Consider the following 143,566-nt stretch of genomic DNA (forward strand, 5'->3'; position numbering starts at 1 on the left):
TCTAAGGATAGTGTTTTGGAGGGATGGAAGTGTGGAATAGAGTGGGGAGTTATGGAAATGGATGCAATGGAGGAGAAAATGGTGCAGAAATGGATGAGGATGCACGGCACAAGGCTATTCTAAGGGGAAAATGGTGTAGATTATGGAAGAATTTCTGTGGTGAATGGAGGTGTGGAATGAATGCCAATTGAATGATGTTTTGTGGCTGCAATGGATGCTTATTTATAGGTGGATGAATGATTAAAAGAGGGAATATGACAGCTAGGAGAGAATGTGGCTGCCATCATGAAGAGTGAAGCTGGAATTGCAAAGGGGAAAGCTGGAAAGGCAAGGGGAGGCCACGACAAGGGTGTTTTGGTGCTGGAAATGCATGTGAAAGCATGTGAATTAAAGCTAGGGTGAATGATGATGAATGCATGTGGATTAAAGAGTGAATGGTGGCTGAAATAATGAAATGGAATGCTGGAAAGGCTATGAAATGCACGGCAATGGTGGAAATGGAGGTGCTGGAATTGATGGAATGCACGGCTAAGGATTGAACATGGCTTGGGTGATTAATCAAAGGGAGAGACAGCTAGGGGGGTGGGAATATATGCATGATGGTGGCTGAATTATATAATGAAAAGTGAATGATTAATGCTCTAGTGTTTAGGACAAAGGTGCGGCTAGGATATAGGAAAGGTTTAAATGTCCTAAAACTAAAGGGAACAAGGTTCCAACACTTTGGTCTTCAATTAGGTCTTCAATTTCGTCCAACACTTTGGCTCCAAGCATAAGCTATCCATCCTTAGCCCAAAAGTGCTCCAAAAGGCTCCAAAATGCACTTCTTTGCTCCTTTAGCCCCATGAACCTAGAAACACACGAAAATGGCATAAAGGACTAAAATAACTAAAGAAACACAACGTAAATGCACGAGAACAAGCCAATTAAGTCGCATAAATATGTTCCTATCAGCTGTTTTTCCTTCTCTGCCTAGTTTGTGTCAGTCAACACCGAAGCAACAGAGAGATGGCTGAAGAAAAGGGGGCTGGTTCACAGATTGTTTCAGTGGCTGCTCCAATTATGGTGCAGTCAGAGAATTCAAGCTTTAATATTGGTATGGTTTTGGATGAAAAGAACTATGATTTATGGGCTCCTCTCATTCAAATTCATATTGCTGGAAGGAAGAAGATGGGATATCTTCGTGGGTCTATCAAGGCACCTAGCGAAGACGATCCTAAATATGATGATTGGTTTTCTGAAGATCAAAAACTTAAGAGCTGGCTTTTGTCTTCAATGAAGCCCGAGATTATGAAACGGTACATTCAGTTGTCTACATCGAATGCGATTTGGGACTCCTTGAAGGCAGCCTACTTTGATGAGAATGACGAGGCTAGAATTTATTCGTTGAATCAGAAGGCATCCCGTCTGCGTCAGAATGGCCGACCCTTAGCTACCTATTTTGGGGAGCTCACTGAGATCTTCCAAGAATTGGATCACTTTAATAAAGTATCCATGGAGTGTGAGAATGACATCAAAGTGTTTCAGAAATCCACTGAGAGACAACGGGTCTATGTGTTTCTTGGTGGTCTTGATGATGGGTTTGATCAGGTGTGTGGAGAAGTGCTGCGGAAGGATCCCCCACTTGGCCTGCAGGCTTCTTATGCCTATGTTCGTCGAGAAGCCGATCGAAAGGAAGCAATGAAGATAGAGGTTGACAAAGAGGAGTCTGCTGCCATGGCAGCAAGGGCCCGTGGATCATCTAGTGGGTCGAACCGAGAAGGGGTACAAAACCGGCCTGGATCAACTCGGCCGAGCCAGACAAGCCGGGATCGTCCACAAGGTAAGTGCCCACACTGTGGCCTGACGGGACACTCCAAGAGTCGTTGTTTTGAGCTGATTGGATATCCCGAGAATTGGGATAAGACCCGTGATCCTCGGTGCAACAAATCTCGAGCCTCCATTGCCGAAACAAAGAATGATTCGGATCAGATAGCGGACAAAGCATCTGCCATGATAGCTGCGGCAGGAAGTGATGGTAAGGCACTCAGTACTTCTACTTCTGTTATGAATAATACATGGATAATTGATTCCGGAGCTACTGAACATATTACTTGTGATTCTAGACATGTTCCATCACTAAAAACATCCACACAAACCGAGGTCAATGTTGCTAATGGTAATGCCGTCCCTGTTATTGGGGAAGGCGCTGTTTCCCTTTCCGATACCATGAAACTTGACACTGTTCTTGTGGTTCCCTCTCTAAATTATAATTTGTTGTCCGTTGCTCAAATAACCCTTGCCTTACATTGTTTGGTTATTTTTTGGCCCTATTTTTGTGTTTTTAAGGACATCCGGACACGAAAGACGATTGGTTATGGTATTAGAAGAGGGAAACTTTATTACTTGGAATTGATCACCAGTAGTTCTAGCTTGCTGACTCAAGCTCTCTCCATCGATGATTCTCAAGGGATTACTAATAAAGTGTCAGACATCTGGATGTGGCACCGGCGCCTTGGGCATGCTTCCTTTGGTTATCTGCATAAGTTATTTCCTAGTTTATTTGTCAAGAATGATGTTTCTCAGTTTAAGTGTGATGTTTGTGAAATGGCTAAGAGCCATCGAACCTCTTTTCCTCCCAGTTTAAATAAAAGTATCGTTCCTTTTATGATTGTGCATTCTGATGTATGGGGACCGTCAAAAGTAGCCACTCTTGGTGGTGCTCATTGGTTTGTTACTTTTATTGATGATTGTACCCGCATGACTTGGGTTATTTTGTTACAGTCAAAGAGTGAAGTTAGTTCGGCCTTCCAACGGTTTCATAAAATGATTGATGTACAATACAACAGGAATATCCAGGTTCTTCGCAGTGACAATGGGGGAGAATATGTTAATATGGAACTTCGTTCATTCTTAGAGTTGCATGGTATTGTTCATCAGACCACGTGTCCGTATACTCCTCAACAGAATGGGGTTGCAGAAAGGAAAAATCGACACTTGTTGGAAATGGTTCGTGCTTCCCTACTTGCGGCACATCTGCCGCTCAGTTATTGGGGAGAGGCACTTACGTGTGCAACTTATCTTATTAATCGCCTTCCATCTCGGACTCTCAACTTCCATACGCCATTTTAGGCGCTCACATCTCAGACTAGCAGCCCCTCGACTCCCAATCTTCCCCCACGGGTCATCGGATGTGTTGCGTTTGTTCACCTCCATCCACCTCAACGGAAGACTAAACTTGAACCTAGAGCTCTTCGTTGTGTTTTTTTGGGGTATGCTACTACCCAGAAAGGGTATCGTTGTTATCATCCTTCGAGTAAAAAGATGTTTATTACTCAGGATGTGAGTTTTTGATGCGTTACGAATGTGACACATAAATTAAACCCTCTTTTTGTCAATTGTAGTGAAGAATGTAAGTAGGGATCGTTCTGGACCGGGGATTAGGAGGGATTGTTAATCACTTGGATTTGACTCAAAAACGTAAAAATAAGTTTAAAACACTATACTAGACTCAAAGAATGCAAAACTCAAAATAAGATAGATTGTAATGACTAAACAAAATATGGGGGGGGGGGATTGAGGTTTTGACGAAATTAAACTAAAATGCACAGATTGTAATTAAGGGCAAAATGTAAATATGAATGTGATGAAAATATGGATGAATGCTAGCTAGAAGGTTCTTCTCCACACATGTTACACTTGCATACAAGATGATTTCGGTTGGTCTTTCGATGAATTATGAAACTCAACACCCCGGGTTAATTAGGTCCGCTTAAATTAACCGTCAAGTTTTCCTTAAGTTAATGAATTGGATGATTGCATGCGACAACCCAAAGCATTCCCCACAAGTTCCCTACATGAATTGCATAATAGAGATACAAGCAAGAATCATTAAGCATCATGAAAACTATAAGTGTTGACGAGGCATTCGTTACTATGAATTGCATGAAACTTATGCCAAGAATTTACTTAACGCGATTGTTTATAAGCAACCTCCACTACTTGTGAATATAAGTTCATAACTATTAGGTGAAACTCACTTATATTCTAGCGTCATATTCATGCATGAAAATTAAGCGTGCACTCTCAATAAACATATATAAATAGGTTATCAATCAAATAGTTAAACAAATTGAATCCACAACTCATGAAATTCCAACCAAAGGTAATCAATTCATATTGCAAGCGTAAACATGGTTTCGAATCACCCCCTATCTAATGGGGGATTTAGTTCCTCATACGTACAAGACAAAGAGAATTAAATTTAACCATTGAAATCGAGGAAAAGAAACACCTAAAAATTCCAACAACTCAAACTTGAATTGTATGAACGTTTAGGCACTCTTCTCCTCCTCTTTGTTGTTGTACAAGGTCTAAGCACGGGTTTGATTGCTGGAATGGATGTGTGATGATAGGGTAGTGAATTAAAGGGATGGGGAGTGGTGAAATGGAAGGGGAGAATGCTGGAATTGGAAGTGAAGGCCACGGCAAAGCTTGCTGTTTTTATGTTTGTGTTGTGGTGTGTAGAATTTCTGTGGTAATGGAGGTATGGAATGATGGAAATATGTGATGGGATTGCATGGTTTTATAGGGAGAGAATGTGAGAGAATGTGGCTGCATGATTAAGGAGGGAATGCATGTGGAATGACAGCTAGGTGGGAATGATTAAAGAGGGAATGCATGTGGAATGGCAGCTAGGTTAGTTGGTGGAAAGCTGGAATTGCAAAGGGGGGTGCACGGCTTTGAAAGGGAAAATGTGGCTGATTGTGAATGTGTTTGCATGTGAATTAAAGCTAGGGTGAATGATGATGAATGCATGTGGATTAAGGAGTGAATGGTGGCTGCAATAATGAAGTGGGAAAGCTGGAAATGCAAGGGGATGCACTGCTAGGATGTTGTTTGTGTGAAGTGTGTGTGAATGGTGGTTTTGCATGGCTTTGATGGATTGTTTGATTGGGCTAGAGGTTTTGCATGGCTCAAAGGATTGCTTGATTGGGCTAGGCCCTTTGTTTTATGTCCTAAAGTGCATACAATGCCTTCAATTTCGTCCAACACTTTGGCTCCAAGCATAAGCTATCCATTCCAAGCCCAATTTTGCTCCAAAATGCTCCAAAATGCACCTTTTTGCTTCCTTAGCCATATGAACCTAGAAACACACGAAAATGGCATAAAGGACTAAAATAACTAAAGAAACACAACGTAAATGCATGAGAACAAGCCAATTAAGTCGCATAAATATGCTCCTATCAGTTTTCACGAGAATGACATGTTCTTTGGTTCCTCCCCGTCCTCACTTCAGGGGGAGTACCACAATGATGAAGTTCTGACTCACGATAATAGGGACATGTTGAGCTTGGAGTACACGGTTTCTGGAAGAGGGCAACAGCCCACGGCACCTGGGGAAGGGCAGCAGCCCGTGCCCGTGACACCTGGAGAAGGGCAGCAGCCCGTGTTTTCTGGGTTTAGTCCTACCGAGTAGCCTACTGAGGAGCAGCCAACAAGTCAGGAAGAGGAGCAGCCCACGGGTCTCACGGGTATTGAGTTGGAAGATGAGATACAGCCGCCCAATTGCAGTGAAACAGAGCAGCAATTACAACATGTGTCACGATATACTACTTCTCATAACCAATCGTCTTCTACACCGGATGCACCTCCACTTCGTCGCCTTCCAGAGCGTATTAATAGAGGTATTCCCAAACCCACTTATGAGGCAGATCCTGAGTGTAAACACAAGTATTCCATGAGTGAGCCAAACTCTAATTCTAGAGTGAGATACCCATTAAATCATTATGTGTCTACTTGTCACCTGTCAGAATCAAATAAGTCATTTGTATATCAATTATCTACTGTATCTATTCCTAACAGTGTGCAGGAGGCGTTAGTAGATTCCCGCTGGAAAGATGCAATGAACGAGGAATTGAGATCGTTGAAAAAGAATGCTACCTGGGAAATAACTGACTTGCCAGCCGGAAAGAAAACAGTGGGATGCAAATGGGTTTATACAGTAAAATATAAAGCCGACGGAACGGTAGATCGCTTTAAAGCAAGATTGGTGGCAAAGGGGTATACACAGAAATATGGCATTGATTACACTGATACGTTCGCACCAGTGGCAAAGATCAATACAGTTCATGTTCTACTGTCCTTAGCAGCAAATCTGGATTGGCCTTTGCAACAGTTCGACGTAAAAAATGCTTTCCTCCATGGAGATCTGACTGAGGAGATTTACATGGACCTTCCACCAGGGTGCAGTGATTCAGACAGACGGAAACAAAAGGTATGTAGGCTCAAGAAATCACTGTATGGATTAAAGCAGTCTCCTAGAGCCTGGTTTGGTAGATTTACCAAGTCCATGAGGGCATTTGGGTATATACAGAGTAATTGGGATCACATGTTGTTTCTGAAACACCAGAACGGAAAGGTTACGGCTCTAATTGTGTATGTGGATGATATGGTGGTTACTGGTGATGATCCTGTTGAGCAAGCAGCCTTGAAAAGTTATTTGTCCATAGAATTTGAAATGAAAGATCTTGGTCCTTTGAAATATTTTCTTGGGATTGAAGTATCAAGATGCAAGTCCGGGATATTTCTATCACAAAGGAAGTATGTTCTTGACCTGTTGGAAGAAACCGGTATGACAGCATGTAAGCCGGTGTCTACTCCGTTGGCCGAAGGAATGAAGTTGGGTATAGATCAGAACCAAGTACCGGTTGATAAAGGGAGGTATCAAAGGTTAGTAGGAAGATTAATGTACTTGGCTCACACTAGGCCCGATTTTGCTCATGCCTTAAGTGTGATTAGTCAATATATGCACAATCCAGGAGAACAACATATGAGTGCAGTTATGAGATTTGAGTTACTTAAAGGGAAGCCCTGGTAAAGGAATTTTATTTCGGAAAAATGAGCATTTCAGAATTGAGTGCTATACGGATGCTGATTGGGCATGATCGACGGATGATAGACGCTCGACATCTGGGTATTTCACCTTTGTTGGGGGAAATCTAGTAACGTGGAGAAGCAAGAAGCAGAATGTCGTATCAAGGTCAAGTGCAGAAGCCGAATTTAGAGGCATGGCACTCGGTATTTGTGAACTCTTGTGGCTTAAGTTTCTGTTGCAAGATGTGGGTGTCAAACAAGGTCTGCCTATGAAGTTATTCTGTGACAATAAAGCTGCACGGGATATTGCTCATAATCCTGTGCAACATGATCGGACCAAGCATGTAGAGGTTGATCGGTTCTTTATTAAAGAGAAGCTAGATAATAAAGTAATTGAGGTTCCTCCCATAGGAACGGACGACCAAGTAGCAGATATTCTCACGAAGGCGGTTTCTAGTAACAAGTTCTCCAGATTTCTAGACAAGTGGGGCATGTGCAACATCTATGGACCAACTTGAGGGCGAGTGTTGACTTGTATTAGGATTCCTATAATTGTGGGATTCCTACTACAATTGGTTTCCTAGTTTAGGATGTAATTATTCTTTCCCTTATTCTTTCCCATATTTATTCTTTCCCATATCTGTATAGTGTTGTATATATACCTTGTTTTGATATGAAATAAAATGATTCATTGAAAAGCATTCTTTCTTCTGGGGGTATGGGTTCGAAGGTTTATGTGTGTGTCGATCAGAAATGGGAGATGGAAAGTGAGTTGAAGGAGATCCGAGAATGAAAGATAGTGTATGAGCTGAGAGAGGAAGAGAGAGATAGGGTGAAAGTCTGCCACATGGCAGATAGAGAGAGGAGAGAAATTTAGAGGAATTATGAAAATGGGATCTGGATTGGGTAGAAATTCTGGTTTTGCTGCTGATGTCCATGATTTGGTTTTGCCGCTGCGCAGCAAAGCTGTTTTGTTTTGTTTTGTTTTTTATTTTTTTTAAACATCCAGACCGCCGGAATCTGGGATGCGTTTAGTTCTGATTGTGTGATGCGGCGCTGCGCTGCTCGTTTGGTTCTGTCTTTACAGAATCTGCGTTTTAATTTTTTCTTAAAATACCCAAACCAAATGATGTCGGTATGACTTGGGGTTTGAAAAAAATAAATAAAACAGTGCGGTTTGTGGGAAAGTGTGGTGCTAATTAGAGACTGAGGTGGGCTGCAGGACTGGTGTCTCTAAATTTTGTGTCTCCTCAATATCTCTTTTCTAATTGCTTGACGCGTGTCTTTCAACTTAATCCTGTTAACTTTATTATTTCTTTCATTAAAAGGAGAATTTCCAAAAATCCTCTAGGCACACGCACCGCAACCCCACCGGAAAACATCTCTTTCCTCCAGTCTCACGACCGGAAAAACATCCTACTCCTCCAGTTTCACGGTTGGGAAAACATCCTCCCCCTCCAGTCTCTCTGGGCACACGAATCGACTCAATTTTAACCATCGTTCGTAGATCTGTCGGGGAAACATCCAGTCGAATCCTCCGACTGTGAGCATCTGGCCTGATTAGAAACCAGACTATCCACCCCACAACAGCGGCTAGCTAGGCCACCACCAATACCCTCATTAGAATCCAACATCCTCCTCCTCCAGTCTCTCTCACTATCATTATAATGCAAAATCCCAGCCAAAACATCCTCCTCCTTTGATGGTTAAATCCATATGAAATTATGGGAGAGAAAGAGAGAGATAGGAGATTTGGTCGACGTCTATGAATATACGGAGTTGTTGTTGACGAGGTGGGCTGGTTATGGGTTTGGGTGATTCAATGGCTATCGGTAGAACTGAAGAATTTGGCGTTTACTCTACCTTGGTATTTCTGGGTTTTTGGTTTTAATTTCCGATACAAAATAATCAAAATAATGAAATTAACAGTGTTAACCTTTTGGTAAGTTGGAAGACACGTGTCAAGTAATTAGAAAAGAGACACTAAAGAGACACAAAATTTAAAAACACCAGACCTACGGCCATTGAGGTGTGGGATTGTGGGGACCACCTGATGAAATTCAAGCACCCCACAATTTTTATTTTGAATGAAGATAATCAATTTTTATTCTGGTCTCATCTAAAAAGAAAACTATAAGAAAATAAATACAAAAAAGTTAACGTAAAATCAAATAGAAATTTACAAGACATCATTTTTATTTAAATCAGGAGAAAATATGAAATTTTATATTTCATTTGTAAATTTTCTATGCTAAGTGGCAAAGGTTTTCAATGAAAATTGACTATCCTATAAAATATGGGTGGAAGACTTGAGTGTTAAGAGAAGGAGTCTTGTCAAAATCACTATAACTTCTAAGGATATAAATTAATATTGTAACTTGATTTTGATTGTATCTATATAGGATGGGATTCTTACTTGTACACCAAGCATAAACGTTGTATAAATATAAGCTTTTGTGTTATGAATCATTCAGAGTATATTTTCTACAATTGAAAGTGAAATTTTTTTTAGTAAAGAAATTCAGTGGAAGATAACAATGCATTACAAGATGGTTGCACTGTCATGCCTAAAGATATATAATTAACGACTAATCATTGTGATTTTTTTACATGGGTACTATACCATGTTTGATCTTCAAGACCTCGGACTTATGGTGACCTCGAATTTTTTTGCATAGGTACTGCCACGTTTTCATGATATGAAACTTCATTGATAATAATTCAAATTTATTTGTTGATAGATTATGAACGAAATTAATAGTCTACTATTTAAAAGGATTTAGTTGTCTACATTTTTTTTTTAACCTTTTACACTTCCAAATTTCGCCCCTCCTTCCGACAATTCATAGCTTCATCATTGGGTGAGTATGTATAGCCACACTCTTTCTAAAAGGTTGCTACTATTAACACTCTAGCCCATCATATTCTGCACTACTTCCTATACAAATTTTCTCTTGTGTTTTTATAAATTTAAAGTACAAATACTTTTTGGAGTGTCTAAAAATAGCTCTAAGTTTGCTGCTTTATCCCATAAAAAAACCTACAAAAAAGTGGAGGCGGAACAGTATAATTATCCACTATTTCTAGCTCCTGATTTTAGCGGCTTAGTTAACATTCATAAGTATATTCACCAAAGGTGTCTATCTTGCAGAGTTTAGGTTGGCACACTCTAGCTTGCAAGACCAAAATGTGTTAATATGGAGAGCAACTTGCACAGGATGAGTTCAACGTCACATGAAGTCTCAATCTAATAATATCATGTCAAGTAGAAAAAAAACTTATATTTGGTATGACATTATTGAACTAGGACACTCGGTAGCGGTAATTCTGTTCCCAATTAATATTTCTCGTTAATAATGGGGGATTTGGATATGGTAAGACGTTATTGTACTAGGACGCCTCGGTAATCCTGTTCCCAAGACGCCTCGGTAATCCTGTTCCCAATTAATATTTCTCATTAATATGAAGGATTTGGATTTGGATTTGGTAGTTAGAGTCAGAGTATACATGTACAGACACATCGATGCATTCATGTACCACTGCACTACAATGACTTCAAGAACAAGCATTAAGTTGTGAACTGAATTAATAACGATTGAGTTGGCGGACTGAGCATTTAATTCTTCAAGCTCTTAATTAGTTTGCCAGTCTACCTTCTTCTTGCTAGTCCATAAACTGGAGCTGGGGTGAGTGATCTGCTGACAACTCTAAGGCTTTGAAGCAGATCTTCAAGCTTTTTATAAGCTTCAAAAAATGGCTTCTTTTCACCGGAAAATTCATGACTTCTCTTCAAAAACACATCTTAAAGCTCCCCATTTTCTAATAGTTATTCCGAAGTCTATTTGTACACAGACCAAACTTGTGAGTATCTCTCTCTCTCTCTCTCTCTCTAACCGTAGTCTTTACCTGCTTACATTTATGCTTGTACTCGTATTTAATGTCCGTGCTTGATTTTGGAGATTAGTTTGAAACAAAAAACGAAATGGTTACCAATCGTTCCTTGCTTTTTTTAGTTCTCACAATTTAGCTTTTAAGTTGTTAGTTTTTGGTTTTATGAAAGCTGAAAATGAAATGGTTATCAAACGGCACCAAAGTATTTAACCCCTCTCACAATGAAGAGTCTGACTTAATGGGATTTGATGCAGTTAATGTACCCATATATTTCATAGCCACAAAGATCAGATAATTTTTTTCACTATACGAACAGTTTGGTGACAAGTTCTGTGTTGTGCAGAGGATTCCAAACAAATTTTTTAGGAAATATGGAGATGATCTTTCGAATCCAGTATTTCTTAAGCTTCCCACTGGTTCAGAATGGAAAATAGAACTCAGAATATGGGAGGGTGAGGTCTGGTTCGGCGAGGGTTGACCAAAGTTCTCGAAGTTTTACTCTCTAGACTGCTGTCATTCGTTAGTTTTCGGATATGAAGGGAATTCAACATTCCGCGTTCGTGTATTTGACAAGGATTTCACAGAGATCAACTATCCATTGACAATGCCCGAGATGGAAGAAACCGATCAAGATGATGATTCCAACAGTAGTTCTTGGGATGGTGATGACGACTCTGATTGTGTTGAAGTCTTGGACAACATCATGTCCCGCTCAAGAAAAATAAGGGAAAAATTTTCATTGTCATGTCCTCGGCCTCATAAGAAGCACAGAACAAGTTCAACTGGTAAAACCAGACACCAAAAAAATACTCTAATTACATTAGGAAATGATGTTTGAGAAAATAAAATCTAAATCAGAAATAAAAATTGAACATTAATACGCAACATATGTTTCGCTTCCAATTTTTTACCTTACTGTGCTTTCTGCCATTCTGTTCTAACTTGTAATATCCTACCGTGTCTTTTACATGCAAAGCTGAGTTTGCATCCAAAAGACACGGCGAAGGCACGTCCAGCACTCCAAAACGTGCTCAAACAGTTCTTGGGAGGATGCATGCGTCGAATGCAAGAGGAAAAGCTGCTGTAGCTCTTCGGAGAGCTACAGCTTTCAAATCTGACAACCCTTCTTTCATAGTTCCCATGAAGCGTACTTATATCAATGGACATTCTGTGGTAAGTTCTCTATAGACAACCATCCTGGACCGTCAAACTTGTTTGCTTATCGTCTTTTCCTTCATTTGATTATATTCAGTGGCTGCCTTCAAAATTGTGTATCCACATGAGACGTCTTGGTAAGCATTCTGGTGCCGTTACCCTTCGGGTTTTTGATGGGAGAACTTGGTCTGTTGAAATGAAATGTGAAAAGGCAACCAGACCAAAACTCAGATTGCAGTATGGTTGGACTGAATTTGTAAGAGGCAATAATTTGGAAGTTGGTGATGTGTGCGTACTTGTGTTGATCGATGACACTAAACTTGTGTTTGAAGTTGTCATTTTTCGCGCCACAGAAACTGCACACACATTCTCACCACCAGGTACGTTGTCTTTTAATTTCTGAACTGATTAATTGATGGAAGTGCCATAGAGATTAACTACCCATCACGTTCATCTTTTGTGATGTGCCTGCAGATGTTGACGGGGAACAAACAATTTCCCAAATGGAAGAAACTGATGAAGATGAGGATTCCATTGAAATCTTGGACGAATTTCCAACATGCCCGAAAACAAAGAAGAAATCACCAATAGCACCACAGTCTCACAAGAAAAACAGAACATGTTCAGTTAGCACAGCAGAAAACCACATAAAGAAATTTGGTGGCTCGTCTTTGACTAAAAAAATAATGAACCGAAGAACTCTTCAAGTTCTTAGGAAGATGAACCCAGTTATGGCACATGGTACAAATAGAGCCCTCCAGAGAGCAAGGGCTTTCAAATCTGAATACCCTTCTTGCACAGTTGTTATGAGTCCCTCGTATATCCATGCACATTATGTGGTAAGCTTTTTATAGAGAGACATAATGTACAAGTTCTGCTAATTTTATGTCTACATATATGTGCGTGTTAGTTTTGAAACTGAAAATTAAGCTCAAGCAAATTACAACGCAAATCCTCTCCAAATTACCTGATTCTCTTTCTTTTCAGTATTTGGGAGCCAAGTTTACCAAGGAACACTTTCTTAAGTGGAATTATCATCAAGTAATCCTTCGTGTTTCGGATGGAAGAACTTGGCCTGTCAAATTAAGCAAACGTCAGAAAAACATGGTCCGGCTCCAGAATGGTTGGATTACATTTGTGCAAGACAATCATTTGGAAATTGGTGATGTGTGTGTATTTGCGTTGATTAACAACATCAAAGGTTTAATGGATGTTGTTATTTTCCGCACTATAGAAGCTGCACGTTGCAACTTGTCACAAGGTAAGTTGTCTATTAATTTCTGAACTGATTAGTTGATGGAATTGCCGTAGAGATACCTGTCACCTTAATCTTTTGCGATGTGCATGCAGACGTTGATGGTGAAAAAACAATGTCCCAAACTGAGGAAACTGATGAAGATGATGATCGTGTTGAAATCTTGGACGATTCTCCACCATGCCTGAAAACAAAGAAAAATCCACCAATTGCAACACAGCCTCACAAGAAAAACAGAGCAGGTTCCATTAGCACTTCAGAAAACCACATGAAGACATTTGGTGGCTCGTCTTGGACTAAAGAATTAGTAAAACGAAGACCTGATCAGGTTCCTAGGATGATGAATCCACTTATGGAAAGCGGAACAAATAGAGCTCTTCAGAGAGCAAGGGCTTTCAAATCTGAATACCCTTGTTAAACGGTTGTTATGCATCCCTCGTATATCCAGGCAAATACTTTGGATTGAAAACTATTAAGCTAGAGAGACAGATCATGTACAACTTCTGCTAGTATGAATTGAAAACTATTAAGCTAAAAAAAATTACGTTCTAAATACACCAAAAATTTAGTCTTACCTGCTTCTCTTTCTATTTCAGAATTTGGAAGCTAAGTTTGCCCGGGAACATCTTCTAAACAGGACTCATGATAATGTGATTCTTCGTGTTTCTGGTGGAAGAACTTGGCCTGTCAAATTACACCAATATAGCAAAACTGTAATGAAATTCCAGACTGGCTGGATGACATTTGTGCAAGACAATGGTCTGGAAATCGGTGATGTGTGTGTTTTCATGTTGATCAATAATACCGAACATTTAATTGATGTAGTCATTTTCCGCAGTAGAGAAACTGCTGATTGCACCTTTCCACCAGGTGAGCAAGTTTTCTGATGGTTGTAAGTTTCTTTATGCTCCATTAGGTCTGTCATCTGCATAACTTATACGCGTGTTATTCTTCTCCGTTTTTCTGTCTTTGTTTTAGGGAAAGCTCAATCAATTTCCAAGGACCAGTTCAAGTCAAAAAATAAGAAAGTAGCCGGATGGATGTAGTTGTTGAAGCTGAGTATTTCACCACGAATACTACCAAACATGAATCTGAATATTGAAGTAAGAGGAAAAAAGGCCTGCAACTTTAAGGATGTCCATGTCCTCCACTTGTTATTTTGATCACCCTCATAAAGGGCATCATCCTAAGAACCTCTTTGGTTGTTATGAATTTCAACTTCATCTTGAACACTACATTTTGGATGTCATAGTTATGAGATATGTTGTCTTTGTGCTTAACCTTAACTTAGGTGAAACGAGTTCCCTGCCACCCTGGACACGCGAGCCACTTATACAAGGCAATGTAACGAGTCTTGCACATTACCTTGAGTGACCATAGGCATCATGGTGGCAGTAAACTTGTTTCATGATAGTCTCTATCCAACAATCAATATTCCGTACACTATAATTTTCATCTTGTCTTACTTGAGTGTGTACCATTCTGGTTAGTTATTACTTGTTCGTGGTAAGGAATTAACACATTCTTCTGCATAATGGATTACTCTTAGTTACCGTCCATGAAAAAGAAAGAACCTCTAACAGAATGACATAACAGGAGAGACATGAAATGCTTTTTTTTCCCCTCAAAGTGATCGAACTCAGTAGCATACATGGAAAAACATCTCAAGTTCAAATGATGGGTCGGTAGATGGGAAAATATGTATCAACCCAGCGCATCTCCACATCACCTGAAAATATCAAAATAATCAACTTAGAGGCTGCGAAACAACTGTGTCTATGATAAATAACCAAAAAACAACAACTAAGGGAACAATTGAAGGATTTTCAAAGCAAATAATACTCAACATACTTAATAGCTACCTTTTGGATAAAGCACTCAAATGGCAATTCCCAAATGGCAGGTATGTCTGATACTGAGCACGACGGTTCAAGATATTAGTCACAGTTAATTTATCAAACAAGTGGCGTGCACCATTCCCACGATGTAGGGGTGATTGTGCAGGTGATAAAGCTTAGTTGATACTAGGAGTTCTTGGGTTAGCAGTTAGAGTTCAAAGTTTGGAGTGCTCCCTATTTCTTACCTTATATTTCCTTTGGACTTTCTTGTTGGAACCTGAGTTATTGTAAATGTTGTTAATTTTAGTCTCAGTATTTCACTTATTTTCCTTGCACCTCCTACAGTAGACCATATGTCTGGATCGGAGCGTGACAACAAATGACTTGTAAGTCCTTAGGCCAATTTCACCATGCATTAATGTATGAAAGTCGATCGCACGAGAGCAACCATTCATAGCAGCACTCTTCTAGGTAACCCATACTAACTCAGTACATGGAGCAAGATCTACTCCTTCGACCTTAAGATTAAATGAACTATTAATAGAACAGTGGTTAGTCGAACAAATTCAATACAATTGGATATTTTGACTTTAAGCTAAGCACTATATTGCTAAAAAAAAAGTGCCCATATTGTTGTGAATGTAAGAAAAAGGAGTTTGCACTATCCACTGCTCATTTTGCTAAATGAGAGGACTAGAATCTATTCATTTCAAGTAAGTAAAAATCAGAACTGGAAGATCGAGATATCGGATATTGAAAAGTGATTAAATTGCCATCTTAACAATCAATTTAAACTATGTACACCTACATGTATCACATTCGTTCTTAGATAAAAATGAAGCTGCTGATGAGATAATCGATTCCTTGTTTATGGCAATTATTACTTAAACTTCTCGTGCATACCAGCTTTCAATACTCAACAACATATGGAAATAAGGCCCGATCCAGTAATCTGGAGAGAAGAGGATCCCTGAACCCTTAAAACTCACAAACATCTTTTGGCAAGATAAAATGAGTCAAATTGCCAAAGCACAAAAGAAAAAAAATAATGTATTGGGACAATTATTTAAAAACAAATTCCAAACCTTTTGTACAATGCAAGATGGTCTGGGGTTATTGAATTGGCTTTGTTGTGGCCCAATGTCACCTGGAAAAAAAACCGTCAATGAGAAGTATCCAATTTTTTTTTTCTTTACTATGCTCAATCATGTGGATGAGCACCGTACTGCTATAATGATGAAAATTATTTGTCAAATTGTTTACCATTTTATCAGAAAATCTTGATATACAAAAAAAAAAAAAAAAAACTTGTATGGAATGACGATCCTTTAAAATCAATGACCATATTCAGTAAATAATTGAATGTAAAACAATAGACAAAACAATAGACAAAACCATTTTAACATAATAGATGTAACTTGTAGACATGTTGCCGCCTAATAACATACTATTAGATTCGATTGAATACCATTTTCTCGGGATCTAGAGCTCGGTGACGATTCCCTCCTTATTTTGCATCTTGTTGATTGAGATTGTAACCCTAGAAACCAAAATCAAACAAACATATATAGAAACATATATTAGAACTTACACGAATCGGAAAGGATTTTGAAGATTCGGAATGTTATGAAGAGAGGAAAACATGATGAAACAGATATGAGAATTTACTGCGCTGCTCCAATAGCTGTAGCTGCTCCATTTGTATCTGTTGTTGCTTCCTTGCCTTCATTCCACGACAACATGGCGAAAACGTGTTCAGAAAAATAAAAATGCCCAAACAACAAGTTTCTTTTTTCCTGAAAAGATATTTCTAAAATAACAAAATCCAAATACAACATAATGAAGGAACCTCAATGTAAGCTGCAGCAGCCTCCGAATGCTTCTCAGTTGCCCTTGCAATGAAAGTGTCTCAACGACAGACCATTTAAAGAGGAATCCTGCAACGACAGACCATTCAAATCTAAGGTTTACTCTCCAGAAAATTATTCAAAACATATACTGTAAAATATTCGCAACAAAATCTTAAAAAAAAAAAAATACATAACATACTATCAAATCATGTCATCTCGGTGAACGAAATATATGAAATGAAAAAAAAGTACATTCTCATATCACAAAAACAGTCTTTCGTCATCAAACAATTTTTTTTTTTTTTAGTACATCAAATTTTTTTCATCCCAGTCATACCTAAAGTGTTAATTTTGGAATAATTTCATACATACGTTAGTCAAACTGTTAATTTTCCCGTTAAGTGATGATGTGGCTCCCATGTGGACAATGACTGGGCGCCATATGTCATTAAAAATATTAAAATAATTAATTAAATAAAAGTTAAAAATAAAAAAACCCATCCCTTCTCCCCCCCCCAGGCGCCAAAAACCCAGAAGAAGAAGAAGAAGAAGGAGGAGGAATAACAAAAAAAAGAGAAAAAGAAAAACCGAAGAAGGAAGAAGAAGAAGAGGAAAAAAAAAAAAAAAAAAAAAACCGAATCTACAACCTAGAAGAAGAAGAAGAAGGAGCAGGAAGAAGTCTTCTCCCCCCCGTCCCCAACCCAAAAGAAGAAGAAGAAGAAGAAGAAGAAAAAAAAAAAAATCGAATCTGCAACCCAGAAGAAGAAGATGAATTAAAAAAAAAATAAATAGTAGCCCTAACCCAATTCGTCCTCCCCCCTATGACCGTAAATAGAAGCCCAGACCATGAACTCCATATTTTTGGGATTTTCAGTGTGGGTGAATTTCGAAAATACTTTGAGATGGGAAGTTTGAGTTTGAGATGATTTTTGGACTGGTTTTGTGGTAAATCTCCATTAATCTGGAAATGATGAACTGGTTTTTTTCTTTTCCTTCTTCTTCTTCTGGGTTCTTGTTCTTCTTGTTCTTCTGGGTTGGGGGCACGGGGGGAGAAGGGTTGGGTGTGCGGGGAGGGTGGGTATAGGTTGCAGAGTAGAGAAGGGAGGGTGGTGGTGCAGGTGCAGAAGAGAGAAGGGAGGGAATGAGTGGGGTTGCAGAAAAGGGAAGGGAGGGAGCGGGTGCGGGGAAGGCAAAGAGGTGGGTGATGGGAGGTTGGGCACAGGTGGGAATTGGGGAAGATGAAGGTTTTTTATTTTATTTTATTTTATTTATACATATATATTTTTTTATTATATTTATTTATTTATTTTATAAATAATTTATTTTTAATTTCCACGACAATGACACATGACGCCCAGTCATTGTCCACATGGGCGCCACATCACAGTTAACGGGAGACTTAACAGTTTGACTAACGGATGTATGAGACTGTCCCAAAATTTACACTTTAGGTATGATTCTGGGATGAAAAAAATTTCATGTACTAAATGTTGAAAACCACGAAACATGAGGGTAGTCAACAATCTTTTACCCTTTTTTTTTTGAAAAAAAAAAACATGAAATGATTGCAAAACCTTATACAAATTAGATCTTTCTACAATCACATCAATGCCTAAGGGTTTTTTTTTTTTTTTTTTTTTTTTTTTTTTTTTTTTGAAGAACTGGAAATATTATAGAACAAGGGCCAAAGCCAAACGAACAAAGAAGCCCACAGAAAGCAAGCTACAAAGAAAGCATCAAACAACAAGCAGAAGAGAAGGGTACAAAAGCATACGACGCTGCACCTAGTGCAAAGGTGTCGCCCCTCCATTACCAAAACAAAAATTAAGGGGGACAGGGTAACCCATCTTTGTTCAGAATATGGACTAGCGAAGATGGAGGGTGATTAACCCAAGTTATACCGTACATCTCCGGACTACTCAACGCCAACCGATGCACCGCTATATTGGCCGATCTTGGAACCCAAGACCAGCGACAGTCCTGAAAGGAATCCCTCAGCCGCCAAGCTTTTGTAAGGATGGGGAAAGCCTCCCAGCTGCCCGAAGAAGAAACATTTACTAAGTTATAGATATTCTCCTTCGAGTCGGACTCAACAATTATCCTGTCCAACCCCAACGAAATAGCCAGATCACAACCAAGCAAAATCGCAGTAGCTTCCACTGCCGCAACATTTGGCGCATTAATCTGCAATCTTTTAGCAGCCACAAAACTTCCCTCATGATTCCTAACCACAACTCCAGCATAGCCAGCCACATTTAGAACCCGCAACCCAACTCGCATCGACATTCAATTTCATGAAAGAGGGGCCAGGAGGGGACCAACAAGCTGAAGGGACAATGCCTAAGGTTTTGCAACCAAAGCTACAGAGCATCCGTTTAGGACTTCATAAAACCACACCCAGTCAATGTCATTCCATTATATCGCGCAGCCTTTTAAAACTTTGCCTTTGTCCATGTTCGTATTCTCATTCACCGCATAATTGTTATACATACAGACATACTTATAATATATACATTACACACACACACACAAAGATATTATTTATTACATCCTAATTTTTCTTTACTTTCATTTTTGTTCCGTTCCTTTCATTGTATAAACTTAATTATACTAATTCTTTATAATTTTAGCAAGATTCTAAAAAACGCAAGGTGTTAATCACTTTCACTGCATGCATACACAAAATTCAATTTTTCATTCTAAAAATGAAACGAAAGCACATTTGTCAATCAATGTAATTCACAAGTAAATAAAAAAAATAGAATAGATTTGCGATTTCTACGATGATAAAGATTCCAGCTGTCCCTCGTAACACGTGTGAGTACTCAGCTAAGAGGTAAATAAGGTTAATTTGGGAACATACTGTTCAACATTAGAAAAAGTAGGGAATAACAGAAAAAGCGAAGGGCATTTTCTTGAAAACACTGTTAATGAACAGTGTTTTCACTTCAGTTTTACTATAGAGTAATTTGCATTTCATTTAGTCACATAAACATATTTGATTTTATTATTTTAATGCTATTCTTAAAACAGCAATAGACGACCCGCCAATAATAAAAAAATAAAAAACTTTTGGTCAACCGAATTATTTTTTTGGGCCAATAACCCATATTTAAATATTATAATTATAGTCACAAAAAGTTTGTACAACTGTTTAATTTAGAAAAACTAATTATATTTGAACAAAGAAAGAATATATAGTAAAATTATTTTAATTATCTTTAGAAAAAAAGAAAAATCTGAATGGAAAATTTTCTTTCAACATGATTTTTTTTCTCTGGTAGGGTATGCGAAGAAAAACCCTAGAGAAAACCCACAGCCACAGCCACAAAACCCCTATCATCGGTTTGATTTTTCATACATTTTTTTTTTTAGTACAGCGGTATATTTTACATTAAGAGGAGGGGAAAATCGGCCAAGCCACACAAAGGGCAAGCTAATGTGCTATCAAATTCGTCATCCATGAAATTCGAACCTAAGTCTTCTCACTTGTAAGTAAAGGTCAATGGCGAGTTCCTTGTGGTCACTAAGTCCAGTCATTTCTTGGTTTTCAATACTCAAGACTCCATTTCCTTGTTCATAACTCATTCCCACTTTCCCTAAATTTTTCTGTTCTCTTAACTTTATTTCTACATTGATTTGAAGGACTTCATTGTGATCCTTGCGTGTGCTTTTGGCCAACTTCGTCTGACGACAGACTTTTAAGCGTCTCTTATTCGCTATTAAGCGCAGTTGGATCATTGAAAATTGATTCTTCTCCAGATGCCGACGGGACTTCAAATTCATTCTCATCACCCTTTGAATTGTAGAAAACCAGAAAACAGTAAATCCTTGTTCAGCAGCACTTGTGCCTGTGAAAATTGATTTTACATCATGGAGTTGGCATAACTCAGTGAATTGAGGTTCTGATCTTCATTCATTATATAGGCTAATAAAGCCTCAATTTACAAGTTGACTTTGTATACAGAATATACATATACGGAAGGAATTCTAACAGATATGATTTGTGCAGGATATCAGTCAAAGGGGTTACAAACAAACAGGGATTACAGCAGGCAGTGATCACAGACAATCAGGAAGCAATCGATCAGAGTAATTATCGTCTATCAGACCCATCGTAAGAAAGATGATTCTCAATTGTTCACAACAACCGCATTCCATCTGCATTTGCCAAAACTTTAATCCCATTCTCATTGGCAGAAGCAGCCAAGAGAGTGCCATCCTTGTTGAGGCGGATACGAGGGCTTGCCTAGGAATTAGGAGGGGTAAAGAAGATGAGCAGCTTGGTATTTAAGATTCTATTATTTAATTTACTTGAAGGAAACGAACCTACTGGGAGGCCTCCATCAGCATCAGCAGTTATCAGAAGTTGAATATTGTCCATGTCCCAAAATTTAATAGAAAAATCATCACCAGCAGCCAAAAACCGGTCTTTAGTAGTATTGAATTGCACAACACCAAAAGAACGCTTGCGAAAGCCTTGATAGGTCCTCTTCACAGCCCCTTCACTTTCATTCCATTCAACAATATATGACTCACCGTCTTTACTTGTCCCACATGAAAATAGCCTGCAAACCACCACCAAAGAAAAACAACGAAAAGAAATAAATAACTATATAGTTTGCCCATCCAGCAAAAGGAAAAAGGAAACTCTGAGCTAACAGCAAAAGGAAAAAGGAAACTCTGAGCTAAGTATACTAACCTTGTACCATCAGCACCGTAAGCCATGGTTGTGCACCAGCGACCAGGCGCATCATAATCAACTCGAGATCCCAAATTGTCATACTCCCAAGCCTTTATCTTTCCATCCAGTGCTATTGAAAAAATAAACTGAAGCATAGCAGCAAACAATGAGCACGAAAAGACAAGGACAGATGGGCACCAGAGACAGAAACACAAGGTGTAATTAGTAAGAAAGAAAAAATAAAAATAAAATGCCACAACACCTGAATGTTTTCCTTATAATGTGGGCAGACAGAATAAACTGGAGCCTCATGACCTTCAAAAGTATATTGTTTTGCACCGGTTGTAGCATCCCACACCTAAATTTATGAAGGAAATCAGCAAGGAACAGAAAACGCTCTTCCAATGGCAATGAGACAAGCAAACATGTTAGGCAACTAACGAACCTTGATGGTCTTGTCATCCCCACAGGTAATCACACAAAGCTGCTCATTGGGATGGGAGAATGCCAGATCATTTACTCCACCAACATGTGCATCAATCTACGACAGTAATTTCAGAGTCACCATTAATACAGAAAACTAAGAGACAACCAAAAAAAGGTGTAAAAATTTGAAACAGCATCTTCTGTATATACCTCTAGGTGCTCTCGTACGTCATCACCCCTATGATAAGACTATATTTGAACAATGTGCCTCGAGTAAGCAATACCTATACTTGTATTGTAAATGATACAATAATTAGGATCTAATTCAATCCTCAAAAATTTATGAAGCCATATCACATTTGCCACAGTTACCTAAGTATGCTCAAGCTTACCAAATAAAGCACCATCAGGGCTCCGAATCACATGGTTAACAGACACACCAGGATCCTTAACTACAGCAGCCAGTTTCACAAAGACAAATTTACTTTTCAGTCAACCAACTCATACATCCACAAAGAAACAGTGCACACAATTTTTAAGTCACATGAACAAGTATAGAAAGGGAAAGACCTGCAGGAGCATTGAGCATGAACTAAGATCCCATACTTTGAAGTTCCTTACAACTAGTCGCTCCCTAGATCCAACTTCCCGCAGGCCTATGTCCCCCACATTGGTACCAAATGAAGCATCACATAGAGAACAATCAACAGTCAATTATGAATAGTCTCTTTGAAGTTTCCCTCATCGAGAAACTGCAAGATCAGGAACACAAGCTCCATACTCAGAGACAACATCTTGACCGCCCCCTGTTTGATTCCAAGAAGCGGGTTGTTTGCAGGTGATGGTACCCGCGCACAGTTCGGTTGTCCACATGGGTGATCCACATAAAGCGTTTTTATTAATGGATTTGGACTTGGGCTTTTACAAAGCCCGTGCTGCCAATTTAAGCTTCAATTTACAGGAGGAGAATTAGTTCTTTCTCAGCAGAACCAGAAAGGTCATAATTTGCACAAATAATAGTTCCTGGTGTGTGGAAACTTCTGACACTGGTCACGAACCAAAAAAAAAATCCTGACACCAGACGCTGGAATCAAGCAGTGATGTACAACTGTCACCAGGCCCCTGTGCTATGTAGCAATGAACCATATACTAAATTAAGATTCAGGCACATGATTTAGACATTGCAACAATATTAATGACTTCTTTTTGTTTCCACAGAATTCAAGCCATAACCACCTTTTTATAGCCACATAGACAATGTATGTAAACGATAAACTCATTAGCTAGTGCTATCAACTTGATGAAATTGTCATTTGAGTGCAACGGAAGACAAAAGAACTCATTCCATATGTGGAAAAATTAAAGCAAGACCAGTATTTGCAACATCCATAAGTTACGATGAAGTGCACATCTAATCTTATATAACTGAAGTTGTGGTTTCAGAGTAATTACCCTTGGTTAATGAAAGTCCATAGCCTCGAACGCTTTAGGTTTGGGAACTGCAATTTATCACTGAATAAGGGATTCGCTTCAATCAGTTTCTTAAGTTCAACCGACATGATTGCCCTGGCAGACTTTGAATCTCCACACTTGGATAGTTGTTCATTCTCCCCCTATAATGCAAGAGACCATTTTTAGTACATTTGCTACAACTGTTTTCTACAGAGATTATTCATATAATGGAATTCTCATACCTAAAGTTCTCCAATGTTGAGAGCTGAGCGATTTCCTCCAAAAGTTCATCGAATGCGGCAAAAAAATTTAAATCCTTTACTAGAATATCCACGGCTTGGGACTGATCAGGCCTATAAAGTTCACAGAGTCACATTACACGTAATTCAACCATATAATTCCTCAAGACCGGCCATGCAATCCAACCCATGAAAGTTATCAATGAATTGAAATTGAACCACTGTAAGCTTACTTGTCCAATGCCTAGAGATACTTCTGCTTCCTTATCTCGAAAAAGATTTTCATGGAACAGCTGTTATTTTCCATTTTAGTGAACCCGGAGAGGTACTTCTCAACTTCATCCCAATTGCCATCATGCACCTCATCCTCAAAATATTTCATATTGAAGAAAACCCCAGATTCCTGCTCTAGCCTAATTAGTATTTACATCACAAAAGCAATTAATGACGCAGTATATCAGTACATAATTAGCAATTGTGCCACCAAAAACGCATTAATTAAAAATACAGCAATAAGCCCTACCTGTGGAGAGAAGTCTCTTTGAATTTTTCCCCATCAAGAAACTGCAAGATCAGGAACACAAGCTCCTTACTCAGAGACATCATCGTGACCGCCCCCTCTTTGATTCCAAGCAGCGGGTTGTTTGCACGTGATGGTGCCCGCGCACAGTTCAGTTGTCCACATGAGTGATCCACATAAAGTGTTTCTATACTTGTATGTGGTCTTGGGTTCTTACAAAGGCACGTGATTTGGGCATTGCAACAATATTATTGACTTCTTTTTGTTTCCACAGAATTCAAGCCATAACCCCCTTTTTGATAGCCATATAGACAATGTATGTAAACGATAAACTCATTCGCTAGTGCTATCAACTTGATGAAATTCTCATTCTGAATGCAACAGAAAACAAAAGCACTCATTTGCTACGTGGAATCATTAGAGCGATACCAGTATATGCAACAACATCCATAAGTCACAATGAAGTGCACAGCTAATCTTATATAACTGAAGTCGTAGTTTCAGAGTAATTACCCTTGGTTAATGAGAGTCTATAGCGTCAAACACTTACGGTTTGGGAACTGCAATTTATCACTGTAATGGATTCGCTTCAATCAGTTTCTTAAGTTCAACCGACATGATCGCCCTAGCAGACTTTGCATCTCCATACTTGGATGGTTGTTCATTCTCCCTATGATGCAAGAAACCATTTTTTAGTACATTTGCTACAACAGTTTACTACATAGACTTTATTAATATAACAGAATTCTCATACCCAAAGTTCTCCAATGTGTAAACACAATCTGCATACACACAATAGCTAGTAACGATGTTTGTCGAAGATTTCAGAGTCGGATCATCAACTAATTACTAATCAACATTGATATTGCCTTCAATGTGCAATTAAGTTTAAGAACCTTAGAATGTGTGAGATTTCATCACAAAATTTCTCAGTAGTGGAACCACCCATTGCACACTTATATATCGTACATTATTTTATCAAGTTTTCGATGTGGACTTTACATTGTTCAACAATATTGCTGTTACTCTTTACTTTCTACCCTTTGATTAAGATGATTCTTTACCTCGGCAGCGGCAGAAGTTGCGGGAAGATGGAATATTATGACAGAATCCTTCTTGAAGTACTTTGATTGGAAGAACTTTTTCCAAGGCCTCCTCCTCTTCCTCATATTTGTCATCAGCTGCCAATCTGTCCCTCACAGCACTCTCAATCTGCACTCCATATTGGGAACCTTTGATCTCCTTGGTCACCACAACCCTAATGAATTTCTCAGCAGGGCTACATGCAACACACAATATGATCAATGAACTAATTGGGTTAACTTAAAATTCAACCGATATTTTAATCTACTCTAATTTCTCAACAGGAGCTACATGGACACTACCCTGACCCACGTTTACCAAATTGGTATTAGGCTATTAGCCAAATGAAATATGAAAGATAAAGACAGAAACTTTACCAGAAATCAGAGCATCAAAGAAGTCATCATCTTCCAAGTTCATTTGCCTTTTTGGTCTTCCATTGTTGAAGATGTGACACAATTTCAGGGTCCAAGTAAACCCAAATTGCTGTGAACTTAATCTGAACAAAACGAATATCAATGTCGGTAATTCCCCTGAAAACCCCAATTTACCCATCAGTAATTTTCCTACTTTGCTAATTAAACCCCAGATGTGTAATTAATTAGCATGTGAAAGATGATGGCTTTACCTTGACCCAGCAGAGATAATGGCTTGGTGGTTGTGATCTGAGGAGGAAAAGGGATTTCATCCACCATTAGAAAGTTTTGCCCACGCGTTGCAGTGGAATTAGAAATTGTATGAAGAATATGTTTGAAAGGTATAAAAGACTGTCTTACAGAAGACTAACGTTATTTGCATTGAAAACGTTTTGGCAGACTTTTACATACAAAATATCTGATTGATACAATCCTCATACAAAAGATCATGTACATGAAAAAAAATTAGGTGGACACATTCCACTCGGGGACACATTCCATTCGTACAGACTGATTACCTGATTGGTATTGGAAAGGAAACAAAACCCCCCAAATTTTTGAAATTTAGAGTAGGATGACTCGCTTACCTTCAGTAAAGCGGAGGAACACTGGTGGTGCGACGTGATTCGCCGGCTTTGAGAGCGAGAGAAGGCTCTCCCCTGCATTTTCCCTGCATTCCATCATCAAATTGAAGTTCGTTTCTATTGATTTCAGCTGAAAATAATAAAAATGAATAAACATTTCTAAAAATAAAAGTAAACTTCAAGTTGCAGACAGTTTGATTTGAAGGGCTTCAGCTGGAGCTAAGTAGGCTTACAGTGGGTGAATCAAAAGGATAAAGACACTGCAATTTTCAGCTTCATACCAAAGGATAGACAAAGCATGATAGCATGCTGTGAACAAATTGTTCAATTGAGGTGAAAGGAAAAGTTGCAGGACAAAGATATTCACCTATTCATTTAGATTAAATAACCATATATCTTCACATCATCACCAGAAGAGTTATTAAAGGAATGAACCATGAAAAGCCATAGGCATTCTATCAACAACATAAATTTACCAAGTTCACAACTCCAATCAAATCCGTTAAGAAAATCTACCAAATCAAAAGTTCATACAACGAAATCTGACTTCAAGCCCAATTCTTTATTTTGAAAATTGAATGCATATGAGTTTTCTAAGAAATTCAAATTTTCGTTTTGTTTTAATCAGTAGATTCATGCCAAGCTTGCAAAATTACCTGGGCTACAAATTCTTGTTCTACACCTGTGCCCACAGCAGCTTCTTCCTCTGCTGTAGCTTTCCATCTTGCAATTTCTTCTTCAGCAGAGCAATTGTACATGGTCAGCACCTTACTTCAGTAGACTAAAACAAAAACAAAATATGGTAGAAACTGATATAATTATTGTGGCCAGGTAATTATGCAAATTGAAAATACAGGTTGGTGCCAGCAATTACCAATGTACTTATTGTGGCAACAGCTAGAAAATATGAATGAAACTGATTCTCGGTGATCTGCAAGTATGGACTTGGCATGCCAACACATGAAGAACTTACGTGTATTGGGGATGCCAGGGTGATCGGTGTCCTAAACTCAATAACACGACATCCATGTGGAAATTAAAAATTAAAAACACAACGCGACACATTATAAGTTTTGTGCACCGCTACATTAACATTCCAGTTGCATGTAACTTTCTCTTCACTAGCACAGTTAACCATTGTGATCAAAATTCAGAAAGCACTCTTCATTATCATGGTATTGACATGCGTATTTTCAGCTCAGGGAGTTCATCATGGTGTTGAAAGTTGTACCTGTTTCCAAAGATGTGAAATGAGGCGCATTGAAGTTATACTTGGTGAAAGCTCTTGTATCAATTGCAGTTTCCTGCAAGCTTCCAATTTGAGATTTGTTATTCATTTGTGCAAGCAGGCTCTCAAAATTGTTTCTGTATAGTAATTATTTTCTCCAGAAGAGTTTATGAGCAAGACAGTCCTCTATTCCAAGAAATTCAAGACATATCAAGGAAGCAGAGCACACCAAGAAGAACAGAGAACATTGTGAAAATAGTGCCCACATTTCTCTATATCCGCTGCGTTAAACATCTGAAGCGTGTCCAAAAGTAAAACAGGGATTGGGAGTATGTATATTACGTATTACAATTTACAAGTTAAAAGAATAGAATAGAATCCCTGTGCTCAACCATTTCTACTCCAGCGTCCCACAAGGATTCTAAATTCTCCAAGTTCACAGCCAACTTAGAAAGGTTTGAGCACCCGCAGATATTGAGATCTCTCAGGCATCCCAAATTACAGATTTTGTCCGGAAGATGAACAAGGTTTTTGCAGTTTCTCAGATTTAATAAGACCAGCCCTTGAAGATGTTCAATTGACAGGGAAAGTTCTTTGATAGATGTTCCATCCAAGTGAAGCTCTCTTAATCCTTCCATAATTTCTTCAATGCTTGGAAAGACCTCAAACTTTGTGCAACCAGAAAGACAAACATATCTAAGGGACTAGAGTCGACAGATGCGGCTTGGCAGAATCTTGAGATTTGTGCATCCTGAAATTTCTGAAAACTTCTGGAAACTTCTCAAGCTTTGAGCATCCAGAAACATAAAGGTATTCAAGAGATTTCATGTGAGCAATGCTGCTTGGAAGACTCTCAAGTTCTCTGCAATCATTAAGATTCAAAGTAACAAGACTGATGAGATTTAAAATAGAAGCAGGCAGCTCCTTAATTGCAGTGCCACCCAAATCAAGCTCAGATAGATTATTCATAACCTCTGAAATTTTTGGAAACTTCTCAAGCTTTGGGCATCCAGAAACATAAAGGTATTCAAGAGATTTCATGTGAGAAATGCGGCTTGGAAGACTCTCAAGTTCTCTGCAATCATTCAGACTCAAAGTAACAAGACTGGTGAGATTTAAAATAGAAGCAGGCAGCTCCTTAATTGCAGTGCCATCCAAATAAAGCTCAAATAGTTTCTTCATTTCTGGAAACTTCTCAAGCTTTGAGCATCCAGAAACATCAAGGTATTCAAGAGATTTCATGTGAGAAATGCTGCTTGGAAGACTCTCAAGTTCTCTGCAATCATTCAGACTCAAAGTAACAAGACTGGTGAGATTTAAAATAGAAGCAGGCAGCTCCTTAATTGCAGTGCCATCCAAATAAAGCTCAAATAGCTTCTTCATAACCTCTGAAATTTCTGGAAACTTCTCAAGCTTTGAGCATCTAGAAACATAAAGGTATTTAAGAGATTTCATGTGAGAAATGCTGCTTGGAAGACTCTCAAGTTCTCTGCAATCATTCAGCTCCAAAGTAACAAGACTGGTGAGATTTAAAATAGAAGCAGGCAGCTCCTTAATTGCAGTGCCATCCAAATAAAGCTCAAATAGCTTCTTCATAACCTCTGAAATTTCTGGAAACTTCTCAAGCTTTGAGCATCCAGAAACATAAAGGAATTCAAGAGATTTCATGTGAGAAATGCTGCTTGGAAGACTCTCAAGTTTTCTGCAATCATTCAGCTTCAAAATAACAAGACTGGTGAGATTTAAAATAGAAGCAGGCAGCTCCTTAATTGCAGTGCCACCCAAATCAAGGTCAGATAGATTATTCATAACCTCTGAAATTTCTGGAAACTTCTCAAGCTTTGGGCATCCAGAAACATAAAGGTATTCAAGAGATTTCATGTGAGAAATGCTGCTTGGAAGACTCTCAAGTTCTCTGCAATCATTCAGCTTCAAAGTAACAAGACTGGTGAGATTTAAAATAGAAGCAGGCAGCTCCTTAATTGCAGTGCCATACAAATAAAGCTTAGATAGCTTGTTCATAACCTCTGAAATTTCTGGAAACTTCTCAAGGTTTGAGCATCTAGAAACATCTAGGTATTTAAGAGATTTCATGTGAGAAATGCTGTTTGGAAGACTCTCAAGTTCTCTGCAATCATTCAGATTCAAAGTAACAAGACTGGTGAGATTTAAAATAGAAGCAGGCAGCTCCTTAATTGCAGTGCCATACAAATAAAGCTTAGATAGCTTCTTCATAACCTCTGAAATTTCTGGAAACTTCTCAAGGTTTGAGCATCTAGAAACATCTAGGTATTCAAGAGATTTCATGTGAGAAATGCTGCTTGGAAGACTCTCAAGTTCTCTGCAATCATTAAGATTCAAAGTAACAAGACTGGTGAGATTTAAAATAGAGGCAGGCAGCTCCTTAATTGTAGTGCCATACAAATAAAGCTTAGATAGCTTCTTCATAACCTCTGAAATTTCTGGAAACTTCTCAAGCTTTGAGCATCTAGAAACATAAAGGTATTTAAGAGATTTCATGTGAGAAATGCTGCTTGGAAGACTCTCAAGTTCTCTGCAATCATTCAGCTTCAAAATAACAAGACTGGTGAGATTTAAAATAGAAGCAGGCAGCTCCTTAATTGCAGTGCCACCCAAATCAAGGTCAGATAGATTATTCATAACCTCTGAAATTTCTGGAAACTTCTCAAGCTTTGGGCATCCAGAAACATAAAGGTATTCAAGAGATTTCATGTGAGAAATGCTGCTTGGAAGACTCTCAAGTTCTCTGCAATCATTCAGATTCAAAGTAACAAGACTGGTGAGATTTAAAATAGAAGCAGGCAGCTCCTTAATTGCAGTGCCATACAAATAAAGCTTAGATAGCTTCTTCATAACCTCTGAAATTTCTGGAAACTTCTCAAGCTTTGAGCATCTAGAAACATCTAGGTATTCAAGAGATTTCATGTGAGAAATGCTGCTTGGAAGACTCTCAAGTTCTCTGCAATCATTCAGACTCAAAGTAACAAGACTGGTGAGATTTAAAATAGAAGCAGGCATCTCCTTAATTGCAGTGCCACCCAAATCAAGCTCAGATAGATTATTCATAGCCTCTGAAATTTCTGGAAACTTCTCAAGATTTGAGCAGTGAGAAATATCGAGGCCTTTAAGAAATTTCATGTGAGAAATACGCCTTGGAAGATTCTTAAATTTTTTGCAACCCTTTAGATTCAAAGTAACAAGACTGGTGAGATTTAAAATAGAAGCAGGCAGCTCCTTAATTGCAGTGCCACCCAAATCAAGCTCAGATAGATTATTCATAATCTCTGAAATTTTTCGAAACTTCTCAAGCTTTGGGCATCCAGAAACATAAAGGTATTCAAGAGATTTCATGTGAGAAATGCGGCTTGGAAGACTCTCAAGTTCTCTGCAATCATTCAGATTCAAAGTAACAAGCCTGGTGAGATTTAAAATAGAAGCAGGCAGCTCCTTAATTGCAGTGCCACCCAAATCAAGCTCAGATAGATTATTCATAACCTCTGAAATTTTTGGAAACTTCTCAAGCTTTGGGCATCCAGAAACATAAAGGTATTCAAGAGATTTCATGTGAGAAATGTGGCTTGGAAGACTCTCAAGTTCTCTGCAATTATTCAGCTTCAAAGTAACAAGACTGGTGAGATTTAAAATAGAGGCAGGCAGCTCCTTAATTGCAGTGCCACCCAAATCAAGCTCAGATAGATTATTCATAGCCTCTGAAATTTCTGGAAACTTCTCAAGATTTGAGCATTGAGAAATATCGAGGCTTTTAAGAAATTTCATGTGAGAAATACGCCTCGGAAGATTCTTAAATTTTTTGCAACCCTTTAGATTCAAGGTAACAAGCCCCATAAGATTACTAATTGACAAGGGCAGTTCTTTAATTTTAGTATAATCTAAATAAAGCTCTGATAGATCCTGCATAACATCTGAAACTTCGGGAAACTTATCAAGGTTTTTGCACCATGAAAGTTTAAGGGTTCTAAGAGATTTCATACCAATCTTGCTTGGAAAATTCTTAAGATTTCTGCAAAATGCCAAATCCAAAAGAACCAGGTTTTTGAGAGATGAAATGGATGGGTGAACCTCAAATAAACTTGTACAACTTCGAAAAACTACTTTCTCAAGATTTTTCGCCTCTGTGAAGTCAGGAGTTATCTTCAGGTGAGGAGAACTTGCTAAGTTGATAATTTTCAAATTTTCCAGAGGCTGGTATAACACATCAAGGAAAACAAGTTATATGGTAAGGCATCTAAGAATTAAACCATTTAAAAGAAACATATGCAAGTGAAGTTTTTACCTTGGCTCCTTCCCAAAGATGTTCAATGAGACTATTTTGCATGTCAAGCTCAACAAGATTCTTTGCAATAAAATTGGACGGTAAGGACTTTAGGGGGAAATGCTTCCATACGAGACTTCTTAACTCATGCAGAAGAAACTTTAAATTCTCACATGAATATCCATTGTGGCCGTGGATTTTGAGCAATCTTAATTTCGTCATTTTAACAAAAGCTTCGGAACTGAAGTATACCACTTTTGGTTTTGAGAATGAAAGGTCAAGGATTATGCTTTCAACAGCTTCCGTAGCCTGGATAACAAATAGTTCAAATTATGTGACTGTAGATATCCTGAATCTTATTTAACATTACAAAGTTAATGCATGTTTCTATGAATTGTATTTTGATCAAAGTCAAAGCTGTTTACTCTAAAGATTTACATATGAAAAAGAAGGTCATGAACATATCGCACCGTATTTTGAGTTAGCACGTGATGAACATCTTCATAATTCCACAACCTACTGCGTTTCCCAGGCTCTTTAATAGATTCTTGGCGGACGATTTCACGACCCATTTCCTCTAGTAAATCATGCATCTCCAGTGTTTCCCGTGAGACAGTTATAAGAGCTCGATCAATTAGAACTCTTAGCCCTGTATGGGGATAAAAGCCACAACTGTCCAGAACCTTTGTTGCGTTGTCTTTTTCCGCTCCTTTAAAGAAACATGCAATATCCAGAAATATGTCCTTCTCAGAATCATCTAGTCCATCGAAGCTTGTTCTTAACACATCATGAATTCCCCTTTGCGGGATTTTCTTTAATTTCTCTAGCACCTCCTCCCACTCCTGCACAGATTTGTTATAAAGAAATGCCCCCAAGACTTTAAGTGCTAAAGGAAGACCTTGAGCATATCGTACAGCACGGCTTGAGAGATGGTCATAGTCTCTTTTGGGTTGCTTTGTTCTAAAGGCATACTGGCTAAAGAGTTCCAAAGCTCCATCACCACTTAGAACCTTGGGGCTGTAGATCGCATCAGCTCGACTTAGTACTAGCTTATCTCTAGTGGTGATAATGATTCTACTCCCACCACCAAATGAATGTTGCTTTCCAAGTAATGTTTCAATTTTAAATAAGTCGTCAACATCATCAAGAACAATCAAAACCTTTTTCATCTGTAGCCTTTCCAAAATCATTCTGTAACCTCGATCCAATGTGCCTAAACTCTGCACCTTTTCATTCAAGATTCTAGATAGAAGTTTTTCCTGCATATGTACGGCACCACAAGCGGAGAACTCTTCCTTGACATTGTCAAGAAAGCAACAAGCTTCAAATTGACAAGCAATTTTCTCATAAACAGCTCTAGCTATGGTTGTTTTGCCTATACCACCCATACCCCATATTCCAACAACACGAACTTCGTCCATTTCAGGAGCAGGATGTAATAGCAAGTCCATTTCATGCATGTGGGAATCCATTTCAACCAAGTCATCGTCTTTACTTGATGAGATGCGGATCAATTTCTGAAAAATATCTTCTACAATTTCCTCAATGAGCTTGGCATCATCCCTGTGGAATAAGAAAAACATTATTGTAAGAGTAAGATCAAGAACAAGTGCAAACCGTATACATAGTCATACATTTGCTAGGAAAACATGACAAAGAATTAAAACTAAACGTTAAAATAAAAAAAATCCCAAATTATGAAACTACTACAGCTAAAAATTACTCGCAATTTTTCGAATCCCAGCCGGTTAAATTGGTGGCTCGAGTAAGAGCGGACCTCCAGCTCCGCACCTCTTCCATGTCGGCGTTAGAATGGCCTTCATGCTTGGCAAAAGCTTCCGCAAAGCTGCTCTCTGCTTTGCGGACATGAGAAGGATCCACTTCGTAAAAAACGGGCACCACCATCTGGTTCTTTCTATCCATACAATCCAGTATTTGGACGAGCTCCTTCAAGCACCATGTGGAAGAAGCATATTTTTGAGAAAAAACTACGATTGAAACGCGCGAATCTTGGATCGCCGTCAGTAGCTGCGAAAGGTCGTTGCCCTTTCGCAGCCCTTCGGCATCAATGAAGGTGCTGATTGCTTTCTGATTCAGGGCTTTGTAGAGGTGGCTGACGAAGCACCTGCGAGTGTCTTCCCCTCTGAAATTGAGGAACACGTCGTATTTCCAAGGAGAGCCAGAGGAAGAAGAAGATGCAGCAGCAGCCATTAATCGATGGAGTATCTAAGAGTAATGTATGAACTGAAACACTCAATTGATCTTCACACTGATCTTCACATTGAGCTACAAAGGAAGTAATGAGTCAATGACGACCACATCACGCGTTTCTAGCTGTTGAAGTCAATGACGACCAGATCACGCGTTTCTATTTTCTAGGTGCAGTTTCTATTTTCTAGGTGCATGTCTTTATCACCTTTCAGAAAAATGAAGAATCCAAGGACTAATCCTTCAAGTTTTTGAGAATATAGGTTATTGAAATTTAATTCGACTTACTTGGAAAGGTTTATTTTAATAATTATAATAAATTTAACCGTTTAACCAAAATATAGGTTATTGAAATTTAATTCGACTTACTTGGAAAGGTTTATTTTAACAATTATAATAAACTTAACCGTTCCACCAAATTTTAATGATTCAGATTCTTAAACTTGATAGATTAAAATGAAAGAATCTGAAAATGATCCAACAAAGGATAAGTATAAAAATTATAAAGTATCAAAAATTGGTGGACAAAGATTTGCTCCGCATGGGCGAGTGGATGCAACGCGCAAAAGAAAACAACAAGAGTGGGTGCCAAGTCCTAACAGTACAACTGGGGCACACATCACAAGGGGTAATGTCCCGAGATGTTTTTCAAGAGTCTAAATAAATCTCATGATGTTGGAGCTCTTCAATTATCTTTGGTGGGACTAGTGCCCATGTGACACACCGTGAGGCAATGCAAACCAGGCCATTTGGGAACCGACTTCTTCAATCCTTTGGGTTTGAATACAATTGGGCCTAGATGGACTTAGTTGTGTCTGAAGAGGAGACTAACGCAATAAATTTCACGGGCACATATACTTGAGAGTTAACATGGTTATTTCTTGGCAAATACCATACTGACCATATTGTAAGAAGTTCAATACTTTTGTCGTTGTCATTAGGCAGCAACTTGCCTACAGTTACATCTATTATGATATCTTAAGGAAACTGTTATTAACACTCTAAGAATCTTATTTTACACTCCCTAAAAGTCTATTCTTCTTTCTAATTATAAAAAGTTCGGAATGCAAAATAAAACTTTTAAAAAGCCTATAACAATTCCCTATCTTAATACTGAGTGGCCCTAATGAACCTATATTCGTGTTTTATATTCTTGGAAGCGTACAACAAATTCTTTGCATAAAATGGAAATATTATACTTCTTTCTTATATTGATATAAGTAGTATTGTCATATGGAAGACAATGAAACCAACGGATTTATGTTCTATGCAAAATACGAGATGTACATACCATGCCACAGATAATGTATCTTCTATTTTCTTGTGTCAATCGAGCTGATATGATATTTAGTGTGAGAAATGAAGTGAATTTAAATCAGTTTCGAATAGAAGAGAAGCATGCTATAAGAAAGCATTCATTTGTAGATTGTATTGTGTCATCAATATTATACTCATAGTTTCAACTGATCAGCTTACTGCATGGGTAAAAACACAAAAAAAGGAAAATAGAAAAGTAGAAGACATAATATTTGAGCATGTAACAGGAATAGTAAGTTTTTGAAAAAATTGCTAGACCGAGAAATTAAATCGTTAAACATTACACTGTGACCCAATATAAAGATATAGTTTGTTTACAAATCAAAACGAAGTGGTATCAAAGGAAAATGTTTAAGATGTTGAAAATACAAAACTGGACTACGCAACCATATCTTTTTTCCGTAACTAAACGAATAATTTATAATGATACAAACCCCGATCTTGGCTCACCTGCCTCCTCCCATCCTCAACTCTGTATGTCAAAGGCTGAGTAGCCATGTATGCAAAAGTTGTGAAATGATCACCATCTGAAGATTGAGAATAACCCACATTCACATTGCTCAAAATTTTATAGAAAATAGGACAAATTAACATATTTAAAGTATGTATTAGGATGCAAACGTTCTTAAGATAAATTAAGAAAGGAAAGCAGGTAGGCCGCCAATGGCATTTCTAATCACCAAGACAAACTTCTGGGCACCATGTGGTTGAACCCAAAATCGTTATGAAAACAATAATATAATACAAAAAGATACTCATCCAGCTGTTTCTTAATTTCTTGAATTTCCTAAGTAAGTTTTCCTTGTTGATTCTATTTCTCTATCAATAGGAAAAAAAAAAAAAAAAAAAAGTAACTTGATTCTTGGTAATGAGCACATACAGTTGCTTAATAACATTTAACAATTAGAGTAAGGTAAAGACACTCCAATCAGGTCCACGATGCTTCAATCTATCAAATCCATTCGTACAGATTGATTATCTGATTGGTATTGAAAAGGAACCAAAACCCCCCAAATTTTTGAAATTTCGGGTAGGATGAATCGCTTACCTTCAGAACAGCAGGGGAACGCAGGTAGTGGGACATGATTCGCTGGATTTAAGAGCAAGAGAAGGCTCTCCCCCGCATTTTCCCTGCATTCCATCTCCATCATCAAATTGAAGTTCATTTCTATTTATTTCAGCTGAAAATAATAAAAATGAATAAACATTTCTAAAAATTAAAGTAAACTTCAAGTTGCTGACAGTTTGACTTGAAGAGCTTCAGCTGAAGCTAAGTAGGCTTATAGTGGGTGAATCAAAAGGATAAAGATACTGCAATTTTCAGCTTCATACCAAAGGATAGACAAAGCACGATAGCATGCTGCGAACGAATTATTCAATCTAGCTGAAAGGAAAAGTTGCAGGACAAAGATATTCACCTATTAATTTAGATCAAATAACCATATATCTTCACATCATCACCAAAAGAGTTATTAAAGGAATGATAACCATGAAAAGTCATAGGCATTCTATCAACAACATAAATTTACCAAGTTCACAAATCTGCTCAAATCCGTTAAGAAAATTTACCAAATCAAAAGTTCATACAACGAAATCTGACTTCAAGCCCAATTCTTCATTTTGAAAATTGAATGCATATGAGTTTTCTAAGAAACACAAATTTCGTTTTTGTTTTAATCAGTAGATTCATGCCAAGCTTGCAAAATTACCTGTGCCACAAATTCTTGTTCTACACCGGTGCCCACAACAACTTCTTACTCAGCTGTAGCTTTCCATCTTGCAAGTTGTTCTTCACGAGAGCAATTGTGCATCATTAGCCTTCTAAGCTACACACATAATGCCATGAGTCTTCCAATTGTTTCGATTTAATTTAAAATAAATCAATTTAATTTCTTAGTATAACATATCCATGCTACACGATCAGCACCTTATTTTAGTAAAACAAAAACAAAAGATGGTAGAAATTGATATAATTATTGTGGCCAGCTAATTTTGCAAATTGACATAATTATTGCAAATTGGAAAAAGAAGTTGGTGCCAGCAATTACTAATGCAATAGTTGTGGCAATCGCTAGAAAATGTGAATGAAATTTCTCAACATTTGAGCATCCAGAATCATCAAGATTTTCAAGAGATTTCATGTGAGAAATGATGCTTGGAAAACTCTCAAGTTCTCTGTAGATAGTTTATTCAAGACCTCTGAATTTTTCGGAAACGTCTCAAGATTTGAGCATCCAGAAACATCAAGCTATCGAAGAGATTTCATGTGACAAATGCTGCTTGGAAGACTCTCAAGTTCTCTGCAATCATTCATCATTCATTTTTTTTTTTTTTTTTTTTTTTTTTTTTTTTTTTTGAGAATTTGGGGAACAAAAAGTTTGAAATTCCCTAGCTTGTGGAAGTTTGAAGACTTTCCATGTGGGACTTTCTCATGGTTTGAATTTGAATTTTGAATTTGTTTGGTCTTGTTGAACTTATATAAGAAGGATAAGTCTTCACTCTTGAACTTGCCTTCATTTGCTTATTTTGTAGTAATTTTGGAAGATAGAGTGTTCTCTAGTTGAGAGGGATTCCGACATTGCTTTGCATCATCTTCAGGTTGGTAATCTTCTCCACTCAATCGCATGTTTTCATTCTGGTTGAATTGTTTAAGTGTTCATGTATTTGTTTAAGAACATGACGAACTGGTTGAGCTTTTTCTTCATGCCTTAGGAACTTCCTTATGTTTCGATCTTTCATGTAGTGATAGAGTTTGTTTCTGTTTGTTGTAGATGTCAGAGTCTGAAAGTCCTAGTGATGAGGGCTCCCCTAGCTCTAGCTCTAGGTTTGAGCTTGCAATGTTGGAGTCTTCAGGGCCTTTGTTGGAGTCTTGTACCAAAGAAACGTTGGATGATTTTCGCAATTGTCAAACTTTAGCCAATATTGGTTCTTCCTCCTTCATGTCAGTGGGTAAGGGGGTTGTTTTTTACGCCATACTCATATTTCATTCTGAGTTCACAGCGGACCTTTTAGAGAAAAACTTGTTAGATAACGAAATGGAGCTTGAAGCTATAAGGTAGTTATGTAGTATCCCTCGCAGTGTAGGAATGCGTTTGGTACATCATGAAGAATTTCCCTCTGAACTGCCCAAGGGTCATGTCATGTTTTATACTCAAATATTATTGACCTTAGGGGCGAAGTTGCCATTACACCCTTGGTTGCAACGGATGATATCTTTCATTGGATATGCGACTGGGCAACTCAATCCTGGTTTTTGGGATACCTTGATCGGGTTTTATACTATTTGGATGGAATGTGGGTTAGGTGAGCCTTCCTTCCATCAGTGGCGCTACTGCTATAAGATGCGCCCATTGAAAGCATGCCCTGGATATGCCGAGTGTGCATGTGAGAGCGTATTGTCTTTGGTAAGAAAAAGGCGTACTGCACTTGGAAAAATCGTTGGTGCTTTCTTTATTATGATTGGGAGCATGTTAGGGGTATCACGCCTGAGCGATTTGTTCTTACTCACTTCCAGACTGTAGGTTGTAATGTATCCATTGTTCGCATTGTTTGCTATTTGTTGTAGTTTCTTCTTGCGTCTAACATTTTCCTTCATGCAGTAACTCGAGGCAACATCCAATTGTCTGGACGGGAATTGGCTGATGTAGAGAAGGTGTTAAGGGTGCTTAAGGATGATAGACATTTGGGCAAGCTACGACCTTTGTTTCGAAAGTACGGTTTCCAACCCCTAGTGTCGGAGTACCAGAGACGAGCAAGTAAGTTGTATCCTTTATTTCGCCCCCTTTTTCTTTTACAAAGTTGCATTCTTTACTTTGATTTTTCTTGTTCAGTGGAGAAAGTGAGCAAGAAAGGGGGGACTAGCACCAATAAAGGGAAAGCACCCATGTTAGTTCCTGTAGATGACATTTTGTTTCACAAGGGAGATCATAAACACCGGGTAAGGCCAGCCCCTAGACCTAAGTCGCAAGAGGAGGTCCTCAAGATCACTGCCTCAAAAAGAGCTGAAGCTGAGGCTATCGGGTGTGCTGCTGCCATAGTTGCAGGGGATGAGAGACGACTGTTACCTCATCTTCCTACCATCGAGCCCATCTTTCCTCCAACCATGAAGTCCACTGACCAAGAAGGTGACCCTAGCTCCAGCCGTAAGAGGAAGTATAAGGAAGAAGTTGGCAGCATCCATTGGAAGGATTTGAAGGTTGCCATGCAGCCAAGTAGTTTTAGGTATGTCAATAATTACTTGGCAGGACGTCGATGAGAATGAATCAGATCGTGACCGGATGATGAGGCTATCTTCTTATGTAAGTGTTATTCTGTCATTTCTTTATTTTCTTCCCTCTTTTTCTTGGTAGTGACGATCATCTTGTCATGTAGGTCATGACTGAGTACGACGACAGATTACGAGAGGTCGAGCGGTACAAGGCAAAGTTTAAAGAGAATAACCAGCTTGTGAATGATGCTAGAAAAACGAGCAAAGCTTTGGCTGAGGCCATCCGCCTCAAAGATCAACACTTTAAGAGTTTGAAGAGGCGAAATGGTGAGAATGTGAGGCTCAAGAAACAATTGGAGGGGACTAAGAAACAGTTGGAGACTACTATCCTCGAAGTTTCCAAGGTGAAAGGGGAGTTGGATAGTGCCTTGGTTAAAGTTTCTGAGCTAAAGAGGAGTATCTCAACTGAGATGGAGGCTGCCGTGCAAGAGTTCTTAGGTTCCCAGGCCTTTCAAGATGCTTTTAAACCTCACTGCATCCGGGCGGCTAATTTTGAGAAAAGGAAATGGATGGCCGTCCTTGAGCGTTACGATAATGGAAGCATTATCCAGAAGTACCGTGATGAGATGGATGAGTACCGATAAAGAGGTGAAGCCTTCGTTCTCGCAGTTGATCCTAGTAGTGAGGATGACTCTGATAATGAGGCTAGTGTCGGTGAGCAGTCTCAGGAAAGTGAGGATGGTTCTGGAGATATCGAGGATGGCGGCGATGACAATGTGGTTCAAACGCAGAGTGATATTGTCAGGGGTTCGACCTTAGATGAGGATGACTCATAGTGCCTTTTGTTTTTCTGCATGTATTTTGAAAGTACTAGTTTGTTGTTTGTGTGGTATGTGCCATGTACTCTGGATGTACTAGTTTATTGTTTGTCTGGCATGTGCCATGTTATAAGGCTGAAGGTTTTTTGTTTATGTATGTTTGCAACCTTGTACTGTGCGCTTTGATGTTATTTGCCAAGTATTTGTACTATCATTGATGAATGTTTGGTTATGTTTGAATAGATCCCTTGTTTGGATATAAGTCATGTTGACATATATATATAGACTTTATTTCATGTTGTAAGCATTCGTGTTGAAGCTTCAAACCTGAGCGTTTCAGTGATAGGGATGTAAAGGAGTTAGGACCAGGTTGTCTAAATCACCTCTTTATTGAATTGATGCCAAATGGCCTTCATTACATAGAATGCCGAATGGCCGTAGCTCAACGGTTGTACAGTGTGTGTCTACTTGTAATAGTACTTCAAGTGATCAGCGTTCCATGGATGGCCAAGGGTCTTGCCATCGGAGCTCCTCAGCTTGTAGGAACCAGGGCGACTGATGCTAATAACTTCAAACGGTCCATCCCAATTTGGGCTAAGCGTGCCTTCACTCGGGACTCTGTCGCAGAGTAGTCTTTTCTTCAATACCCAGTCCCTCACTTTGAAAGAGCGCGGTTTGACTCTTGAGTCATAGTAGTTGGAGATGCGCTGCTTGTAGGCGACATTCCTCAAGTGAGCCTGGTTTCTGTGTTCCTCGACTAGATCCAAGTTGAGGGTGAGTTGTTTGTCATTTTCACTTTGCATGTAGTTCTGGACTCGAAACGTTGCTTGCTCAAGCTCAACTGGGACAACAACCTCTGTACCAAAGGCAAGTGAGAATGGAGTTTCTCCTGTTGAAGTCCGATATAAAGTGCGGTATGACCAAAGAACTTGGGGTACAAATTCTGGCCAACAACCTTTAGCCTTGTCCAAGCTGGTTTTCAAAGTGCGCTTGATTATTTTGTTGATGGCCTCAACTTGTCCGTTAGACTGGGGATGAGCCGGGGAGGCAAAACATAAGTTGATGTTGAATTTAGAACAGAACATCCTGAACTTCTTGTTGTCAAACTGTCGCCCATTGTCCGTGACTATCGCATTAGGAATGCCAAATCTGCAAAGGATGTTCTTCCATACGAAGTCTTCTATTTTTGCCTCAGTAATGGTTGCCAAGGGTTCTACTTCGGCCCACTTTGTGAAGTAGTCAACTACAACGATTGCATAGCGGACCTTGCCTTTTCCTGCAGGCATTGGGCTGATCAAATCAAGTCCCCATTGGGCCAAGGGCCAAGGGCTGATCATAAGAGTAAGAGGCTCGGGAGGGGAGTGATGAATAGTTGCGTAGCGTTGACACTTATCACATGAGCGGGATATTCTGATGGCATCTTGGTGGAGTGTTGGCCAGTAATATCCATGGTGAAAAGCCTTGTGTGCTAGGGATCGAGATCCAGCATGATCTCCGCAGACTCCTTCATGTATTTCTCGAAGGACAATTTCCGCTTCTGCAGGTGTGAGGCACCGTAAGTATGGTAGGTTAAAGCCTCGCTTGTAGAGTTGGTCATTAATGATCAGGTAGCAGGTAGACTTGTATCGAATCTGTTTATCTTGGACTTTATCATTTGGGAGAGTGCCATAAACAAGGAATTTATAAATTGGGGTGATCCAGCTATCCCCCTGTTGCAAGTTGCACACTTCTGTGACCATGGTGCTTGGTGTTGCCAACAATTCGACATGAATTTTTCTCCCAATCTTGTCTTCCACTGCTGCGATGAGGCGAGCCAAAGCGTCTGCATGACTGTTTGCCGCTTGATGGACTTGGGTGATCTGGTAGTGGAAGTGCTTGAGCAAAAGCTGCGTTTGCGCAAGATACGCTACCATGGAGTTATCCTTAGCGTCAAAGTTGTTCGTGACCTGGTTAAACACCAATTGGGAGTCACTGAAGATATTAATTTGTTTAACTCCAAGGTGTTTGGCCAAACGTAAGCCTACTAAAAGGGCCTCATACTCGGCTTCATTGTTCGACGCCTTGAATTTAAAGCAAAGAGCATACTCTATTGCCATTTTGTCGGGGGTAGTCAGGACTAGTCCTGCTCCACAACCCTGTTGGTTGGATGAGCCATCAACATATAGAGTCCATACTGGGAGTGTTGGTTCTACATTCCGTGTTTCCAGGGGTGATGAAGCCGCTGCCTCAGGTGTAGGAGAAATGTCAACGGGATAAGTGAATTTGGCAATGAAATCTGCAACTCCTTGGCTCTTTTCAGCTAGCTTTGGGTGGTAAGAGATGTCAAACTCTCCCAGTGCTATGGCCCATTTGATCATTCGCCCCGAAGTGTCAGGACTCTGAAGTATTTGTCGAAGGGGGTGATTGGTAAGCACGATGATGGAGTGTGCTTGGAAGTAGGGGCAAAGTTTCAGAGCAGACATGACTAATGCTAGAGCTAATTTCTCAATGTTGGAGTATCGTGTCTCCGCATCTTGTAGAGCTTTGCTAGCGTAGTAGACAGGTCGTTTGATACTACCATCCCTACGAATGAGGACTGAACTAACTGCTGAAGCTGAGACAGATAAATAGACAATTAGGGTGTCGCCAACTTCAGGTTTGGAAAGCAGAAAGGCTTTACTCATGTACTCCTTGAGTTTCTTAAATGTTTCGGCACATTCATCGGTCCACGTAATGTACTTCTTACTTCCCTTAAGTACTTTGAAAAAAGGAGCGTATTTGTCTGTGGCCTTAAAGATGAACCTGGTCAAGGCTGCCACCTTGCCAGTAAGGTTCTGGATGTCTTTTGAGGTTACTGGTTCTTTCATGTCCATGATTTCTTTGATCTTCTCGAGGTTAGCTTCAATGCCTCGTTGGCTAATCATGAAGCCCAAGAATTTTCCAGAGCCCACACCGATAGCGCATTTGTTGGGGTTCAACCTCATTCGATACTTCTTCAGGATGGAGAAGGTTTCAGACAAGTTGGCAATGTGTTGGTCAGCATGTTTGCTTTTGACTAACATATCATCAACATAAACTTCCATGATTTTCCCAATCTGTTCAGCGAACATTGAATTGACTAATCTTTGATAAGTCGCCCCTGCATTCTTTAGGCCGAATGGCATGACTTTATAGCAATATAGTCCTCTATCAGTGGTGAAGGCTGTGTGTTCTTGGTCCGAAGGGTTCATGAGGATTTGATTGTACCTTGAGTAAGCATCCATGAAGCTCAAGAGTTCACACCCTGCTGTAGAGTCTACAAGTCTATCAATGAAAGGAAGGGGAAAACTATCATTCGGGCATCCTTTGTTTAAGTCGGTGTAGTCGACACACATTCTCCACAAGATCTTTTGAAGCAAGAGACTTTCCTTGGTCGGATTTTTCTTAACAAGGACCACATTTGCTACCCACGTTGGATAATTGACTTCACGGATGAAGCCTATGCTTTTAAGTTTTTCAACTTCTGCCTTCATTGCTTCATATCGTTCAACATCATAAGATCTTCGCTTCTGTCTCACCGGCTTGGTCTTGGGATCAATACTCAAGCGATGACAGATGATATTAGGAGAAATGCCTAGCATATCCTCGTATGACCAGGCAAAGACTTCAGTGTTCTCTTGCAAAAAAGAGATCAATGCCAACCAAATGGATGGTGACAAAGTGGTGCCAATCTTCACTATGCGATCTGGATAATCTTTTGAGATAGAGACCTTCTCCAACTCTTCAGCAGGTTGTGCTTGCTGGGTGAAAGAGTCATCTCGAGGATTGTCGGGTTGATTGTTACCACCGTGAATATTCAAGTTGGCTTTGTCCGAGCTGGTCTTGATAACTTGGTCATGTATAGAAAGTGTTTCTTTGGGTACATGCAAGTGTTGTTGCTTGACTGAAGTGTTGTAACATGATCGTGCACTAAGTTGATCTCCTCTGATGTAACCATTGCCATAGGGGGTTGGAAATTTCATTAACAACATATGCGTGGATACCATGGCCTTGAGATCATTAATGCATGTGCGCCCAAATATGACATTGTATGCCGTTGGGCAGTCGACCACCAAGAAGTTAGTGGTGATGGTGGCTGTGTACGGGCCTGTACCAATGGTGAAGGGTAAATGTACGCTCCCTAAAGGTTGCACGGCATCACCAGAGAAGCTTATCAAAGGAGAAATCGAGTGATCAAGCAAATGTTCAGCTACATTAAGTGTTTTGAAAGCTTCAACAAACATGATATTGACCGACGTCCCCGTGTCTACCAGGATTCGTCGTACATCAAAGTTGGCTATGTGAGCCTCCACAATCAGTGGGTCATTGTGAGGATAGATGATACCTCTTTCTTCCTCAAGGTAGAAACATATTGGATCCCAATTAGGCTTTTGATACTTGCCTCCCCTGATGTCTTCCACGTGAAACGCTTGGTGGCTAGGCTTCAACGTTCGTTCATTGTTTTTCATGGCCCTGTTGGAAGATTCATGTAACAACCCGTCCCTGGATTTACGTAAGAAAAATGGGTATTTTTGTATTTTCACTAAGTTTGGGGATACCTTCCTTTTTAAAATTGTTTTTGAGTCTTAATTGGTGAGCCCAAGGGGCCCACCCCCTGTTTTTGTTCCCCCGGTTCCTTCCCTTTCCCTTTTCTTTTGTTTGTTTTTTTCTGAAAAGTCTCTCTCTCTCTTTCTTTCTCTTTGTCTTCCTCTCCCTCCCTCCGAGCAGAACACACACACACACACACACACCCATGCCCACACCTATAGCTCTTTTCTAACCCTGTGGTTGTGTTTTGGACGTCAAACCATGAAGAAACCACCTCGGAGACATTTCCCAGTTTTCCGGCGAGCACCACCTCTTTCGAGGAAATTTCCGGCCAAAACACGGCGAGTTGGCCAGCGTACGAGGTATCAATCTCTTCGTCTCGCTGAGTACTACAACTTTTCTTTTTGTTTCACCCGATTTCATTGAGTATGGAAGAAGTTATACTCATTTGAATCTTACCCAGTTTCCGGCAACCTTAGTGACTTTCGAGGCAATTTCCGGCCAAACCACGGCGAGTTGGCCGGCGTGCAAGGTATAAATCTCTTAGTCTCGCTGAGTACTACAAATTTCCTTTTTGTTTTACCCAATTTCATTGAGTATTGAAGAAGTTATGCTCATTTGAAATCTTACCCAGTTTCCGGCGGACACCCGTGGCTTCCAGGCTGTTTTCCGGCCAAATCCGACCCTGATGACGGGAACTAAGGGTATATTTCGATTCCTTACCTTCGGGGCTTCAATTTGGTATATTGAATGACATGTTTTGGTTGAGTTTTGAGCTCCAACGGAGCTTGGGAATTCTCCGGCCGAAAATCGGCCTTCCCCCTCCTTGGAATCCGGCGACCACCAAACCCAAAGGCCTTAGGGCCTGGTTGCAAGCCCAAACCCATTACCCTTTTAATTGGGCCATTGGGCCATGAGGTTTCAAATCCAAACCCACTTTCCTTCTAACCCAAACCCAACCCACCTAAAACCTAAACCCAATTACCCTAACCCAAAACCCTAAAGCCCAAACCCGTGACCCGTTGACCCGTGACTCGTTGACCGTTGACCCAGTCAACGGTCAGCATTGACTTTGACTTTGACCGTTGATTTTTTGGGTTTTCGTGCAGGACCCTTCCTTGGCTAATTTCGACGTCCTGAACCCGTTTCCGAAGTCCGTTTTCCCAAATTCAATCTTTTGAGTAGAGTTTGACTAAATGTACCATTTATGTGCTTAGGGGCGATTATCTGTGGCGTTTCCTTCTTCGCTAGATAGCGTTGCTTTTCGACGGCGAAGTACTGTGAGTGGACCCCTTCTAAAAATGCATGTTTTGATAGTATAAATGCATACATGAAAAGCATGATTTGATGATTATGTTTTATGAAACGTTTTACGAGATAACATGTTTACTGAGGCTAATTTGAATTATTACTATTTTTCCTATAACCCATGTTCTTATAGAATATCTGATAGATGACGATATGATATTTAGAACATGTTTAGAACACCTCTTTATAATATAGATGATGCATGACTTTATACTATGAAGTTGATTTTCAATATATGTATGTTCACTGGTTTTGTACTTACCTAGTGGTCCTTTCCGCTACGGGACGTAGGGATAGATTCGGTCCGTCCCGGGCGATAGTTTGGTGTTGGCATAGGGCCTGGAGTGTGTTTTCCTCTGACTGTCTGCTCAGAGACGGGGAGCCGGCATGGGGCCTGAAGTGTATTTTCCTCTGACTGTCTGCTTAGAGACGGGGAGCCGGCATGGGGCCTGGAGAGTTGTATCGGACATTCACTAGTGTTTATTATTTATGCGAATTATGATTTGAGACATTGCACGACATGCTAGGTTTCGGAAAACCTATGTTTATCATTATATATATGTGTTTTCATAAAACCTGGGGGTTAGTATGTTGATAACTGTTTTATTATATATATATATATATATATATATATATCAACTTGGTCCACTCATGTTTGTTTTGCGCCCTCCTAAGGACTTAGAATCGAGGCATACAATCCCGACGTCCAGGCACTTCCGCATCGGCATCTTCGAGTCCTCTTAGTGTAGGACCCATTCCTTTGTTTCATTCAATTTTATACTATTTTCTTCTAGTGTTCTAGATTAGAGGTGTGCTCTGAACACGGTCCTTATTTGCATATTAATTATTCTTTTATATTTATAAACCTTATTTATCCCTTATTTTCAGCATTTGCACTTAATAAATGGCTTTCGTCACCCTCGGGTGTCGGCCAGCACATGCCTATCCTGGCATTCGGGGAATATCGGGGTCGGGGCGTGTCAATTCAGATAGGGGTGTGCCACCGCTGATGGAATATATCACATTCACTTGGCGTTGGTTGTGGTTATCCCTTGGAGGGTGAAGGAGGAACTAGTCAATTTTTCCTTCACGTGCCAAAGCTTCAATATGATCACGGAGGGTGATACATTTCTCGCCGTCATGGCCATTATACTCGTGGTAACCACAAAACATGCCTGTGTTCTTCGTGGACTTGAAATCTGGCTCCCTCGGCCTTGGCTTTGGTATCAAGTGAGCTATACTGGGGTAAATGGCCGTGCATGTGGCGTTCAAAGGTGTGTATGTCTCATACCTCGGGGTAGGACCATTCTTGACACCTGTTTGGCCCACTGCATTGGCCGCCTGGGGGCGGGTATTATCGTGGTGATACCTTTGGTTATCGCGATAGTGCCCCTTACTCTTTTTATTAAAATGAGACTGGTGAGGATGAAAGTCTTTCCTCTTGCCCTGAGAATGATACGCCTGTTGACTTGGCGAGGTATTAGGTAGGGCAGGGGGAAGCGTCGCTGCTGTTTGGAAGGTTGAGGTCTTCTCATTCAGTTGGATTTGGCTTCCACTCCTCATTTGCTGATAAGGGATGGCTGTAGGGGGTTTCCCTTGATATGTCCTTGCCTCGGCGGAGGTATGGTTATAAGCCTGTGCCATTACCTCAGAGTAAGTCTTCCAAGTGTTAGCATTGATCATGTACTTGAAGAAACAGTCGCGTAAGCCTGCCGTGAAGGCTTTAGGGCGGCCTTGTCATCTGACTCAGCGCAGCGAGAATACTCATGGCTGAAGTGGCCGGCATACTTTCGTAGTGACTCATCTGGCTTTTGGCGAATAGTGTATAAGTCATCTGCGGAATACAAACGATCTGTCTGGAAGATGTGTTGAGAGACAAATAGTTTCCTCAGTTCCTCAAATGAGTCTACTGTCTCAGGTGGAAGACGACAATACCAATTCAGAGCTCCGCGAGAGAGGGTAGAGGGGAAGAGAAGACATCGTTATTCATCAGTGTGCATCCGGTATGCCATGGTGGACTCAAAGAGGTTAAGGTGTTCAATCAGGTCCTCCCTTCCAGTGTAGAGTTGTAAGCCAAGTTTCTGCTTTGTCTTTGCTTGGAGGGGGTGTCGAGGATCTTCCTTGTAAGAGGGCCAGGTCTAGGTTGGTTCCAGTTAGGTATTTCGGCCTGACGTTCGACCTTCAACTTGTTTACTTCCTCAAGGAATTGTAGGACAAGGGGGTCCTGAGTGGAGTCACATACTGCTGGATCCTTCTTCCATAAGTCTCCATCTCCTCTTGGAAGTAGGAAAGCTTGGTCAAGGGCATAAGATTTTTCTTTGGACTCACCGTACTGACTTCCAGGGCAAGCCTGTCGAAATGCCCCCGAGTCTCCCGTACCCTCATATTCCTCTAGGACATGTCACTCATTCCCTAGATTGGCAATTGGCTTGGGGCATGGAAGAGGACCGAACCTTTCAGAAACCCTTGGATCATTGACCTTCGAGCTTATGTGGATGGGGTTCTCTCGACGTTGCCTCAGGAAGTCCTGACAGTCGCAATAAACGACTTTTGATCATTCTACTCCTTCTGCAAGAAGGTGCCTTCCTCCACTTCTCCTGCTTCGGGTTGAAGCGGCTCGGTTGAGAGAGGTATCATGTTGATCGACACCTTGATGAGTAACTCGTTCCCCATTAAGGATATCCATGTTGAAGGCAGGTGATCCCTCGTGTTGCGGGGCACCCAGGTGGTGGTTGACTTCCCCGGGGGCGATGAGTTCGTGTGTTTGAGTATGCCTAGCTTCATGGAGCATTCTGAAGAGCTTCTCATACTGCTCCTGGAGGATCTCATTCTTTATCGCTATCTTATTGTTCTGAGCCTCTAGCTCATCGACTTTAGCCTGAAGAGCAAACCTCTTTCGTTCCTTCTTTCATTGATTTGCACTAAGTGCGAGGAGGGTGTCGTTCTGCGTGTTGTGGCTCCCTTCACTCCCCATGTTGGAGAGGGGTGCCTGGTCGAAGGAAAGTGTGCGAATGGTGGAAACCAGCTTGACAAAGCTGGAGAGAGTAGGAATAAGTGCGATTCCCACAGACGGCACCAAATGTTAATGCACAAAATCGGCGAGGACTTTGGTACAACAGAAAGTGTCAAGTTTGTGACCTTCGCTAGGTTGCTCTGGTCATTAGTATGGATAAGTATGTAAATGAATAGAGACAGGGAAGCAAATAACACAAGATGTACGTGGTTCACCCAGATTGGCTACGTCCACGGAATAGAGGAGTTCTCATTAGTTGTGAAGTGTTTACACAAATACATAGGTTCAAGCTCTCTTTTTGTGAGTTCTAGTGAATAGTTTAGTACAAATGACATTAGGGATTATTGTGGGGAGAATGATCTCCTTTTATATAAGAGAGTTTCTACCTTTGTTCTGACATTGACACGTATCGTGTTGTGATTGGCCTCTGATATCAACACGTGTCGCGCTATGATTGGCTTTTGATACCGACATGTGTCGTGTTGTGATTGGCCTCCTGGTTGGAGGAGAAATCTTGTGGGTCCTTGACGGTATGCTGTTGACCGGTGCTTAGTAGTTTCGGGATTGGTCAAGTATGGTACAAACACTACTTTCTCAAGATTTTTTGCCTCTGTGAATTCAGGAGTTTTCTTCAGGTGAGGAGATCTTGTTAAGTTGATAATTTTCAAATTTTCCAGAGGCTGTTATAACAAATCCAGGAAAACAAGTCATATGGTAACTCATGCGAAAGAAACTTTAAATTCTCACATGAATTTACACCGTCACCATGGATTTTGAGCAATCTTAATTTCGTCATTTTAAAAAAAAATCTTCGGACCTTAAGTATACCACTTTTAGCTTTGAGAATGAAAGGTCAAGGATTATGCTTTCAACAACTTCCGTAGCCTGGATAACAAATAGTTCAAATTATGTGAATGTAGATATCATGAATCTTATTTAACATTATAAAGTTAATGCATGTTTCTAAGAATTATATTTTGGTCAAAGTTAAATTTGTTTACTCTAAAGATTTACATATGAGAAAGACAGGTCATCAACATATCGCACCGTATTTTGAATTAACACATGATGAACATCTTCATAATTCCACAACCTACTGCGTTTCCCAGGCACTTTAATAGATTCTTGGCGAACGATTTCCCGACCCATTTCGTCTAGTAAATCATGCATCTCTAGTGTTTCCGAAGAGACAATTATAAGAGCTCGATCAATTAGAACTCTTATCCCAGTATGGGGATAAAACCCACAACTGTCAAGAATCTTTGTTGCGTAGTCTTTTCTGGCTCCTTTAAAGAAACATGCAATATCCAGAAATATGTCCTTCTCAGAATCATCTAGTCCATCGAAGCTTGTTCTTAGCACATCATGAATTCCCCTTTGCGGGATTTTCTTTAATTTCTTTAGCACCTCTCCCCACTCCTGTACAGATTTGTTATAAAGAAAAGCTCCCAAGACTTTAAGTGCTAAAGGGAGACCTTGAGCATATCGGACAGCACGGCTTGAGAGATGGTCATAGTGTCTTTTGGGTTTCCTTGTTCTGAAGGCATACTGGCTAAAGAGTTCCAAAGCTCCATCACCACTTAGAACCTTGGGGCTGTAGATCGCATCAGCTCGACGTAGTACTAGCTTATCTCTAGTGGTGATAATGACTCTAGTACTCCCACCACCAAATGAATGTTGCTTTCCAAGTAAGGTTTCAATTTGAAATAAGTCGTCAACATCATCAAGAACAATCAAAACCCTTTTCATCTGTAGCCTTTTCAAAATCATTCTGTAACCTCGATCCAATGTGCCTAAACTCTGCACCTTTTCATTCAAGATTCTAGAGAGAAATTTTTTCTGCATATGTACGGCACCACAAGTGGAGAACTCTTCCTTGACATTGTCAAGAAAGCAACAAGCTTCAAATTGACAAGCAATTTCCTCATAAACAGCTCTAGCTATGGTGGTTTTGCCTATACCACCCATACCCCATATTCCAACAACACGAATGTCGTCCATTTCAGAAGCAGGATGTAATAGCAAGTCCATTTCATGCATGTGGGAATCCATTTCAACCAAGTCATCGTCTTTACTTGACGAGGCGCGGATCAATTTCTGGAAAATATCTTTTACAATTTCCTCAATGAGCTTGGCATCATCCCTGTGGAATAAGAAAAACATTATTGTAAGAGTAAGATCAAGAGCAAGTGCAAACCGTATACATAGTCATACATTTGTTAGGAAAACATGACAAAGAATTAATAATAAACGTTAAAAAAAAAAAAAAATCCCAAATCACGAAACTACAATAACTAAATATTACTCGTAATTTTTCGAATCCCACCCGGATAAATTGGTGGCTCGACTAAGAGCGGACCTCCACCTCCGCACCTCTTCCATGTCGGTGTTAGAATGGCCTTTATGCTCGGCAAAAGCTTCCTCAAAGCTCCTCTTTGCTTTGCGGACATCAGAAGGATCCACTTGGTAAAAAACGGGCACAACCATCTGGTTCATTCCATCCATACATTCCAGTATTTGGACGAGCTCCTTCAAGCACCATGTGGAAGAAACATAATTTTGAGAAAAAAAACTACGATTGAAACGCTCGAATCTTACTTGAGAGTTAACATGGTTATTTCTTAGCAAATACCATATTGACCATATTGTATGAAGTTCAATACATTTGTCTTTGTCATTAGGCGGCAACATGCCAACAGGTTACATCTATTATGTTAAAATGGTGTTGTCTATTGTCATTAGGCAGCAACATGCCTACAGGTTATATCTATTATGATATCTTAATATTGAGTTTCCCTAATGGACCTATATTGGTGTTTTATTGTTCTACGCAAAATACGACATGTACATACTATGCCACAAATAATTTCTCTTCTATTTTCTTTGTGTAGGCATATGATATTTAGTATGAGAAATTAAATAAATTTAACTGAAAATATGACTTTAGTCCCTGAAACTTAATTTTTTCCAGATAAAACCCAACATAAGTTTTTTACTAGAATAAAACCCATTGACTAGATTCCATATCAGGAAATTCATTAATTATATTTGACATTACACATTTAAAAATTTTTGATGCCCAAAACACCCCTATTTGAATGTTTGATCTACACAATTAATTCCATACAAATTGTAAGGGAGAATTAATGATTTTACAAAAAAAATATATATATATATATATTAAATTCATTGCATAATATATAATAACAATAAAACATGCGTAATAAATGTAGTAACACATGCTTGGTTAAGTCAATAAAATTATATTTTACATATAAATGTAGGTAAATTATTTCACAAACACACATATATATATATATATATATTATATATAAATGTAGGTAAATTTTTTCTTTGAATAGTAATTGTCCTTTTGGAAGTCAACCCGTTTGTGAAAAGCAAGGACAAGGCATTATTCAAAAATGTTTATTTATTTATTTTTATGCTTTGATGAGTTTGTTTCATGAAAATAAAATGATTATCTGATTTTATAATATATTTCAAATACAAGGAATGAAGATGATGGTTGGTACTTATAGAAAAAAAATTGGGTATTTTTTTAGTTTTTGGGTATATTTTTTGAATTTTTTTATGTCACATCCCAGACTGGCTCCACCGTAGCATTATATTGTCCACTTTGGGCTTACCATTCCCTCACGGTTTTGTTTCAGGGAACTCATGGGCAACTTCCCAGTGGGTCACCCATCTTAGGATTACTCTGACCCAATCTCGCTTAACTTCGGAGATCTGATTGAACCCGAAGCCAGTGAGTTCCCAGAAGGCCTTGTGCTATAGGGAGGATAGTATGTACATATAAGGCATATCATCCCCTCTACGTTGGTCGATGTGGGATCTTACAATCCTTGGTATCAGAGCCACTTTGCCATTCAGTGCGGATGTGCTGGCGAGGACACCGGGTTCCCTTTAAGTGGGATGGATTGTAAGATCCCACATCGACCAACGGAGAAGGGGTGATGTGCCTTATATGTACATGCTCCCCTTCTTATAGCATGAGGCCTTTTGGGAGCACACTGGCTTCAAATTCCATGGGAACTTCGAAGTTAAGCGAGTTCGGGCAAGAGCAATCCTAGGATGGATGATCCACCGGGAAGTTCTCGCGTGAGTTCCAGAAACAAAACCGTGAGGGCATGGTCGGGGCCAAAGCGGACAATATCGTGCTATGATGGAGCCGGTCTGAGATGCGACATTTTACCTTTAGAATAATCTTGGCCGTTCAAAATCCAAAATTATTTATATTAGATGCCCCATATTGTGCTGCATAAAATTTTACAACTTTTTTTATTATTGGAAATCCAACAGCACAAGTTGGAGGAAAAATGAATCATTTGGCTCTGGGCTGTGCACATGGGTGGCCCCATTCTGTCGTCTCCTATAGCTAGCGGGCGTAAGCTCAGACAAAAGTTGTAGGGGCAGCTAAAAGAGCACAAGCCCTTGGTCCAATTGCTCTCCATTTTTTGCATCGGTGGACCACCTTTTTGCAGCCAAAGGCAATTCAACCCAATTGCATTATCACTTGGGCAACCGGTGGACTTGCTCTTAAGAGGGCAAGGGCCAGGGCACGTAAATTGCCCCTTAAAAAGTGATTACCTTTGTGTAAGGCCTGGTTTGGTACTGAGGTGATTCTGAAAAAAGCTGGTATCAAAAAAAGCTGGGAGCTGTTTTTGTGTTTGGTAAACATTCAGCTTCAGCTTTTTTTCACAGTTTTTGGTGAAAAAAAAGCCAAAAACAAGAAGCTGCAAAACCCAACTTTGAAAAACTGGCTTTTTTTCACATCTGTTTTACATAAAAGTTTACCAAACACTATAATACTGTTTTTTTTTTTCAAAAGCACTTTTACAAAAAAGTTTACCAAACACTCTGTTACTTTATTTCACAGCTGCTTATTCTCGCAGCACAGCAGAAGCAACTTTTTTTCAAAGCACAGCAATACCAAACCAGCCCTAAGTCCACCCGTTGAGTTAAAGGCAACGACAAGGACGATTCATATTTACAAATGTGGTTTTTTTTTAAATTTTAAAGCATAATTATGTGATTTAATAACTAGCGGACGCATTAGATTTTTGATATGGTAGCGAAGAAGATGGTTGAATGTCTATAGAAAAATATATATTATTTTTGCATTTTTAAATATATTTATTTCTGAATTTTCATTAATTTCTCTGATTTTTAAAACCTTTATTCGAATTTTTAAATTATTAAAAAAAATTGAACAAGATTAATTTTTGCGGTTGAATCTTAAGACCGTTTCAAATCCAACTGCCCATAAAATGCCACGTGTATAGCTGTTGGGGAGCTGAGTTGCTTTGACAACTTGGGGGCCCATGATAGCAGCAATAGTCAACCCACTATCTCCCATCACGCATCAAACACGAAAAAAAAAAAAGAAAAAAAAAAGAATGTGGCTAACACCATGTTGACGTCAACCTTACCCACTAGCACAAGGCCAAGCTCAAGCTACTAAAGCTTTTGGACAGGCATGTGTCGGCCCACCAATTTCCCTTCACCAAATAGACTACTGGAAGTGGTTTCTGGAGGACAAGAGCAAGGCAAGTGCAAGGGCACTAAAGCCGCTTACAAATTTTATAACTATAAGATCGTGAAAACGTACTATAGGCAAGCAACTTGCACAGGATGAGTTAACATTCATAAGTATATTCACAAAAGGTTGCACACTCTAGCTTGCAAGACCAAAATGTGTTAATATGGAGAGCAACTTGCACAAGTTGAGTTCAATGTCACGTGAAGTCTCGATCCAATAATATCATGTCACGTAGAAAAAAACTTAAACTTGGTATGACATTATTGAACTAGGATGTCCGGTAACGGTAATCCTGTTCCCAATTAATATTTCTTGTTAATAATGGGGGATTTGGGTATGGTAAGACATTATTGTACTAGACGCCTCGGTAATCCTGTTCCCAATTAATACTTCTCATTAATATGAGGGATTTGGATTTGGTAGTTAGAGTCAGAGTGTACATGTACAGACACATTGATGCATTCATGTACCACTGCACTATAATGACTTCAAGAACAAGCATTAAGTTGTGAACTGAATTAATAACGATTGAGTTGGTGGACTGAGCATTTAATTCTTCGAGCACTTAATTGGTTTGCTAGTCTACCTTCTTCTTGCTGGTCCATAAACTGGAGCTGGGCTGAGTGATCTGCTGACAACTTTAAAGCTTTGAAGCAGATCCTCAAGCTTTTGATGAAATTCTAAAAATGGCTTCTTTTCACCGGAAAATTCATGACTTCTCTTCAAATACACTCTTAAAGCTCCCCATTTTCTAGTAGTTGTTCCGAAGTCTATTTGTACACAGACCAAAATTGTGAGTACCTCTCTCTCTCTAACTGTAGTCTGTACCTGCTTACATTTATGCATGTACTCGTATTTAATGTCCGTGCTTGATTTCGGAGATTAGTTTGAAACAAAAAATGAAATGGTTATCAAATGTTCCTTATTTTTTTTAGTTCTCAAAATTTAGCTTTTAAGTTGTTAGTTTTTGGTTTTCTGAAAGCTGAAAATGAAATGGTTATCAAACGGCACCAAAGTATTTAACTCCTCTCACAATGAAGAGTCTGACTTAATGGGATTTGATGCAGTTAATGTACCCATATATTTCATAGCCACAAAGATCAGATAATTGTTTTCACTATACGAACAGTTTGGTGACAAGTTCTGTGTTGTGCAGAGGATTCCAAACAATTTTTTTAGGAAATATGGAGATGATCTTTCGAATCCAGTATTTCTTAAGCTTCCAACTGGTTCAGAGTGGAAAATAGAACTCAGAATATGGGAGGGTGAGGTCTGGTTCGGCGAGGGTTGGCCAAAGTTCTCGAAGTTTTACTCTCTAGACTGCTGTCATTCGTTAGTTTTCGGATATGAAGGGAATTCAACATTCCGCGTTCGTGTATTTGACAAGGATTTCACAGAGATCAACTATCCATTGACAATGCCCGAGATGGAAGAAACTGATGAAGATGATGATTCCCACAATAGTTCTTGGGATGATGATGACGACTCTGATTGTGTTGAAGTCTTGGACAACATCATGTCCGCTCAAGAAAAGCAAGGGACAAATCTCCATTGTCATGTCCTCGGCCTCATAAGAAGCACAGAACAAGTTCAACTGGTAAAACCAGAAACCAAAAAAATACTCTAATTACATTAGGAAATGATGTTTGAGAAAATAAAATCTAAATCAGAAATAAAAATTGAACATTAATACGCAACATATGTTTCGCTTCCAATTTTTTACCTTACTGTGCTTTCTGCCATTCTGTTCTAACTTGTAATATCCTACCGTGTCTTTTACATGCAAAGCTGAGTTTGCATCCAAAAGACACGGCGAAGGCACGTCCAGCACTCCAAAACGTGCTCAAACAGTTCTTGGGAGGATGCATGCGTCGAATGCAAGAGGAAAAGCTGCTGTAGCTCTTCGGAGAGCTACAGCTTTCAAATCTGACAACCCTTATTTCATAGTTCCCATGAAGCGCACTTATATCAATGGACATTCTGTGGTAAGTTCCCTATAGATAACCATCCGGGACCGTCAAATTTGTGTGCTTATCGTCTTTTCCTTCAATTGATTATTTTCAGTGGCTGCCTTCAAAATTGTGTATCCACATGAGACGTCTTGGTAAGCATTCTGGTGCCGTTACCCTTTGGGCTTTTGATGGGACAACTTGGTCTGTTGAAATGAAATGTGAAAAGGCAACCAGACCAAAACTCAGATTGCAGTATGGTTGGACTGAATTTGTAAGAGGAAATAATTTGGAAGTTGGTGATGTGTGCGTACTTGTGTTGATCGATGACACTAACTTGTGTTTGAAGTTGTCATTTTTCGCACCACAGAAACTGCACATACATTCTCATCTCCAGGTACATTGTCTTTTAATTTCTGAACTGATTAATTGATGGAAGTGCCATAGTGATTAACTATCCATCACGTTCATCTTCCCCAAATGGAAGAAACTGATGAAGATGATGATTCCATTGAAATCTTGGACGATTTTCCAACATGCTCGAAAACAAAGACGAAATCACGAATAGCACCACAGCCTCACAAGAAAAACAGAACATGTTCAATTAGCACAGCAGAAAACCACAGAAAGAAATTTGGTGGCTCGTCTTTGACTAAAAAAATAATGAACCGAAGAACTCTTCAAGTTCTTAGGAAGATGAACCCAGTTACGGCACAAGGTACAAATAGAGCCCTTTAGAGAGCAAGGGCTTTCGAATCTGAATACCCTTCTTGCACAGTTGTTATGAGTCCCTCGTATATCCATGCACATTATGTGGTAAGCTTTTTATAGAGAGAGATAATGTACAAGTTCTGCTAATTTTATCTCTACATATGTGTGCATGTGTGTGTGTGTTAGTTTTGAAACTGAAAATTAAGCTCGAGCAAATTACAACGAAAATCCTCTCCAAATTACCTGATTCTCTTTCTTTTCAGTATTTGGGAGCCAAGTTTACCAAGGAACACTTTCTTAAGCGGAATTATCATCAAATCATCCTTCGTGTATTGGATGGAAGAACTTGGCCTGTCAAATTAAGCAAACGTCAGAAAAACATGGTTCGACTCCAGAATGGTTGGATTACATTTGTGCAAGACAATCATTTGGAAATTGGTGATGTGTGTGTATTTGCGTTGATTAACAACATCAAAGGTTTAATGGATGTTGTTATTTTCCGCACTATAGAAGCTGCACGTTGCAACTTGTCACAAGGTAAGTTGTCTATTAATTTATGAACTGAAGTTGATGGAATTTCCATAGAGATTAACCATCTGTCACCTTAATCTTTTGCGGTGTGCTTGCACAAGTTGATGGGGTAAAAACAATGTCCCAAATGGAAGAAACTGATGAAGATGATGATTGTGTTGAAATCTTGGACGATTCTCCACCATGCCTGAAAACAAAGAAAAAATCCCCAATTGCAACACAGCGTCACAAGAAAAACAGAGCAGGTTCCATTAGCACTTCAGAAAACCACATGAAGAAATTTGGTGGCTCGTCTTGGACTAAAGAATTAGTAAAACGAAGACCTGATCAGGTTCCTAGGATGATGAATCCACTTACGGAAAGCGGAACAAATAGAGCTCTTCAGAGAGCAAGGGCTTTCAAATCCGAATACCCTTGTTGCACGGTTATTATGCATCCCTCGTATATCCAGGCAAATACTTTGGTACGCTTTCTAGAGAGACAGATCACGTACAACTTCTGCTAGCATGAATTGAAAACTATTAAGCTAAAGAAAATTACGTTCTAAATACACCAAAAATTTAGTCTTACCTGCTTCTCTTTCTATTTCAGAATTTGGAAGCTAAGTTTGCCCGGGAACATCTTCTAAACAGGACTCATGATAATGTGATTCTTCGTGTTTCGGGTGGAAGAACTTGGCCTGTCAAATTACACCAATATAGCAAAAATGTACTGAAATTCCAGAGTGGCTGGATGAAATTTGTGCAAGACAATGGTCTGGAAATCGGTGATGTGTGTGTTTTCATGTTGATCAATAATACCGAACATTTAATTGATGTAGTCATTTTCCGCGGTAGAGAAACTGCTGATTGCACCTTTTCACCAGGTGAGCAAGTTTTCTGTTGGTTGTGAGTTTCTTTCTGCTCCATTAGGTCTGTCATCTGCATAACTTATACGAGTGTTATTCTTATCCCTTTTTCTGTCTTTGTTTTAGGGAAAGCTCGATCAATTTTCAAGGATCAGTTCAAGTCGAAAAATAAGAAAGTAGCCGGATGGATGTAGTTGTTGAAGCTGAGTATTTCAACACGAATACTACCCAACATTAATCTGAATATTGAAGGCAGAGGAAAAAAGGCCTGCAAATTTAATGATGTCCATGTCCTCCACTTGTTATTTTGATCACCCTTATAAAGGGCATCATCCTAAGAACCCCTTTTGTTGTTATGAATTTCAACTTCAACTTGAACCCTACATTTTGGATGTCATAGTTATGAGATATGTTGTCTTTGTGCTTAACCTTAGCTTAGGTGGAATGGGTTCAGTGTCACCTTGGACTTGCGAGCCACTTATATAAGGCAATGTGACGAGTCTTGCACATGAACTTGAGTGACCACAGGCATCATGATGGTAGTAAACTTGTTTCATGATTGTCCCTATCCAACAATCAATATTCCATACACTCTAATTTTCATCTTGGCTTACTTGAGTGTGTACCATTCTGGTTAGTTATTACTTGTTCGTGGTAAGGAAATAGCGCATTCTTCTACATAATGGATTACTGTGCGTTTGTTACATTGGATTATCTCGGAATGGACTAGTTTCAGGAACTAAGTTGGACTGGCTTAGCATAGACTAAGAAGTATAAGAATAATGAAGCTTTTGGTGCAGTGCCGGACTAGCAAGCGGACTAAATATATTTTGGAATTTGATATTTTTTATACCAACCTTTTCTCTCTCGCACCATTTATCATGGAGGCGGATTGTCTGCCCTCCTATTTGAGTGCCCTTCCCATCCCCTCCTATTTGTGTGGTCACGGTTAAGCCACGTCAACATTTTATATTCATATTGTTTTTTGTCTTATTATCTCTACAAAAAAATCAATATAAAATATTGACGTGACTTAACCGTAACTTCACAAAATAGGAGGGGATGGGAAGGGCACCCAAACAGGAGGGCAGACAATCTGCCTCCATTTGTCACACCTTATTTCTATAGAATATCGAGCACAGAACCAAATAGTCTAACTTAAACCCAAAATCAAATAAAACACTGAACGTGGAAAAACCATAGTTGTGAGCTCGTCTTTCCAGTAAAATTCAGTTGTAAATATTCAAAATCAAACATCTCTCTAATAAAACCAATTCTAAATATTCAAAACCAAAACACAAAAATCAAAATTCTAAAAATTATCTTTCTATAATAGAGTTCCATCGCCCCGCACCTCTCTTTCTTTGAAATTCGCAGATCATGTTTCTTTTTTATCCAGAAAAAAGCCAAAGATATAAACCATTTCAATTTCATCAAAATATATTTCAACTCCGACAGATTTCATCTAGAACTAGAAATAACACACGCTCATATATTTAAACCTCAAAAACAAAAGAATTGCAAATGAGAGTCAGAGAGAGAATTTCAACTTCTTCCTTTTCTCTCTAGTTCAGTATTAATGAAGGCTCTACACACATCAATGGCGAATTTAGCAAAGAAACAATTTTGCAATCCAAAATTGACCAAACCACTCTCAAATTTAAGCTAAACAATCTTCATATCATCAGAACTATAAAAAAAATTAAACATTACCTACTAAAAATAAATCAAAACAATATTTGGATCCTCATCAGCTCACCCTCTCATAGCCTTTTTGGGCTTCCCAGGACCCAGATCCGGCCGACCTATATGACGTAGACGACGAGGTAATCGCCGAAGATGAAGTAGTTGACGAGTTCGGTGTCGGAGATGAAGTTGTGGCCGAAGCCTTTGCCATCGAAATCAAGGTCAAGGAGGTGAATTAAGCAGGATGATGCGATGTGTTGTCGCAATCGAGGTTGAGGAGGTGAATCAAGCATAATGAAGCGAAGTTCTTAGCTAATCCCGTGGTTTTTGGGGGGACTAGTGAAGACCGGTTAGTGACGTCTCTAGTGAAAGTGAGTCCTAGTTAATCTCATTAACACTAGTCCCGCAAGGAAACAAACACTGGACTAGATTAATATTTAATCTAGTCAAGTCCAGTGAGAGCTAAGACGGGCAAACAAACGCCCCTTAGTTACCGTCTATGAAAAAGAAAGAACCTCTAACAGAATGACATAACAGGAGAGATGTGAAATGCTTTTTCCCCCTCAAAGTGATCGAACTCAGTAGCTAAAGCACTCAAATGGCAATACCCAAATCGCAAATACGTCTGATACTGAGCACGACGGTTCAAGATATTAGTCACAGTTAATTTATCAAACAAGTGGCGTGCTAGGGAGCCGTAGTGCAGACTCCATGTTTGTGACTTTAATATATGTGATATGGTGATTACCCATGAAATCCTCATGTTAGTAGATTTTGTAGATATGACATGGATTTATAAATGTGTTTTTCTACTAAATATTATTGCTTTCATATTTTTCCATCGATCTGTATTTTTCATGAAATGTGATTTGACTTGCATATTTGAAATGTTTATGAACTTGAGGGTTAGTAGAGAACCGATAACCTGTTGACATGGGGAATTGATGTATTGAAAGTGTCATGCCTTATTTCATTGAGCCGTTTGAAATTGTTTCCTTGGATTATGCTCGGTTCCGTTGAGTGCTCCAAAATCGGGTTTAGCTGGGGTTCCGTTGAGTGGTATGGTTCCCTACTCTATTTGATTATGTTGAGTGGTTCAGGATCCATCAATATGTTTTCGTTTGGATTATGTTGAGTGGTTTAGAATCCCTCGTACTTAACAATTTTGTTGAGTGGTCTAGAATCGTATCCTATTCGGATTCTGTTGAGTGGTCAGGAATCCCTCCTACTGTGCGATTATGTTGAGTGGTCCGGAATCGTATCCATTCGGTTCTGTTGATTGATCCAGAACCCAATGTAATTTGGATTTCGTTGAGTAGCCCGAAATCTCGCATCCCTTGGCTTCGTTGGTTCTTTGAAACAAGTCTAGAATGTGAAAGCTTAGGAGATATAGGTTTCGGCCGAACTATATCGCTCTAGTGCTAGTTTTCAGTGCATTTATGAATTAGAAATTTGAGGACCTTTGATTTAGAAAGGCCAATGAATGTCTGTGTGACTTCTTCATAATTTTTAGTGATTGGATTATGATTTATAAAGTAGGCTTGAATGATTGATGTTTATAAGTTGTGATCGATGAAAATATTTTATGATTATCACATATGTCGGATTATTGTCGCTCACACGAACTTCTTAGCTTATTCAAGTTGTTACTTTGTCCGGTGCACCATTTCCACGATGTAGGGGCGATTGTGTAGGTGACAGAGCTTAGTTGATACAAGGAGTTCTTAGGTTAGCAGTCGAGTTCAAAGTTTGGAGTGCTCCCTATTTCTTACCTTGTATTTCCTTGGGACTTTCTTGTTGGAACCTGAGTTATTGTAAATGTTGTTAATTTCAGTCTCAGTATTTCAATTATTTTCCTTGCACCTCCTACAGGAGACCGTATGTCTAGATCGGGGTGTGACTACAAATGACTTGTAAGTCCTTAGGCCAATTTCACCATGTATGAAAGTCGATCGCACGAGAGCAACTATTCATAGCAGCACTCTTCTAGGTAACCTATACTAACTCAGTATATGGAGCAAGATATGCCCCTTTGACCTTAGATTAAATGAACTATTAATAGAACAGTGGTTAGTCGAACAAATTCAATACATTTGGTTACATTTTGACTTTAAGCTAAGCATTATATTGCTAAAAAAAAAAAAAAGTGCCTATATTGTTGTGAAGGTAAGAAAAAAGCATTTGCACTATCCACTGCTCATTTTGCTAAATGAGATGCCTAGAATCTATTCATTTCAAGTAAGTAAAAATCAGAACTGGGAGATGGAGATATCAAATATTGAAAAGTGATTAAATTGTCATCTTAACAATCAATTTAACCTATTACACCTACATGTATCAAATTCGTTCTTAGATAAAAATGAAGCTGCTGATGAGATAATCAATTCCTTATGAGTCATCACTTCTACTTTTTATGGCAATTATTCCTTAAACTTCTCATGAATACCAACTTTCAATAGACTCAGCAACACGTGAAGGTAAGGCCCGATCTAGTAATCTGGAGAGAAGAGGATCCCTAAACTCTTAGAGCATTTCCAAAGAGAATGTCAAAATTTGAACATAAAATTTAAATTTGACAACCTATGTGGCATTTTGACATCTTTTAAAGTTTTATTGTCCACCCGATATGTCAAATTAAATTATTTTTTTATTATAAAATAAATGATTAAATTAATAAAAACTTAATAAAAGACATTTAATAATTATGAAATCCAAACTGTTCACCATTTCTTTTTAACAAGAGGAGACCGTTCCCTTACCTCGATCAGAGAGATTTTTCAGTGTGATCGTCACACAAGGTGATACACCACATGTCTCTATGTAAATGGTGAAATATGTGTGTTAAAAGGTTAATAACTTAAAAATTAAAATTTTCCACCACTTACGTAAAAACAAGTGGTGTATCATCCGTGTTCCCATCACAGCTAAAAATTTCTCACTCTATTGAACAAAAGGGAAATGGGTCAACAACAACATTAATTGCAATGATGAATAAACCAATAAAAATTTAATAAAAAGCATTAATAATTAATTTTGAAGTTGTTGTCAAATTTGACAGCAACTCTCTTGCTGCCAATCCATGTCATCGCCACATAAGATTTGACATTTCGGTTGGAGAACATTAGTGTGATCTTTTTTTACTGTTATAACTTATGTGGATATTTTGACATCTTTTTTGAAAATGCTCTTAAAACTCACATACATCTTTTGGCAAGATAAGATCAGTCAAATTGCCAAAGCACAAAACAAAAAAAATAATGTATTGGGTCAATTATTTAAATCATGTCGATGAGCATTGTACTGCTATAATGATGACAATTATTTGTCAAATGCAAGTCAACTTTTTACCATTTTACCAGAAAATCTTGATATCAAAGAATAGTAAGCTTCTATGAAATAACAATCGTTTAAAATCAAAGAAAAACTAACAAAAAGTCTAAAAAAACTTCCTTTTTAATGAAAAATTATTTTTAAAGGTATAGTGAATAGTAATAGAGAAATGTATAAATGTGATTTTTCGTTAAAAGTGAACAGTACTGGGAGTATTTTGTTAAACCTCTCTAAAATCAATGACCATATTTAGCATAGAAAAACTCACTACAAAAAAACAGGGCTTTGGATACAAAATTAAGGGCACAAATATTTATTTTGTGGGTATAGAACAAATTTTACACACAAGAAATTGTATTTGTTTCCTTTTCTATAAGGGCACCAACTAATGTGCTCATTCTCTACAAAGTTGGCACAAATAATTTTCTCTCTCAACTTTTTCAAAACAATGGATTCAAATATATTTATTTGTGTCTGTGTATTACTTCAAAAGACACAATTAATTTTTTTTATTATTTTTTTCTAAGACTTATGACTCACACCTTACTTTCTCTCCCTCTCTTTAACCCACCAACACCCTTAACCAATCCACACCCCATTCTCTCTCTCTCTCTCTCTCTCTCTCTCTCTCTCTCTCTCTCCTTCCCTTAACCCACCCACCACACACTCTCTCTCCCCTCCTTAGCCCACCCACACTCACTTCTCTCTTCCATCCGTTTCTCTCTTTACCAAATGGAGTACTTTGGTCTCACACGTATATATTATATGTATTTAATTTTAAAATTATGTGGATCGTCAGATTGGTTGAGATTTAGATCTCAAATCGTTGTTTTATAATTAACCCTAGTAACCTCACTCTCATTGTCTCTCTCACCCGATTCGCCTCCTTCGCCCAAATCCAAATCGAGCTCTCCGTCTTCCTCTATCCTCCCACATCAGTGGGATCACCCAAATTCGTCGCTTGAATCGTGACTCCACCCACACCAATCCTTAATCCTCAGTCTTCACTTCGTGAATTCGTCCCCTGAATCGCGATTCCACCCACAGTCCACACCACCTTGCCCGAATCGAGCTCTCAGTCTTAGTCCTCACTCCTCCTCACTCCACAAGGTAAGAATATCATGCAATAAACTCAACCAAAGTTCATGGATATTGTTTTATTTTGAATTCGGTTAGTGATTTTGAATATGGGTTATGAATCAGGGCTTTTGAAAACGGTCTCTAAATTAGGGATTTTGGATTAGGGTCTCTCTATACCTCTCTCTCTCTCTCTCTCTCTCTCACTCCTCTCATATCTGGGTTTTTCCTTTGTTTTTTTTTCTTTGAAAAACACCAACACCACCCATGCATCATATTTGAGTTCGTGTTTTTTCGTTTCGAGTTTATATCTTATGAGATCTGACATGTATATTTTGTATCTCGCCTCGTTGCTTATGGATTTGAGTTTTGAAATTATTTTACATTTTTTTTTCATACTTGCCCATTGCATGCAATTTTGGATATGAATATGATGGATTTTTGGTTAATTCATACTGTGAGGTTTCTCGGTGACTGGTTTGGTCGACCCGATCCAACTCATATTGGAGCGGTTTAGAGCCTTGTTCACTCTGTCTCTGCAACCTCAAAGGCCCTGGCCTTGTCACGCCCCCATTGCCGGTTCGTATTCTTTATTTGTATGGAAGAATTTCATATCTATTATTATATTTACGGAGCCATGTTGCTTAGAATTTTAGGATTTTGGATCTTCAATTTTTGGAAAAGTGTAAGTTTTTTTTATTGATTTATTAGGAGTTGTCTTGATTCCACCCCTCCCCCAATAATTATTTATTCGTTTTTGACTTTTCTTTTATGGTGTGGTAGCATTGAAAGAAGAGGATTTAGTAATTGGATCTAGGTAGAGATGAAATCAGAAGTGAAATACAAAAAAATGTATTCAAATGTGAAGTTCTTAAGGTGCTAATGTTTAATCATGTTAGTACAAGTTTCATCATGGAAAATGCAATATCGTTATACTGTCTATGCTAACTTAAACAAATATTTACCAGGTATGTGATTAAAATAAGCAACTCACTTTGACCATAAATAATATACATACTTATATATTTCTGTGATTCAGGTGAGTCAGGTGACCATGAGCTGAATGTATTATCTCCAACCCAAAAATTGCTTTTACAACCCGAAGTGAGGAATTTGAATCTTTGAGATGGCAGATCTGGAACTTGTAGGTATTGATTTTAATTAACTCTGTGTAGGTGTAATTTTGGACTGATTGTGTTTTGAATTCGACTATATTTGTGTTGGCTTCTGATGAATATAGTAGTCTATGTTAGCTGAGTGAGTCTTTTCTCACTGACATCAAGCTAGAGATTATGTCGGTCTTCAACAGTTTTTGGCCAAGGTCGCTATTAATAGCATTAATTCCATTTGGTCAATTTCTATGGTTTGTTACAAAATGTACCCTGGTCTTTGTGTTTGAATACTAGAATCAAAATGAAGATGATAATATTTCTGCACCAAATCTGAACCTTGAGCAATTAGCCATGTAATCTTATGCAGAGTGTGATGAGTCTGAACAATGTAGTAATGTACAGTCAGTTGTTATGGAGGGTGGACTTATTTTTAATACTTGTGAACTTATTTTTGATGAGGAATATTTGTATACTTTCCGCATCCATTGTTGGTTGTTCTGGAGGGTGGAGTTGTTATATAAGAATCATCTTAAAGCAAGTGGTGGAAAGACCCTTGAAGCAAATAAGAGTCCTCCCACAAAGGTATTCCCTTCTTACCTTCTTTATTCCCTTCATTTTCTTTGTCCTGTAAAGTGTGTGGTTTTTCTTTTTCTTTGCATTTGTTATTCATGACTTCTGTGAGAGTCCATATACTGCATGTCACCTGATTAATTCGTTTATGGAGCAGCAAAGATTTGATGAGGTGCAAGGCCTGCTGGGAAGATGCATCTGTCCAAAAATGTTTGCTTTCAAGTTTTTTTTTTTTTTTTCCTTTGGGTATTAGAGAGAAAATATGTAACACAACAATATATGTTTGTGAGATTCAGAAAGTGAAAGTTGGTTTCATGGTTGTAGACATTCTTCATGAAAATTTAAATTTTTGCATTTCCTCAATTTAGATTCAATTTTTCAAATTTTGATTTTTTTTTATTAATTAATTCATGTTGGCACAATTACAATATAAGTGCCAACATAGCTGGAAAAGCTGATCTGAAAAGTTGTCAAGACGGGGCACAAATGGGCCATTATTTGTGCTGGCCTCTCTGGCACAAACACCCCTATTGTGCCCTTTTAGAAATGGTGACGCCCATAGAGGGCACTGACATAAAGATAGTAGCTGCACTGTTGCTATTGGTCTATGAGCACAATTGTTAGTGCTTTTTGGCCTCAAAGGACACAGATAATTTATTGTGTGCAATGCTCATTTTTCTTGTAGTGACTTCAGTAACATGTGGACATGTTGCTGCCTAATAACACAATATTAGATTCGATTGAATACCATTTTCTCGGGATCTAGAGCTCGGTGATGATTCCCGCCACGTTTTGCATCTTGTTGATTGCGATTGTAACCCTGGAAACCAAAATCAAACAAACATAGAAAAATATATTAGAACTTACACGAATTGGCACGGATTTTGAAGATTCGGAATGTAATGAAGAGAGGAAGACATGATGAAACAGATAAGAGAATTTACTGCGGCGCTCCAATAGCTGTAGCTGCTCCATTTGTATATGTTGCTGCTTCCTTGCCTTAATTTCCTGTGCCTTCATTCCACGAAAACATGACGAAAACGTGTTTAGAAAAAAAAAAAAAAAAAAAAAAAATGCACAAACAACAAATTTCTTTTTTCCTGAAAATATATTTCTAAAATAACAAAATCCAAATACAACACAATGAAGCAACCTCAATGTAAGCTGCAGCAGCCTCCGAATGCTTCTCAGTTGCCCATGCAATGAAAGTGTCTCAACGACAGACCATTTAAAGAGGAATCCTGCAATGACAGACCATTCAAATCTAAGGTTTACTCTCCAGAAAATTATTCAACAGATATACTGTAAAATATTCGCAACAAAATCTTCAAAAATAAAAAAATACATAACATACTATCAAATCATGTCACCTTGGTGAACAAAATATATGAAATGAAAAAAATGTACATTCTCATATCACGAAAACGTAGTCTTTCATCACAAACAAATTTTTTTTTTCTTTTCCTGATAAAAAAAAAAAACCATTTTAAATGATTGCAAAACCTTACATAAATTAGATCTTTCTACAATCACATCAATTCCTAAGGTTTTGCAACTAAAGCTATTATGATTCTACGACCAAAGCTACGGAGCATCCATTTAGGACTCCATAAAACCACACCCAGTCAATGTCATTCCATTATATTGCACAGCCCTTTAAAACTTTGCCTTTGGCCATGCTCGTATCCTCATTCACCGCAGAATTACAGAGACACTAAGATATTATTTATTACATCCTAAATTTTCTGTACTTTCATTTTTGTTATGTTCCTTTCATTGTGTAAACTTATACTAATTCTTTATAATTTTTAGCAACGTTCTAAAAGATGCAAGGCGCTAGTCGGACGGCGGACTGAGACCTAGTGTTTAAGCAGTTGAGCGGAGCCTGGGTGGGGGCATGAGTAGATTAGGTGGATTTAATTACATGAGTAGATTAGTTGGATTTAAAAAAAAAAAAAAAAAAAAAAAAAAGATACATAATTTTGTTGGGAGACATAAATTTCAAAATAAAATGAACTATAAATTATAAGGTATTAAAATATATTGAGAACATGGGAACAAATATATAATGAGTGTTCATTCGAGTATTCAAAAAGTCTCTTACATTTTATTGAAAAAATAAAATGCAAAATGAAAGTTATCAATTTTTTTGTATAAGTGATAGTCACAACCGAGGCAGGCTAAGCGGGCATTGGGCAAACAAGGCAGATACCTAAACAGGTCTAAACGTCATTTCTTAATTTTAAAACGCCTAGAGATTAACCGTACAAATTCAATTTTTCATTCTAAAAATGAAACGAAAGCACATTTGTAAAGTCAACGTAATTCGCAATTAAATAAAGAAATCAAAGAGATCTGCGATTTCTACGATGATAAAGATTCCACCTGTCCCTTGGAACACGTGTGAGCACTCAGCCAAGAGGTAACTGAGGGCAATTTTGTGAACATAATGTTCAACATTAGAAAAAAGCAAGGAATAACAGAAAAAACGAAGGGCATTTTATTTAGTCACAGAACATATTTAATTTTAATGCTATTCTTAAAACGGCAATAGCCGACTCGCCAAAAATAAAAAACTTTGGTCAACCGAATTATTTTTTTGCGCCAATAACCCATATTTAAATTAGATTTTAATTATCTTAATAAAAAATGAAAATTTTGAATGGAAAATTTTCTTTCAACATGATTTTTCTCTCTGTTAGGGTCTGCGAAGAAAAACCCTAGAGAAGACCCACTGCCACACCCACAAAACCCCTATCATCGGTTTGATTTTTCGTACTTTTTTTTTAGTATAGCGGTATATTTCATACTAGGAGAAGGAGAAATTCGGTTAAACCACACAAATGACAACTTAATGTGGTATCAAATTCGTCATCCACGAAATTAAAACCTAAAACCTCTCATTTGTAAGTAAAGATCAATGACAAGTTCCTTGTGGTCACTAAGTCCAGTCATTTCTTGGTTTTCAATACTTAAGACTCCATTTCCTTGTTCATCCCTTATTCCCACTCTCTCTAAATTTTTCTGTTCTCTAACTTTACTTCTACATTGATCTGAAGGACTTCGTTGTGATCCATCCGTGTGCTTTTGGCCAACGTTGTCTGACGACGACTTTTAGTCGCTCATTAGCGACTCTTATTCGCCTATTAGGCGCAGTTGGATCATTGAAAATTGATTCTTCTCCAGATGCCGATGGGACTTCAATTTCGTTCTCATCGTCCTTTGAATTGTAGAAAACCAGAAAACAGTAAATCCTTGTTCAGCAGCACTTGTGCCTGTGAAAATTGATTTTACATCATGGAGTTATGGCATAACTCAGTGAATTGAGGTTCTGATCTTCATTCAATATATAGGCTAATAAAGCCTCAATTTACAAGTTGACTTTGTATACAGAATATACATATACGGAAGGAATTCTAACAGATATGATTTGTGCAGGATATCAGTCAAAGGGGTTACAAACAAACAGGGATTACAGCAGGCAGTGATCACAGACAATCAGGAAGCAATCGATCAGAGTAATTATCGTCTATCAGACCCATCGTAAGAAAGATGATTCTCAATTGTTCACAACCACCGCATTCCATCTGCATTTGCCAAAACTTTAATCCCATTCTCATTGGCAGAAGCAGCCAAGAGAGTGCCATCCTTGTTGAGGCGGATACGAGGGCTTGCCTAGGAATTAGGAGGGGTAAAGAAGATGAGCAGCTTGGTATTTAAGATTCTATTATTTCAATTTACTTAAAGGAAACGAACCTACTGGGAGGCCTCCATCAGCATCAGCAGTTGTCAGAAGTTGAATATTGTCCATGTCCCAAAATTTAATAGAAAAATCATCACCAGCAGTAAAAAACCGGTTTTTAGTAGTATTGAATTGCACAACACCAAAAGAACGCTTGCGAAAGCCTTGATAGGTCCTCTTCACAGCCCCTTCACTTTCATTCCATTCAACAATATATGACTCACCGTCTTTACTTGTCCCACATGAAAATAGCCTGCAACCCACCACCAAAGAAAAACTACGAAAAGAAATAAATAACCATATAGTTTGCCCATCCAGCAAAAGGAAAAAGGAAACTCTGAGCTAAGTATACTAACCTTGTACCATCAGCACTATAAGCCATGGTTGTGGACCAGCGACCAGGAGCATCATAATCAACTCGAGATCCCAAATTGTCATACTCCCAAGCCTTTATCTTTCCATCCAGTGCTATTGAAAAAATAAACTGAAGCATAGCAGCAAACAATGAGCACGAAAAGACAAGGACAGACGGGCACCAGAGACAGAAACACGTGTAATTAGTAAGAATGAAAAAATAAAAATAAAATGCCACAACACCTGAATGTTTTCCTTATGATGTGGGCAGACAGAATAAACTGGAGCCTCTTGACCTTCAAAAGTATATTGTTTTGCACCGGTTGTAGCATCCCACACCTAAATTTATGAAGGAAATCAGCAAGGAACAGAAAACGCTCTTCCAATGGCAATGAGACAAGCAAACATGTTAGGCAACTAACGAACCTTGATGGTCTTGTCATCCCCACAGGTAATCACACAAAGCTGCTCATTGGGATGGGAGAATGCCAGATCATTTACACCACCAACATGTGCATCAATCTACGACAGTAATTTCAGAGTCACCATTAATACAGAAAACTAAGAGACAACCAAAAAAAGGTGTAAAAATTTGAAACAGCATCTTCTGTATATACCTCTAGGTGCTCTCGTACGTCATCACCCCTATGATAAGACTATATTTGAACAATGTGCCTCGAGCAATACCTATAATTGTATTGTAAATGATACAATAATTAGGATCTAATTCAATCCTCAAAAATTTATGAAGCCATATCACATTTGCCACAGTTACCTAAGTATGCTCAAGCTTACCAAATAAAGCACCATCAGGGCTCCGAATCACATGGTTAACAGACACACCAGGATCCTTAACTACAGCAGCCAGTTTCACAAAGACAAATTTACTTTTCAGTCAATCAACTCATACATCCACAAAGAAACAGTGCACACAATTTTTAAGTCACATGAACAAGTATAGAAAGGGAAAGACCTGCAGGAGCATTGAGCATGAACTAAGATCCCATACTTTGAAGTTCCTTACAACTAGTCGCTCCCTAGATCCAACTTCCCGCAGGCCTATGTCCCCCACATTGGTACCAAATGAAGCATCACATAGAGAACAATCAACAGTCAATTATGAATAGTCTCTTTGAAGTTTCCCTCATCGAGAAACTGCAAGATCAGGAACACAAGCTCCATACTCAGAGACAACATCTTGACCGCCCCCTGTTTGATTCCAAGAAGCGGGTTGTTTGCAGGTGATGGTACCCGCGCACAGTTCGGTTGTCCACATGGGTGATCCACATAAAGCGTTTTTATTAATGGATTTGGACTTGGGCTTTTACAAAGCCCGTGCTGCCAATTTAAGCTTCAATTTACAGGAGGAGAATTAGTTCTTTCTCAGCAGAACCAGAAAGGCCATAATTTGCACAAATAATAGTTCCTGGTGTGTGGAAACTTCTGACACTGGTCACGAACCAAAAAAAAAAATCCTGACACCAGACGCTGGAATCAAGCAGTGATGTACAACTGTCACCAGGCCCCTGTGCTATGTAGCAATGAACCATATACTAAATTAAGATTCAGGCACATGATTTAGGCATTGCAACAATATTAATGACTTCTTTTTGTTTCCACAGAATTCAAGCCATAACCACCTTTTTATAGCCACATAGACAATGTACGTAAACGATGAACTCATTAGCTAGTGCTATCAACTTGATGAAATTGTCATTTGAGTGCAACGGAAGACAAAAGCACTCATTCCATGTGGAAAAATTAAAGCAAGACCAGTATTTGCAACATCCATAAGTTACGATGAAGTGCACATCTAATCTTATATAACTGAAGTCGTGGTTTCAGAGTAATTACCCTTGGTTAATGAGAGTCCATAGCCTCGAACGCTTTAGGTTTGGGAACTGCAATTTATCACTGAATAAGGGATTTGGGTCAATCAGTCTCTTAAGTTCAACCGACATGATTGCCCTGGCAGACTTTGAATCTCCACACTTGGATAGTTGTTCATTCTCCCCCTATAATGCAAGAGACCATTTTTTAGTACATTTGCTACAACTGTTTTCTACAGAGACTATTCATATAATGGAATTCTCATACCTAAAGTTCTCCAATGTTGAGAGCTGAGCGATTTCCTCCAAAAGTTCATCGAATGCGGCAAAAAAATTTAAATCCTTTACTAGAATATCCACGGCTTGGGACCAATCAGGCCTATAAAGTTCAGTCACATTACACGTAATTCAACCATATAATTCCTCAAGATCGGCCATGCAATCCAACCCACGAAAGTTATCAATGAATTGAAATTGAACCACTGTAAGCTTACTTGTCCAATGCCTCGAGGTACTTCTGCTTCCTTATCTCGAAAAAGATAAGGCCTATAAAGTTCACACAGTCACATTACACGTAATTCAACCATATAATTCCTCAAGACCGGCCATGCAATCCAACCCATGAAAGTTATCAATGAATTGAAATTGAACCACTGTAAGCTTACTTGTCCAATGCCTCGAGATACTTCTGCTTCCTTATCTTGAAAAAGATTTTCATGGAATAGCTGTTATCTTCCATTTTAGTGAACCCGGAGAGGTACTTCTCAACTTCATCCCAATTGCCATTATGCACCTCATCCTCAAAATATTTCATATTGAAGAAAACCCCAGATTCTTGCTCTAATATACATCACAGAAGCAATTAATGACGCAGTATATCAGTACATAATTAGCAATTGTGCCAACAAAAACGCATTAATTAAAAATAAAGAAATCAGCCCTACCTGGTGAGATTTCAAATAGAAGCAGGCAGCTCCTTAATTGCAGTGCCATCCAAATAAAGCACAGATAGATTCTTCATAACCTCTGAAATTGCTGGAAACTTCTCAAGCTTTGAGCATCCAGAAACATAAAGGTATTCAAGAGATTTCATGTGAGCAATGCTGCTTGGAAGACTCTCAAGTTCTCTGCAACAATTCAGACTCAAAGTAACAAGACTGGTGAGATTTAAAATAGAGGCAGGCAACTCCTTAATTGCAGTGCCAGCCAAATAAAGCTTAAATAGCTTCTTCATAACCTCTGAAATTTCTGGAAACTTCTCAAGCTTTGAGCATCCAGAAACATCAAGGTATTCAAGAGATTTCATGTGACAAATGCTGCTTGGAAGACTCTCAAGTTCTCTGCAACAATTCAGACTCAAAGTAACAAGACTGGTGAGATTTAAAATAGAAGCAGGCAGCTCCTTAATTGCAGTGTCATCCAAATAAAGCTCAAATAGCTTCTTCATAACCTCTGAAATTTCTGGAAACTTCTCAAGCTTTGAGCATCCAGAAACATAAAGGTATTCAAGAGATTTCATGTGAGAAATGCTGCTTGGAAGACTCTCAAGTTCTCTGCAATCATTCAGACCCAAAGTAACAAGACTGGTGAGATTTAAAATAGAGGCAGGCAGCTCCTTAATTGCAGTGTCATCCAAATAAAGCTCAGATAGATTCTTCATAACCTCTGAAATTTCTGGAAACTTCTCAAGCTTTGAGCATCCAGAAACATTAAGGTATTCAAGAGATTTCATGTGAGAAATGCTGCTTGGAAGACTCTCAAGTTCTCTGCAATCATTCAGACTCAAAGTAACAAGACTGGTGAGATTTAAAATAGAAGCAGGCAGCTCCTTAATTGCAGTGCCATCCAAATAAAGCTTAAATAGCTTCTTCATAACCTCTGAAATTTCTGGAAACTTCTCAAGCTTTGAGCATCCAGAAACATCAAGGTATTTAAGAGATTTCATGTGAGAAATGCTGCTTGGAAGACTCTCAAGTTCTCTGCAATCCATCAGACCCAAAGTATCAAGACTGGTGAGATTTAAAATAGAGGCAGGCAACTCCTTAATTGCAGTGCCACCCAAATAAAGCACAGATAGATTCTTCATAACCTCTGAAATTTCTGGAAACTTCTCAAGCTTTGAGCATCCAGAAACATCAAGGTATTTAAGAGATTTCATGTGAGAAATGCTGCTTGGAAGACTCTCAAGTTCTCTGCAATCCATCAGACCCAAAGTATCAAGACTGGTGAGATTTAAAATAGAAGCAGGCAGCTCCTTAATTGCAGTGCCACCCAAATAAAGCCCAAATAGATTATTCATAACCTCTGAAATTTCTGGAAACTTCTCAAGCTTTGAGCATCCAGAAACATTAAGGTATTTAAGAGATTGCATGTGAGAAATACGCCTCGGAAGACTCTTAAATTTTTTGCAATTTTGTAGATTCAAGGTAACAACCCCCGTAAGATTACTAATTGATGAGGGCAATTCTTTAATTTCAGTATGATCTAAATAAAGCACTGGTAGATCCTGCATAACATCTGAAACTTCGGGAAACTTATCGAGGTTTATGCACCAAGAAAGTTTAAGGGTTCTAAGAGATTTCATACCAATCTTGCTTGGAAAAATCTTAAGATTTCTGCAATATTCCAAATCCAAAAGAACCAGGTTTTTGAGAGATGAAATGGATGGGTGAACCTCAAATAAACTTGTACAACTTCGAAAAACTACTTTCTCAAGATTTTTCGCCTCGGTGAAGTCAGGAGTCTTCTTCAGGTGAGGAGAACTTGTTAAGTTGATAATTTTCAAATTTTCCAGAGGCTGGTATAACACATCGAGGAAAGCAAGTTACATGGTAAGGCATCTAAGAATTAAACCATTTAAAAGAAACATATGCAAGTGAAGTTTTTACCTTGGCTCCTTCCCAAAGATGTTCAACGAGACTATTTTGCATGTCAAGCTCAACAAGATTCTTCGCAATAAAATTGGACGGTAAAGACTTTAGGGGGAAATGCTTCCATACGAGACTTCTTAACTCATGCAGAACAAACTTTAAATTCTCACATGAATATCCATTGTCGCCGTGGATTTTGAGCAATCTTAATTTCGTCATTTTAACAAAAGCTTCGGAACTGAAGTATACCACTTCTGGTTTTGAGAATGAAAGGTCAAGGATTATGCTTTCAACAACTTCCGTAGCCTGGATAACAAATAGTTCAAATTATGTGACTGTAGATATTCTGAATCTTATTTAACATTATAAAGTTAATGCATGTTTCTATGAATTGTATTTTGATCAAAGTTAAAGCTGTTTACTCTAAAGATTTACATATGAAAAAGAAGGTCAGGAACATATCGCACCGTATTTTGAATAAGCACGTGATGAACATCTTCATAATTCCACAACCTACTGCGTTTTCCAGGCTCTTTAATAGATTCTTGGCGGACGATTTCCCGACCCATTTCCTCTAGTAAATCATGCATCTTCAGTGTTTCCCGTGAGACAGTTATAAGAGCTCGATCAATTAGAACTCTTAGCCCAGTATGGGGATAAAAGCCACAACTGTCCAGAACCTTTGTTGCGTTGTCTTTTTCCGCTCCTTTAAAGAAACATGCAATATCCAGAAATATGTCCTTCTCAGAATCATCTAGTCCATCGAAGCTTGTTCTTAACACATCATGAATTCCCCTTTGCGGGATTTTCTTTAATTTCTCTAGCACCTCCTCCCACTCCTGCACAGATTTGTTATAAAGAAATGCCCCCAAGACTTTAAGTGCTAAAGGGAGACCTTGAGCATATCGTACAGCACGGCTTGAGAGAGGGTCATAGTCTCTTTTGGGTTGCTTTGTTCTAAGGGCATACTGGCTAAAGAGTTCCAAAGCTCCATCACCACTTAGAACCTTGGGGCTGTAGATCGCATCAGCTCGATTTAGTACTAGCTTATCTCTAGTGGTGATAATGATTCTACTCCCACCACCAAATGAATGTTGCTTTCCAAGTAAGGTTTCAATTTGAAATAAGTCGTCAACATCATCAAGAACAATCAAAACCTTTTTCATCTGTAGCCTTTTCAAAATCATTCTGTAACCTCGATCCAATGTGCCTAAACTCTGCACCTTTTGATTCAAGATTCTAGATAGAAGTTTTTCCTGCATATGTACGGCACCACAAGCGGAGAACTCTTCCTTGACATTGTCAAGAAAGCAACAAGCTTCAAATTGACAAGCAATTTTCTCACAAAGAGCTCTAGCTATGCTTGTTTTGCCTATACCACCCATACCCCATATTCCAACAACACGAACGTCGTCCATTTCAGGAGCAGGATGTAATAGCAAGTCCATTTCATGCATGTGGGAATCCATTTCAACCAAGTCATCGTCTTTACTTGATGAGATGCGGATCAATTTCTGAAAAATATCTTCTACAATTTCCTCAATGAGCTTGGCATCATCCCTGTGGAATAAGAAAAACATTATTGTAAGAGTAAGATGAAGAACAAGTGCAAACCGTATACATAGTCATACATTTGCTAGGAAAACATGACAACGAATTAAAACTAAACGTTAAAATAAAAATTACTCGCAATTTTTCGAATCCCAGCCGGTTAAATTGGTGGCTCGAGTAAGAGCGGACCTCCAGCTCCGCACCTCTTCCATGTCGGCGTTAGAATGGCCTTCATGCTTGGCAAAAGCTTCCGCAAAGCTGCTCTCTGCTTTGCGGACATGAGAAGGATCCACTTCGTAAAAAACGGGCACCACCATCTGGTTCTTTCTATCCATACAATCCAGTATTTGGACGAGCTCCTTCAAGCACCATGTGGAAGAAGCATATTTTTGAGAAAAAACTACGATTGAAACGCGCGAATCTTGGATCGCCGTCAGTAGCTCCGAAAGGTCGTTGCCCTTTCGCAGCCCTTCGGCATCAATGAAGGTGTTGATTGCTTTCTGATTCAGGGCTTTGTAGAGGTGGCTGACGAAGCACCTGCGAGTGTCTTCCCCTCTGAAATTGAGGAACACGTCGTATTTCCAAGAAGAGCCAGAGGAAGAAGATGCAGCGGCAGCCATTAATCGATGGAGTATCTAAGAGTAATGTATGAACTGAAACACTCAATTGATCTTCACACTGATCTTCACATTGAGCTACAAAGGAAGTAATGAGTCAATGACGACCACATCACGCGTTTCTAGCTGTTGAAGTCAATGACGACCACATCACGCGTTTCTATTTTCTAGGTGCAGTTTCTATTTTCTAGGTGCATGTCTTTATCACCTTTTAGAAAAATGAAGAAACTAATGAAAAGCAAAAGCAAGGGACCATCAGGTAGAAAAGAATCCAAGGACTAATCCTTCAAAGTTTTTGAGAATATAGGTTATTGAAATTTAATTCGACTTACTTGGAAAGGTTTATTTTGATAATTATAATAAATTTAACCGTTTCACCAAATTTTAATGATTTGAATTCTTGGACTTGATAGATTAAAATGAAAGAATCCAAAAATGATCCAACAAAGGAAAAGTATAAAAATTATAAAATATCAGAAATTGGTGGACAAAGATTTGCTCGGCATGGGCGAGTGGATGCAACGCGCAAAAGAAAACAACAACAAGTGGGTCCCAAGTCCTAACAGTACAACTGTGGTACACATCACAAGGGGTAATGTCCCGAGATGCTTTTCAAGAGTCTAAATAAATCTCATGATGTTGGAGCTCTTCAATTATCTTTGGTGGGACCAGTGCCCATGTGACACACCCTGAGGCAATGCAAACCAGGTCATTTGGGAACTGACTTCTTCAATCCTTTGGGCTTGAATACAATTGGGCCTAGATGAACTTAGTTGTGTCTGAAGAGGAGACTAACGCAATAAATTTCACGGACATATATACTTGAGAGTTAACATGGTTATTTCTTGGCAAATACCATACTGACCATATTGTAAGAAGTTCAATACTTTTGTCGTTGTCATTAGGCAACAACATGCCTACAGTTACATCTATTATGATATCTTAAGGAAACTGTTATTAGTACTCTAAGAATCTTATTTTACACTCCCTACAAGCCTATTCTTCTTTCTAATTATAAAAAGTTCGGAGTGCAAAATAAAACTTTTAAAAAGCCTATAACAATTCCTTATCTTAATACTGAGTGGCCCTAATGAACCTATATTGGTGTTTTATATTCTTGGAAGCGTACAACAAATTCTTGGCATAAAATGGAAATATTATACTTCTTCTTTCTTATATTGGGATAAGTAGTATTGTCATATGGAAGACAATGAAACCAACAGATTTATGTTCTATGCAAAATACGAGATGTACATACCATGCCACATATAATGTATCTTCTATTTTCTTGTGTAAATCGAGCTGATATGATATTTAGTGTGAGAAATGAAGTGAATTTAAATCAGTTCCGAATAGAAGAGAAGCATGCTATAACATTGATGACACAATATTATAGATTGTATTTGAGCATGTAAAAGACATAATATTTGAGCATGTAACAGGAATAGTAAGTTTTTGAAAAAATTGCTAGACCGAGAAATTAAATCGTTAAACATTACACTGTGACCCAATATAAAGATATAGTTTGTTTACAAATCAAAACGAAGCGGTATCAAAGGAAAATGTTTAAGATGTTGAAAATACAAAACTGGACTACACAACCATATCTTTTTTCTGTAACTAAACGAATAATTTATAATGATACAAACCCTGATCTTGGCTCACCTAGCTCCTCCCATCCTCAACTCTGTATGTCAAAGGCTGAGTAGCCATGTATGCAAAAGTTGTGAAATGATCACCATCTGAAAATTGAGAATAACCCACATTCACATTGCTCAAAATTTTATAGAAAATAGGACAAATTAACATATTTAAAGTATGTATTAGGATGCAAACGTTCTTAAGATAAATTAAGCAGAAAGGAAAGCAGGTAGGCCGCCAATGGCATTTCTAATCACCAAGACAAACTTCTGGGCACCATGTGGTTGAACCCAAAATCGTTATGAAAACAATAATATAATACAAAAGATACTCATCTAGCTGTTTCTTAATTTCTTGAATTTCCTAAGTAAGTTTTCCTTGTTGATTCTATTTCTCTATCAATAGGAAAAAAGAAAAGTAACTTGATTCTTGGTAATGAGCACATACAGTTGCTTAATAACATTTAACAATTAGAGTAGGGTAAAGACACTCCAATCAGGTCCACGATGCTTCAATCTATCAAATCCATTCGTACAGATTGATTATCTGATTGGTATTGAAAAGGAACCAAAACCCCCCAAATTTTTGAAATTTCGGGTAGGATGAATCGCTTACCTTCAGAAAAAGCAGGGGAACGCAGGTGGTGGGACGTGATTCGCTGGATTTGAGAGCAAGAGAAGGCTCTCCCCCACATTTTCCCTGCATTCCATCTCCATCATCAAATTGAAGTTCATTTCTATTTATTTCAGCTGAAAATAATAAAAATGAATAAACATTTCTAAAAATTAAAGTAAACTTCAAGTTGCAGACAGTTTGACTTGAAGAGCTTCGGCTGAAGCTAAGTAGGCTTACAGTGGGTGAATCAAAAGGATAAAGACACTGCAATTTTCAGCTTCATACCAAAGGATAGACAAAGCACGATAGCATGCTGCGAACGAATTGTTCAATCCAGCTGAAAGGAAAAGTTGCAGGACAAAGATATTCACCTATTAATTTAGATCAAATAACCATATATCTTCACATCATCACCAAAAGAGTTATTAAAGGAATGATAACCATGAAAAGTCATAGGCATTCTATCAACAACATAAATTTACCAAGTTCACAAATCTGCTCAAATCCGTTAAGAAAATTTACCAAATCAAAAGTTCATACAACGAAATCTGACTTCAAGCCCAATTCTTCATTTTGAAAATTGAATGCATATGAGTTTTCTAAGAAACACAAATTTCGTTTTTGTTTTAATCAGTAGATTCATGCCAAGCTTGCAAAATTACCTGTGCCACAAATTCTTGTTCTACACCGGTGCCCACAACAACTTCTTACTCAGCTGTAGCTTTCCATCTTGCAAGTTGTTCTTCACGAGAGCAATTGTGCATCATTAGCCTTCTAAGCTACACACATAATGCCATGAGTCTTCCAATTGTTTCGATTTAATTTAAAATAAATCAATTTAATTTCTTAGTATAACATATCCATGCTACACGATCAGCACCTTATTTTAGTAAAACAAAAACAAAAGATGGTAGAAATTGATATAATTATTGTGGCCAGCTAATTTTGCAAATTGACATAATTATTGCAAATTGGAAAAAGAAGTTGGTGCCAGCAATTACTAATGCAATAGTTGTGGCAATCGCTAGAAAATGTGAATGAAATTTCTCAACATTTGAGCATCCAGAATCATCAAGATTTTCAAGAGATTTCATGTGAGAAATGATGCTTGGAAAACTCTCAAGTTCTCTGTAGATAGTTTATTCAAGACCTCTGAATTTTTCGGAAACGTCTCAAGATTTGAGTATCCAGAAACATCAAGCTATCGAAGAGATTTCATGTGACAAATGCTGCTTGGAAGACTCTCAAGTTCTCTGCAATCATTCATCATTCATTTTTTTTTTTTTTTTTTTTTTTTTTTTTTTTTTTTGAGAATTTGGGGAACAAAAAGTTTGAAATTCCCTAGCTTGTGGAAGTTTGAAGACTTTCCATGTGGGACTTTCTCATGGTTTGAATTTGAATTTTGAATTTGTTTGGTCTTGTTGAACTTATATAAGAAGGATAAGTCTTCACTCTTGAACTTGCCTTCATTTGCTTATTTTGTAGTAATTTTGGAAGATAGAGTGTTCTCTAGTTGAGAGGGATTCCGACATTGCTTTGCATCATCTTCAGGTTGGTAATCTTCTCCACTCAATCGCATGTTTTCATTCTGGTTGAATTGTTTAAGTGTTCATGTATTTGTTTAAGAACATGACGAACTGGTTGAGCTTTTTCTTCATGCCTTAGGAACTTCCTTATGTTTCGATCTTTCATGTAGTGATAGAGTTTGTTTCTGTTTGTTGTAGATGTCAGAGTCTGAAAGTCCTAGTGATGAGGGCTCCCCTAGCTCTAGCTCTAGGTTTGAGCTTGCAATGTTGGAGTCTTCAGGGCCTTTGTTGGAGTCTTGTACCAAAGAAACGTTGGATGATTTTCGCAATTGTCAAACTTTAGCCAATATTGGTTCTTCCTCCTTCATGTCAGTGGGTAAGGGGGTTGTTTTTTACGCCATACTCATATTTCATTCTGAGTTCACAGCGGACCTTTTAGAGAAAAACTTGTTAGATAACGAAATGGAGCTTGAAGCTATAAGGTAGTTATGTAGTATCCCTCGCAGTGTAGGAATGCGTTTGGTACATCATGAAGAATTTCCCTCTGAACTGCCCAAGGGTCATGTCATGTTTTATACTCAAATATTATTGACCTTAGGGGCGAAGTTGCCATTACACCCTTGGTTGCAACGGATGATATCTTTCATTGGATATGCGACTGGGCAACTCAATCCTGGTTTTTGGGATACCTTGATCGGGTTTTATACTATTTGGATGGAATGTGGGTTAGGTGAGCCTTCCTTCCATCAGTGGCGCTACTGCTATAAGATGCGCCCATTGAAAGCATGCCCTGGATATGCCGAGTGTGCATGTGAGAGCGTATTGTCTTTGGTAAGAAAAAGGCGTACTGCACTTGGAAAAATCGTTGGTGCTTTCTTTATGATGATTGGGAGCATGTTAGGGGTATCACGCCTGAGCGATTTGTTCTTACTCACTTCCAGACTGTAGGTTGTAATGTATCCATTGTTCGCATTGTTTGCTATTTGTTGTAGTTTCTTCTTGCGTCTAACATTTTCCTTCATGCAGTAACTCGAGGCAACATCCAATTGTCTGGACGGGAATTGGCTGATGTAGAGAAGGTGTTAAGGGTGCTTAAGGATGATAGACATTTGGGCAAGCTACGACCTTTGTTTCGAAAGTACGGTTTCCAACCCCTAGTGTCGGAGTACCAGAGACGAGCAAGTAAGTTGTATCCTTTATTTCGCCCCCTTTTTCTTTTACAAAGTTGCATTCTTTACTTTGATTTTTCTTGTTCAGTGGAGAAAGTGAGCAAGAAAGGGGGGACTAGCACCAATAAAGGGAAAGCACCCATGTTAGTTCCTGTAGATGACATTTTGTTTCACAAGGGAGATCATAAACACCGGGTAAGGCCAGCCCCTAGACCTAAGTCGCAAGAGGAGGTCCTCAAGATCACTGCCTCAAAAAGAGCTGAAGCTGAGGCTATCGGGTGTGCTGCTGCCATAGTTGCAGGGGATGAGAGACGACTGTTACCTCCTCTTCCTACCATCGAGCCCATCTTTCCTCCAACCATGAAGTCCACTGACCAAGAAGGTGACCCTAGCTCCAGCCGTAAGAGGAAGTATAAGGAAGAAGTTGGCAGCATCCATTGGAAGGATTTGAAGGTTGCCATGCAGCCAAGTAGTTTTAGGTATGTCAATAATTGCTTGGCAGGACGTCGATGAGAATGAATCAGATCGTGACCGGATGATGAGGCTATCTTCTTATGTAAGTGTTATTCTGTCATTTCTTTATTTTCTTCCCTCTTTTTCTTGGTAGTGACGATCATCTTGTCATGTAGGTCATGACTGAGTACGACGACAGATTACGAGAGGTCGAGCGGTACAAGGCAAAGTTTAAAGAGAATAACCAGCTTGTGAATGATGCTAGAAAAACGAGCAAAGCTTTGGCTGAGGCCATCCGCCTCAAAGATCAACACTTTAAGAGTTTGAAGAGGCGAAATGGTGAGAATGTGAGGCTCAAGAAACAATTGGAGGGGACTAAGAAACAGTTGGAGACTACTATCCTCGAAGTTTCCAAGGTGAAAGGGGAGTTGGATAGTGCCTTGGTTAAAGTTTCTGAGCTAAAGAGGAGTATCTCAACTGAGATGGAGGCTGCCGTGCAAGAGTTCTTAGGTTCCCAGGCCTTTCAAGATGCTTTTAAACCTCACTGCATCCGGGCGGCTAATTTTGAGAAAAGGAAATGGATGGCCGTCCTTGAGCGTTACGATAATGGAAGCATTATCCAGAAGTACCGTGATGAGATGGATGAGTACCGATAAAGAGGTGAAGCCTTCGTTCTCGCAGTTGATCCTAGTAGTGAGGATGACTCTGATAATGAGGCTAGTGTCGGTGAGCAGTCTCAGGAAAGTGAGGATGGTTCTGGAGATATCGAGGATGGCGGCGATGACAATGTGGTTCAAACGCAGAGTGATATTGTCAGGGGTTCGACCTTAGATGAGGATGACTCATAGTGCCTTTTGTTTTTCTGCATGTATTTTGAAAGTACTAGTTTGTTGTTTGTGTGGTATGTGCCATGTACTCTGGATGTACTAGTTTATTGTTTGTCTGGCATGTGCCATGTTATAAGGCTGAAGGTTTTTTGTTTATGTATGTTTGCAACCTTGTACTGTGCGCTTTGATGTTATTTGCCAAGTATTTGTACTATCATTGATGAATGTTTGGTTATGTTTGAATAGATCCCTTGTTTGGATATAAGTCATGTTGACATATATATATAGACTTTATTTCATGTTGTAAGCATTCGTGTTGAAGCTTCAAACCTGAGCGTTTCAGTGATAGGGATGTAAAGGAGTTAGGACCAGGTTGTCTAAATCACCTCTTTATTGAATTGATGCCAAATGGCCTTCATTACATAGAATGCCGAATGGCCGTAGCTCAACGGTTGTACAGTGTGTGTCTACTTGTAATAGTACTTCAAGTGATCAGCGTTCCATGGATGGCCAAGGGTCTTGCCATCGGAGCTCCTCAGCTTGTAGGAACCAGGGCGACTGATGCCAATAACTTCAAACGGTCCATCCCAATTTGGGCTAAGCGTGCCTTCACTCGGGACTCTGTCGCAGAGTAGTCTTTTCTTCAATACCCAGTCCCTCACTTTGAAAGAGCGCGGTTTGACTCTTGAGTCATAGTAGTTGGAGATGCGCTGCTTGTAGGCGACATTCCTCAAGTGAGCCTGGTTTCTGTGTTCCTCGACTAGATCCAAGTTGAGGGTGAGTTGTTTGTCATTTTCACTTTGCATGTAGTTCTGGACTCGAAACGTTGCTTGCTCAAGCTCAACTGGGACAACAACCTCTGTACCAAAGGCAAGTGAGAATGGAGTTTCTCCTGTTGAAGTCAGATATAAAGTGCGGTATGACCAAAGAACTTGGGGTACAAATTCTGGCCAACAACCTTTAGCCTTGTCCAAGCTGGTTTTCAAAGTGCGCTTGATTATTTTGTTGATGGCCTCAACTTGTCCGTTAGACTGGGGATGAGCCGGGGAGGCAAAACATAAGTTGATGTTGAATTTAGAACAGAACATCCTGAACTTCTTGTTGTCAAACTGTCGCCCATTGTCCGTGACTATCGCATTAGGAATGCCAAATCTGCAAAGGATGTTCTTCCATACGAAGTCTTCTATTTTTGCCTCAGTAATGGTTGCCAAGGGTTCTACTTCGGCCCACTTTGTGAAGTAGTCAACTACAACGATTGCATAGCGGACCTTGCCTTTTCCTGCAGGCATTGGGCTGATCAAATCAAGTCCCCATTGGGCCAAGGGCCAAGGGCTGATCATAAGAGTAAGAGGCTCGGGAGGGGAGTGATGAATAGTTGCGTAGCGTTGACACTTATCACATGAGCGGGATATTCTGATGGCATCTTGGTGGAGTGTTGGCCAGTAATATCCATGGTGAAAAGCCTTGTGTGCTAGGGATCGAGATCCAGCATGATCTCCGCAGACTCCTTCATGTATTTCTCGAAGGACAATTTCCGCTTCCGCAGGTGTGAGGCACCGTAAGTATGGTAGGTTAAAGCCTCGCTTGTAGAGTTGGTCATTAATGATCAGGTAGCAGGTAGACTTGTATCGAATCTGTTTATCTTGGACTTTATCATTTGGGAGAGTGCCATAAACAAGGAATTTATAAATTGGGGTGATCCAGCTATCCCCCTGTTGCAAGTTGCACACTTCTGTGACCATGGTGCTTGGTGTTGCCAACAATTCGACATGAATTTTTCTCCCAATCTTGTCTTCCACTGCTGCGATGAGGCGAGCCAAAGCGTCTGCATGACTGTTTGCCGCTTGATGGACTTGGGTGATCTGGTAGTGGAAGTGCTTGAGCAAAAGCTGCGTTTGCGCAAGATACGCTACCATGGAGTTATCCTTAGCGTCAAAGTTGTTCGTGACCTGGTTAAACACCAATTGGGAGTCACTGAAGATATTAATTTGTTTAACTCCAAGGTGTTTGGCCAAACGTAAGCCTACTAAAAGGGCCTCATACTCGGCTTCATTGTTCGACGCCTTGAATTTAAAGCAAAGAGCATACTCTATTGCCATTTTGTCGGGGGTAGTCAGGACTAGTCCTGCTCCACAACCCTGTTGGTTGGATGAGCCATCAACATATAGAGTCCATACTGGGAGTGTTGGTTCTACGTTCCGTGTTTCCAGGGGTGATGAAGCCGCTGCCTCAGGTGTAGGAGAAATGTCAACGGGATAAGTGAATTTGGCAATGAAATCTGCAACTCCTTGGCTCTTTTCAGCTAGCTTTGGGTGGTAAGAGATGTCAAACTCTCCCAGTGCTATGGCCCATTTGATCATTCGCCCCGAAGTGTCAGGACTCTGAAGTATTTGTCGAAGGGGGTGATTGGTAAGCACGATGATGGAGTGTGCTTGGAAGTAGGGGCAAAGTTTCAGAGCAGACATGACTAATGCTAGAGCTAATTTCTCAATGTTGGAGTATCGTGTCTCCGCATCTTGTAGAGCTTTGCTAGCGTAGTAGACAGGTCGTTTGATACTACCATCCCTACGAATGAGGACTGAACTAACTGCTGAAGCTGAGACAGATAAATAGACAATTAGGGTGTCGCCAACTTCAGGTTTGGAAAGCAGAAAGGCTTTACTCATGTACTCCTTGAGTTTCTTAAATGTTTCGGCACATTCATCGGTCCACGTAATGTACTTCTTACTTCCCTTAAGTACTTTGAAAAAAGGAGCGTATTTGTCTGTGGCCTTAAAGATGAACCTGGTCAAGGCTGCCACCTTGCCAGTAAGGTTCTGGATGTCTTTTGAGGTTACTGGTTCTTTCATGTCCATGATTTCTTTGATCTTCTCGAGGTTAGCTTCAATGCCTCGTTGGCTAATCATGAAGCCCAAGAATTTTCCAGAGCCCACACCGATAGCGCATTTGTTGGGGTTCAACCTCATTCGATACTTCTTCAGGATGGAGAAGGTTTCAGACAAGTTGGCAATGTGTTGGTCAGCATGTTTGCTTTTGACTAACATATCATCAACATAAACTTCCATGATTTTCCCAATCTGTTCAGCGAACATTGAATTGACTAATCTTTGATAAGTCGCCCCTGCATTCTTTAGGCCGAATGGCATGACTTTATAGCAATATAGTCCTCTATCAGTGGTGAAGGCTGTGTGTTCTTGGTCCGAAGGGTTCATGAGGATTTGATTGTACCTTGAGTAAGCATCCATGAAGCTCAAGAGTTCACACCCTGCTGTAGAGTCTACAAGTCTATCAATGAAAGGAAGGGGAAAACTATCATTCGGGCATCCTTTGTTTAAGTCGGTGTAGTCGACACACATTCTCCACAAGATCTTTTGAAGCAAGAGACTTTCCTTGGTCGGATTTTTCTTAACAAGGACCACATTTGCTACCCACGTTGGATAATTGACTTCACGGATGAAGCCTATGCTTTTAAGTTTTTCAACTTCTGCCTTCATTGCTTCATATCGTTCAACATCATAAGATCTTCGCTTCTGTCTCACCAGCTTGGTCTTGGGATCAATACTCAAGCGATGACAGATGATATTAGGAGAAATGCCTAGCATATCCTCGTATGACCAGGCGAAGACTTCAGTGTTCTCTTGCAAAAAAGAGATCAATGCCAACCAAATGGATGGTGACAAAGTGGTGCCAATCTTCACTATGCGATCTGGATAATCTTTTGAGATAGAGACCTTCTCCAACTCTTCAGCAGGTTGTGCTTGCTGGGTGAAAGAGTCATCTCGAGGATTGTCGGGTTGATTGTTACCACCGTGAATATTCAAGTTGGCTTTGTCCGAGCTGGTCTTGATAACTTGGTCATGTATAGAAAGTGTTTCTTTGGGTACATGCAAGTGTTGTTGCTTGACTGAAGTGTTGTAACATGATCGTGCACTAAGTTGATCTCCTCTGATGTAACCATTGCCATAGGGGGTTGGAAATTTCATTAACAACATATGCGTGGATACCATGGCCTTGAGATCATTAATGCATGTGCGCCCAAATATGACATTGTATGCCGTTGGGCAGTCGACCACCAAGAAGTTAGTGGTGATGGTGGCTGTGTACGGGCCTGTACCAATGGTGAAGGGTAAATGTACGCTCCCTAAAGGTTGCACGGCATCACCAGAGAAGCTTATCAAAGGAGAAATCGAGTGATCAAGCAAATGTTCAGCTACATTAAGTGTTTTGAAAGCTTCAACAAACATGATATTGACCGACGTCCCCGTGTCTACCAGGATTCGTCGTACATCAAAGTTGGCTATGTGAGCCTCCACAATCAGTGGGTCATTGTGAGGATAGATGATACCTCTTTCTTCCTCAAGGTAGAAACATATTGGATCCCAATTAGGCTTTTGATACTTGCCTCCCCTGATGTCTTCCACGTGAAACGCTTGGTGGCTAGGCTTCAACGTTCGTTCATTGTTTTTCATGGCCCTGTTGGAAGATTCATGTAACAACCCGTCCCTGGATTTACGTAAGAAAAATGGGTATTTTTGTATTTTCACTAAGTTTGGGGATACCTTCCTTTTTAAAATTGTTTTTGAGTCTTAATTGGTGAGCCCAAGGGGCCCACCCCCTGTTTTTGTTCCCCCGGTTCCTTCCCTTTCCCTTTTCTTTTGTTTGTTTTTTTTCTGAAAAGTCTCTCTCTCTCTTTCTTTCTCTTTGTCTTCCTCTCCCTCCCTCCGAGCAGAACACACACACACACACACACACCCATGCCCACACCTATAGCTCTTTTCTAACCCTGTGGTTGTGTTTTGGACGTCAAACCATGAAGAAACCACCTCGGAGACATTTCCCAGTTTTCCGGCGAGCACCACCTCTTTCGAGGAAATTTCCGGCCAAAACACGGCGAGTTGGCCAGCGTACGAGGTATCAATCTCTTCGTCTCGCTGAGTACTACAACTTTTCTTTTTGTTTCACCCGATTTCATTGAGTATGGAAGAAGTTATACTCATTTGAATCTTACCCAGTTTCCGGCAACCTTAGTGACTTTCGAGGCAATTTCCGGCCAAACCACGACGAGTTGGCCGGCGTGCAAGGTATAAATCTCTTAGTCTCGCTGAGTACTACAAATTTCCTTTTTGTTTTACCCAATTTCATTGAGTATTGAAGAAGTTATGCTCATTTGAAATCTTACCCAGTTTCCGGCGGACACCCGTGGCTTCCAGGCTGTTTTCCGGCCAAATCCGACCCTGATGACGGGAACTAAGGGTATATTTCGATTCCTTACCTTCGGGGCTTCAATTTGGTATATTGAATGACATGTTTTGGTTGAGTTTTGAGCTCCAACGGAGATTGGGAATTCTCCGGCCGAAAATCGGCCTTCCCCCTCCTTGGAATCCGGCGACCACCAAACCCAAAGGCCTTAGGGCCTGGTTGCAAGCCCAAACCCATTACCCTTTTAATTGGGCCATTGGGCCATGAGGTTTCAAACCCAAACCCACTTTCCTTCTAACCCAAACCCAACCCACCTAAAACCTAAACCCAATTACCCTAACCCAAAACCCTAAAGCCCAAACCCGTGACCCGTTGACCCGTGACTCGTTGACCGTTGACCCAGTCAACGGTCAGCATTGACTTTGACTTTGACCGTTGACTTTTTGGGTTTTCGTGCAGGACCCTTCCTTGGCTAATTTCGACGTCCTGAACCCGTTTCCGAAGTCCGTTTTCCCAAATTCAATCTTTTGAGTAGAGTTTGACTAAATGTACCATTTATGTGCTTAGGGGCGATTATCTGTGGCGTTTCCTTCTTCGCTAGATAGCGTTGCTTTTCGACGGCGAAGTACTGTGAGTGGACCCCTTCTAAAAATGCATGTTTTGATAGTATAAATGCATACATGAAAAGCATGATTTGATGATTATGTTTTATGAAACGTTTTACGAGATAACATGTTTACTGAGGCTAATTTGAATTATTACTATTTTTCCTATAACCCATGTTCTTATAGAATATCTGATAGATGACGATATGATATTTAGAACATGTTTAGAACACCTCTTTATAATATAGATGATGCATGACTTTATACTATGAAGTTGATTTTCAATATATGTATGTTCACTGGTTTTGTACTTACCTAGTGGTCCTTTCCGCTACGGGACGTAGGGATAGATTCGGTCCGTCCCGGGCGATAGTTTGGTGTTGGCATAGGGCCTGGAGTGTGTTTTCCTCTGACTGTCTGCTCAGAGACGGGGAGCCGGCATGGGGCCTGAAGTGTATTTTCCTCTGACTGTCTGCTCAGAGACGGGGAGCCGGCATGGGGCCTGGAGAGTTGTATCGGACATTCACTAGTGTTTATTATTTATGCGAATTATGATTTGAGACATTGCACGACATGCTAGGTTTCGGAAAACCTATGTTTATCATTATATATATGTGTTTTCATAAAACCTGGGGGTTAGTATGTTGATAACTGTTTTATTATATATATATATATATATATATATATATATATCAACTTGGTCCACTCATGTTTGTTTTGCGCCCTCCTAAGGACTTAGAATCGAGGCATACAATCCCGACGTCCAGGCACTTCCGCATCGGCATCTTCGAGTCCTCTTAGTGTATGACCCATTCCTTTGTTTCATTCAATTTTATACTATTTTCTTCTAGTGTTCTAGATTAGAGGTGTGCTCTGAACACGGTCCTTATTTGCATATTAATTATTCTTTTATATTTATAAACCTTATTTATCCCTTATTTTCAGCATTTGCACTTAATAAATGGCTTTCGTCACCCTCGGGTGTCGGCCAGCACATGCCTATCCTGGTATTCGGGGAATATCGGGGTCGGGGCGTGTCAATTCAGATAGGGGTGTGCCACCGCTGATGGAATATATCACATTCATTTGGCGTTGGTTGTGGTTATCCCTTGGAGGGTGAAGGAGGAACTAGTCAATTTTTCCTTCACGTGCCAAAGCTTCAATATGATCACGGAGGGTGATACATTTCTCGCCGTCATGGCCATTATACTCGTGGTAACCACAAAACATGCCTGTGTTCTTCGTGGACTTGAAATCTGGCTCCCTCGGCCTTGGCTTTGGTATCAAGTGAGCTATACTGGGGTAAATGGCCGTGCATGTGGCGTTCAAAGGTGTGTATGTCTCATACCTCGGGGTAGGACCATTCTTGACACCTGTTTGGCCCACTGCATTGGCCGCCTGGGGGCGGGTATTATCGTGGTGATACCTTTGGTTATCGCGATAGTGCCCCTTACTCTTTTTATTAAAATGAGACTGGTGAGGATGAAAGTCTTTCCTCTTGCCCTGAGAATGATACGCCTGTTGACTTGGCGAGGTATTAGGTAGGGCAGGGGGAAGCGTCGCTGCTGTTTGGAAGGTTGAGGTCTTCTCATTCAGTTGGATTTGGCTTCCACTCCTCATTTGTTGATAAGGGATGGCTGTAGGGGGTTTCCCTTGATATGTCCTTGCCTCGGCGGAGGTATGGTTATAAGCCTGTGCCATTACCTCAGAGTAAGTCTTCCAAGTGTTAGCATTGATCATGTACTTGAAGAAACAGTCGCGTAAGCCTGCCGTGAAGGCTTTAGGGCGGCCTTGTCATCTGACTCAGCGCAGCGAGAATACTCATGGCTGAAGTGGCCGGCATACTTTCGTAGTGACTCATCTGGCTTTTGGCGAATAGTGTATAAGTCATCTGCGGAATACAAACGATCTGTCTGGAAGATGTGTTGAGAGACAAATAGTTTCCTCAGTTCCTCAAATGAGTCTACTGTCTCAGGTGGAAGACGACAATACCAATTCAGAGCTCCGCGAGAGAGGGTAGAGGGGAAGAGAAGACATCGTTATTCGTCAGTGTGCATCCGGTATGCCATGGTGGACTCAAAGAGGTTAAGGTGTTCAATCAGGTCCTCCCTTCCAGTGTAGAGTTGTAAGCCAAGTTTCTGCTTTGTCTTTGCTTGGAGGGGGTGTCGAGGATCTTCCTTGTAAGAGGGCCAGGTCTAGGTTGGTTCCAGTTAGGTATTTCGGCCTGACGTTCGACCTTCAACTTGTTTACTTCCTCAAGGAATTGTAGGACAAGGGGGTCCTGAGTGGAGTCACATACTGCTGGATCCTTCTTCCATAAGTCTCCATCTCCTCTTGGAAGTAGGAAAGCTTGGTCAAGGGCATAAGATTTTTCTTTGGACTCACCGTACTGACTTCCAGGGCAAGCCTGTCGAAATGCCCCCGAGTCTCCCGTACCCTCATATTCCTCTAGGACATGTCGCTCATTCCCTAGATTGGCAATTGGCTTGGGGCATGGAAGAGGACCGAACCTTTCAGAAACCCTTGGATCATTGACCTTCGAGCTTATGTGGATGGGGTTCTCTCGACGTTGCCTCAGGAAGTCCTGACAGTCGCAATAAACGACTTATGATCATTCTACTCCTTCTGCAAGAAGGTGCCTTCCTCCACTTCTCCTGCTTCGGGTTGAAGCGGCTCGGTTGAGAGAGGTATCATGTTGATCGACACCTTGATGAGTAACTCGTTCCCCATTAAGGATATCCATGTTGAAGGCAGGTGATCCCTCGTGTTGCGGGGCACCCAGGTGGTGGTTGACTTCCCGGGGGCGATGAGTTCGTGTGTTTGAGTATGCCTAGCTTCATGGAGCATTCTGAAGAGTTTCTCATACTGCTCCTGGAGGATCTCATTCTTTATCGCTATCTTATTGTTCTGAGCCTCTAGCTCATCGACTTTAGCCTGAAGAGCAAACCTCTTTCGTTCCTTCTTTCATTGATTTGCACTAAGTGCGAGGAGGGTGTCGTTCTGCGTGTTGTGGCTCCCTTCACTCCCCATGTTGGAGAGGGGTGCCTGGTCGAAGGAAAGTGTGCGAATGGTGGAAACCAGCTTGACAAAGCTGGAGAGAGTAGGAATAAGTGCGATTCCCACAGACGGCACCAAATGTTAATGCACAAAATCGGCGAGGACTTTGGTACAACAGAAAGTGTCAAGTTTGTGACCTTCGCTAGGTTGCTCTGGTCATTAGTATGGATAAGTATGTAAATGAATAGAGACAGGGAAGCAAATAACACAAGATGTACGTGGTTCACCCAGATTGGCTACGTCCACGGAATAGAGGAGTTCTCATTAGTTGTGAAGTGTTTACACAAATACATAGGTTCAAGCTCTCTTTTTGTGAGTTCTAGTGAATAGTTTAGTACAAATGACATTAGGGATTATTGTAGGGAGAATGATCTCCTTTTATATAAGAGAGTTTCTACCTTTGTTCTGACATTGACACGTATCGTGTTGTGATTGGCCTCTGATATCAACACGTGTCGCGCTATGATTGGCTTTTGATACCGACATGTGTCGTGTTGTGATTGGCCTCCTGGTTGGAGGAGAAATCTTGTGGGTCCTTGACGGTATGCTGTTGACCGGTGCTTAGTAGTTTCGGGATTGGTCAAGTATGGTACAAACACTACTTTCTCAAGATTTTTTGCCTCTGTGAATTCAGGAGTTTTCTTCAGGTGAGGAGATCTTGTTAAGTTGATAATTTTCAAATTTTCCAGAGGCTGTTATAACAAATCCAGGAAAACAAGTCATATGGTAACTCATGCGAAAGAAACTTTAAATTCTCACATGAATTTACACCGTCACCATGGATTTTGAGCAATCTTAATTTCGTCATTTTAAAAAAAAATCTTCGGACCTTAAGTATACCACTTTTAGCTTTGAGAATGAAAGGTCAAGGATTATGCTTTCAACAACTTCCGTAGCCTGGATAACAAATAGTTCAAATTATGTGAATGTAGATATCATGAATCTTATTTAACATTATAAAGTTAATGCATGTTTCTAAGAATTATATTTTGGTCAAAGTTAAATTTGTTTACTCTAAAGATTTACATATGAGAAAGACAGGTCATGAACATATCGCACCGTATTTTGAATTAACACATGATGAACATCTTCATAATTCCACAACCTACTGCGTTTCCCAGGCACTTTAATAGATTCTTGGCGAACGATTTCCCGACCCATTTCGTCTAGTAAATCATGCATCTCTAGTGTTTCCGAAGAGACAATTATAAGAGCTCGATCAATTAGAACTCTTATCCCAGTATGGGGATAAAAGCCACAACTGTCAAGAATCTTTGTTGCGTAGTCTTTTCTGGCTCCTTTAAAGAAACATGCAATATCCAGAAATATGTCCTTCTCAGAATCATCTAGTCCATCGAAGCTTGTTCTTAGCACATCATGAATTCCCCTTTGCGGGATTTTCTTTAATTTCTTTAGCACCTCTCCCCACTCCTGTACAGATTTGTTATAAAGAAAAGCTCCCAAGACTTTAAGTGCTAAAGGGAGACCTTGAGCATATCGGACAGCACGGCTTGAGAGATGGTCATAGTGTCTTTTGGGTTTCCTTGTTCTGAAGGCATACTGGCTAAAGAGTTCCAAAGCTCCATCACCACTTAGAACCTTGGGGCTGTAGATCGCATCAGCTCGACGTAGTACTAGCTTATCTCTAGTGGTGATAATGACTCTAGTACTCCCACCACCAAATGAATGTTGCTTTCCAAGTAAGGTTTCAATTTGAAATAAGTCGTCAACATCATCAAGAACAATCAAAACCCTTTTCATCTGTAGCCTTTTCAAAATCATTCTGTAACCTCGATCCAATGTGCCTAAACTCTGCACCTTTTCATTCAAGATTCTAGAGAGAAATTTTTTCTGCATATGTACGGCACCACAAGTGGAGAACTCTTCCTTGACATTGTCAAGAAAGCAACAAGCTTCAAATTGACAAGCAATTTCCTCATAAACAGCTCTAGCTATGGTGGTTTTGCCTATACCACCCATACCCCATATTCCAACAACACGAATGTCGTCCATTTCAGGAGCAGGATGTAATAGCAAGTCCATTTCATGCATGTGGGAATCCATTTCAACCAAGTCATCGTCTTTACTTGACGAGGCGCGGATCAATTTCTGGAAAATATCTTTTACAATTTCCTCAATGAGCTTGGCATCATCCCTGTGGAATAAGAAAAACATTATTGTAAGAGTAAGATCAAGAGCAAGTGCAAACCGTATACATAGTCATACATTTGTTAGGAAAACATGACAAAGAATTAATAATAAACGTTAAAAAAAAAAAAAAATCCCAAATCACGAAACTACAATAACTAAATATTACTCGTAATTTTTCGAATCCCACCCGGATAAATTGGTGGCTCGACTAAGAGCGGACCTCCACCTCCGCACCTCTTCCATGTCGGTGTTAGAATGGCCTTTATGCTCGGCAAAAGCTTCCTCAAAGCTCCTCTTTGCTTTGCGGACATCAGAAGGATCCACTTGGTAAAAAACGGGCACAACCATCTGGTTCATTCCATCCATACATTCCAGTATTTGGACGAGCTCCTTCAAGCACCATGTGGAAGAAACATAATTTTGAGAAAAAAAACTACGATTGAAACGCTCGAATCTTACTTGAGAGTTAACATGGTTATTTCTTTGCAAATACCATATTGACCATATTGTATGAAGTTCAATACATTTGTCTTTGTCATTAGGCGGCAACATGCCAACAGGTTACATCTATTATGTTAAAATGGTGTTGTCTATTGTCATTAGGCAGCAACATGCCTACAGGTTATATCTATTATGATATCTTAATATTGAGTTTCCCTAATGGACCTATATTGGTGTTTTATTGTTCTACGCAAAATACGACATGTACATACTATGCCACAAATAATTTCTCTTCTATTTTCTTTGTGTAGGCATATGATATTTAGTATGAGAAATTAAATAAATTTAACTGAAAATATGACTTTAGTCCCTGAAACTTAATTTTTTCCAGATAAAACCCAACATAAGTTTTTTACTAGAATAAAACCCATTGACTAGATTCCATATCAGGAAATTCATTAATTATATTTGACATTACACATTTAAAAATTTTTGATGCCCAAAACACCCCTATTTGAATGTTTGATCTACACAATTAATTCCATACAAATTGTAAGGGAGAATTAATGATTTTACAAAAAAAAAAAAATATATATATATATATATTAAATTCATTGCATAATATATAATAACAATAAAACATGCGTAATAAATGTAGTAACACATGCTTGGTTAAGTCAATAAAATTATATTTTACATATAAATGTAGGTAAATTATTTCACAAACACACATATATATATATATATATATTACATATAAATGTAGGTAAATTTTTTCTTTGAATAGTAATTGTCCTTTTGGAAGTCTACCCGTTTGTGAAAAGCAAGGACAAGGCATTATTCAAAAATGTTTATTTATTTATTTTTATGCTTTGATGAGTTTGTTTCATGAAAATAAAATGATTATCTGATTTTATAATATATTTCAAATACAAGGAATGAAGATGATGGTTGGTACTTATAGAAAAAAAATTGGGTATTTTTTTAGTTTTTGGGTATATTTTTTGAATTTTTTTATGTCACATCCCAGACTGGCTCCACCGTAGCATTATATTGTCCACTTTGGGCTTACCATTCCCTCACGGTTTTGTTTCAGGGAACTCATGGGCAACTTCCCAGTGGGTCACCCATCTTAGGATTACTCTGACCCAATCTCGCTTAACTTCGGAGATCTGATTGAACCCGAAGCCAGTGAGTTCCCAGAAGGCCTTGTGCTATAGGGAGGATAGTATGTACATATAAGGCATATCATCCCCTCTACGTTGGTCGATGTGGGATCTTACAATCCTTGGTATCAGAGCCACTTTGCCATTCAGTGCGGATGTGCTGGCGAGGACACCGGGTTCCCTTTAAGTGGGATGGATTGTAAGATCCCACATCGACCAACGGAGAAGGGGTGATGTGCCTTATATGTACATGCTCCCCTTCTTATAGCATGAGGCCTTTTGGGAGCACACTGGCTTCAAATTCCATGGGAACTTCGAAGTTAAGCGAGTTCGGGCAAGAGCAATCCTAGGATGGATGATCCACCGGGAAGTTCTCGCGTGAGTTCCAGAAACAAAACCGTGAGGACATGGTCGGGGCCAAAGCGGACAATATTGTGCTATGATGGAGCCGGTCTGAGATGCGACATTTTACCTTTAGAATAATCTTGGCCGTTCAAAATCCAAAATTATTTATATTAGATGCCCCATATTGTGCTGCATAAAATTTTACAACTTTTTTTATTATTGGAAATCCAACAGCACAAGTTGGAGGAAAAATGAATCATTTGGCTCTGGGCTGTGCACATGGGTGGCCCCATTCTGTCGTCTCCTATAGCTAGCGGGCGTAAGCTCAGACAAAAGTTGTAGGGGCAGCTAAAAGAGCACAAGCCCTTGGTCCAATTGCTCTCCATTTTTTGCATCGGTGGACCACCTTTTTGCAGCCAAAGGCAATTCAACCCAATTGCATTATCACTTGGGCAACCGGTGGACTTGCTCTTAAGAGGGCAAGGGCCAGGGCACGTAAATTGCCCCTTAAAAAGTGATTACCTTTGTGTAAGGCCTGGTTTGGTACTGAGGTGATTCTGAAAAAAGCTGGTATCAAAAAAAGCTGGGAGCTGTTTTTGTGTTTGGTAAACATTCAGCTTCAGCTTTTTTTCACAGTTTTTGGTGAAAAAAAAGCCAAAAACAAGAAGCTGCAAAACCCAACTTTGAAAAACTGGCTTTTTTTCACATCTGTTTTACATAAAAGTTTACCAAACACTATAATACTGTTTTTTTTTTTCAAAAGCACTTTTACAAAAAAGTTTACCAAACACTCTGTTACTTTATTTCACAGCTGCTTATTCTCGCAGCACAGCAGAAGCAGCTTTTTTTCAAAGCACAGCAATACCAAACCAGCCCTAAGTCCACCCGTTGAGTTAAAGGCAACGACAAGGACGATTCATATTTACAAATGTGGTTTTTTTTTAAATTTTAAAGCATAATTATGTGATTTAATAACTAGCGGACGCATTAGATTTTTGATATGGTAGCGAAGAAGATGGTTGAATGTCTATAGAAAAATATACATTATTTTTGCATTTTTAAATATATTTATTTCTGAATTTTCATTAATTTCTCTGATTTTTAAAACCTTTATTCGAATTTTTAAATTATTAAAAAAAATTGAACAAGATTAATTTTTGCGGTTGAATCTTAAGACCGTTTCAAATCCAACTGCCCATAAAATGCCACGTGTATAGCTGTTGGGGAGCTGAGTTGCTTTGACAACTTGGGGGCCCATGATAGCAGCAATAGTCAACCCACTATCTCCCATCACGCATCAAACACGAAAAAAAAAAAAGAAAAAAAAAAGAATGTGGCTAACACCATGTTGACGTCAACCTTACCCACTAGCACAAGGCCAAGCTCAAGCTACTAAAGCTTTTGGACAGGCATGTGTCGGCCCACCAATTTCCCTTCACCAAATAGACTACTGGAAGTGGTTTCTGGAGGACAAGAGCAAGGCAAGTGCAAGGGCACTAAAGCCGCTTACAAATTTTATAACTATAAGATCGTGAAAACGTACTATAGGCAAGCAACTTGCACAGGATGAGTTAACATTCATAAGTATATTCACAAAAGGTTGCACACTCTAGCTTGCAAGACCAAAATGTGTTAATATGGAGAGCAACTTGCACAAGTTGAGTTCAATGTCACGTGAAGTCTCGATCCAATAATATCATGTCACGTAGAAAAAAACTTAAACTTGGTATGACATTATTGAACTAGGATGTCCGGTAACGGTAATCCTGTTCCCAATTAATATTTCTTGTTAATAATGGGGGATTTGGGTATGGTAAGACATTATTGTACTAGAAGCCTCGGTAATCCTGTTCCCAATTAATACTTCTCATTAATATGAGGGATTTGGATTTGGTAGTTAGAGTCAGAGTGTACATGTACAGACACATTGATGCATTCATGTACCACTGCACTATAATGACTTCAAGAACAAGCATTAAGTTGTGAACTGAATTAATAACGATTGAGTTGGTGGACTGAGCATTTAATTCTTCGAGCACTTAATTGGTTTGCTAGTCTACCTTCTTCTTGCTGGTCCATAAACTGGAGCTGGGCTGAGTGATCTGCTGACAACTTTAAAGCTTTGAAGCAGATCCTCAAGCTTTTGATGAAATTCTAAAAATGGCTTCTTTTCACCGGAAAATTCATGACTTCTCTTCAAATACACTCTTAAAGCTCCCCATTTTCTAGTAGTTGTTCCGAAGTCTATTTGTACACAGACCAAAATTGTGAGTACCTCTCTCTCTCTAACTGTAGTCTGTACCTGCTTACATTTATGCATGTACTCGTATTTAATGTCCGTGCTTGATTTCGGAGATTAGTTTGAAACAAAAAATGAAATGGTTATCAAATGTTCCTTATTTTTTTTAGTTCTCAAAATTTAGCTTTTAAGTTGTTAGTTTTTGGTTTTCTGAAAGCTGAAAATGAAATGGTTATCAAACGGCACCAAAGTATTTAACTCCTCTCACAATGAAGAGTCTGACTTAATGAGATTTGATGCAGTTAATGTACCCATATATTTCATAGCCACAAAGATCAGATAATTGTTTTCACTATACGAACAGTTTGGTGACAAGTTCTGTGTTGTGCAGAGGATTCCAAACAATTTTTTTAGGAAATATGGAGATGATCTTTCGAATCCAGTATTTCTTAAGCTTCCAACTGGTTCAGAGTGGAAAATAGAACTCAGAATATGGGAGGGTGAGGTCTGGTTCGGCGAGGGTTGGCCAAAGTTCTCGAAGTTTTACTCTCTAGACTGCTGTCATTCGTTAGTTTTCGGATATGAAGGGAATTCAACATTCCGCGTTCGTGTATTTGACAAGGATTTCACAGAGATCAACTATCCATTGACAATGCCCGAGATGGAAGAAACTGATGAAGATGATGATTCCCACAATAGTTCTTGGGATGATGATGACGACTCTGATTGTGTTGAAGTCTTGGACAACATCATGTCCGCTCAAGAAAAGCAAGGGACAAATCTCCATTGTCATGTCCTCGGCCTCATAAGAAGCACAGAACAAGTTCAACTGGTAAAACCAGAAACCAAAAAAATACTCTAATTACATTAGGAAATGATGTTTGAGAAAATAAAATCTAAATCAGAAATAAAAATTGAACATTAATACGCAACATATGTTTCGCTTCCAATTTTTTACCTTACTGTGCTTTCTGCCATTCTGTTCTAACTTGTAATATCCTACCGTGTCTTTTACATGCAAAGCTGAGTTTGCATCCAAAAGACACGGCGAAGGCACGTCCAGCACTCCAAAACGTGCTCAAACAGTTCTTGGGAGGATGCATGCGTCGAATGCAAGAGGAAAAGCTGCTGTAGCTCTTCGGAGAGCTACAGCTTTCAAATCTGACAACCCTTATTTCATAGTTCCCATGAAGCGCACTTATATCAATGGACATTCTGTGGTAAGTTCCCTATAGACAACCATCCGGGACCGTCAAATTTGTGTGCTTATCGTCTTTTCCTTCAATTGATTATTTTCAGTGGCTGCCTTCAAAATTGTGTATCCACATGAGACGTCTTGGTAAGCATTCTGGTGCCGTTACCCTTTGGGCTTTTGATGGGACAACTTGGTCTGTTGAAATGAAATGTGAAAAGGCAACCAGACCAAAACTCAGATTGCAGTATGGTTGGACTGAATTTGTAAGAGGAAATAATTTGGAAGTTGGTGATGTGTGCGTACTTGTGTTGATCGATGACACTAACTTGTGTTTGAAGTTGTCATTTTTCGCACCACAGAAACTGCACATACATTCTCATCTCCAGGTACATTGTCTTTTAATTTCTGAACTGATTAATTGATGGAAGTGCCATAGTGATTAACTATCCATCACGTTCATCTTCCCCAAATGGAAGAAACTGATGAAGATGATGATTCCATTGAAATCTTGGACGATTTTCCAACATGCTCGAAAACAAAGACGAAATCACGAATAGCACCACAGCCTCACAAGAAAAACAGAACATGTTCAATTAGCACAGCAGAAAACCACAGAAAGAAATTTGGTGGCTCGTCTTTGACTAAAAAAATAATGAACCGAAGAACTCTTCAAGTTCTTAGGAAGATGAACCCAGTTACGGCACAAGGTACAAATAGAGCCCTTTAGAGAGCAAGGGCTTTCGAATCTGAATACCCTTCTTGCACAGTTGTTATGAGTCCCTCGTATATCCATGCACATTATGTGGTAAGCTTTTTATAGAGAGAGATAATGTACAAGTTCTGCTAATTTTATCTCTACATATGTGTGCATGTGTGTGTGTGTTAGTTTTGAAACTGAAAATTAAGCTCGAGCAAATTACAACGAAAATCCTCTCCAAATTACCTGATTCTCTTTCTTTTCAGTATTTGGGAGCCAAGTTTACCAAGGAACACTTTCTTAAGCGGAATTATCATCAAATCATCCTTCGTGTATTGGATGGAAGAACTTGGCCTGTCAAATTAAGCAAACGTCAGAAAAACATGGTTCGACTCCAGAATGGTTGGATTACATTTGTGCAAGACAATCATTTGGAAATTGGTGATGTGTGTGTATTTGCGTTGATTAACAACATCAAAGGTTTAATGGATGTTGTTATTTTCCGCACTATAGAAGCTGCACGTTGCAACTTGTCACAAGGTAAGTTGTCTATTAATTTATGAACTGAAGTTGATGGAATTTCCATAGAGATTAACCATCTGTCACCTTAATCTTTTGCGGTGTGCTTGCACAAGTTGATGGGGTAAAAACAATGTCCCAAATGGAAGAAACTGATGAAGATGATGATTGTGTTGAAATCTTGGACGATTCTCCACCATGCCTGAAAACAAAGAAAAAATCCCCAATTGCAACACAGCGTCACAAGAAAAACAGAGCAGGTTCCATTAGCACTTCTGAAAACCACATGAAGAAATTTGGTGGCTCGTCTTGGACTAAAGAATTAGTAAAACGAAGACCTGATCAGGTTCCTAGGATGATGAATCCACTTACGGAAAGCGGAACAAATATAGCTCTTCAGAGAGCAAGGGCTTTCAAATCCGAATACCCTTGTTGCACGGTTATTATGCATCCCTCGTATATCCAGGCAAATACTTTGGTACGCTTTCTAGAGAGACAGATCACGTACAACTTCTGCTAGCATGAATTGAAAACTATTAAGCTAAAGAAAATTACGTTCTAAATACACCAAAAATTTAGTCTTACCTGCTTCTCTTTCTATTTCAGAATTTGGAAGCTAAGTTTGCCCGGGAACATCTTCTAAACAGGACTCATGATAATGTGATTCTTCGTGTTTCGGGTGGAAGAACTTGGCCTGTCAAATTACACCAATATAGCAAAAATGTACTGAAATTCCAGAGTGGCTGGATGAAATTTGTGCAAGACAATGGTCTGGAAATCGGTGATGTGTGTGTTTTCATGTTGATCAATAATACCGAACATTTAATTGATGTAGTCATTTTCCGCGGTAGAGAAACTGCTGATTGCACCTTTTCACCAGGTGAGCAAGTTTTCTGTTGGTTGTGAGTTTCTTTCTGCTCCATTAGGTCTGTCATCTGCATAACTTATACGAGTGTTATTCTTATCCCTTTTTCTGTCTTTGTTTTAGGGAAAGCTCGATCAATTTTCAAGGATCAGTTCAAGTCGAAAAATAAGAAAGTAGCCGGATGGATGTAGTTGTTGAAGCTGAGTATTTCAACACGAATACTACCCAACATTAATCTGAATATTGAAGGCAGAGGAAAAAAGGCCTGCAAATTTAATGATGTCCATGTCCTCCACTTGTTATTTTGATCACCCTTATAAAGGGCATCATCCTAAGAACCCCTTTTGTTGTTATGAATTTCAACTTCAACTTGAACCCTACATTTTGGATGTCATAGTTATGAGATATGTTGTCTTTGTGCTTAACCTTAGCTTAGGTGGAATGGGTTCAGTGTCACCTTGGACTTGCGAGCCACTTATATAAGGCAATGTGACGAGTCTTGCACATGAACTTGAGTGACCACAGGCATCATGATGGTAGTAAACTTGTTTCATGATTGTCCCTATCCAACAATCAATATTCCATACACTCTAATTTTCATCTTGGCTTACTTGAGTGTGTACCATTCTGGTTAGTTATTACTTGTTCGTGGTAAGGAAATAGCGCATTCTTCTACATAATGGATTACTGGGCGTTTGTTACATTGGATTATCTCGGAATGGACTAGTTTCAGGAACTAAGTTGGACTGGCTTAGCATAGACTAAGAAGTATAAGAATAATGAAGCTTTTGGTGCAGTGCCGGACTAGCAAGCGGACTAAATATATTTTGGAATTTGATATTTTTTATACCAACCTTTTCTCTCTCGCACCATTTATCATGGAGGCGGATTGTCTGCCCTCCTATTTGAGTGCCCTTCCCATCCCCTCCTATTTGTGTGGTCACGGTTAAGCCACGTCAACATTTTATATTCATATTGTTTTTTGTCTTATTATCTCTACAAAAAAATCAATATAAAATATTGACGTGACTTAACCGTAACTTCACAAAATAGGAGGGGATGGGAAGGGCACCCAAACAGGAGGGCAGACAATCTGCCTCCATTTGTCACACCTTATTTCTACAGAATATCGAGCACAGAACCAAATAGTCTAACTTAAACCCAAAATCAAATAAAACACTGAACGTGGAAAAACCATAGTTGTGAGCTCGTCTTTCCAGTAAAATTCAGTTGTAAATATTCAAAATCAAACATCTCTCTAATAAAACCAATTCTAAATATTCAAAACCAAAACACAAAAATCAAAATTCTAAAAATTATCTTTCTATAATAGAGTTCCATCGCCCCGCACCTCTCTTTCTTTGAAATTCGCAGATCATGTTTCTTTTTTATCCAGAAAAAAGCCAAAGATATAAACCATTTCAATTTCATCAAAATATATTTCAACTCCGACAGATTTCATCTAGAACTAGAAATAACACACGCTCATATATTTAAACCTCAAAAACAAAAGAATTGCAAATGAGAGTCAGAGAGAGAATTTCAACTTCTTCCTTTTCTCTCTAGTTCAGTATTAATGAAGGCTCTACACACATCAATGGCGAATTTAGCAAAGAAACAATTTTGCAATCCAAAATTGACCAAACCACTCTCAAATTTAAGCTAAACAATCTTCATATCATCAGAACTATAAAAAAAATTAAACATTACCTACTAAAAATAAATCAAAACAATATTTGGATCCTCATCAGCTCACCCTCTCATAGCCTTTTTGGGCTTCCCAGGACCCAGATCCGGCCGACCTATATGACGTAGACGACGAGGTAATCGCCGAAGATGAAGTAGTTGACGAGTTCGGTGTCGGAGATGAAGTTGTGGCCGAAGCCTTTGCCATCGAAATCAAGGTCAAGGAGGTGAATTAAGCAGGATGATGCGATGTGTTGTCGCAATCGAGGTTGAGGAGGTGAATCAAGCATAATGAAGCGAAGTTCTTAGCTAATCCCGTGGTTTTTGGGGGGACTAGTGAAGACCGGTTAGTGACGTCTCTAGTGAAAGTGAGTCCTAGTTAATCTCATTAACACTAGTCCCGCAAGGAAACAAACACTGGACTAGATTAATATTTAATCTAGTCAAGTCCAGTGAGAGCTAAGACGGGCAAACAAACGCCCCTTAGTTACCGTCTATGAAAAAGAAAGAACCTCTAACAGAATGACATAACAGGAGAGATGTGAAATGCTTTTTCCCCCTCAAAGTGATCGAACTCAGTAGCTAAAGCACTCAAATGGCAATACCCAAATCGCAAATACGTCTGATACTGAGCACGACGGTTCAAGATATTAGTCACAGTTAATTTATCAAACAAGTGGCGTGCTAGGGAGCCGTAGTGCAGACTCCATGTTTGTGACTTTAATATATGTGATATGGTGATTACCCATGAAATCCTCATGTTAGTAGATTTTGTAGATATGACATGGATTTATAAATGTGTTTTTCTACTAAATATTATTGCTTTCATATTTTTCCATCGATCTGTATTTTTCATGAAATGTGATTTGACTTGCATATTTGAAATGTTTATGAACTTGAGGGTTAGTAGAGAACCGATAACCTGTTGACATGGGGAATTGATGTATTGAAAGTGTCATGCCTTATTTCATTGAGCCGTTTGAAATTGTTTCCTTGGATTATGCTCGGTTCCGTTGAGTGCTCCAAAATCGGGTTTAGCTGGGGTTCCGTTGAGTGGTATGGTTCCCTACTCTATTTGATTATGTTGAGTGGTTCAGGATCCATCAATATGTTTTCGTTTGGATTATGTTGAGTGGTTTAGAATCCCTCGTACTTAACAATTTTGTTGAGTGGTCTAGAATCGTATCCTATTCGGATTCTGTTGAGTGGTCAGGAATCCCTCCTACTGTGCGATTATGTTGAGTGGTCCGGAATCGTATCCATTCGGTTCTGTTGATTGATCCAGAACCCAATGTAATTTGGATTTCGTTGAGTAGCCCGAAATGTCGCATCCCTTGGCTTCGTTGGTTCTTTGAAACAAGTCTAGAATGTGAAAGCTTAGGAGATATAGGTTTCGGCCGAACTATATCGCTCTAGTGCTAGTTTTCAGTGCATTTATGAATTAGAAATTTGAGGACCTTTGATTTAGAAAGGCCAATGAATGTCTGTGTGACTTCTTCATAATTTTTAGTGATTGGATTATGATTTATAAAGTAGGCTTGAATGATTGATGTTTATAAGTTGTGATCGATGAAAATATTTTATGATTATCACATATGTCGGATTATTGTCGCTCACACGAACTTCTTAGCTTATTCAAGTTGTTACTTTGTCCGGTGCACCATTTCCACGATGTAGGGGCGATTGTGTAGGTGACAGAGCTTAGTTGATACAAGGAGTTCTTAGGTTAGCAGTCGAGTTCAAAGTTTGGAGTGCTCCCTATTTCTTACCTTGTATTTCCTTGGGACTTTCTTGTTGGAACCTGAGTTATTGTAAATGTTGTTAATTTCAGTCTCAGTATTTCAATTATTTTCCTTGCACCTCCTACAGGAGACCGTATGTCTAGATCGGGGTGTGACTACAAATGACTTGTAAGTCCTTAGGCCAATTTCACCATGTATGAAAGTCGATCGCACGAGAGCAACTATTCATAGCAGCACTCTTCTAGGTAACCTATACTAACTCAGTATATGGAGCAAGATATGCCCCTTTGACCTTAGATTAAATGAACTATTAATAGAACAGTGGTTAGTCGAACAAATTCAATACATTTGGTTACATTTTGACTTTAAGCTAAGCATTATATTGCTAAAAAAAAAAAAAAAAGTGCCTATATTGTTGTGAAGGTAAGAAAAAAGCATTTGCACTATCCACTGCTCATTTTGCTAAATGAGATGCCTAGAATCTATTCATTTCAAGTAAGTAAAAATCAGAACTGGGAGATGGAGATATCAAATATTGAAAAGTGATTAAATTGTCATCTTAACAATCAATTTAACCTATTACACCTACATGTATCAAATTCGTTCTTAGATAAAAATGAAGCTGCTGATGAGATAATCAATTCCTTATGAGTCATCACTTCTACTTTTTATGGCAATTATTCCTTAAACTTCTCATGAATACCAACTTTCAATAGACTCAGCAACACGTGAAGGTAAGGCCCGATCTAGTAATCTGGAGAGAAGAGGATCCCTAAACTCTTAGAGCATTTCCAAAGAGAATGTCAAAATTTGAACATAAAATTTAAATTTGACAACCTATGTGGCATTTTGACATCTTTTAAAGTTTTATTGTCCACCCGATATGTCAAATTAAATTATTTTTTTATTATAAAATAAATGATTAAATTAATAAAAACTTAATAAAAGACATTTAATAATTATGAAATCCAAACTGTTCACCATTTCTTTTTAACAAGAGGAGACCGTTCCCTTACCTCGATCAGAGAGATTTTTCAGTGTGATCGTCACACAAGGTGATACACCACATGTCTCTATGTAAATGGTGAAATATGTGTGTTAAAAGGTTAATAACTTAAAAATTAAAATTTTCCACCACTTACGTAAAAACAAGTGGTGTATCATCCGTGTTCCCATCATAGCTAAAAATTTCTCACTCTATTGAACAAAAGGGAAATGGGTCAACAACAACATTAATTGCAATGATGAATAAACCAATAAAAATTTAATAAAAAGCATTAATAATTAATTTTGAAGTTGTTGTCAAATTTGACAGCAACTCTCTTGCTGCCAATCCATGTCATCGCCACATAAGATTTGACATTTCGGTTGGAGAACATTAGTGTGATCTTTTTTTACTGTTATAACTTATGTGGATATTTTGACATCGTTTTTGAAAATGCTCTTAAAACTCACATACATCTTTTGGCAAGATAAGATCAGTCAAATTGCCAAAGCACAAAACAAAAAAAATAATGTATTGGGTCAATTATTTAAATCATGTCGATGAGCATTGTACTGCTATAATGATGACAATTATTTGTCAAATGCAAGTCAACTTTTTACCATTTTACCAGAAAATCTTGATATCAAAGAATAGTAAGCTTCTATGAAATAACAATCGTTTAAAATCAAAGAAAAACTAACAAAAAGTCTAAAAAAACTTCCTTTTTAATGAAAAATTATTTTTAAAGGTATAGTGAATAGTAATAGAGAAATGTATAAATGTGATTTTTCGTTAAAAGTGAACAGTACTGGGAGTATTTTGTTAAACCTCTCTAAAATCAATGACCATATTTAGCATAGAAAAACTTCAGTAACATGTGGACATGTTGCTGCCTAATAACACAATATTAGATTCGATTGAATACCATTTTCTCGGGATCTAGAGCTCGGTGATGATTCCCGCCACGTTTTGCATCTTGTTGATTGCGATTGTAACCCTGGAAACCAAAATCAAACAAACATAGAAAAATATATTAGAACTTACACGAATTGGCACGGATTTTGAAGATTCGGAATGTAATGAAGAGAGGAAGACATGATGAAACAGATAAGAGAATTTACTGCGGCGCTCCAATAGCTGTAGCTGCTCCATTTGTATATGTTGCTGCTTCCTTGCCTTAATTTCCTGTGCCTTCATTCCACGAAAACATGACGAAAACGTGTTTAGAAAAAAAAAAAAAAAAAAAAAAAATGCACAAACAACAAATTTCTTTTTTCCTGAAAATATATTTCTAAAATAACAAAATCCAAATACAACACAATGAAGCAACCTCAATGTAAGCTGCAGCAGCCTCCGAATGCTTCTCAGTTGCCCATGCAATGAAAGTGTCTCAACGACAGACCATTTAAAGAGGAATCCTGCAATGACAGACCATTCAAATCTAAGGTTTACTCTCCAGAAAATTATTCAACAGATATACTGTAAAATATTCGCAACAAAATCTTCAAAAATAAAAAAATACATAACATACTATCAAATCATGTCACCTTGGTGAACAAAATATATGAAATGAAAAAAATGTACATTCTCATATCACGAAAACGTAGTCTTTCATCACAAACAAATTTTTTTTTTCTTTTCCTGATAAAAAAAAAAAACCATTTTAAATGATTGCAAAACCTTACATAAATTAGATCTTTCTACAATCACATCAATTCCTAAGGTTTTGCAACTAAAGCTATTATGATTCTACGACCAAAGCTACGGAGCATCCATTTAGGACTCCATAAAACCACACCCAGTCAATGTCATTCCATTATATTGCACAGCCCTTTAAAACTTTGCCTTTGGCCATGCTCGTATCCTCATTCACCGCAGAATTACAGAGACACTAAGATATTATTTATTACATCCTAAATTTTCTGTACTTTCATTTTTGTTATGTTCCTTTCATTGTGTAAACTTATACTAATTCTTTATAATTTTTAGCAACGTTCTAAAAGATGCAAGGCGCTAGTCGGACGGCGGACTGAGACCTAGTGTTTAAGCAGTTGAGCGGAGCCTGGGTGGGGGCATGAGTAGATTAGGTGGATTTAATTACATGAGTAGATTAGTTGGATTTAAAAAAAAAAAAAAAAAAAAAAAAAAAGATACATAATTTTGTTGGGAGACATAAATTTCAAAATAAAATGAACTATAAATTATAAGGTATTAAAATATATTGAGAACATGGGAACAAATATATAATGAGTGTTCATTCGAGTATTCAAAAAGTCTCTTACATTTTATTGAAAAAATAAAATGCAAAATGAAAGTTATCAATTTTTTTGTATAAGTGATAGTCACAACCGAGGCAGGCTAAGCGGGCATTGGGCAAACAAGGCAGATACCTAAACAGGTCTAAACGTCATTTCTTAATTTTAAAACGCCTAGAGATTAACCGTACAAATTCAATTTTTCATTCTAAAAATGAAACGAAAGCACATTTGTAAAGTCAACGTAATTCGCAATTAAATAAAGAAATCAAAGAGATCTGCGATTTCTACGATGATAAAGATTCCACCTGTCCCTTGGAACACGTGTGAGCACTCAGCCAAGAGGTAACTGAGGGCAATTTTGTGAACATAATGTTCAACATTAGAAAAAAGCAAGGAATAACAGAAAAAACGAAGGGCATTTTATTTAGTCACAGAACATATTTAATTTTAATGCTATTCTTAAAACGGCAATAGTCGACTCGCCAAAAATAAAAAACTTTGGTCAACCGAATTATTTTTTTGCGCCAATAACCCATATTTAAATTAGATTTTAATTATCTTAATAAAAAATGAAAATTTTGAATGGAAAATTTTCTTTCAACATGATTTTTCTCTCTGTTAGGATCTGCGAAGAAAAACCCTAGAGAAGACCCACTGCCACACCCACAAAACCCCTATCATCGGTTTGATTTTTCGTACTTTTTTTTTAGTATAGCGGTATATTTCATACTAGGAGAAGGAGAAATTCGGTTAAACCACACAAATGACAACTTAATGTGGTATCAAATTCGTCATCCACGAAATTAAAACCTAAAACCTCTCATTTGTAAGTAAAGATCAATGACAAGTTCCTTGTGGTCACTAAGTCCAGTCATTTCTTGGTTTTCAATACTTAAGACTCCATTTCCTTGTTCATCCCTTATTCCCACTCTCTCTAAATTTTTCTGTTCTCTAACTTTACTTCTACATTGATCTGAAGGACTTCGTTGTGATCCATCCGTGTGCTTTTGGCCAACGTTGTCTGACGACGACTTTTAGTCGCTCATTAGCGACTCTTATTCGCCTATTAGGCGCAGTTGGATCATTGAAAATTGATTCTTCTCCAGATGCCGATGGGACTTCAATTTCGTTCTCATCGTCCTTTGAATTGTAGAAAACCAGAAAACAGTAAATCCTTGTTCAGCAGCACTTGTGCCTGTGAAAATTGATTTTACATCATGGAGTTATGGCATAACTCAGTGAATTGAGGTTCTGATCTTCATTCAATATATAGGCTAATAAAGCCTCAATTTACAAGTTGACTTTGTATACAGAATATACATATACGGAAGGAATTCTAACAGATATGATTTGTGCAGGATATCAGTCAAAGGGGTTACAAACAAACAGGGATTACAGCAGGCAGTGATCACAGACAATCAGGAAGCAATCGATCAGAGTAATTATCGTCTATCAGACCCATCGTAAGAAAGATGATTCTCAATTGTTCACAACCACCGCATTCCATCTGCATTTGCCAAAACTTTAATCCCATTCTCATTGGCAGAAGCAGCCAAGAGAGTGCCATCCTTGTTGAGGCGGATACGAGGGCTTGCCTAGGAATTAGGAGGGGTAAAGAAGATGAGCAGCTTGGTATTTAAGATTCTATTATTTAATTTACTTAAAGGAAACGAACCTACTGGGAGGCCTCCATCAGCATCAGCAGTTGTCAGAAGTTGAATATTGTCCATGTCCCAAAATTTAATAGAAAAATCATCACCAGCAGCCAAAAACCGGTTTTTAGTAGTATTGAATTGCACAACACCAAAAGAACGCTTGCGAAAGCCTTGATAGGTCCTCTTCACAGCCCCTTCACTTTCATTCCATTCAACAATATATGACTCACCGTCTTTACTTGTCCCACATGAAAACAGCCTGCAACCCACCACCAAAGAAAAACTACGAAAAGAAATAAATAACTATATAGTTTGCCCATCCAGCAAAAGGAAAAAGGAAACTCTGAGCTAAGTATACTAACCTTGTACCATCAGCACTGTAAGCCATGGTTGTGCACCAGCGACCAGGCGCATCATAATCAACGCGAGATCCCAAATTGTCATACTCCCAAGCCTTTATCTTTCCATCCAGTGCTATTGAAAAAAATAAACTGAAGCATAGCAGCAAACAATGAGCACGAAAATACAAGGACAGACGGGCACCAGAGACAGAAACACAAGGTGTAATTAGTAAGAATGAAAAAATAAAAATAAAATGCCACAACACCTGAATGTTTTCCTTATAATGTGGGCAGACAGAATAAACTGGAGCCTCTTGACCTTCAAAAGTATATTCTTTTGCACCGGTTGTAGCATCCCACACCTAAATTTATGAAGGAAATCAGCAAGGAACAGAAAACGCTCTTCCAATGGCAATGAGACAAGCAAACATGTTAGGCAACTAACGAACCTTGATGGTCTTGTCAATCTACGACAGTAATTTCAGAGTCACCATTAATACAGAAAACTAAGAGACAACCAAAAAAAGGTGTAAAAAATTGAAACAGCATCTTCTGTATATACCTCTAGGTGCTCTCGTACGTCATCACCCCCATGATAAGAATATATTTGAACAATGTACCTCGAGTACGCAATACCTATAATTGTATTGTAAATGATACAATAATTAGGAGCTAATTCAATCCTCAAAAATTTATAAAGCCATATCACATTTGCCACAGTTACCTAAGTATGCTCAAGCTTACCAAATAAAGCACCATCAGGGCTCCGAATCACATGGTTAACAGACAAAACAGGATCCTTGACTACAGCAGCCTGTTTCACAAAGACAAATTTACTTTTCAGTCAACCAACTCATACATCCACAAAGAATACAGTGCACACAATTTTTATGTCACATGAACAAGTATAGAAAGGGAAAGACCTGCAGGAGCATTGAGCATGAACTAAGATCCCATACTTTGAAGTTCCTTACAACTAGTCGCTCCCTAGATCCAACTTCCCACAGGCCTACGTCCCCCACATTGGTACCAACTGAAGCATCACATAGAGAACAATCAACAGTCAATTATGAATAGTCTCTTTGAAGTTTCTCTCATCGAGAAACTGCAAGATCAGGAACACAAGCTCCATACTCAGAGACAAAATCTTGACCGCCCCCTGTTTGATTCCAAGAAGCGGGTTGTTTGCAGGTGATGGTGCCCGCGCACAGTTCGGTTGTCCACATGGGTGATCCACATAAAGCGTTTTTATTAATGGATTTGGACTTGGGCTTTTACAAAGCCCGTGCTGCCAATTTAAGCTTCAATTTACAGGAGGAGAATTAGTTCTTTCTCAGCAGAACCAGAAAGGTCATAATTTGCACAAATAATAGTTCCTGGTGTGTGGAAACTTCTGACACTGGTCACGAACCAAAAAAAAAATCCTGACACCAGACGCTGGAATCAAGCAGTGATGTACAACTGTCACCAGGCCCCTGTGCTATGTAGCAATGAACCATATACTAAATTAAGATTCAGGCACATGATTTAGGCATTGCAACAATATTAATGACTTCTTTTTGTTTCCACAGAATTCAAGCCATAACCACCTTTTTATAGCCACATAGACAATGTACGTAAACGATAAACTCATTAGCTAGTGCTATCAACTTGATGAAATTGTCATTTGAGTGCAACGGAAGACAAAAGAACTCATTCCATAAGTGGAAAAATTAAAGCAAGACCAGTATTTGCAACATCCATAAGTTACGATGAAGTGCACATCTAATCTTATATAACTGAAGTTGTGGTTTCAGAGTAATTACCCTTGGTTAATGAAAGTCCATAGCCTCGAACGCTTTAGGTTTGGGAACTGCAATTTATCACTGAATAAGGGATTCGCTTCAATCAGTTTCTTAAGTTCAACCGACATGATTGCCCTGGCAGACTTTGAATCTCCACACTTGGATAGTTGTTCATTCTCCCCCTATAATGCAAGAGACCATTTTTTAGTACATTTGCTACAACTGTTTTCTACAGAGATTATTCATATAATGGAATTCTCATACCTAAAGTTCTCCAATGTTGAGAGCTGAGCGATTTCCTCCAAAAGTTCATCGAATGCGGCAAAAAAATTTAAATCCTTTACTAGAATATCCACGGCTTGGGACCGATCAGGCCTATAAAGTTCACAGAGTCACATTACACGTAATTCAACCATATAATTCCTCAAGACCGGCCATGCAATCCAACCCATGAAAGTTATCAATGAATTGAAATTGAACCACTGTAAGCTTACTTGTCCAATGCCTAGAGATACTTCTGCTTCCTTATCTCGAAAAAGATTTTCATGGAACAGCTGTTATTTTCCATTTTAGTGAACCCGGAGAGGTACTTCTCAACTTCATCCCAATTGCCATCATGCACCTCATCCTCAAAATATTTCATATTGAAGAAAACCCCAGATTCCTGATCTAGCCTAATTAGTATTTACATCACAAAAGCAATTAATGACGCAGTCAGTACATAATTAGCAATTGTGCCACCAAAAACGCATTAATTAAAAATACAGAAATAAGCCCTACCTGTGGAGAGAAGTCTCTTTGAATTTTTCCCCATCAAGAAACTGCAAGATCAGGAACACAAGCTCCTTACTCAGAGACATCATCGTGACCGCCCCCTCTTTGATTCCAAGCAGCGGGTTGTTTGCACGTGATGGTGCCCGCGCACAGTTCAGTTGTCCACATGAGTGATCCACATAAAGTGTTTCTATACTTGTATGTGGTCTTGGGTTCTTACAAAGGCACGTGATTTGGGCATGGCAACAATATTATTGACTTCTTTTTGTTTCCACAGAATTCAAGCCATAACCCCTTTTTGATAGCCATATAGACAATGTATGTAAACGATAAACTCATTCGCTAGTGCTATCAACTTGATGAAATTCTCATTCTGAATGCAACAGAAAACAAAAGCACTCATTCGCTACGTGGAATCATTAGAGCAATACCAGTATATGCAACAACATCCATAAGTCACAATGAAGTGCACAGCTAATCTTATATAACTGAAGTCGTAGTTTCAGAGTAATTACCCTTGGTTAATGAGAGTCTATAGCGTCAAACACTTACGGTTTGGGAACTGCAATTTATCACTGTAATGGATTCGCTTCAATCAGTTTCTTAAGTTCAACGACATGATCGCCCTAGCAGACTTTGCATCTCCATACTTGGATGGTTGTTCATTCTCCCTATAATGCAAGAAACCATTTTTTAGTACATTTGCTACAACTGTTTACTACATAGACTTTATTAATATAACAGAATTCTCATACCCAATCAGATCCACGGTGCTTCAATCTATCAAATCCATTCGTACAGATTGATTACCAGATTGGTATTGGAAAGGAAACAAAACCCCCCAAATTTTTGAAATTTAGAGTAGGATGACTCGCTTACCTTCAGTAAAGCGGAGGAACACTGGTGGTGCGGAAGGACTGGTGGTGCGACGTGATTCGCCGGCTTTGAGAGCAAGAGAAGGCTCTCCCGTGCATTTTCCCTGCATTCCATCATCAAATTGAAGTTCATTTCTATTGATTTCAGCTGAAAATAATAAAAATGAATAAACACTTCTAAAAATAAAAGTAAACTTCAAGTTGCAGACAGTTTGATTTGAAGGGCTTCAGCTGGAGCTAAGTAGGCTTACAGTGGGTGAATCAAAAGGATAAAGACACTGCAATTTTCAGCTTCATACCAAAGGATAGACAAAGCACGATAGCATGCTGTGAACAAATTGTTTAATTGAGCTGAAAGGAAAAGTTGCAGGACAAAAATATTCACCTATTAATTTAGATTAAATAACCATATATCTTCACATCATCACCAGAAGAGTTATTAAAGGAATGAACCATGAAAAGCCATAGGCATTCTATCAACAACATAAATTTACCAAGTTCACAACTCTAATCAAATCCGTTAAGAAAATCTACCAAATCAAAAGTTCATACAACGAAATCTGACTTCAAGCCCAATTCTTTATTTTGAAAATTGAATGCATATGAATTTTCTAAGAAATTCAAATTTTGGTTTTGTTTTAATCAGTAGATTCATGCCAAGCTTGCAAAATTACCTGGGCTACAAATTCTTGTTCTACACCTGTGCCCACAGCAGCTTCTTCCTCTGCTGTAGCTTTCCATCTTGCAATTTCTTCTTCAGCAGAGCAATTGTACATGGTCAGCACCTTACTTCAGTAGACCAAAACAAAAACAAAATATGGTAGAAACTGATATAATTATTGTGGCCAGGTAATTTTGCAAATTGAAAATACAGGTTGGTGCCAGCAATTACCAATGTAGTTATTGTGGCAACGGCTAGAAAATATGAATGAAACTGATTCTCGGTGATCTGCAAGTATGGACTTGGCATGCCAACACATGAAGAACTTACGTGTATTGGGGATGCCAGGGTGATCGGTGTCCTAAACTCAATAACACAACATCCATGTGGAAATTAAAAATTAAAAACACAACGCGACACATTATAAGATTTGTGCACTGCTACATTAACATTCCACTTCCATGTAACTTTCTCTTCACTAGCACAGTTAACCATTGTGATCAAAATTCAGAAAGCACTCTTCATTATCATGGTATTGACATGTGTATTTTCAGCTCAGGGAGTTCATCATGGTGTTGAAAGTTGTACCTGTTTCCAAAGATGTGAAATCAGGCGCATTGAAGTTATACTTGGTGAAAGCTCTTGTATCAATTGCAGTTTCCTGCAAGCTTCCAATTTGAGATTTGTTATTCATTTGTGCAAGCAGGCTCTCAAAATTGTTTCTGTATAGTAATTATTTTCTCCAGAAGAATTTATGAGCAAGACAGTCCTCTATTCCAAGAAATTCAAGACATATCAAGGAAGCAGAGCACACCAAGAAGAACAGAGAACATTGTGAAAATAGTGCCCACATTTCTCTATATCCGCTGCGTTAAACATCTGAAGCGTGTCCAAAAGTAAAACAGGGATTGGGAGTATGTATATTACGTATTACAATTTACAAGTTAAAAGAATAGAATAGAATCTCTGTGCTCAACCATTTCTACTCCAGCGTCCCACAAGGATTCTAAATTCTCCAAGTTCACAGCCAACTTAGAAAGGTTTGAGCACCCGCAGATATTGAGATCTCTCAGGCATCCCAAATTACAGATATTGTCCGGAAGATGAACAAGGTTTTTGCAGTTTCTCAGATTTAATAACACCAGCCCTTGAAGATGTTCAATTGACAGGGAAAGTTCTTTGATAGATGTTCCATCCAAGTGAAGCTCTCTTAATCCTTCCATAATTTCTTCAATGCTTGGAAAGACCTCAAACTTTGTGCAACCAGAAAGACAAACATATCTAAGGGACTAGAGTCAACAGATGCAGCTTGGCAGAATCTTGAGATTTGTGCATCTTCTGAAAACTTCTGGAAACTTCTCAAGCTTTGAGCATCCAGAAACATAAAGGTATTTAAGAGATTTCATGTGAGAAATGCTGCTTGGAAGACTCTCAAGTTCTCTGCAATCATTCAGATTCAAAATAACAAGACTGGTGAGATTTAAAATAGAAGCAGGCAGCTCCTTAATTGCAGTGTAATTTAAATAAAGCTCAAATAGCTTCTTCATAACCTCTGAAATTTACTTCTCAAGCTTTGAGCATCCAAAAACATGAAGGTATTCAAGAGATTTCATGTGAGAAATGATGCTTGGAAGACTCTCAAGTTCGCTGCAATGATTCAGCTTCAAAGTAACAAGACTGGTGAGATTTAAAATAGAAGCAGGCAGCTCCTTAATTGCAGTGCCATCCAAATAAAGCCCAAATAGATTATTCATGCCCTCTGAAATTTCTGGAAACTTCTCAAGCTTTGAGCATCCAGAAACATAAAGGTATTGAAGAGATTTCATGTGAGAAATGCTGCTTGGAAGAATCTCAAGTTCTCTGCAATGATTCAACTTCAAAGTAACAAGACTGGTGAGTTTTAAAATAGAAGCAGGCAGCTCCTTAATTGCAGTGCCATCCAAATAAAGCTCAAATAGATTATTCATAACCTCTGAAATTTCTGGAAACTTCTCAAGCTTTGAGCATCCAGAAACATAAAGGTATTGAAGAGATTTCATGTGAGAAATGCTGCTTGGAAGAATCTCAAGTTCTCTGCAATGATTCAGCTTCAAAGTAACAAGACTGGTGAGTTTTAAAATAGAAGCAGGCAGCTCCTTAATTGCAGTGCCATCCAAATAAAGCTCAAATAGATTATTCATAACCTCTGAAATTTCTGGAAACTTCTCAAGCTTTGAGCATCCAGAAACATAAAGGTATTTAAGAGATTTCATGTGAAAAATGCTGCTTGGAAGACTCTTAAATTTTTTGCAACCTTGTAGATTCAAGGTAACAAGCCCCATAAGATTACTAATTGACAAGGGCAGTTCTTTAATTTCAGTATAATCTAAATAAAGCTCTGATAGATCCTGCATAACATCTGAAACTTCGGGAAACTTATCGAGGTTTACGCACCAAGAAAGTTTAAGGGTTCTAAGAGATTTCATACCAATCTTGCTTGGAAAAATCTTAAGATTTCTGCAATATTCCAAATCCAAAAGAACCAGGTTTTTGAGAGATGAAATGGATGGGTGAACCTCAAATAAACTTGTACAACTTCGAAAAACTACTTTCTCAAGATTTTTCGCCTCCGTGAAGTCAGGAGTTTTCTTCAGGTGGGGAGAACTTGTTAAGTTGATAATTTTCAAATTTTCCAAAGGCTGGTATAACACATCGAGGAAAGCAAGTTATATGGTAAGGCATCTAAGAATTAAACCATTTAAAAGAAACATATGCAAGTGAAGTTTTTACCTTGGCTCCTTCCCAAAGATGTACAACGAGACTATTTTGCATGTCAAGCTCAACAAGATTCTTCGCAATAAAATTGGACGGTAAAGACTTTAGGGGGAAATGCTTCCATACGAGACTTCTTAACTCATGCATAACAAACTTTAAATTCTGACATGAATATCCATTGTCGCCGTGGATTTTGAGCAATCTTAATTTCGTCATTTTAACAAAAGCTTCGGAACTGAAGTATACCACTTCTGGTTTTGAGAATGAAAGGTCAAGGATTATGCTTTCAATAGCTTCCGTAGCCTGGATAACAAATAGTTCAAATTATGTGACTGTAGATATCCCGAATCTTATTTAACATTATAAAGTTAATGCATGTTTCTATGAATTGTATTTTGATCAAAGTTAAAGCTGTTTACTCTAAAGATTTACATATGAAAAAAAAGGTCATGAACATATCGCACCGTATTTTGAGTTAGCACGTGATGAACATCTTCATAATTCCACAACCTACTGCGTTTCCCAGGCTCTTCAATAGATTGTTGGCGGACGATTTCCCGACCCATTTCCTCTAGTAAATCATGCATCTCCAGTGTTTCCCGTGAGACAGTTATAAGAGCTCGATCAATTAGAACTCTTAGCCCAGTATGGGGATTAAAGCCACAACCGTCCAGAACCTTTGCTGCGTTGTCTTTTTCCGCTCCATTAAAGAAACATGCAATATCCAGAAATATGTCCTTCTCAGAATCATCTAGTCCATCGAAGCTTGTTCTTAACACACTATGAATTCCCCTTTGCGGGATTTTCTTTAATTTCTCTAGCGCCTCCTCCCACTCCTGCACAGATTTGTTATAAAGAAAAGCCCCCAAGACTTTAAGTGCTAAGGGGAGACCTTGAGCATATCGTACAGCACGGCTTGAGAGAGGCTCATAGTCTCTTTTGGGTTGCTTTGTTCTAAAGGCATACTGGCTAAAGAGTTCCAAAGCTCCGTCACCACTTAGAACCTTGGGGCTGTAGATCGCATCAGCTCCCCTTAGTACTAGCGTATCTCTAGCGGTGATAATGATTCTACTCCCACCACCAAATGAATTCTGCCTTCCAAGTAAGGTTTCAATTTGAAATAAGTCGTCAACATCATCAAGAACAATCAAAACCTTTTTCAGCAGTAGCCTTTTCAAAATCGTGCTGTAACCTCGATTCAAAATGCCTAAACTCTGCACCTTTTCATTCAAGATTATAGAGAGAAAATGTTCCCGCATATGTCCGGCACCAAAAGTGGAGAAATCTTCCTTGACATTTTCAAGAAAGCAACAAGCTTCAAATTGACAAGCAATTTCCTGATAAACAGCTCTAGCTATGGTAGTTTTGCCTATACCACCCATACCCCATATTCCAACAACACGAACGTCGTCCATTTCAGGAGCAGGATGTAATAGCAAGTCCATTTCATGCATGTGGGAATCCATTTCAACCAAGTCATCGTCTTTACTTGATGAGATGCGGATCAATTTCTGAAAAATATCTTCTACAATTTCCTCAATGAGCTTGGCATCATCCCTGTGGAATAAGAAAAACATTATTGTAAGAGTAAGATCAAGAACAAGTGCAAACCGTATACATAGTCATACATTTGCTAGGAAAACATGACAAAGAATTAAAACTAAACGTTAAAATAAATAAAATCCCAAATTATGAAACTACTATAGCTAAAAATTACTCGTAATTTTTCGAATCCCAGCCGGTTAAATTGGTGGCTCGAGTAAGAGCGGACCTCCAGCTCCGCACCTCTTCCATGTCGGCGTTAGAATGGCCTTCATGCTTGGCAAAAGCTTCCGCAAAGCTGCTCCCTGCTTTGCGGACATGAGAAGGATCCACTTCATAAAAAACGGGCACCACCATCTGGTTCTTTCTATCCATACAATCCAGTATTTGGACGAGCTCCTTCAAGCACCATGTGGAAGAAGCATATTTTTGAGAAAAAACTACGATTGAAACGCGCGAATCTTGGATCGCCGTCAGTAGCTGCGAAAGGTCGTTGCCCTTTCGCAGCCATTCGGCATCAATGAAGGTTTTGATTGGTTTCTGTTTCAGGGCTTTGTAGAGGTGGCTGACGAAGCACCTGCGAGTGTCTTCCGCTCTGAAATTAAGGAACACGTCGTATTTCCAAGGAAAGCCAGAGGAAGAAGAAGATGCAGCAGCAGCCATTAATCGATGGAGTATCTAAGAGTAATGTATGAACTGAAACACTCAATTGATCTTCACATTGAGCTACAAAGGAAGTAATGAGTCAATGACGACCACATCACGCGTTTCTATTTTCTAGGTGCAGTTTCTATTTTCTAGGTGCATGTCTTTATCACCTTTTAGAAAAATGAAGAAACTAATGAAAAGCAAAAGCAAGGGACCATCAGGTAGGAAAGAATCCAAGGACTAATCCTTCAAGATTTTGAGAATATAGGTTATTAAAATTTAATTCGACTTACTTGGAAAGGTTTATTTTAACAATTATAATAAATTTAACCGTTCCATCAAATTTTAATGATTCAGATTTTTGAACTTGATAAATTAAAATGAAAGAATCCGAAAATGATCCAACAAAGGAAAAGTATAAAAATTATAAAGCATCAGAAATTGGTGGACAAAGATTTGCTCCGCATGGTCGAGTGGATGCAACGCGCAAAAGAAAACAACAAGTGGGTCCCAAGTCCTGACAGTACAACTGGGGCACACATCACAAGGGGTAATGTACCGGGATGCTTTTCAAGAGTCTAAATAAATCTCATGATGTTGGAGCTCTTCAATTATCTTCGGTGGGACCAGTGCCCATGTGACACACCGTGAGGTGGTGCAAATCAGGCCATTTGGGAACCGACTTCTTCAATCCTTTGGGCCTGAACACAATTGGGCCTAGACGGACTTAGTTGTGTCTGAAGAGGAGACTAACGCAATAAATTTCACGGGCGTATATACTTGAGAGTTAACATGGTTATTTCTTGGCAAATACCATACTGACCATATTGAAAGAAGTTTAATACTTTTGTCGTTGTCATTAGGCAGCAACATGCCTACAGTTACATCTATTATGATATCTTAAGGAAACTGTTATTAGCACTCTAAAAATTTCATTTTACACTCCCTATAAGTCTATTATTCTTTCTAATTATAAAAAGTTCGGAGTGCAAAATAAAACTTCTAAATAGCCTATAACAATTCCCTATCTTAATACTGAGTGTCCCTAATGAACCTATATTGGTGTTTTATATTCTTGGAAGCGTACAACAAATTCTTTGCATAAAATGGAAATATTATACTTCTCCTTTCTTATATTGAGATAAGTAGTATTGTCAGAAGGAAGACAATGAAACCAATGGATTTATGTTCTATGCAAAATACGACATGTACAATGAAACTAACTGATTTATTGTTCTATGCAAAATATGAGATGTACATACCATGCCACAGATAATGTATCTTTTATTTTCTTGTGTAAATCGAGCTGATATGATATTTAGTGTGAGAAATTAAGTGAATTTAAATCAGTTTCGAATAGAAGAGAAGCATGCTATAAGAAAGCATTCATTTGTAGATTGTATTGTGTCATCAGTATTATACTCATAGTTTCAACTGATCAGCTTACTGCATGGGGAAAAACACAAAAAAGGGAAAACAGAAAGGTAGAAGACATAATATTTGAGCATGTAACAGGAATAGTAAGTTTTTGAAAAAATTGCTAGACCGAGAAATTAAATCGTTAAACATCACATTGTGACCCAATATAAAGATATAGTTTGTTTACAAATCAAAATGAAGCGATATCAAAGGAAAATGTTTAAGATGTTGAAAATACAAAACTGGACTAGGCAACCATATCTTTTTTTTTTCGTAACTAAACGAATGATTTAGAATGATACAAACCCTGATCCTGGCTCCTCCCATCCTCAACTCTATATGTCAAAGGCTGAGTAACCATGTCTGCAAAAGTTGTGAAATGATCACCATCTGAAGATTGAGAATAACCCACATTCACATTGCTTAAAATTTTATAGAAAATAGGACAAATTAACATATTTAAATTATGTATTAGGATGCTAACATTCTTAAGATAAATTAAGCAAAAAGGAAAGCGGGTACGCCTCCCATGGCATTTCTAATCACCAAGACAAACTTCTGGACGCCATGTGATTGAATCCAAAATCGTTATGACAACAATAATATAATACAAAAAGATATTCATCCGGCTGTTTCTTAATTTCTTGAATTTCAAGTAAGTTTTCCTTGTTGATTCTATTTCTCTATCAATAGGGGAAAAAAATGTAACTTGATTCTTGGTAATGAGCACATACAGTTGCTTAATAACATTTAACAATTAGAGTAGGGTAAAGACACTCCAATCAGGTCCACGGTGCTTCAATCTATCAAATCCATTCGTACATTTCTAGTAGGATGAATCGCTTACCTTCAGAAAAGCAGGGGAACGCTGGTGGTGGGACGTGATTCGCTGGATTTGAGAGCAACAGAAGGCTCTCCCCCGCATTTTCCCTGCATTCCATCTCCATCATCAAATTGAAGTTCATTTCTATTTATTTCAGCTGAAAATAATAAAAATGAATAAACATTTCTAAAAATTAAATTAAACTTCAGGTTGCAGACAGTTTGACTTGAAGAGCTTCAGTTGAAGCTAAGTAGGCTTACAGTGGGTGAATCAAAAGGATAAAGACACTGCAATTTTCAGCTTCATACCAAAGGATAGACAAAGCACGATAGCATGCTGTGAACAAATTGTTTAATTGAGCTGAAAGGAAAAGTTGCAGGACAAAGATATTCACCTATTAATTTAGATTAAATAACCATATATCTTCACATCATCACCAGAAGAGTTATTAAAGGAATGATAACCATGAAAAGTCATAGGCATTCTATTAACAACATAAATTTACCAAGTTCACAACTCTGATCAAATCCGTTAAGAAAATTTACCAAATCAAAAGTTCATACAACGAAATCTGACTTCAAGCCCAATTCTTCATTTTGAAAATTGAATGCGTATGAGTTTTCTAAGAAACACAAATTTCGTTTTTGTTTTAATCAATAGATTCATGCCAAGCTTGCAAAATTACCTATGCCACAAATTATTGTTCTACACCGGTGCCCACAGCAGCTTCTTACTCTGTTGTAGCTTTCCATCTTGCAATTTCTTCTTCACCAGAGCAATTGTGCATCATTAGCCTTCCAAGCTACACACATAATGCCATGAGTCTTCCAATTGTTTCGATTTAATTTAAAATAAATCAATTTAATTTCTTAGTATAACATATCCATGCTACACAATCAGCACCTTATTTTAGTAAAACAAAAACAAAAGATGGTAGAGATTGATATAATTATTGTGGCCAGCTAATTTTGCAAATTGACATAATTATTGCAAATTGGAAAAACAGGTTGGTGCCAGCAATTGCTAATGCAATAGTTGTGGCAACCGCCAGAAAATATGAATGAAACTTCTCAACATTTGAGCATCCAGAATCATCAAGATTTTCAAGAGATTTCATGTGAGAAATGTGCTTGGAAAACTCTCAAGTTTTCTGCAGATAGTTTATTCATGACTTCTGAATTTTCTGGAAACGTCTCAAGATTTGAGCATCCAGAAATATCAAGGTATTGAAGAGATTTCATTTGACAAATGCTGCTTGGAAGACTCTCAAGTTCTCTGCAATCATCCAGCCTCAGACTAACAAGATTGGTGAGATTTAAAACTGACGCAGGCAGTTCCTTAATTGCAGTGCCACCCAAATAAAGCTCAGATAGCTTATTCATATCCTCAAAAATTTCTAGAAACTTCTCAAGGTTTGAGCATCCAAAAACATCAAGGTCTTGAAGAGATTTCATGTGACAAATGCTGCTTGGAAGACTCTCAAGTTCACTACAATCATTCAGCTTCAAAGTAACAAGTCCATTTCATGCATGTGGGAATCCATTTCAACCAAGTCATCGTCTTTATTTGACGAGGTGCGGATCAATTTCTGAAAAATATCTTTTACAATTTCCTCAATGAGCTTGGCATCATCCCTGTGGAATAAGAAAAACATTATTGTAAGAGTAAGATCAAGAGCAAGTGCAAACCGTATACATGGTCATACATTTGCTAGGAAAACATGACAAAGAATTAATAATAAACGTTAAAAAAGAAAATCCCAAATTACGAAACTACAATAACTAAATATTACTCGTAATTTTTCGAAGCCCAGCCGGATAAATTGGTGGCTCGACTAATTAGCGGACCTCCACCTCCGCACCTCTTCCATGTCGGTGTTAGAATGGCCTTCATGCTCGGCAAAAGCTTCCTCAAAGCTCCTCTTTGCTTTGCGGACATCAAAAGGATCCACTTGGTAAAAAACGGGCACAACCATTTGGTTCTTTCCATCCATACATTCTAGTATTTGGACGAGCTCCTTCAAGCACCATGTGGAAGAAGCATAGTTTTGAGAAAAAAATCTATGATTGAAACGCGCGAATCTTGGATCGCCGTCAAGAGTTGCGAAAGGTGGCTGCAGAAGAGAATGCTTAAATGGAATAATTGTATGTTTCATTGATACGTGAAGGAGAAATATATACAGCTGATATGCACAATCGACTCCATAGAAATTGGAGTTGACTTCCTAACTAGGCAAATACATAAAAAAGCTAAGTAAACAAATAATTAGGGATTTGTTCTGATTGAGATGTTCTGACTGAGATCTCATTGATTTATCAACACTTCCCCTCAAGTTGGTGCATATATGTCACTCATGCCCAACTTGTCTAAGAAACTTGAAAACTTATGACTTGAAACAGTTTTCGTGAGAATATCTGCCAACTGATCCTCCATTCTAATTGATGGTACTTCAATTATTTTTCCTTCCAATTTTTCCTTGATAAAGAATCTATCAACTTCAACATGGTTCGTTCTATTGTGTTGTACCGGATTATGTGCAATGTCACAGACGGCTTTATTATCACAAAATAATTTCATAGGCTGATCATTTTTAATCCCCAAATCCTGCAATAGAAGTTTTAGCCACAAAATTTCACAAATTCCAAGGGCCATTCTTCTGTATTCGGCTTTTGCACTCAAACGGGCAACCACATTCTGCTTCTTACTCCTCCATGTAACCAAGTTACCCCCAACAAATGTAAAGTAGCCTGATGTTGAGCGCCTATCATCAACTGAACCTGCCCAATCTGCATCAGTATAACCTTTAACTCCAAGATGCTTATTTCTTTTAAACAAAATCCCTTTCCCTGGACTTCCCTTCAAATATCGCAAAATCCTCATCACTGCATTCATATGTTGTTCTCCGGGATCATGCATGTATTGACTCACTACACTCAAGGCATATGCAAGGTCCTGTCTTGTGTGTGCTAAGTACATTAAACGGCCTACTAACCTCTGGTATCTCCCTTTGTCAAATGGTACTTGATTTGGATCAACACAAAGCTTTAATCCTTCCTCTAATGGTGTAGATACTGGTTGAGAAGCTGACATGCCGGTTTCATGCAACAAATCAATAATGTACTTTCTCTGAGACAAGAAAATTCCCGAATTGCTTCTCGATACCTCAATCCCTAAAAAATATTTCAGGGATCCAAGGTCTTTCATCTCAAATTCAGTAGACCAGTACCTCTATAAGGCCGCACGTTCCTCCGGATCATTTCATGTTACCACCATATCATCTACATACACAATAAGTGCAGTAAGCTTCCCATTTCGTCTTTTCAAGAACAAAGTATGATCAGAGTTACTTTGCCTATAACCAAATGCTCTCATTGATTTTGTGAATCTTCCAAACCATGCTCGAGAAGGCTGCTTCAAACCATACAAAGATTTCTTCAACCTACACACCTTTCTTTTGTATTTAAATAGGAGTATTACATCCTGGTGGAAGATCCATATAAATCTCTTCTGTCAAATCTCCATGTAAGAAAGCATTCTTCACATCGAACTGCTGTAAGGGCCAATTGAGATTTGTAGCCAAGGACAACAAAACTCGAACTGTGTTAATCTTGGCCACAGGTGCAAATGTATATGTATAGTCGATTTCATATTTTTGAGTGTACCCTTTTTCTACTAGTCTTGCCTTGAAGCGATCCACCGTCCCATCAGCTTTATACTTCACAATATAAACCCATTTGCATCCCGCAGGTTTCTTACCAGTTGGCAAGTCTATGATCTCCCAGGTAGTATTCTTCTTCAAAGCCTTCAACTCTTCATTCATTGCTGCTTGCCAACGTGGATCGGCTAAAACCTCCTGCACATTGTTAGGAATAGATACAGTAGATAATTGATACACAAATGACTTATTTGAGTCTGACAGGTGACTGGTAGACACATAATTACTTAACGGATATAACACATTAGACTCAGGGTTGGGCTTATTCACCAAATACCTAGTTTTTCACTTAGGATCAGCTTCAAAAGTGGGTTTAGGAATACCTCGGTTGACATGGTTAGGGAAACGACATGGTGGTGGTGGTGTTGCATCTGGAATCGAAGGCGATTGATTATGGTTATTGGGGCTCAAAGATGGTGAGGCCAACTGTGAGGGCAGCGAGAAAGCTGGTGGTGCGGAAGTTGGCAGTGAGCTGTTCGGCGACGTAGGCTCGTCTTTTTCAAGGTTTTCAACATTATTTTCATGTGAATGATCAACACTTGTCTCCAATGAATTACCACTTAATTCCAAGTCATTCACATTACTTTCATGTGAATGATCACCACTTGTCTCCAAGACATCACCGCTTGAATCCAAATCATTCACAATAACTGTATTCGGGATACTATAATCAAGAGTTTGAACTTCTGTCTGATTCTCCCCCTGAAGTGAAGACTCGAGGTTGGCATAGTACATATCATTCTCATGAAATGCAACATCCACAGTGACGAACAACTTTTTCGTTAGAGGGTGAACATCGGTATCCCTTTTGATGTGAGGCATACCCCACAAACACACATCGCAAGGCTCGAGGTTCAAGCTTTCTCCTCTATTGCTTATGAAGATAAACGAATGCCACACAACCGAACACGTGAGGTGGGAGATTGGGAACTGCAAGAGTATCGACATGGGAGGCAAGAACCTGAAACGGTGTCTGAAAATTAATCGATCAAGAGGGAACACGATTAATGAGATATGCAGCTGAAGTGAAAGCTTCTCCCCAATAGGATAACAGAAGACGAGCCTCAAGCAAGGAAGCACGAACAACTTCCAGAAGCTGACGGTTCTTACGTTTTGCAACCCCATTTTGTTAAGGAGTGTTTGGACATGTAGATTGATGAACAATACCATGATGATCAAGAAATGCATGAAGCTCATTGTTCACATACTCGCCGCCATTATCACTCCTAAGAACCTGTATTTGTGACTTATATTGTACTTGCATTGTTTTGTGAAATCGCTGAAACAAAGAAGTAACTTCATTTTTGGACTTCATCAAACAAACCCAAGTCATACATGTGCAATCATCAATAAAAGTAACGAACCAATGAGCCCCACCAAATGTAGCAGTTTTAGATGGTCCCCAAACAAAAGAATGAATTATAATAAGAGGAACAGAACTTTTAGTCATACCGGGCGAAAACGAAGTACAATGACTTTTAGCCAGTTCACAAACACCACATTTAAAGCTAGAAACATCATGCTTAACAAATAAGCTGGGAAACAACCTCCGTAAATAACCGAAAGAAGCATGTCCAAGTCGACAATGCCACAACCAAACCTCTGAAGCTTTATTCTTTTCCCCCTGAGATCCTTCCACTACAAGAGCTTGAGTCAACATTCTGGTACTGTTCGATGTCAGCTCCAAGTAGTAGAGCTTGCCCTTCCTAATACCATAACCAATTGTCTTGCGAGTCCGAATATCCTTAAAAACACAAAAAAAAGGCCAAAAAAATCACAAAGCAATGTAGGGCGACAGTGATTTGAGCAACTGATAATAAATTATAGTTAAGGGAAGGAACAACAAGTACGGAATCAAGATTAAGAGTATCGGAAAGGGAGACAGTGCCTTCCCCAATAATGGGGACAACATAACCATTGGCAACACTTACGACAGTTTTGGTGGATGGTTTTAGGATTTGTACCTATCTAGAATTACAAGTCATATGTTCAGTAGCACCAGAATCAATTATCTATGTATTATTCATAACAAATGCAGAAACCTTTAAAGCATTACCATTGTTATATGTATGTTCAGAAGCTACCTTGTTTTTTGCAATTAGTGCACGAGTCTGGACTACCGTTGCTTTGGATGAATTTGGTGCAACGTGTTCGTGTGATTGATAAGGTCGAAACTTCCAAATAAAGGTCCTACAAGACAAACAGAGACCAAAAAGTCAACAAATTTCTTCTTTTTTTTTTTTTTCCTTTTTTTTTTCCTGTTTTCTTCCTTCTTCCCCTTTTTCTATTATTTTTTTCTTTTTTTCTTCTTTCTTTACTTCTTCACCCGTCCATCCTCATTTTCTTTTCTTCAAACAGCAAGTTTTTTTTCCCTTTTTTCCGCAACAGCACATCAATCCTTTTTTCCTATTTTGCAACAGCAAGCTTTTTTCTGCTGTTCTTCAAACAACCACAAGTGGGTCAGAGTCTGGGTTCAATCGAATCTGGGCACGCAAAACAGATTCGCAGGTCGAAATCTGGGACAAATTTCAGGCAGCGGGTTGAATCTCGGTGCGTGGTGGTGGATGCAGGGAGCGGCTCGGTGAACTCGGATCAGCAACGACGGCGTCGATCGCTGGTCGGATGGCGCACTGCACAACTGGGTGCTTGGCTGGTAGTTCGGGTTCTCGGGTCAGCAACGACGGCGTCATTCGCTGGTCGAACGGTGCTGCACAATTGGCTGCGCGGCTGGTAGTTATGGTTTTCCGTACAGAGCACGGTCTCGTCTCCTTTTTGTTTTTTTATGTGTTTTTTCTCAAAACCTAGGCTCTAATACCAAGAAAAGAATGCTTGAATGGAATAATTGTATGTTTCATTGATACGTGAAGGAGAAATATATACAGTTGATACGCACAATCGACTCCATAGAAATTAGAGTTGACTTCCCAACTAGGCAAATACAAAAAAAAAAAAAGCTAAGTAAACAAATAATTAGGGATTTGTTCTGATTGAGATCTCATTGATTTGTCAACAGCTGCCTTTTCGGAGCTCTTGGGCATCGATGAAGGTGTTGATTGCTTTCTGATTCAGGGCTTTGTAGAGGTGGCTGACGGAGCACCTGCGAGTGTCTTCCCCACTAAAATTGATGAACACGTCGTAATTCCAAGGAGAGCCAGAGCAAGAAGAAGATGCAGCAGCAGCACCAGCAGCCATTAATCGATCAAGTATCTAAAGAGTAACGTAATGGATCAATGAAGACCGGATCACGCGTTGCTATTTTCTAGGTGCACGTCTTTAGAAAAAAGAAGAAACAAATGAAAGGCAGAAGCATATAGGTACCGTTTGGTACGTGGGACGGGACGGAACAGAGTGGGACAAGACGTTCCGTCCCACGTTTGGTGCGCCTAAAATGGGTGGAACGAGCTGTTCCACGGGACGAGTTTTGGGTGAATTTTCGTTCCACCTCAACCCCCTGGAACGACTCGTTCCACATCCGTGGAACATAAAATTATAACCTCTCTGTCTCCTTCTTCTTCCTCCTTGTTTCCATCCGAGGGCATCTTTGCTCCCGTCCCGTCCCGTTCCGTTCCGTCCCGTCCCGTCCCGTCCCATTCCGTTCCGTCCCGTCCCGTCTGCATACCAAACGATACCATCAGGGCCACTACTCAAAGCAAAAGCATAAAAATTCTAGAGTACCACAAATTGGTGGACCAAAGATATGCGGCAGTGGCAAGTGGGTCCCAACAGTACGATTGGGCACACATCACAAGGGGTAATGTAACGGGCAGGAGTCCACGTAAACAGATTTCACTAGAAAATGTGTCTGCATTTTGTTGCGAAAATTGAATGTACTAGTCACAATAGGAGGAGAATCACAATTCAGATAACACACATTAATGCCCTCCTTATATAAACTGCATGCCAAAATGCACAAAAAAACATTTGCATATTCCTTCAAAGAAAATTTCTAGGCCTTTGTTATATTATGTATTAAAGAGAACCAAACTCTATCCCTCAAACACTAAATTTGTTCACTTTAGTTACAATCCCCGTGCAAGGATTGTAAAACTCAAAAGCTTACTGTTCAAAACCAAAAACAATTTGTACCATTTACATGCTTGTGCAACATATGTCTTACACTGGAAAAACGTCTAAAATCGAATACAAATTTGTAAATCATAGATAGATTTTGTTCTCATTTTAATAATCAATTAGCAAGTAAAATTACAAACTTGCAGCAACCAAAGAGAGCAGAAATTAAGATGTAGAGATATCCCCAAACATACAACATATTGTATGGAAGCTAACTATAGAGGTTTGTGAAAGCAAGCTACACCATGAGTTGAAGCCTCTTGAACAAATTGGAGATACTTTAGCCTCGGTTCCTCCTCCTCAGTCTAAAAAATTACAAAAACATAGCACCTTAACTAAAAAAATGCATGATGAAATGGATTCATAGTTTTCATGCATCAATTGGTAACAAAACTGTATAAGAGATGGGCATATTAAGTAGTTTTCGGTTGTGTTTGTAATACTGTGCTTATTATTTTATTCATTGTACTGTGATTGTGTTAGAATATTGCTACTCACTCTTCATACCTAAAACTTTGACCAATACATCACTCAAAAAGATTTTAAGAATTTTAGAGGTGTATATATCTGTCAGCCGGCTCACATCAAATTTCCAGATGTTGTTTACCATCAGCTAAAGTTCTATCTTTTATCTGTAATGCCACCTCATTTTACATTATATATTAATCTTGCACAGTAATTTCGAGAGTTAAAACGAAAAATTCTTAAATCCATACCATGACGTACATGTACATCCGCATTCAATAAGATACTTAATCATCTATATAATGACAACATCCCAGAGGCATTCATTCAATTTACAAACAATAATTCTTGTACATGTACATCCGCATTCAATAAGATACTTAATCATCTATATAATGACAACATCCCAGAGGCATTCATTCAATTTACAAACAATAATTCTTAGGAGGAGTTTAAATTGACAATATATTATGGGGGCGTTTGTAGCGCCGGACTATCTCGGACTGAATTAGCTTCAAGGACTAAGTTGGACTGGCTTAGACTAGACTAAACTGGAATAACTTAGTGAAGCGTTTGGTGCAGTATTGGACTAAGAAGCTGGATAATAACAAATTCTAATATTATATTATTTAATATATAAATTATTAATATTTTATTATTATCTTATCGTTTTCTCCATCTTTTCCTACCATTTACGTCCCACTCTTTTCCTCTTCTCTCATCGTCCCACCCTCCCCCTCTTTTTTTCCTCTTAGACCTCTCAATTCATGTCTCTTTCTCATTCCTGGTCAAACTCCTTATTGATTCCAGTCTCTATTTCTCTGTCCTCCATCCCTCTCTAGCTATGCGTTGTTCGAACGGAACCTCACGGCTTCAATTTTCCCGACGAGTTGCAGGTTTCCCGATGTGTTTTCTGGCCAACCCTCGTTAAATTGGATGAAGTTAGCACTGCCAAAAAATTCATCACCATCCCTGGACCGAGATCTTAGCTTTGAATGCTCGAATCTGTCATGGATTTGAAGAAGCCCAAACAGGCCGAGACTTCCAGGCCATTTTCCGGCCACATTCGACCACATTTTAGCCTCGATTCAGGTAAAATCGTAATCTTGTCACTCCCAGCTTCAATTTGGTATATTTTATATGAAAGTTGGTTGTGAAATGGATCTGAAAGAGAGTCGGAAAGTTAATGATTGATCTAGGTGACCGGAGATGACGAGGAGTCTGTCAGGAGTGGTCGTTGAGCATGACGAGGACGAGAAAGAGAGGATAGTCTTAGCTAGTCTCATGGTTATTGGGGGGGTCTCACTAAGACCTCTTAGTGAAGGGTTTTGTCCATGCTAGTCCCCTTTAGTCTCATTAATGTTAGTCCCAGCATGGAACAAACACAGTATTGGACTAATAGCTAGTCCAGTCCAATCCAGTCCAACTTAGTGAGGGCAAACAAACGCCCCCTATGACTCTTAAACAATTTCCACCCTCAATGCATAATTCCCTCATCACCATATGACTCATTGAACACTCTTCCGAAAGAGAAATATTAGCATATTCGTTATGCAATTGTCACACTCTCCAACAGCCACTTAACTAAAACATTATTTGATTAAGTAAAACATACTAACAATTAACTAATAATAATCAAAATTAAGCGGTAAAGGAAAAACAAAACTGGAGAGGGAGGACTACCTGAAAGCTAGGCCTGGCAAACAGGTCGTGTATGTCGTGTTCGTGTCGTTTTCATGTAACACTTGTTATCTTAACGGGTCGTGTCGTGTCACACCCGTTATCTTAACGGGTCCTTAACAGGTCGGGTCACTTTACCCGTTGCGTGTCACACCCGTTATCTTAACGGGTCCTTAACAGGTCGGGTCACTTTACCCAACGGGTAAAGTGACCCGACCCGTTATGACCCGCTATGACCCGTTAAGAAAAATGTTTTTTTTTTCTTAAATTTGCACATACCACACATTGCCACATAAATATTACTTCAAAACATTAAAACACATTTGTCGTTTAAGTACTACATCTACACTTGAAAATAAAAGCCTAATAAACAAACATCCATACACTACTAATCTATTACAAAATATTAAATGTGCAATGATATGCAAAATGAAAGAGTTTTTGTTTTAAAGGTTGTGAAGCTTTTCTCAAAAGTTTAAACCTTGCCAATGGAACTCAAAGCTTGCATGTTATTCATTTTACAAAATCCTCAATTTTCTTCGATCATCATGACATAAGATTTTGTGGTATCCACTAGTGTAAATATTTTAAGTTGAATATCAAATTCATCTTTGAATGTTTGTTTTTTTGCGATTTGTGGCGTATGCGATCTTGAAGCATATACAAATAAGTTTGACGGTTGGATCATTGAAATTATTTTCGTAGAATGCGTATCCCATCAAAACGATAGATTCACTAACACTTGGAGTTTATTTATACTTTCTTTAAGTATAATATAAGATTTTGTGGTATCTACTAGGGTAAATATTTTAAATTGAAGATCGAATTCATTCATTGTATTCATATAGGGTCAAGGAGTGTAGCTGTAAAAAATCATCAAAATCAGAGTTAAAATAACCGTTAAATCGTAATTTTTCGTTGATAACCGTCGAAAACTTTTGTCCCATTACTTGATCTTTGAATGTTTGTTTTTTGAAATTTTTGGCGTATGCGATCTTGAAGTATATACAAACATGTTTGACGGTTGGATCGTTGAAACTAGTTTCATAGAATGCGTATCCCATCAAAACAATAGATTCACTAACACTTAAGAGTTTATTCATACTTTCATTAAGTATAACATAAGATTTTGTGGTATCAACTTGTGTAAATATTTTAAATTGAAGATCGAGTTCAATCATTGTATTCGTATAGGGTCAAGGAGTGTAGCTGTAAAAAAAATCATCAAAATCGGAGTTAAAATAACCGTTAAATCGTGATTTTTCATTAATAACCGTCGAAAGGTTTTGTTCCTTAACTTGATCTCTGAATGTTTCTTTTTTGCGATTTTTACCATATAAGATCTTAAAGCATATACAAACAAATTTGACGGTTGAATCGTTGAAATTAATTTCGTAGAACGCGTATCCCATCAAAATGATAGATTCACTAACACTTAAGAGTTTATTCATACTTTCATTAAGTATAACATAAGATTTTGTAGTATCCACTAGTGTAAATATTTTAAATTGAAGATCTAGTTCATTCATTGTATTCACATAGGGTCAAGGAGTGTGGATGTAAAAAATCATCAAAATCAGAGTTAAAATAACCGTTAAATCGTGATTTTTCAATGATAACCGTCGAAAACTTTTGTCCCGTTACTTGATCTCTGAATGTTTATTTTTTGGAATTTTTGGTGTATGTGATCTCGAAGTATATACAAACATGTTTGACGGTTGGATCGTTGAAATTAGTTTCGTAGAATGCGTATCCCATCAAAATGATAAATTCACTAATACTTAAAAGTTTATTCATACTTTTATTAAGTATAACATAAGATTTTGTGGTATCCACTAGTGTAAATATTTTAAATTGAAGATCGAGTTCATTCATGATATTCATATAGGGTCAAGGAGTGTAGCTGTAAAAAATCATCAAAATCGGAGTTAAAATAACCGTTAAATCATGATTTTTCATTGATAACCGTCGAAAACTTTTGACCCGTTACTTGATCTCTAAATGTTTGTTTTTTGAAATTTTTGGCATATGCGATCTTGAAGTATATGCAAACATGTTTGACGGTTGGATCGTCGAAACTAGTTTTGTAGAATGCGTATCCTATCAAAACAATAGATTCACTAACACTTAGAGTTTATTTATACTTTCATTAAATATAACATAAGATTTTGTAGTATCCACTTGTGTAAATATTTTAAATTGAAGATCAAATTCATTTATTGTATTCATATAGGGTCAAGGAGTGTGGTTGTAAAAAATCATCAAAATCGGAGTTAAAATAACCGTTAAATCGTGAATTTTCGTTGATAACCGTCGAAAAGTTTTGTCTCGTTACTTGATCTCTGAATGTTTGTTTTTTTTAATTTTTGACGTATGCGATCTCGAAGCATATACAAACATGTTTGATGGTTAGGATCGTTGAAACTAGTTTCATAGAATACGTATCCTATCAAAACAATAGATTCACTAACACTTAGAGTTTATTTATATTTTCATTAAGTATAACATAAGATTTTGTGGTATCCACTAGTGTAAATATTTTAAATTGAAGATCGAGTTCATTCATGATATTCATATAAGGTCAAGGAGTGTAGCTGTAAAAAATCATCAAAATCGGAGTTAAAATAACCGTTAAATCGTGATTTTTCGTTTATAACCGTGGAAAAGTTTTGTGCTGTTACTTGATCTCTGAATGTTTGTTTTTTGCGATTTTTTGCTGATGTGATCTCGAAGCATATACAAACAAGTTTAACGGTTAGGATCATTGAAATTAGTTTCGGAGAATTTGTATCCCATCAAAACGATAAATTGACTAACACTTAGAGTTTATTTATACTTTCATTAAGTATAATATAAGATTTTGTGGTATCCACTTGTGTAAATATTTTAAATTGAAGATCAAATTCGTTCATTGTATTCATATAGGGTCAATGAGTGTAGTTGTAAAAAATCATCAAAATTAGGGTTAAAATAACCGTTAAATCGTGATTTTTCATTTATAACCGTCGAAAAGTTTTGTCCCGTTATTTGATCTCTGAATGTTTGTTTTTTGTGATTTTTTGCTGATGTGGTCTCGAAGCATATACAAACAAGTTTGACGGTTGGGATCGTTGAAATTAGTTTTAGATAATTTGTATCCCATCAAAATGGTAGATTGGCTAACACTTAGAGTTTATTTATGTTCATTAAGTATAATATAAGATTTCGTGGTATCCACTTGTGTAAATATTTTAAATTGAAGATCGAATTTAGTCATTGTATTCATATAGGGTCAAGGAGTGTAATTGTAAAAAATCATTAAAATCAGAGTTAAAATAACCGTTAAATCGTGATTTTTCATTTATAACCGTCGAAAAGCTTTGTCCCGTTACTTGATCTCTGAATGTTTGTTTTTTGTGATTTTTTGCTGATGTGATCTTGAAGTATATACAAACAAGTTTGATGGTTGGGATCGTTGAAATTAGTTTCAGATAATTCGTATCCCATCAAAACGATAGATTGACTAACAATTAGAGTTTATTTATATTTTCATTAAGTATAACATAAGATTTTGTGGTATTCACTTGTGTAAATATTTTAAATTGAAGATCGAATTCATTTATTGTATTCATATAGGGTCAAGGAGTGTAGCTGTAAAAAATCATCAAAATCGGAGTTAAAATAACCGTTAAATCGTGATTTTTCATTTATAACCGTCGAAAAGCTTTGTTCCGTTACTTGATCTCTGAATGTTTGTTTTTTGTGATTTTTTGCTGATGTGATCTCAAAGCATATACAAACAAGTTTGACGGTTGGGATCATTGAAATTAGTTTCGGAGAATTCGTATCCCATCAAGTTCAATAGTGTGTGTGTATATATATATATATATATATTTATTAAGTAGATTTAAATCTATTTATTTTGTACGTATATTTGATTGGTATACGGAGTAGTACATCACGTGACTCATTATAAAAATAGTGAGATATGTTATATGTGTGATAAAAAGTTAACAACTTAAAAAAAAAAAAAAAAAAAAAAATTCTCACCACTTCTATTAATTTTCATTTTTCCCTCTCTTTTTTGTTTCATTTTCAACTTTTCTTATAATTTTCACTTTTCCCTCCGGCAGCCTATGGTGCCTAACTATCTTTCCCTAATTCCCTCTCTTTTTTGTTTCCTTTTCAACTTTTCTTATCATTTTCATTTTCCCTCACTTTTTCTTCAAAAAGGGCGGCACTGCAGGGAATGAAATGAAATTATCAATTATGGAATCAAATCAATGGATGCATATTAATTAATAATTATTATAGTTTTTATAAAATTTAATTCAAAATTTAATAGATATATAATTATTATAGATAGTTAATATTTTGCGGGTATAATTATTATAGTTAATTTAATATAAATATATATTTATTTATTATAGTTTTTAGGGTTATAAAATTGTTAAATTAATATATATATAATTATTACAGTACTTTTTTAGGGTTATAAAATTATAAAAATAATATTCTGCTTATCGTGTATCGTGTTACCCATATGTATACCCGAATCAACCCGTTATCTTAACAGGTGCTTATCGGGTTACCCGATAACGATCCGATTCGTTATCGTGTCGACCCGAACACCTATTAATTTCGTGTCATGTCGTGTCGGGTTATCGGGTCGTGTCAGGAATTGCCAGACCTACTGAAAGCAATGGCGATAGAATTTCTCAAGCACCTTGTCCATAATCTCAAGAGGGGAAGCATTCTCGAGCTCTTTAGCCAATTGTGCATATTCCCGCACCTCTGCAAAAATCTCGAATTTTCAGTAAAACCCAAAAAATTCTCCAAAAAGGTCAATCAAATTTTCAATCTTTACCAGGAGCAACGATCGTCGCTGCGGAAGGCACAATCGATTCGCTCCACTTCGGTTGCGCATTCATCGAGCTCCGCCGCTGAGAAAACTTCGCATAATGGCTGCAGATTCAAGAATAACCACATTTCAATGGTTTCATATCCATGTGGTGGAACTAACAAAAATCTTTACACAATTTACAAAGGATTGAAACTAAAATTGCAGTTCAACATACCAGCAACAAAATTACTGTTTCATATCCTGTGGCCAATACGTTGACAATAACAAAAAGTAAAGGAAGGTATGGAGTACCATCACATCATGTAGCCAGCCAAATATCAATGGGACAAATTAACATATTGGGTAAATGATAAAAAACCACCTCAACTATTGGGGTCAAGACAGTATCATACCTCATCTTTTAAAATTGACAATTTCATACCTTATATTTAGAATGTGGTCCAATGTTATACCTCTGTTAACTTGGTTATGAATTTCTCAGTTAAATGCTGACCTGGCTTGATCCGGGGCTCAGTTCCTCACCCAGATGGATTCGAAACCACACCTAATGTTTTCCCGCCAAATGGCATTCAGCTGAGATTCCCAATACACGTGGCTTTCTCACAGGACGACACGTGGATATTCCTTTAAAATTAAAAAAAAATTAAAATTTTTAAAAAGGTAAGGGAACGTTGTAAAGTGTGCCTTTTGAATTGGTTTTCCCCCCGATACACCCAAATCCTGTTGATCTAATTCCATTCCCAATTCCAAAAAAAAAAAGAACCCTAACCCTAGTTCTCGTGGCTCCAAATCTTCAACAATTGGATTAGAAATTTAGCGAAAAACCCAAATCATCTTGTCGACTCGCTTCCCTAACTTCGTTGGTGTTGGACGGGGGTTTCATTTGGGTTCCATTGACTTCGAAGAAAAATCGAAGGATTCAACATGGGGTGGTACGCACACGACGATCTCGACGAAACAACGCCTACCTATTGTAAGTTTCTTTTGTGCTTTTGATGATTCCAATTGCATACTGAACTTATTATTTGGAATGGGTTGAATGTGAATTTGGTTTATTCTTGTAACATTGTTTATTCTTGTTTGAAAAGGTGGATTTATGCTTTATTAATTCGAAATGGTTCCTGGGGTGTTGGAATGGGTTAAATGTGGGTTTTGTTTATTCTTGTTTGTAAAGGTGGATTTATGCTTTGTTAATTCGAAATGATTCATGGGGTGTTGGAATGGGTTGAAAGTGGGTTTTATTTATTCTTGTATCATTGTTTATTCTTTTTTGAAAGGGTGGTTTATGTTTTATTAATTCGAAATGGTTACTGAGTTGTTGGATAAAGGGTTTGTTGCTTTCTTGCTTTGTTTATTCTTGTGAAGATAAGGTGGTTTGTTGCGGTTTGTTGTTTAGTGCTTTGTTTATTCCTGTTGAGAAATGGTTAATGTGCTTTGGCTGTTTGCATATAGTTGTGGTTTGTTGCAATTTCATATAGTTGCATATAGAATGTTGTGCATTGGTTTTTGTTGTTGGCTTTTAAAATGCAATAAGTTGCACATAGAATGTTGTACGTTAGTTGCATATAGAATGATTTGTTAGGTTAAAATGCAATTGCTTTTGTTTGTTGTTGGCTTTTAATTAGGGTTTGTTTTTGTGAATTTCAGTATATCTAAAATTATTCTCTATTGAATTGCATCATGGTGGGGATATAAGTTATGATCTCTACGCTGGGGGAAAAGTGTCATATATAGATAACTGTGATAAAGACCTCATGTCACTGCTGGTGATAGATGATATGGAGGAGGCACTTGGATACAGTGAGCGGTTCATGAACTACTATTACAAGATTCCCAACATGGACCTTTACAATGGTTTGAAGCCGATTCAAAGTGATTCTGATGTTCAATCTATGTGCAATTTTGTTCCAAAAGATAAAATGATTGAGATGTACATCGAAGAATTAATGACAGAAGAAGCTGTAACCCAAGAGCAACAGTTTTTGAAGTCCATGGAAGTTAGTGGTCCAAGTAAATTGGTTATTGAGGAGATAAGTAGTTCAGAGGGGATGTTAGGCCAACAGTAGTTAAACCAATCAGATCTAGGGGCTTGCTAGCTATTGAAGGGCCAGAAGTGGATAATTGTTGCACATCTCAACTAGTGCAAACATGTGTGAGGTAGGAGAAATAAATGTAGATTCTGGGAAGGTCAGAAAGAGAGAAATTGTGAAGGGCCAGAGGAGAATAAGAGGAAATCTGTGGCTGAGGTAGGAGAAGAGGATACTTAGGTATAAGAAGGGGCTACTAAGGTAGGAGATGGGGATGTAGGAGGGGGGATGCTAAATTATTCTTTATGTACCTATTAGTTTTGAGGGGAATGCTGAAAAAAAGAATGAAGAAGCTGCTCAAGAAGATGATAGTGACTTCGAAGAGAGTGAATATGGGAGTGACGATGATAACTATTGTTTTCTAAGTTTGATGGTATTGTGGAAGAAAAGGAATCTGAGCATAGAAAAAAAAAAAAAAAAGGAACTATGAGTGAACAGACGAAAGGATTCTGAGGAAAGAAATGCAAGGCAATCTAAGCAAAGCTGGGAAAGAGAACAAGAGCAAAGGGAAGAAGAACTTAATATTGCAAATGTGGAACAAAATGTGGTTGATGATCCAGACTATAACTCTGATGCTCTTGAGAGTGTACACTCTTCGAATGATGGAGGCAAAAAACATAAGCGATTTCTAGAGTTCAATGAGAAAACAGACATGAAGAGTCTCATTCTTACACTCGGGCATGTTTTCAGGGATCATGTGCAATTCAAGCGAGCTGTCATTATGTACTCCCTAGTGAATGGATATGGGGAAATCCATTTTCCTAGGAATGAGAAATTGAAAGTCACAGCAAAGTGTGCAAAAGGGTGCCCTTGGAAGTGTTGTGCTGGAAAAATGTATGATTCAAACAACATACAGATCAAGACCATACTTGATGAACATACATGTGGGAGAACTTGGGCAAACAAGAACATGAAGTCGCATTTGCTGACTGGTTTGTACATGCATAGGATAAAACTGAATCCCACATGGCCTGTGAATTCCTTTTTAGCAATTGTCGAATCAGAGTGGAATCACGGTTATGGAAAGAGGAAGGCTTGCAGGGCTTTAGATAGGGCTTTGAAGATCATTGAGGGAAAACATGCAGAGCAATACACAAAGTTGTGGGACCTTGCTGAGGAAGTGAGAAAGACTAACCCTTGAAGCACAGTGAAGGTGAAGTTGGATAGGGGGAGGTTCCAAAGGATATATGTGTGCTTGGGGGCTTGCAAAAAGGGGTTTAACTCAGGTTGCAGACCATTGATAGGATTAGATGGATGTCATTTAAAGAGTGTACATGGAGGTCAGTTACTTTGTGATGTTGGCATTGACCCAAATGATGAAACATGAGTTAGCGTATGTAGTTGTAGAAATGGAGAATAAGTTCAGTTGGATTTGGTTCTTGGAGTTATTGGCCATTGATGTTGGGACTGTCAATCAAGGGGGATGGACATTTATCAGTGATCAGCAAAAGAGGTTAATTCCGGTCTTTCAAAAAGTCTTCCTTAATTCCCACCACAGATTTTGTGTGAGACATTTGTATACCAACTTCATAAATATGTTCAAAAGGAAAACATTGAAGGATGCTCTGTGATTAGTAGCCAGAACAACAACAGTTCCCCACTTCAAAAAAAGTAATGGAGGATATGAATAAGCTCGATGAAAAGGCCTACAATTGGTTGGTGAAGAAGCCTGCACATCATTGGAGCAAGTCCCATTTTGAAACATATCCCAAGTGTGACATGTTGCTGAATAATCTTTGTGAAAATTTCAATGATGTCATACTTGTGCCGAGACAAAAACCTATTGTCACCATGCTACTCCTTATTCACACACTTTTGATGAAGAGAATTTAGATGAGAAGGGATATAATGGTGAACAAAGTTGGAGATCTCTATCCTAAAATCAAGAAGAAGTTGGAGGAAGCCAAAATCCAAAGTGGCAGGTGCATTGCACAATGGTCAGGGGGCATTAAATTTCAAGTTGATGTTGGAGAGGGGGAGCAATATGTGGTTGACTTGGTTGAGAAGACCTGTTCTTGTAGAAAGTTTGGCTTGACAAGAATCCCCCATGTAACCATGCAATAGCGGCCATAAATTTCAAGAGAGAAAAACCGGAGGACTATGTCGATGCTTATTATTCGAATGCACGATACTTGGAGGTGTATTCTCATTTAGTAATGCCAATGAATGAGATGTCTTTGTGGGAGGAAACTGATAACCAACCAATATTGCCTCCTACATATACAGGGCAACCTGGAAAGCCAAGGAGGAAGAGAAACAAGGAAGCTGCTGAGAGGGACAATGAGGGTGAACAAACTACCACAAACCCAACCAATAATCCTCAAGGTCCTCCTCAGCCACTTAAGCTAGGAAGGAAACAATAAGGTACTTTGAAATGTACTATATGCAAAAAGGAAGGTCATAATGCAAGAACCCATCATAGACATCTTCCTCCAAGGGACAAACAGGTAACATTTTCTACTTTATGTGGGTTTTTAAATCCTTTAATATCATATCAGACTCTTAATCCTGTAAATTGCTTTGTAGGCATCCACATCTACTCAAGGACAATCACCATCAACAAATTCAGCTCAAACTGCACCTAAAAATGGACAAGGAAAACAAAGGTAAAAACTTAACCATTTCCTTAGTTGTAAAACATTTGGATTTAGTTAAAAAACTTGCTTGGTCTCTAAATGAACTTTGGATTTAGCCATCACAATTAGTAGCTGAATTACCTAGAAGCACCAAGTAGAGAAAGACCAAGCAAACCCATAACCAAATCATCCAAAGGCACCAAGCACGGAACTACCAAGCAATGCAGCCACGTTTTTTGCACAGATGATTATTTTTTGTAAAGGAATTGTAAAGTTAGAACATGTTTTATGTATCCAGTACGTATTTTGTGAATTGAATGGATGATGTAGCAGGTTTTTATGAATTCAGTAAGTGTTGTAATGTTGGTTAGAGATGCTAGATGAATTATGGTAGTTTTTTGAACAAGTTTATGAATTTCAGGATAATTAAGCAGGTTTTATGCTTAATTTGGTCTATTTCATGTTTTTCTTGGAAATGATGAGTAGTTTGTGCTTGAATACACTTGTTTTGTTGTGGTTATATCATTATTTTTTGGGTGAGATTTTTCTAATTTGAGGTCAATGATGATAATCTGTGCTTAAAATGGTAGATCATCTTTGTCTCAATTTTTGGCGGGAAAATTTGAATTTCAAATTTGAAAATTTGAAATTCAAATTACCAAAAAAAATCAAATATATTTTCTGACGTGGATGCCATTTGGTAGAAAAACATTGGGTATGGTGCCATGTGGAATCCATCTGGACGAGAAACTGGGCCCCAGATCAAGCCAGATTAGCATTTAATTGGGGAATTCACGGACAAGCTAACAGATGTATAACATTGGACCAAATTCTAAAGATGTGGTATGACATTGTCAATTTTAAAAGATGAGGTATGATACTATCGTAACCCCAATAATTGAGGTCGTTTTTTGTACTTTACCCTAACATATTTAAAGTAAGTATTAAGATTTACCAAAAAGGAAAGCGGGTAGGCCGGCCATGACATTTGTAATCATCAAGACAAACTTTTGGGCACCATGTGATTGAACCCAAAATTGTTATGAAAACAATATATAATACCAAAAAAAAAAAAAAAATTCCCATCCATTTGTTTCTTAATTTCTTAAATTTCCTAAGTAAGTTTCCCTGTTGATTCTATTTCTCTATCAATAGAAAAAAAAAAAAAAATTAACTTGATTCTTGGTAATGGGCACATATAGTTGTTTAATAACATTTAACAATTAGTTTGGGCCAATGCGCATTTGCATTGACAGATTAACGCTCGATCCGCCAAAGGGTTTCAAGCACCGATCACCCTACATACAATGTTATGTAACCTCCAACTGCCATCCTAGTTCCCTATGCACACAAACATAAGAAAAAAAACAAGAAACTAAGCACCAACATAAGGAAATTTAAGTGGCCACTGGTCTACTTAATTTGATGGGCAGCATGAATTGGTATTTCCTAAGGATTTCTCTAAATGAAATTCTCAATGCTCAAGCGAAACTATTTGCGCCATCTCTTCATGTATAGCAGAAGCTTATTATTGTTGAAGGAGGGCACATTTTCAGCAAACAAAACTGCAAATCAAGGTCATTTTTTTGCCACCGAAAGTTTTTTAATTCACCTTGTAGGGTGTTAGGCACTGTCATTCAATTTGTTGGCCTGAACTGAGCATCAACACATTAGATTTTAACTTCATTTACCTGGAATGCAGTCAAGGGCAACATTCTAAACAGACAATCACGCAATCTATTTTGTCGTTTAAACTTACTAATTTTTTACAGTCTACAGTCATTTTCACCGTAATTAAAATAAGCATCGGGTATAAGCAGACGTCCACACACAAAAGTCAATTTTATATTCTAAAAATGAAAGAAAAGAGTGTAGAGAGATGGATCACATATACCCAGGTTGATGCGTCTATGAGTCACAGATATAATCCGCTGAGTTATTTCAGCAAGG

General features: G+C 38.5%; 8 protein-coding genes, 1 long non-coding RNA gene and 4 pseudogenes across 19 annotated transcripts; 5 read left to right on the forward strand and 8 right to left on the reverse strand.

Moving 5' to 3' along the window:
- The first annotated feature begins 10,921 nt into the window (after window positions 1–10,921).
- LOC137708950 (B3 domain-containing protein At1g49475-like) lies at window positions 10,922–11,584 on the forward strand. Its single transcript, XM_068448108.1, has 3 exons — window positions 10,922–11,005; window positions 11,090–11,198; window positions 11,286–11,584. Exons 1-3 carry the CDS (start codon window positions 10,922–10,924, stop codon window positions 11,582–11,584), a joined length of 492 nt encoding a protein of 163 aa, XP_068304209.1.
- A 144-nt stretch (window positions 11,585–11,728) lies between these two features.
- On the forward strand, window positions 11,729–14,260 carry LOC137749178 (B3 domain-containing protein LOC_Os12g40080-like). The gene is made up of 7 exons (XM_068489292.1): window positions 11,729–11,919; window positions 11,999–12,281; window positions 12,376–12,740; window positions 12,889–13,162; window positions 13,252–13,508; window positions 13,732–14,026; window positions 14,135–14,260. The coding sequence occupies exons 1-7, from the start codon at window positions 11,797–11,799 to the stop codon at window positions 14,200–14,202; spliced, it is 1,665 nt and encodes a 554-aa protein (XP_068345393.1). The 5' UTR covers window positions 11,729–11,796; the 3' UTR covers window positions 14,203–14,260.
- Window positions 14,261–18,668: 4,408 nt separating this feature from the next.
- Window positions 18,669–19,124, reverse strand: LOC137708951 (uncharacterized). The gene has a single exon (XM_068448109.1). It carries the CDS (start codon window positions 19,122–19,124, stop codon window positions 18,669–18,671), a length of 456 nt encoding a protein of 151 aa, XP_068304210.1.
- A 1,609-nt stretch (window positions 19,125–20,733) lies between these two features.
- On the reverse strand, window positions 20,734–77,632 carry LOC137708688 (disease resistance protein RPV1-like). Of its 5 annotated transcripts, none has more exons than XM_068447814.1 (15): window positions 77,041–77,632; window positions 75,822–76,914; window positions 75,373–75,660; window positions 73,429–75,281; window positions 23,879–24,048; window positions 23,649–23,759; window positions 23,407–23,567; window positions 22,525–22,902; window positions 22,347–22,406; window positions 22,165–22,238; window positions 21,974–22,069; window positions 21,791–21,886; window positions 21,547–21,674; window positions 21,174–21,412; window positions 20,734–21,093 (listed from the first exon to the last, which is right to left on the reverse strand). In XM_068447814.1, exons 1-4 carry the CDS (start codon window positions 77,523–77,525, stop codon window positions 73,440–73,442), a joined length of 3,708 nt encoding a protein of 1,235 aa, XP_068303915.1. In that variant the 5' UTR covers window positions 77,526–77,632; the 3' UTR covers window positions 20,734–21,093; window positions 21,174–21,412; window positions 21,547–21,674; window positions 21,791–21,886; window positions 21,974–22,069; window positions 22,165–22,238; window positions 22,347–22,406; window positions 22,525–22,902; window positions 23,407–23,567; window positions 23,649–23,759; window positions 23,879–24,048; window positions 73,429–73,439. The 5 variants fall into 5 exon arrangements, with proteins under 5 accessions (XP_068303915.1, XP_068303914.1, XP_068303916.1 ...); XM_068447813.1 differs by having other exon boundaries at window positions 22,525–23,076; XM_068447815.1 differs by having other exon boundaries at window positions 21,178–21,412; window positions 22,525–23,081.
- Window positions 20,986–22,827, reverse strand: LOC137708952 (protein TPR3-like). Its single transcript, XM_068448110.1, has 6 exons — window positions 22,708–22,827; window positions 21,974–22,069; window positions 21,791–21,886; window positions 21,547–21,674; window positions 21,178–21,412; window positions 20,986–21,093 (listed from the first exon to the last, which is right to left on the reverse strand). The coding sequence occupies exons 1-6, from the start codon at window positions 22,825–22,827 to the stop codon at window positions 20,986–20,988; spliced, it is 783 nt and encodes a 260-aa protein (XP_068304211.1).
- Window positions 28,258–34,083, reverse strand: LOC137708953 (disease resistance protein RPV1-like; annotated as a pseudogene).
- Window positions 56,491–59,373, forward strand: LOC137708691 (B3 domain-containing protein REM16-like; annotated as a pseudogene).
- LOC137708696 (uncharacterized) lies at window positions 64,508–66,874 on the forward strand. Of its 2 annotated transcripts, XR_011064821.1 has the most exons (5): window positions 64,508–64,910; window positions 65,340–65,456; window positions 65,917–66,025; window positions 66,357–66,571; window positions 66,717–66,874. It is a non-coding gene; the product is annotated as an uncharacterized lncRNA (long non-coding RNA). The 2 variants fall into 2 exon arrangements; XR_011064820.1 differs by having other exon boundaries at window positions 64,508–65,456.
- LOC137708693 (protein TPR3-like) lies at window positions 69,248–114,065 on the reverse strand. 5 transcript variants are annotated; one of them, XM_068447818.1, is made up of 13 exons: window positions 113,464–114,065; window positions 113,178–113,357; window positions 112,948–113,058; window positions 112,705–112,865; window positions 112,034–112,200; window positions 111,823–111,932; window positions 111,644–111,713; window positions 111,462–111,535; window positions 71,082–71,177; window positions 70,899–70,994; window positions 70,658–70,785; window positions 70,320–70,554; window positions 69,248–70,234 (listed from the first exon to the last, which is right to left on the reverse strand). In XM_068447818.1, exons 4-13 carry the CDS (start codon window positions 112,809–112,811, stop codon window positions 70,127–70,129), a joined length of 1,191 nt encoding a protein of 396 aa, XP_068303919.1. In that variant the 5' UTR covers window positions 112,812–112,865; window positions 112,948–113,058; window positions 113,178–113,357; window positions 113,464–114,065; the 3' UTR covers window positions 69,248–70,126. The 5 variants fall into 5 exon arrangements, with proteins under 5 accessions (XP_068303919.1, XP_068303923.1, XP_068303922.1 ...); XM_068447819.1 differs by having other exon boundaries at window positions 69,251–70,234; window positions 70,316–70,554; XM_068447822.1 differs by lacking the exons at window positions 112,034–112,200; window positions 112,948–113,058; window positions 113,178–113,357; window positions 113,464–114,065 and having other exon boundaries at window positions 112,705–112,845.
- Window positions 99,936–102,818, forward strand: LOC137708692 (B3 domain-containing protein REM16-like; annotated as a pseudogene).
- LOC137708694 (topless-related protein 1-like) lies at window positions 109,634–111,063 on the reverse strand. Its single transcript, XM_068447823.1, has 3 exons — window positions 110,921–111,063; window positions 110,583–110,817; window positions 109,634–110,498 (listed from the first exon to the last, which is right to left on the reverse strand). The coding sequence occupies exons 1-3, from the start codon at window positions 110,944–110,946 to the stop codon at window positions 110,391–110,393; spliced, it is 369 nt and encodes a 122-aa protein (XP_068303924.1). The 5' UTR covers window positions 110,947–111,063; the 3' UTR covers window positions 109,634–110,390.
- Window positions 114,066–114,226: 161 nt separating the features above from the next.
- On the reverse strand, window positions 114,227–115,715 carry LOC137708695 (uncharacterized). Of its 2 annotated transcripts, none has more exons than XM_068447824.1 (3): window positions 115,582–115,715; window positions 115,007–115,086; window positions 114,227–114,436 (listed from the first exon to the last, which is right to left on the reverse strand). In XM_068447824.1, the coding sequence occupies exons 1-3, from the start codon at window positions 115,685–115,687 to the stop codon at window positions 114,314–114,316; spliced, it is 309 nt and encodes a 102-aa protein (XP_068303925.1). In that variant the 5' UTR covers window positions 115,688–115,715; the 3' UTR covers window positions 114,227–114,313. The 2 variants fall into 2 exon arrangements, with proteins under 2 accessions (XP_068303925.1, XP_068303926.1); XM_068447825.1 differs by having other exon boundaries at window positions 114,229–114,436; window positions 115,007–115,083; window positions 115,582–115,705.
- A 573-nt stretch (window positions 115,716–116,288) lies between these two features.
- LOC137708690 (disease resistance protein RPV1-like) lies at window positions 116,289–119,952 on the reverse strand (annotated as a pseudogene).
- Between the last annotated feature and the right edge of the window lie 23,614 nt (window positions 119,953–143,566).

This window comes from Pyrus communis, chromosome 11 (assembly GCF_963583255.1).
Source record: "Pyrus communis chromosome 11, drPyrComm1.1, whole genome shotgun sequence".
Taxonomy (NCBI): domain Eukaryota; kingdom Viridiplantae; phylum Streptophyta; class Magnoliopsida; order Rosales; family Rosaceae; genus Pyrus; species Pyrus communis.

Bases quoted from the DNA above. Each gene is read 5' to 3' on its own strand.
- LOC137708695 (XM_068447824.1), bottom strand. From the start codon at position 115,687: ATGAATAACAAATCTCAAATTGGAAGCTTGCAGGAAACTGCAATTGAT. The intron at 115,087-115,581 runs GTACAACTTTCA...GCTCTGCTGAAG, and splicing joins TTTCACATCTTTGGAAACAG to AAGAAATTGCAAGATGGAAA. The intron at 114,437-115,006 runs GTAATTTTGCAA...GATGGAATGCAG, and splicing joins AACAAGAATTTGTAGCCCAG to GGAAAATGCACGGGAGAGCC.
- LOC137708952 (XM_068448110.1), bottom strand. From the start codon at position 22,827: ATGTGGACAACCGAACTGTGCGCGGGTACCATCACCTGCAAACAACCC. The intron at 21,887-21,973 runs GTTCGTTAGTTG...TCATAAATTTAG, and splicing joins GGGATGACAAGACCATCAAG to GTGTGGGATGCTACAACCGG. The intron at 21,094-21,177 runs GTAGGTTCGTTT...CCTAATTCCTAG, and splicing joins ATGCTGATGGAGGCCTCCCA to GCAAGCCCTCGTATCCGCCT.
- LOC137708694 (XM_068447823.1), bottom strand. From the start codon at position 110,946: ATGGCTTACAGTGCTGATGGTACAAG. The intron at 110,818-110,920 runs GTTAGTATACTT...GGTGGGTTGCAG, and splicing joins TACAGTGCTGATGGTACAAG to GCTGTTTTCATGTGGGACAA. The intron at 110,499-110,582 runs GTAGGTTCGTTT...CCTAATTCCTAG, and splicing joins ATGCTGATGGAGGCCTCCCA to GCAAGCCCTCGTATCCGCCT.
- LOC137749178 (XM_068489292.1), top strand. From the start codon at position 11,797: ATGCATGCGTCGAATGCAAGAGGAAAAGCTGCTGTAGCTCTTCGGAGA. The intron at 11,920-11,998 runs GTAAGTTCTCTA...GATTATATTCAG, and splicing joins ATATCAATGGACATTCTGTG to TGGCTGCCTTCAAAATTGTG. The intron at 12,741-12,888 runs GTAAGCTTTTTA...CTTTCTTTTCAG, and splicing joins ATATCCATGCACATTATGTG to TATTTGGGAGCCAAGTTTAC.
- LOC137708950 (XM_068448108.1), top strand. From the start codon at position 10,922: ATGAAATGGTTATCAAACGGCACCAAAGTATTTAACCCCTCTCACAAT. The intron at 11,006-11,089 runs GTACCCATATAT...TGTGTTGTGCAG, and splicing joins TGGGATTTGATGCAGTTAAT to AGGATTCCAAACAAATTTTT. The intron at 11,199-11,285 runs GTGAGGTCTGGT...TCGGATATGAAG, and splicing joins AGAACTCAGAATATGGGAGG to GGAATTCAACATTCCGCGTT.
- LOC137708693 (XM_068447818.1), bottom strand. From the start codon at position 112,811: ATGTCGGTTGAACTTAAGAAACTGATTGAAGCGAATCCCTTATTCAGT. The intron at 70,786-70,898 runs GTGTTGTGGCAT...GCTATGCTTCAG, and splicing joins ATCATAAGGAAAACATTCAG to TTTATTTTTTCAATAGCACT. The intron at 70,555-70,657 runs GTTAGTATACTT...GGTGGGTTGCAG, and splicing joins TATAGTGCTGATGGTACAAG to GCTATTTTCATGTGGGACAA.
- LOC137708951 (XM_068448109.1), bottom strand. From the start codon at position 19,124: ATGCGAGTTGGGTTGCGGGTTCTAAATGTGGCTGGCTATGCTGGAGTT.
- LOC137708688 (XM_068447814.1), bottom strand. From the start codon at position 77,525: ATGGCTGCCGCTGCATCTTCTTCCTCTGGCTCTTCTTGGAAATACGAC. The intron at 76,915-77,040 runs GTAATTTTTATT...CTTATTCCACAG, and splicing joins TGGGATTCGAAAAATTGCGA to GGATGATGCCAAGCTCATTG. The intron at 75,282-75,372 runs GTAAAAACTTCA...GTGTTATACCAG, and splicing joins ATCTTTGGGAAGGAGCCAAG to CCTCTGGAAAATTTGAAAAT.